Here is a 131,223-nt window from a genome sequence, read left to right as displayed (position 1 = left end):
TCATTTTAAGAAATGATCACCTTGTTCCCTAAGTTCTTATAGGCTTGTCAATTTCTATCAAGCTATTGCATTTATTATGTAACAAAATTTTAAGCAAATTTTGGAATTTAGTACCAATCTTATCTGGCATCCCCCCTTTAAACACGCGTATTTTCTTTTGATTCCTTGTCCAATATAGATTTGGTTTCTTGTGTAGGTTCTCTAAACTTGTATTAATTTTTGTAGTTCTGTGTAGAAGACGATTTATGAAAAATAAGCTAACGTTCTTTCATCTTGAAAATTCTAACATACGAATCATATTTTAGATACATCTTCTTCTGTAGTGTATTTACTGTTTGTCGTAATTAGAGACTGGATTTCCATGCACTATCAAATTATAAAACATACATATTCAAACACTATCAAATTCTCAACCTTTCATAGTGAATTAAATAAAACATAAAAATACGCATTATCATATATTTATTTGTCACTCTAAATTCTTTGTTTTGTTTCATATTTGCATCGTGCACAACTATAACGATTTTCACTACTTTTGTTGAAATCAGTACTTACAAGGGAAGGGTTACGGCTCGAACAGGAATTTCGTATCCAAAATTTGTATACATCTTTACATCTCTGTAAAGCTCCCAAAAGCATTCGTTTGCGTAATGTGTGGTTTGTCTGTTAGAGCACTGTATAAGTTGAGGGGTGGGGAGAGCACTGCACAAGTTAAGGGGATGGGACATCTTACCCATAAGCATAGCACTAGCCTAGAAGCTAGTGCGAGAGGTAAAATGTCTAAAGCCCATTGAAGAACATTTTTCTCCAACGTTCTGTCTAAAAATATTGCACCTAATCAAAAATGTACACTGTTGTGTGATTCATTGAATGCGCACAAGGACACAACCTTAATAAATGAATCATTCCAAGGATTGTATGATCATTCCACCTAAAAAAAAACTAAATACATGCAGACTCTGAATATCTATTTCCTTAGACAATACAAAATATATGCTCGGAGGATAACAGATTACATAAGGACTCTTGCTGGGAATCCAGAACTTAGCTTGGGAAATCGAGTGTTTATAATGAAAATGCACTCTGTTATTCATAATCAGTTGTCTGCTCTAGTATTCCGCCCTATGCTTCAGTATTCCTGGCAGTCAGCTGGCTACGTGAATCCTGTGCAAGTCTCGGACTTCAAAAATGTAATTCTGCTGGCATTTGATTTTTCAGCAATGGTGTGTGGTTCAGAAGATTGTTCAGGTGTCGCTTCTGCGTGTTGTGCTTATTTCTCTGCTCCATGCTGTTTCATGCATTTTATAGAAAATCCTCATGTACATTTTTAAAGAAGTGTATTCACCAATACTAACCAAACAGAAAGTTACACAAATAAATGCTTTTACGGACTTCATCATCATTGTAAGGCAAGCCTCTGTACAAATGTTTAACCAAAAATGCCTGTTCGAACCGAAACCCTTCCTTTGTTAGTATTCAGTGGGCCCCAACCAGCACAAAATTACATTATTTAGCGAAAGGTTTATTTGCGGAACCATGTCTACTGGAACTTTTTTCTTCTCTTCGCTTTCACTTCTAATCTCTACTTTTTTATCATCACTTTGAAACACTCTGTATATAGAATTAGAAGTCTTGAAATTGGTGGATATGAAGACTGAGTAATGAAGAATGATTTAATAAAAATACAGGAGTATCCTGTCTCTAATTATCAAACGAATAAATGCAAGAAAGGATGCATATAAAGGTAACAGCAACACGACATCGTATAACATCCGAAAAAATATGTCACTTCTGGTCTTTGTTTCATGAGACAGGGCATTGATATGAAAACAGAAAACGAAATCTTACAAACAGCTGTTAGAAGTAACGTCGAACCTTCGCTAGCACTTTATAAAATATTATTGTAATGATATGTAATTTTTTTCTCAGTTTTTCACCCAGGATACATCTTAATAATAAGAAGTACGGAAGTAGGTTGTAAAATTAATTTCGTGTGATATCTGTTTCTCTTACAGTTAATTTCATTATATGATGTATTTTATATTTGCATAAAAAATTTACGATCAACCTAGACAAAGCTGAGACGCATAATCATTGTCCACTTCTAGTAGTCTTTATATTAAAGAAAATAAAGTACCGTACCATACTGAGGACACACACTACATTGGCGACTCTTACATTGATATAATATGGAAACGAAATTTGAACAATAATGAAACAACATAAAGCAGATTATTCTGAGAAGATATCAAATTCATCGGAAAAAAGCGATTGTATATTGTTATACTACAAAAGAAATTGTTGAATCATACAGGAGCTTCAAATTAATACAATTTTATGAAAAATTGATTTACGTTCAATAGTACGGCTGCAACACATCTAGGAAATTAATTTTGAAAGATTTGAAGACATAATTTTACGAAATAAACTCAAGTGGCAGATACTTATAGGCGAAATTCATTTAATAAATAGATCAAAATAGATTCGTGAAGGAGAATGAAGTAATGATTGTGGAATTATCGATTACAATCGTACTAATTATGACATTATATCATAAGTTCGAAGTATGCAATTTATTCTACGAATTAAATCCTTTCTTTATCAATAAAAATAATATTAATATTATTATAAGAATAAACTACTGCGATGACTTAATATTTCGATGGTCATCAAAAGTAGTAATTTTCAACTTATGCCATAAAGTGTTTTTGATAAGCTACGGTATGTTTGTAGTAACTTTGTAACAAACCGTTACAGGTTTGTGGAAAATAGTAAGTTTTATTAATTATTGCTTAAATTATGCAATGAGAAAACTAGTTCCATTTGCATGACATTGTTTTTCTATTCTTAATAACAAAGTTGTAATTAGTTTTTATCTTATCTTCGGTGAGTAACTTTAAAGTAACTAATACATATTTAAATAATCCATTTTCAATATGTCACTATTTTTATTACGCGTCTAAAGTAAAATAAAGTAAAACTACAATGCCTATATTCCAGTTGCAGCATTAGAATATCATTCTGCTTCGGTAACTTCCAGTGTTCATTTTAGATCTGCTTGTGGCGATTGAATTCCTTTTAGATCTACTTGTGGCGATTGAATTCCTTTTAGATCTACTTGTGGCGATTGAATTCGTTTTAGATCTACTTGTGGCGATTAAATTCGTTTTAGATCTACTTGTGGCGATTGAATTCCTTTTAGATCTGCTTGTGGCGATTAAATTCGTTTTAGATCTACTTGTGGCGATTGAAAAAATGATTTTCTCTTATATGATTCTGGTTCAACAATGTTTATATCTAGTGATACATTTTGTAATACCATATTACGATCACTATTTTGTTTGCTTTGCTAAAGTAAAAGTTGTAATAATTTCATAATTAACAATTTCTATTCCGAACTTGATCTTTTATTACCGTAATATGTATAAATAAAATTATTAAGTCCGTTTTTTTTCAATACATTTCCGCATTTATTACAAAACTATTAGCGTCCGTTAATTATGATCAGTTACAGTGAGAACATAACAATTTTCCTGCACATTATTAGTATACATACTAAAATACCAAATCTTTGGTATAAATCAATACAGTGCTCAGGTAAGTACAGGTAAACAAAATATATTAAGAAATTATATAGTATTATTACTTTGCTGAAATATATTTGCGTGGAATGTTCGGCTTAAATTATGAGCGTAGACAAGGAGAAAAATACTTACCTCATTTGGCTTACAATTTATTTGAAAGTTTAATATATCCTGGGTGATTTGAAACTGGTAAAAATTTGTTAGAGAAGAATACTATTAAATTAGCGTACTATTACCTAACACTCTTTTCAATATGTGAGAAAATACCTTGTAAATGAACTGATTAAACAAATTAGTTTCTCGTGCAATTGTATACTCAGTATCGACAGACTCTGAGGACAAAGTTCTTAATTGGTTTCTATTAACAGTGAAATTGAAATGATATTTCTGTATAAAATCCTGAGAAAATACTAATTTAAATGTTGAGTTTTAGCATAAAATTATAAGAAAGACAAAATGGAATGTGATATTATTTTGATCATTTATTAATTCTTTCTTTAGACCTGCTCTTCATTCAGATAAAGATAGTTGAAACCACTGCCTGCTGGTTCGCATCCTAATTTTAATGAATAATGCATTGTAATGAATACGATCATCATAAGGTCGAATAAAGCTGGGCGGTCACTTACCGGAAAAAATTCGTTCTCCGCTTTCAGATTTTTATTCTTCGTATTATTTTTAATTGAGCATCGCTCACTTGGCCGTATCGCCTCTGTCTACATGATCAGATTCCGTTCAGAATTCTGGTCAGAGGATTTCCGTACGGTCCAAGATCGAAATAGAGAATGTCATGGCAAATATATCGATTGGAAGGCCTCCAATCGCAGTAATATTGCAAGGCTTCTATACTCTCAACAGGTTATCTCGTTTTTCAATAGCAAATCAAATAGCTAGTTGGCTGATGACGGGTGAAGAGTCTATGCTGATTGGTCATTTATTTTCAATGATAAGCGTGCATTATAAAAATAATCGCCTCAAATAAAAACATTACAAGGAATATAAACCAAGTGTGTACGTATCATGGAATAAAATAAATACGTTGAAAATGTATATAAAAGCTGTACTTACACTCGTCACTGCATTATTTTTCTGTATTTCTTAACAATTCGTCTGCTCTCAGTGTCTGACGTCCGTTTTCGTCTGCTAGTTTCCAGTCTTGTGTTAACATACTAGAGTCGTATAAAGAACCTAGTTTTGACCGTACAATCAACAATAAAATTTCACGTTGGACGTTATGTACGAACATTGCCACATATGCTTTGGTTTTTTTATAATATTCCGCCCCTTTTTAATCGTGTTCTTGCCATGAAACTCATTGTAGAATTTTTCAGTATTATTGAATGTACTTAGCCAGGCTGGTGATGACATGGTTAAACCTTCAAAAGATAGAATAATGTACTAAAATGTAAAGAGGGCCAAGATTGTGGTGTTTTTGTTTTAAATGGATGTTTATAAAAAATCTAACATTGATTGATTTTAATATCTCATTCTAAGGTTTGAAAAAAGGGGCATGTACCGGTAATGAAATGTCAACAACACGTTCATTTACAATAATCATTATAACTCAACAATGAATTGTCACTGGAGGCTATTATGATTAACCCACTGATTATGCCATAATGACAAAATGTCATAAATCGTTAATATAAAATCAATATAATGAGAATTATAGCGAAAAAACATCAATCGTTAACCCTCCACCCTCCACCTCTGGTATTAACATAGGCTACTTATATAGACCTATGTGATTTATTTAAACTTACCTATAAGCTGTCGGTCGTTTCGGCTTTATTTTCATTAAAGCTGCTCGAAAATCAGGAACAAAATCGTCATCTTTCAAATGATCAGAGCATAATCTGCTTGCATCAGCATTGAATTTATCCTGTCTTTTGCACGCAATTACTCACTTTTTTTCTAATTCCTAAATCTTTAGGAATGGTAAAGAAAGACAACTCTTTATTTTTATCGTTAGAATTGTTGCATACCGCAACAGCACATCTTTGACCTGGCATAATGCATTCAAAACAACATAAACAAGAAAAAACACGAGATACTGCCTTGAAGCATTTGAGCTTTGGCGCGCTCAGCTATCTTGTGACGTCAGAATCGCTCTCCTTTCCCCGTCGATCCCTCGCCTACAAGATCGATAATAATGCAACCTATGAGGAGTTTAGAAGCCTTGGTAATATTGAAGGCATAATGAAATGAATGACGCGAAGCTTTTTATTAAGTCCAACAGTATGAAGAGCTTTATAATTTATGAAATTAGAATTATAGCAATGCAATATGGAGAAAGAACATTTGCGATGAGACTGGGAAAATACTAAATTAATCATGTATATCCTTTATAATTTATCTTAGTTACAGAGCTATTCATTTTATTTTCAGGTTCAGTTCAGAACACTAGGATGAAATTATGTGCCCTAGCGGTAAATCGCAACACTATTTGATGATTACTTCGCAAATTCGGACAAGTGAGCGATACTATAACAAAAATCCGATCGCAACAAACGAAATTTTTCCGGTATGTGAGCGCCTATCTTAAGTGTGAATAATTTCTTCTTTATATGTTCTTTTCAAAGGCCATGTAACTCATTTTCCAGTATAACTAGTGACATGACAGACAAAAAAGTTATTGTTTTAAAAACGAATGAGAAATTATATTGCTACTATTGTTATATTAATGGTTCAACTTTTTTCATTGCCACAGAGGCTTCAGATTTTTAAAATACACTGAGTCAGAATTAAAAATTACTCATTTCATCTTTAACAGAATGACGTCCTATATAAAAACTAAAAGAATTTTATATATAGTATATTACCTGATATTGAAGGCAAATAAAAAAAAAACTTCTCCTTAATTTTACAGTCGCTCTCTGGCAATGTAAAAACTTAGAGAGATTAACTTCTCACTATAGAGAGAAATTTTCGAAAATATTCCTTGAAATGTTATCATTGTACGTGAGTGTTTGGCTCTTTAATATTTATATACATTTTAATATAAACAGAAACAAAATTACAGTTGGGTATGGTTCAGTTGAAGGTGGTATAGCTATAGCAATATAAAGTTATGAAAAACGTATTTGGTAGCCCATTACCTTTAGAACTGTTCGTTAACCTGCATATTGGTCACCTCTAGTAACTGTTAAATGTTCAGTGAGCCAGTACCATATTTTATATATATTATATTCCCTGTTTGAAGTGACTTGTTATTTAAATATATTCATATATATTATTGTTTTTATTTTCTAGTAAAATCGCATCTTGTTTGCTAGTTTAAAAATCTCCATTTTTTGAGAAGCAATGTCTGAAGCACTAAAACAGGACTATTTCAAAACATATTGATAAAATATCGCCTTGTTAATACATATGTAAATAAGAATATAGCTTTCTCCAATTTATGTCGAAGCAAATACTAATCTTTGCTTTGTAAAAGGATCTACGAAACTATTATTATTGTTACTGTTATTATCATTAAACAATTTTTGTTTAGGGATATAAAATATATTCTCATGTAGGCCTAAATGTGTGCTGTTCAATTTGATCCTCAAAAAATCATACTTCAAAATAGATCTACTTACATTATGTCATGTTTCATGTAATTTAATCTTTATGAAGCCTACTAATATTGTAATCGTACTGATGATTCGTTGGCCAACTCATGTTTAAAGGAATAAAATTGAAATTTTTATATAATGTTCCTATTAAACCACCTAATGAATTTACAAACTGAAATACCGGTACTGAAATAAATTAAGATGTTTCACATATCTAATTAAAGAAAACTTTAAAACGAATGTTGTACAAAATAGAAAACACAAAATATTCTTACATTTTATGCTCGATCAGAAGTTGAAATCATATATGAAATCAAAACCAACGCAAGTTTTAATAGTAAATACAGGACAGCGACTGGTTTAAAAAAATTAAATATCTCTAAAATTAGTTAGGTCCTAATTGCTACTGTCAAAACATAATTAAAAGGTGATTTTATTACACACATACAGTATTCGGAATTATTTGAAACAATTTTTCAAAATAACATTGATATGAGCATAAAACCAGTATTTGTATTTCATAAATTAATACATCAGTTCAGGAAATACCTTATTTGTATATCATCATTGTTCCTGCAATAATTCCTATGTGCAAAATATAAAATTCTTCAGTAGAAAGAAAAAACACATTTATTCATCCTATGGCAGCCGTACATAGGGGACTGTGAATTCTTACATTTTGGAAACAAAGAAATATAATTACATACAGGAGATTTTATTATTTGCTATTTAAGTTATTTAATGGAGCAAAAATCAGAAAATCGATAATTATGTCACATAGAAGTTATTGCAGGAACAATGACGATATGTAATAACAAGAACAAATAATAGTCCGTAAAATATTGAATATTGTTAAACGAATGTAATGGAATAAAATATGTGTGGACTAGAATTAAAGCGGTAGTTCAATTTCGTCTTTTGTCGTCTTTCTTGAGTCTTGTTGCGTGAGAGGAAAATGAATTTAATTTAATATATTATATTCTTACACATATAACTTTGTCATAGCCTAACATTATGTACACTTAGGAACAAAATTTGGGCCACCTGAATTTTTCCAAGTTTCAGTTACAACATATTGGGCGTGCTGTAAGCACTGAGCATAATTTGGGCCACCTGAATTTTCCAAGTTCCAGTTATAACATACTACGCATGCTCAGTAAGCACTGAACACTTGAGTATGCGCAGTATGTTACAACTGGAACTTGGAAAATTCAGGTGGCCCAAATTTTGTTTCTGAGTCTGTACAATGTGCGCCTTATATCGACATTTATAAAGTGCAGTGCTGACATAAATTGGAGAAAAACAATGTGATTCCAGCACAAATAACAACGACGGACATCTTGTGCAACAGTTGCCAATTTCATAACACCATAATATAATTTTATTAATTATTATGAAAACAGTTTGTCATTCATATGGTTTTACTTCAATATATACGAATTAATATTTGGGAAATTGAAAATACAATTGAGTATTAAAATCACTATTATCAAACAATAACAATGCAACTTAATTTTAAGAAATCTCAAAACCACACTGAAGTGCTTGGCCTGGCTGTGGAAATATCCATTGAGCATTTAATGATAGTTTGTTAGAAAATTCTCCCCAAAAGCTTTCTTAGTAAGGTTGTTAATGCTCTCTAAAGGATTGTAGTAGGATACATATTTTAATCCAGTCGTTTATATAGACTCAGTGTTAATGTGTTGTAGGCAAATTGGAAATTGAAATTGAATTTATGCTGTATATGTTTTATTGTTTATTAATGTTACTTTCACTAAAGAGAGAAACGGAGTATGTAGTAATATAATTATTGTAAAAGCCACGTAACTTAATGGGCCCAGAAGTCTTGTTACACTCTCCGCAGCATGTTGGTATCCGAGTTTACTAGATTGGAACTCATGGAAGCAGGAGGATTATTTTAGGAACGATAAATAATGCAATATATGATGTCTCGTATCATAAATTCACAGCACACAAATAATCCCTGTCCCTGAATGAGAGGTTTCTGACTGACATACTCAAAATATAAATACTATTTAAAGTCAGATCTATAATTGTGAACTATACTGATGGAGTCAATTAACCTCTTTTACTTTAAACTTCCAAGCAACTGATTCCTCCAATTCTTATTGCTGTCCTTTCCTTTTTGTGAATACAGTTTAATTATAGCACGATTTTTATCTTTGTTCTCTTTCTCTGTAGTAGTTTTGAAGGTCAAATTTACTTGCAAATGAATGACATTAATTTTATAACCTATAAAACAATAAAATTAATATTTTAGCCTTGAAATTAACAGGGCTATAATTATAATAGGTACCGGTAATCATTATTTAAAATTTGTGTGACTGTATATTTCCGTGTGGTTTTAATTTGATTATAGTTTGATTTTGATTATAGTAGTTGTACGACTATTTCTGGTGGTGTGGAAGAGGAGGCCTGATAGCCTTAACTTCACCAGAATGAATGGATGAATATATATATTTTATTTATTTATTTAGTCATTCATTCATTCATTCACTTATTTATTTATTTATTTATTTATTTATTTATTTATTTATTTATTTATTTATTTATTTATTTATTTATTTTAATGTATGAGAGAATAAAGAAATGGGTAAATGAATATATATATGTTATATACAGTGAACAATAAATATGGAATATTGTTAATAACTTCTTAAATTTTAGTTTTACAAAAAAACAAAGTTTCATACAAAAGCTGTTGGAGATAAACCATAGAATACGATATCATTATTAATTATTCAGGTATACATGATGTAACAGTAAACAGTGGCTGGTCATGATAATATCTTTGAAAAATATTGGAGTGCAAGAGGTCAAATGACTTTATTGTCAAACGCCTGGCATTAGAAAACAACAACAACAATATTTTTTTTTAATGGCACCCTAAATTAAATTTTACATATTTCGAATCTCCATTAAATTGTACGTATGAATATGTAGAAATTAAACCCATTCACCCGTTTTATATCTCTTAACTATTTATTAAACTTGTTTCGTTGACTTCAAACCTGAGACAAATAAGAATGTAAAATCATGTTGAGTAGGCCACAAAACTAAACAAAACACTATGACTAACCAAACTTGACAACAGATCCTCAAAATGAAAACCAGTCACAGCCAAACAATGTCCCAGTCTATCACGAAAACAGTTCCTTATGTTTGTCACAGTTACATAACTGATCAGTTCTATCTCATACTCTATTTACCATAGACTGTTTCCGTAATAGACTCGGACATTGTTTGGCTGTTAATGGTTTTCATTTTGAGTACCTGTGGTGAAATTTGGTTAGTCATAGTGTTTTGTTTACTTTTATGGCCTACTCAACAAGGTTCTTTAACACATTTTTCTTAAGTTTTAAGCCCACGAAACAAGTTTAATAAGTATTTAAAAGATATAAAACGGGTAAATGGATAAAATTTATACACATTCACACATAAAATTTAGTGAAGATTCGGAATATGTAAATTTTAATATAGTATGCCATTTAAAAATCATCATCATCATCATCATCATCCTTCACGAATTAGGCCTCTCTAGACCTGTTTCGGCCCCATCTAGCAGTCTTCTTAAAGGTCTTCCTGGTCGACGATGTCCTCTAGGTTTATATTGCATCATAATTTTTGGAATTCTTTAATTTTCCATTCTTCTTATATGATCTAGCCAATTGAATTTGTATCTGCTGATTTTTTCTTCTACTGACTCTACTTCTAATTGTTCTAAAATTTCTTCATTCCTTTTTCGGTCTAAAAGAGTATATCCTGCTGTCCTGAAAAATTTCATTTCCGTTGCTTTGATTCTGTTCATGTCATTTTTCTTTAATGTCCAAATCTCGTTTCCGTATAAAAGGGAGGGTAATGCTAGTGTATTATATATTTTTATTCATGTAGATTTTTGTACATTTAGAAATAATAAATTTTATTGTCACATTCTGTATGCCTGAACAACCAACTTTCTTTCGAACACTGATATCATATTATATGGTTTATCTCCAACAGCTTTTGTATAAAACTTTTTTTAAGTAATTGATTAACTAGTGGATTTACTCGTTTTAATTATGTAAGTCTGTTCGGCTTGCAGCTGTTTCGGTGCATCATCACACCATCTTCAGACTTATATCCAAGTGTTAAAAGTAGTGTACGCAAGATTCAAAATGGAAAACTTTTTTTTTTTTTGTAAAATTAAAATTTAAGAAGTTATTAGCAATATTCCATACTTATTGTTCAACCTGTATATATAAATGAGTAAAGGAGAGAATAAACAAATCAGTAAATGAGTAAATTAATGAATTAATTAATGAACAAATAAATGAATACATAAGTAAATAAATAAAAATTAAAAAACTTAAGAATTCAAATCTTCGAAAGTGTTAAAATTGATATTTTTTTTTTAAGTAATGTACCTTGGGTTGCTGTACCGCCCCATTTCGGTGAATTTTAAGACGTCGTCAATAGTTAGCTGATGAAGTATACTGCTGACGTGTGGAACTACGCCGAAACGGGACCTTACAGAAGGCCAAGGTATATCACTTTTCTTATAAAAACAATTGTAACACCTTTAAAGATTACAATTTGCTAATTTTTTTACGTTTTATCTATAAATGTTATAAAGTGAACTACAAGAAGAATGTAAAATAATATTCTACGAAAAATTTTAACAATTTAATTTCAAAAGCTTCTATTTTTTTCTATCTACAAAACTGTAACTTAGATCCTTTGGAAATTTTCGTAGCCATCATTCTTTTTTCTCGTCACCCTCCTACTCCTCCTCCTCCTCCTCCTCCTCCTCATCATCATCATCATCATCATCATCATCATCATATAAGTATTGAAATCCGTTTCGGCTCCAAATGTTCAAATCTTCTCATTGGATGTCCAACATTTTTATTTTCGTGTATAACCATCAATGGGTTTGGTTTCTGTTATGCAGAAGTTTTTCTTAATATTTCTACATAATATTATAAGCTGAATTATTCACATTTTCAATTATTTATAATAAAGATAGTGCATTTCTTTGCATTTATCATAGAAAGATTTTAAATGTTGGTAGCTTTCTAGACTAGAGAGTGTGATCCCAAAGCTCACTCAGTCCATTTGGCCATTTTTATGATTTATACAGGGTGGGGCATGGGAACCAAGTGTTTTTAAATGGCTTGTACTCGGTCATTATGAAAGGGAAAGACGTGCGGCATGTGACAGTCCATTCCGTGGCTCATAGCATTTCACCTGCAGTCGGCATCATGGAGCAGTGGACGCATGTTTGCGTATGATTGTTTTGTTAGAAATGGCGAGTCGGTGACCTCGATACGGCGTGAGTTTTGCTACAGATTCGATATTAATCGCAATGATTCTGTTCCCGTGCGTGACACATTCTTATGTTGGGTTAAAAAATCTTAAAAAAAATAGGCGCAATACTGAAGAATAAATCGCCCGGCCCCCAACACAGAGTGCGTACTCCGGAAAATTTTCAGTCAGGTAAGCGATACTGCGCAGCCCAGGCCGCTCTGCTCGAAGACATTCAGCTGCTCTTGGAATCAGCAATCGTACGGTAAGACGGATTTTGCATGGCGATTTACATTTACACCCATACAAGATAGGTGGTTTCACCAATATGGGGCCACGGCGCATATCTCCAGAGCGTCAATGGCAGTTCTTTGCCTCCTGTTTTCCAATCGTCTCATTTCGAGATTTAGTGATGTTCCATAGCTCCCTCGGTCCCCTGACGTGTCCACATGATTTTTTTCTATGTGAGTACCTAAAGGCACGTGTTTACGAGGATAAGCCCCGAATATTAGGTGAATTAAAGGACACAGTACGTCAACACATCACCCAAATCAACAGAGATCCCCTGGAAAGAATAGAGGTCAATTTTCGTCAGCGCCTTAAACAATGCGTCAACACAGACGGACATCACATGCCAGATGTAATTTTCCGCTCATAATTGAAATGGTATGTTCTCACAAACGTGTTCTACGAAAAAAAATGTATTGAAAACAAAAACTAACTGTTTTATGATTATTTTAAAAACACTTGGTTCCTATGCCCCACTCTGTACATAAGAGGCCTATATATGTTCATGTTTGAGACCTCTGTCATTCCATTTTACGCATGTTTTCTTCTAAAGCAATGCAAATCCTTGTCTAAAAGTTAGTATTATTGTGCATGTCACTGAAGACTCGGTCAGTTCGTAGATCGGAGTATAAAAAACCAGCCAAGTTCTTTCATAATAACGGACTTAACGCGTTTTGGAATCACTCTCTTCGATTAATGACCATCATGGTGTTTCTAATTGGAGGTAACAAGATATCTGGGCAACAATACATACTAGAGGCCTGTTTATCTTACGTCTCACACAATCAAGACTGGGGACATTGGACATTATGTATTTTATTATAATTTGAAACGAATTGGAAATAATTTTAAAAATAAATATTTAAATTAAATATTTTGCAGTTATGAATGAGCCACTGTTGAGTAGAAAATCTGTACCCTACACTAAATTTGTATGCAGTTATGTAAGAGAAATGCTTTATTGTATTGATAATATTTCATTATTTATTTGTATGAAATGTGTTATGTCCGAAGCATGGCTTTCTGAGGCAATATTTCACTGAGAAATTGAAGATAATGCCCATATATCAAATTCCTTTTATTTTTAACATCAAAGACGGAACACCTTCATTTCCTGCCTAATTTATTTTGTCCAAATTACATTTTACAATGAACTGGACTTACAGGATACCAATTGGACTTATTACTAAGCTGGATATCATAGGCTTTAAAAGCAAATCATGTAAAACGTCACTCAGTTAATGTTTCTTATATTCCAATTCTATAGAACGTATACACCTTCCAATATGAGGTTTTCTTCTGACAGTAAGGAAATTTTATATTTACCTCCCAGAAACGCAAAATATTTCTAAGAAATTAATGTGACATAAATGTAACTTTTTTCTTTATTGCTTTGTTTAACATATAATGCGCCGTATACTGAAAATAACATTGTGTTACGGCGTTAAAACTTTGTATATTACGACATATACAGGGTGATTCATGAGGATTTACCGCCATTTACAAAGCTTATTCCCGAAGACATTTTGAGCTAAAAATTTCATATAAACATGGATCCTATTCTCGATATTTTCAGAGTTACACTAATTTGAAATTATTTTTAAAATACCATTATTCCTTGGTTTTAAGGGTAAAAGAATATTACAAATAAAGAATGAACTATTCAGGAGTAGCATTTCTTTAATTAGCTGGTATTCTGAAGCTAAAAATGTGTTATGAATGCGACAGTTACTTCGTACAGAATTTAATTTTTTATTTTTAACTACAAAATTACAATTTTCTTACGCACTTCACTTCAAATCACGCCACTCTTGTAAATTCTTGAAGACTGCACATTAGAATGCAGAATTAAGCTGTAAAGAATCAAGTTCCTAGAGTCGTATTATTTGTAACAACTGTAGTGAAACGTGCATAAGATTGATGTAAATTTTAGTTAAAAATTGAAAAACAGAATCTGTATAAAGCAATTATTTTTAGCTTCAGAACACTAGCCAGTTTAAAAAAATGATACTTCTGAATAGTTCATTCTTTATTTGTAATATTCTTTCACCCTTAAAACTAAAGAATGATAGTATTTTAGTAACAACTTCAAATTAGTGTAATTCTGAAAATAGTGAGATTTGGACACATGTTTATATCACAGTCTACTATATACAGTCGCGAAGCTCAATATGTAGTAAAAATGCAAACATGGGTAGTTGCCCAACACTAGGATCGCTACTATCGCCTCATCATCGCAGATCTCTCTCCTAGCAGACGACAAAATATGTTACACTTTCGTTGTGTTCTTTTGGAAAATTAACACCTTCCTTCCATTATTGAAATATTAAATGCATAAAGTTAATTTATTATTTTAATGAAGTATATTAATTCCACCATAAACTCGAAGATACCTGCAAGAAATAGGTTAATATTATTTTTGTTTGTGCAAAACGAACTGAAATTTACTATAATCGCTTCACTCATTCAAGATTATAGCGATAATTAACTATGAAACCCATAAATATTAATTTGCATTTCCCTTTACAACAATAATAATGGAAATATGAATTAATGCAGTAACTTACGTGTACCGGTATTTGTAGTGTAGGCTTACGTAATTAACAAAGTGGGATGAGGTTAAGCAATAATAATCACACCAGAATTGGAAATAAAAGGTGATCAATAAATTTTATTGTAACAGACTTTTTCTATGTCTCTAGTAAAGTAACAAATAAAAATAACAATAAAATTAACAGCTATAATTAAAAACATATAATTTGAAAAGAAAAAAAGTAGGCTAAGCAATAATAATCCCACCAGAATTGAAAATAAAACGTGATCAATAAATTTCATTAAAACAAACTTAATTTTTCTACGTCTCTAGTAAAATATTATTATTCCAATTATTGTATTTTAGCCATTAACATTTTCATTACAACCAACCAATAACGAACATTTCACAAGCATCAATGTGAAATACGCAACGAGCTAGCACTCGATAGAAATCACCTCAAGCTTCGCGACTGTATATAGTACACTGTGTTTATATGATATCTTTTGCTCAGAATTTCTTCGAAAATAAGCTCCGTAAAGTGGCGGTAAATCCTCGTAAATCACCATGTGTAGGGGATGATTGTTGAAAATCATATTAATATTGGTTAGTGAAAAGAACGTGATGCTGCTTACGTCTTATATTTTAAGAAAGTGATTTGTTACGTAAACCCATTTCATCATGCTTTTGCTAAGGTTTTAGGAAATTGGTCGGGTAATTAATGATAAAATGTTTAATTGAACTGGAAGATTTAAGATCATTCGATCTTCTCTTCTGCACAATTACAGCATAATAAAAATTACTACATTGCTATGAACAAAACACAATTGTATACATTAACACAATACAATAACAACTCTTTCTTTTATCTTGTCAACACACCAATACCGGTAATATAATTATTTAATAATAATAATAATAATAATAATAATAATAATAATAATAATAATAATAATAAATCTGTAGCAGAAATTTTTCTGGTAATTTTCCAAAAATAATCGGACCTAACATATATAATTAACCACCCTGAAACCGAAAATCGCTTTTTTGAAATTTTTGTTTGTATATCTGTCTGTCTGTCTGTCTGTCTGTCTGTCTGTCTGTCTGTATGTTTGTTCCTTTTCACGCGATAATGGCTGAACGGATTTTGATGAAAATTGGAATATAAATTAAGTTCGTTGTAACTTAGATTTTAGGCTATATGGCATTCAAAATACGTTATTTAAAAGGGGGTTATAAGAGGGCCTGAATTAAATAAATCGAAATATCTCGCTTATTATTGATTTTTGTGAAAAATGTTACATAACAAAAGTTTCTTTAAAAATAATTTGCGATAAGTTTTACTCATTGAAAAAGTTTGATAGGACTGATATTTAATGAGATAAATGAGTTTTAAAATTAAAGTAACTGTCATCTAAGGCCGCGTAATGAATTAAAAAACAAATGACTTCGTCTATAAGGGGCCTTGGACAGCAACAATCGAAAGCTATGAAAGATAGCCTACAGAGAATGTTTCTGTGTTTATATGAAGTAATATAGGAAGCTAAATTAACTAATTTGTATAATTAATTATTATTTCACCATTGGAAAGTGTAGTTTCTCTAGATGGACATAATGCTATAATGTTATTACAGTAACTTCTGATATAATATAATATAATATAATATAATATAATATAATATAATATAATATAATATAATATAATATAATATGTAATATTATATAATATAATTTAAGTTATTTGAAGGGTTCACAACCATAGTGGGCCAAGTGCCATTTATTGAATACGTAGAAAACAAGGGTTAAAATTAAGTTATTACCATAATTCAATGGAAACCTATAACAAGTAAAATAGAATATACACATTAAATCTAAATTATGTCAATCTTCATTAAACTATGGTTGCATGTAATAAAAATTAAGAAACAGGTTGAAGGAATTGTCATTGCACCAAATGAGTGTCTCTGGACCAAAATGATCGTATTTTAATTATTTGGATGCAATTTAAATTAAGTAATATATTAAACGATTTATCCTTCTATCAAACACGAATGTTCCCTGGATCAAACGTCCTATTTTAATTATGTAATTACTTTATATTTATTTCTAACGGGTGCAGCGGAGCGCACGGGTACGGGTAGTAATAATAATAATAATAATAATAATAATAATAATAATAATAATAATAATAATAATTCATATTTTTCTTTCCAATAGCTCATCTTTCACTGCAACTCAGCATTCTCCAATCTTTTCTATTTTCTGCTTTTCTTAGTAATCTCCGCATACAAGCCATATATCTTAACATCGTCTATCATCTAACATATTCTTCTGCCCAGAACTTTTCCCCGTTCACCATTCCTTCCAGTGTATCCTTCACTAGGCAGTTTCTCCTTTGCCAGTAACCTAGCTAATTTATTTTGTCTTTCTGATCAGCTTCAGCATTATTCTTTCTTCACCCACTCTTTTTAGCTCAGTTTCATTTTCTTATTCAGTCTTTCTATTTCACACACTCCATTCTTCTCCATATTCACATTTCAGATGTTTCTTTATGCTTACAGTGAACATAGCCAGCCAGCATCTTGTTTGTTAATGTGTTTGGTTGTTGTTTAGTCAACTGTCTGAATTCAGGTTTGAACCTCAAAAGTGACACCAATAAGGCATTACTCATGAGGAAACTAAGCCAGGATTTAATGGGGTCATGTGGCCAGTTGGTTGTGGAGATCAATGTGCGTAGCTTTTGATTTCTTTTAGTAGCTGCGTCTCACGTTATTTACCATGAATATCGCTTATTTAAAAGTATAGGCGATGCTACCTACCGTTAAATATGTGAACTAGACCTATCTACTACTGGTCTTGCCGGAAGCACCATCTCACCAAAATTTATTCACTTTTGGATTAATTTAATTTTAAATTAACGATTGAAACTTCGATAGAAAAAAATGAAGTTTTGATTGAAAAGTCTTTGTTCCTGATGAATTTTAGATGGTAAATATTGAATTTAGATTAGTTATATAGTTTGATTCAGCTTAGGGAAATAGTAATATGCTTTACAAGAGCGGTATGTTGACGTTTTCATGTTCGAGGAAAAGATTGAAAAAGCGAAACGTAGCTGAGCTTTTTTAATTTCCGAGAACATGAAAACAAACATACCGCTCGTGTATCGTACATTATTTTGTGCGAAGATCGTTTATTACATACCTGAAAGAGGAATTTCTAATTAGTTGCAATGAAATCTCCATCTTGGTTTCTGTTCAATGACGGCAAATTTGCGAAACAAAAATATCTATCTTCAACATTGTTGCTTTAAAATGTTTTCTGTGTTTACTATACTCCAGCAGGCCGTGATATACGTCTGTCTTTTTTCCCCCCCAGTCTATGATGAGTCTGGAATCTTGTTGATTTTTTCACGGCTTCCTTAATGTTACTTGCATTACAAATGCAGTAACTTTTGTGGTGTTGTAGAGTTTACTTAATTTTTGCAAATACTTAAAAACAATAATTAACAGTGCAATTTAGGTGAAATTGCAGTGGTAAGTTTCCAATTTATAATTATTACTATATTGAACGTCTTTAAAAATAATATGTTAAAAGCCTAAAGCAGTAAAATGAATATGACGCTTAAGCGGTAAGAATAGGGAAATTGTTATGTGTGTTACGTTAGGAATACTGAATGTGGTATTTCACACTTACCGCGTATTGGTTGTGTGCGGAAAGCAAGCAAATACGCACGATCTCGCACAAAGATACTTATTTACTTTTTTTTATTATTTTAGATACGGGTATTGAGTTTTTAAAGTAAACTGCTAATCTTTGATTGTATTTCGACTGTTAAATTGAAAAGGGATTTGATGCAGACTCATGTTGCAAATCTTTATTCGTGGTTTAATGCATAAAATTCACTTTGGAAAAAATGACTATTTATTTAATTTTATAATGGGCGAATTCATTATAGTAAGTGATGATGTGCATAAGGTACAAAAATAAGGCTGAATGTGAGAATTTTCTGGTTCGTGTGGCAGAATAGATGAGTGCAATTAACAGTATATGAATTAATTCAGTATATAAAAATGTCTTTTCTCATTGTGTTCTCTGACTAAAGCTAAATACTCTCATACTCCAAGACTTAGGATTATAGTTTGCGTATGGAATCCATTGTTTAAAACGAAGATTCAGAATATTATTTTGAACTTTGTGAAAACAAACACATGACGTGTTCAGAAGCCAAGGAATTACTTTGGTAGAAAGTATATCACTATCTCATAAAACTGATTTAAGTTTTACACGAGGAAATTAGGAGGAAAAGTTTTATTGTAGGAGTATGTGTTAAGGCATCTGATGGTTTTCCCTAAAGAAATGCATGAAACAACTGTGTGTCCACATTGATTGTCAAATGTAAACTATGTGAAATTATTTTTTATGCACAAGACTAGTTCCCGTGTTGTATTAATTTTATGGAGACATCAGCAATAAAAAAATTGAAAAAGGAATATTGTTTCAAATAATTTATTACAATTCATTGTTAAGGCTGGTACATAATAAACGGAGACGACAACCAGAACGAGAATGGAAAGCGGAGGACGTGAACATTTTTGATTCACAATAAACCGAGATCAAAAAAAGGGTGTGCATATCGATATGTTTGTCGGTAACGATATGTGAAGTCGATATTGCGCAGTCTGATGTTATTTGTACATAATTTACCAATGGCGTTCTTTCATGAGTAAAAACCAGCCAACATGAACACAGGTTAACGAACTTCAAAATTTATGGCACGGAATATTTAAGAATTAAATTCACGTGGTAATCTGGTCATAGATACAAGTAGCACATATTCTACGTAGATAAGGTAAAGTTGAAAGAGGTGGAATATAATAACATGAATACCGGACCTAAAAATGACTATTAAGCCAACAGCTTCCACAGCATATTTCCAGAAGGATGCACAATATGAATGTTGATCTAAAAAAGGGTTTTAATTCTAGTTTTAGAAATAAAATTATTACATTGTGAAATTTTATCCGTGTCCACAACCCTTTCACGTGGCGCCTATATGACAAACGTAAGTATAAATAAATCCAGGCTTCAATCTCGAGCTCTATTGTTAATACGCGTGTTTACACAGTAATCTATGACTCGTTTCAATTTTCGACTCAAACAAAAATGTTCTAAAAATTTATTTTTGCGAGTATTTTAGCTGTATAAACATGAATAAAAATTACAAATCCAACCGGATTTTTCTAATTTCTTAAATAAATGTTAAATTCGAGTGTGTGCACACATATCTATCAAAAGTTTCATGATCGCATGCAGAGAAACATAAGTTTGTTAGTGTGAGTCTTCCTAGTGGGAAAATCGGTGTATCTCGGGCTAAATACGCGATTTGTATAAAACGTTAATAAAAACTATAAATTCCAAGCGATTGTGCTAATTCTTTCAGAAAGTGTTTAATACGTGTGTTTATACAGTATTCTATCACTCGTTTCGATTTCCGATTTAAATTAAATTTTAAATGAAAGCTTTAGAGAATTCACTAAACTTATTATGCATTGTAGGGCCTTATTCACACTTGTTTTAGAAATAGTTATTGGGAAGATAGAATAATTATATATATATATCAAATTAAACAGAAAAGAATGTATAATTTTATAGCATAAAAATCGAAAAAAAAAAAAAAAATTCAAGAAATTTTGCCTACCGGATCCCCTTAAGAGAGTGAGAAGGAGAAAGAGATACAAAGAGCGAACGAAACCTACTAATGCTTCCAACAATCAGCAAAGGGAATGAAATTTTGAATACCATAATGCAGGTATATTTATGTACTATTGATGTCATTGACTGTGATCTTGTTCATCTATCCATGAAAGTAATAACTAAAGAAGCAACACTTAAACCCGGTTCAGACGATGGATTCAAGGTGGCTGCGCTGATGGTTAGCCTGCGTGCTCACTTGCTGGAAATAAGGCTGCTTTGGTGGTTAGTCTGCTGGATTTTGAGGGTAGGATCCTTGCTATTTTTCGTGCTCGTTTGCAGGCTGGAACCAGGCTGGAATGTATCATCACTGAAACCATGTCGCCATGTTCGTTGTTTTTCAAATAAACCTGTTTTTTTAATATTCTTTTGTTTATAAGAAACAGCAATTAAATATAGGACTTTAGCTGTTTTGCACTTATGGCTTAATTACCTTATTACCAGTGGCGGTTCCTCTATATGAGCACAGGAGCACGTGAACACCTTAAAAACCAAGAATAATCGTACGTATTACTGTATTAATATTATTACATCTATTACCTTCCAATGTACAATAACGTTCCAACTTTTTTCGTCTCGAGAGAATGCCTCGTTCGTGTGTCGTGTGTCTTTAAATCTCCATTGGACAGGTTGACAGCAGTTCGTACAATTTTTCTCTAGCAGGGTGGAATAGTCTGAGGCGAGAATATTTTCTGCTTTGTTACAATGGTTACAATAGCTCTGGCTCGCACAGGTCTTAACGTGCTAATGGCAGAGAAAGAGTGATGCTCCATCTCTCTTGGGTCTGACATCCTGTTCATTTCTCCCTCTTTACTTGTTTTCTCTCTTTACTCTTTCTTTTCAAAATACCGTTACGCACGGGGGCTGATTCTGTTGTCTTTTGCTCAGCAAAGTAAAGAAAATACAAGCTGCATTGGTGCGTATTGAAAGTTGAAACAGTAACACTTGAAGTTTGGAGACGGACGTGTGTGAAATTGTGTTAAATTAAAAGAGAATTAAAATATTCCTCCGTAACACAATGACAGAAGACCGATTAAGTACATTGTCTATGTTGGCATGGAAAAAAAAATCTTGTTAACAACATTAGAGTTATTGATAAGTTTGCATCTCTCAAAACTAGGCGCATGGAGTTTCTCTACAAATAAATCTAGATCTTCAACACCATCTACAACAGTAGTGAAGGTGAGTCCTATGAATTAATTTTACTCTACTCTTGTTTAATGGTTTTAATTTTGGTTTATATGCGTAAATTTGGTACATGCATATTAGAACTCGTATATCTCTGACGTGTGACTCAGCTATAAGAGAATATATCAGTGTGTTCATTACCTATATATATATATATATATATATATATATATATATATATATATATATTGTGAACACTCATCCAAGAAAGGCACGAGCCGCCACTGCTTATTACGACATCTACTATTGTTTATGTAGGACTTTAGTTGTTTTTCACTCACTGTTTAGTTTCTTTTTGACCATGAGTGTTGGCAACAGATGAAACAGCAGATGATCTTCCAATTTGAACTGTGGAAAGAACCAGCTCCGTCAGAACAACCACCATCACAGTAACCAACATGGGAGCCAGCACCGTACACACCACGGCACCCAGCTTGCTAGGCAGCTAGGTAACACGCAAGAAAACAAGCACCGTCTGAACCGGGCTTTACACGAACAAATTATCGATTACTAAGGGTCAGACATCTTTGAACTCCAGTGATCACTTATGTTTAAAAAATTTATGATTTTATGATCGTATAAGCGAACTTTCTACCACAGGAGAAGTCAGAACCAGAGATTAAAAAAATTGACAAACTTTGAAAGACGTCCACTAGTTCTTAATAGGTAGCACCATTATTGGGCTGGTTATAAAAGTGTCGAGGAAAATGATCATGTAGATTAAGCATAAATTATTCTCATAATCGACAATATCAGCGGTTTCCAGCTAAACCCAGTGTTGTTTTACAATCAGCAGAGGGGGATGAAATACTGAATTCTATAATGCGGATATATTTATGTACGATTGGCGATACTGATTAGTATATTCGCCAACTACCTATTTATAGAAGTAATAACTAAAGAAACCTCACTTACACCAACAAATTATATCGAAAGTGATCGATAAATAATTTGTTCGTGTAAGTGTTAGTTACTTTAGTTAATGCTTCTATGAATAGATGGCGAAGATAACAATCAGTTTCGCTAATATTAAATAAATATACTAGCATTACAGAATCCAAAATTTCACCTCCATGTAATGATATTAAAAAAAAAACACTAGATTTAGCAGGAAACCGCTCAATTATGAGAATAATTCAGAGTTTTTGCTAAACTCGATAGATGCGCAAAACCACTTTTCTCAGAAAACGAGTTTTATTGTATACACAATTTATGTTGTGGGCTGAAGATATAATATAGTGAAACTTCTCCTTACGGACACCCCCAAGATACGGACACACACCTCAAATACGGACAGATTTTTATGTCCCAAGTTAAATTTTACAAAGTACTAGCTGTTTATCGCAGAATTTTGAACATTGATGGGTTGTTAATCCTTCGCCCAACCCCTAAGCTGGAGAACCACCCCTTATCGGCTGTCCGCGACTGCTTATTTAATGATTGTATTGTTGCACAGGGATTACCAGCTTCATGCCAGAACTTGTACTAGAGCCACAGTGCTTGTTTTTACTTTGACATATTAATAGACTTTACTTCAAATATTATACATTTGTGTTACACACTGAACTCGTGAATAAATATTTTTCAAATTCATGCAAAGATTTATTACATGCCTATGCTTCTTGAGCTGTTGTTGGGTTCCATAATAATTTATTGACGGCTGCACCAGGAACTGTAAAGTTCAATAGAGTTAGCCAGTTTCATTTCAGGACTTGTGTAACAGCCAGAGTGCCTGAGTTTTTATTTTTTGATTTTACTTCATAATTGATTCTACAGCAATAAGCGTACTGATTGAGCTGTATTAGATACTGCATTGATAGACAAATATTTATCAACTTAATACTAAGATTTATTACTTTCCCATGCTTCATATGGTTTTCTTATTTATGATAATAATTGAAGACTTCATATGGATACATACACAGCTGCAATAGGGAATTTAATTACTATTGCATAGTAATTCCTGACTTCATAACTAGATGTATATATCTCTGCCATTAATTTGTTTCCTACTTTCAGATAGTTATTGAATTTATACCAATACTAATACAGCTACAATAGCGACCTAAGTGTTAGAAAAATATTATATTACTTTTTGTGATCTCGTTGTCTTCATTCACAATAGGTGACTTCATACTGATACTTAAAAACTGGAATAGGGCTTGTGATGTACAGAAATTGGTACGGTAACTAAATTTAAGGAAATACACAGCTGCAATACCAACAGAGGTGCTGGAAGAATATTTTCCAAATTTATACTAAAATTTGTTACTTTCCCATGCTTCTTGTGGTCTTGTTGTCTTCAATAATGATAGGCGACTGCATGGTGACACATAAAAAACTGCAATAGAGACTGTAATGTATAGAAATTGCTAATTGAATTTAATAAAACATAGAGCTGCAATACCGACCAAAGTGTAGGAAAATTATTTTTCAAATTTAAACTAAGATTTATTACTTTCCCATGCTTCTCGTGGTCTTGTTGTCTTCAATAATGATAGGCGACTGCATGGTGACACATAAACAACTGCAATAGGGACTGTAATGTATAGAAATTGCTAATTGAATTTAATAAAACATAGAGCTGCAATACCGACCAAAGTGTAGGAAAATTATTTTTCAAATTTAGACTAAAATTTATTACTTTCCCATGCTTCTTGTGGTCTTGTTGTCTTCAATAATGATAGGCGACTGCATGGTGACACATAAACAATTGCAATAGGGACAGTAATGTATAGAAATTGCTAATTGAATTTAATCAAACATAGAGCTGCAATACCGACCAAAGTGTAGGAAAATTATTTTTCAAATTTAGACTAAAATTTATTACTTTCCCATGCTTCTTGTGGTCTTGTTGTCTTCAATAATGATAGGCGACTGCATGGAGACACATAAACAATTGCAATAGGGACAGTAATGTATAGAAATTGCTAATTGAATTTAATAAAACATAGAGCTGCAATACCGACCAAAGTGTTGGAAAATTATTTTTCAAATTTAGACTAAAATTTATTACTTTCCCATGCTTCTTGTGGTCTTGTTGTCTTCAATAATGATAGGCGACTGCATGGAGACACATAAACAACTGCAATAGGGACAGTAATGTATAGAAATTGCTAATTGAATTTAATAAAACATAGAGCTGCAATACCGACCAAAGTGTTGGAAAATTATTTTTCAAATTTAGACTAAAATTTATTACTTTCCCATGCTTCTTGTGGTCTTGTTGTCTTCAATAATGATAGGCGACTGCATGGTGACACATAAACAATTGCAATAGGGACAGTAATGTATAGAAATTGCTAATTGAATTTAATCAAACATAGAGCTGCAATACCGACCAAAGTGTAGGAAAATTATTTTTCAAATTTAGACTAAAATTTATTACTTTCCCATGCTTCTTGTGGTCTTGTTGTCTTCAATAATGATAGGCGACTGCATGGAGACACATAAACAACTGCAATAGGGACAGTAATGTATAGAAATTGCTAATTGAATTTAATCAAACATAGAGCTGCAATACCGACCAAAGTGTAGGAAAATTATTTTTCAAATTTAGACTAAAATTTATTACTTTCCCATGCTTCTTGTGGTCTTGTTGTCTTCAATAATGATAGGCGACTGCATAGTGATACATAAGCAACTGCAATAGGGACTGTAATGTATAGAAATTGCTAATTGAATTTAATAAAACATAGAGCTGCAATACCGACCAAAGTGTTGGAAAATTATTTTTCAAATTTAGACTAAAATTTATTACTTTCCCATGCTTCTTGTGGTCTTGTTGTCTTCAATAATGATAGGCGACTGCATGGTGACACATAAACAATTGCAATAGGGATAGTAATGTATAGAAATTGCTAATTGAATTTAATAAAACATAGAGCTGCAATACCGACCAAAGTGTTGGAAAATTATTTTTCAAATTTAGACTAAAATTTATTACTTTCCCATGCTTCTTGTGGTCTTGTTGTCTTCAATAATGATAGGCGACTGCATGGTGACACATAAACAATTGCAATAGGGACTGTAATGTATAGAAATTGCTAATTGAATTTAATCAAACATAGAGCTGCAATACCGACCAAAGTGTAGGAAAATTATTTTTCAAATTTAGACTAAAATTTATTACTTTCCCATGCTTCTTGTGGTCTTGTTGTCTTCAATAATGATAGGCGACTGCATGGTGACACATAAACAACTGCAATAGGGACTGTAATGTATAGAAATTGCTAATTGAATTTAATCAAACATAGAGCTGCAATACAGACCAAAGTGTAGGAAAATTATTTTTCAAATTTAGACTAAAATTTATTACTTTCCCATGCTTCTTGTGGTCTTGTTGTGTTCAATAATGATAGGCGACTGCATGGTGACACATAAACAACTGCAATAGGGACTGTAATGTATAGAAATTGCTAATTGAATTTAATCAAACATAGAGCTGCAATACAGACCAAAGTGTAGGAAAATTATTTTTCAAATTTAGACTAAAATTTATTACTTTCCCATGCTTCTCGTGGTCTTGTCTTCAATACTGATAGGCGACTGCATGGTGACACATAAACAACTGCAATAGGGACTGTAATGTATAGAAATTGCTAATTGAATTTAAAAAAACATAGAGCTGCAATACCGACCAAAGTGTAGGAAAATTATTTTTCAAATTTAGACTAAAATTTATTACTTTCCCATGCTTCTTGTGGTCTTGTTGTCTTCAATAATGATAGGCGACTGCATAGTGATACATAAGCAACTGCAATAGGGACTGTAATGTATAGAAATTGCTAATTGAATTAAAAAAAACATAGAGCTGCAATACCGACCAAAGTGTAGGAAAATTATTTTTCAAATGTAGACTAAAATTTATTACTTTCCCATGCTTCTTGTGGTCTTGTTTTCTTCAATAATGATAGGCGACTGCATAGTGATACATAAGCAACTGCAATAGGGACAGTAATGTATACAAATTGCTAACTGAATTTAAACAAACACACAGCTGCAATACCGACCAAAGTGTTGGAAAAATATTTCTTCGAATTTACACTAAAATTTTACTTTCCCATGCTTCTTGTAGTCCTGTTATCTTCAATAATGATAGGCGACCGCATACAGATACATAAATAACTGCAATAGGGACAATAATATATGGAAATTGCTAACTGCATTGAAGCAAGTACACAGCTGCAATACCTACTGGAGTGTTAGAAAAATATTTTTCAAATTTAGGCTGAAGTTTATTACTTTCCATTGCTTCTTGTGGTTTTGTTGTCTTTAATAATGATAGAAGACTTCATACCAGTACATATAAAACAGAAATAGGGGCAGTAATGTATAGAAATTGCTAATTGAATTGAAGAAAATACACAGCTGCAATACGGACTGAGGTACTGGAAAAATATTTTTCAAATTTAGACTGAAATGTATTACTTTCCAATGCTTACTGTGGTTTGTTGTCTTCATTAATGAAAGGTGATTTCATACTGGTATATAAACAAATGTAATAGGGACTGTAATATATAGAAATTGCTAACTGAATGTTAGCAAATACACTGCTGCAATACCTACTGGAGTGTTAGAAAAATATTTTTCAAATTTAGGCTGAAGTTTACTACTTTCCAGTGCTTCTTGTGGTTTTGTTGTCTTTAATAATGATAGAAGACTTCATACCAGTACATATAAAACAGCAATAGGGGCAGTAATGTATAGAAATTGCTAATTTAATTGAAGAAAATACACAGCTGCAATACCGACTGAGGTACTGGAAAAATATTTTTCAAATTTAGACTAAAATCTATTACTTTCCAATGCTTACTGTGGTTTGTTGTCTTCATTAATGAAAGGTGATTTCATACTGGTACATAAACAAATGTAATAGGGACTGTAATGTATAAAAATTGCTAACTGAATGTAAGCAAATACACAGCTGCAAATCCGACCAAAATCTTCGAAAAATATTTTTCAAATTTGCATTAAAATTTATTATACTTTCTCGTGCTTCTTGTGGTCTTGTTGTCTTCAATAATTATAGGCAACTGCATACTGATACCGGAACTTAAACAACCGCAATGAGCACTATAATGTATAGTAATTGCTAACTGAATTTAAGCAAATACACAACTGCAATACCGACTGAGGTACTTGAAAAATATTTTTCAATTTTAGACCAAAATTTATACTTTCCCATGCTTATTGTGGTCCTGTTATCTTCAATTATGAAAGATGACTTCATACTGGTACTTATACAAATGCAATAGGGACTGTAATATTTAGAAATTGCTAACTGAATTTGAGCAAGTATAGAGCTGCAATACCGACCAAAGTGTTGGAAAAATATTTTTCAAATTTTGACTAAAATTTATTACTTTCCTATGCTTCTTGTGGTCTTGTTGTCTTCAATAATGATAGGGACTGCATAATGATACATAAAGAACTGGAATAGGGACTGTAATGTATACAAATTGTTAACTGAATTGAAGCAAATACACAGCTGCAATATCGATCAAAGTGTTAGAAAAATATTTTTCAAAATTACACTAAAGTTTATTATTTTCCATTGCTTCTTGTGGTCTTATTGTCTTCAATAATGATAGGCGACTTCATACCAATACATTACAAAGAACAATAGGGACTGTAATGTACAGAAATTGCTAACTGAATTTAAGCAAATACACAGCAGCAAATCCGACCAGAGTCTTCGAAAAATATTTTTCAAATTTAGACTACAATTTATTACTTTCCCATGCTTCTTGTGGTCTTGTTGTCTTCAATAATGATAGGAGACTTCACACCAATACATAAAAAACAGCAATAGGGACTGTAATGTATAGAAATTGCTAACTGAATTTAAGCAAATACACAGCTGCAATACCGACTGAGGTATTGGAAAAATATTTTTCAATTTTAGACTACAATTTATTACATTCCCATGGTTTGTTTTCTTCATTAATGAAAGGTGATTTCATACTGATACATAAACAAATGCAATAGGGGCTGTAATGTATATAAATTGTTACCAGTAATTCAATCAAATATAGAGCTGCAATATCGACGAAAGTGTTGGAAAAATATTTTTCAAATTTAGACTAAAATTTTGTTACTTTTCCATGCTTCTTATGGTCGTGTTATCTTCAATAATGATAGGCGACTTCATACTGGTATTTAAACAACTGCAATAGGGACTGTAATGTATAGAAATTGGTAACTGAATTTAAGCAAACACTCAGCTGCAATACCGACGAAAGTGTTGGAAAAATATTTTTCAAATATAAACTCAAATTTATTACTTTCCCATGCTTCTTGTGGTCTTGTTGTCTTCAATAGTGATAGGTGACTTCATACTGATACTTAAGCAAGTTCACTATGCAATGTACCCTTGCCTTTACAAACTGAACGCTTTGATTTTATTTTTCCAATTCACAATGAGACTTGTTGCTTTCCCTTCTTATGGTCTTTTTGTGTTGGATATTAATTGAGTACTTGATGTTGTAACTTGGACGGCTGTATTAAGGGAGTACTGTTGCATAGAAATTAGTTAAGTAACTTAATGCCAGAACTGACACATTTCTCAGACTGCTTTTATTATTATTTTTTATTGTGGTTTTACAAAATTACTGACTTGACACTAATGTCACACAGCTGCAATAATGACTCAAGTGTTGGAAAAATACTTTTCAAAGTCATACTGCGATTTATTACATACTGATGCTTTGTGCGATCTTGTGCCAAATAATAGTAATTGACGACTCCATACTGGTACTTAATCAACTGCAGTGTTGATGTATTGATGTATAAAAATTATTAGTAACTGAATTTAAACATATACACCACACACTATAATTCCAACTCTTCTGTTGGATAATTATTTCTCCAATTGGTACTAAGATGTATTACTTCCCCATGTTTCTTGTGGTCTTGTTTTTTTTATAAGATATGGCGACTTCATATTGATAATCCACGGAAATGAGATGCATGTGCTTCCCCTCCATGCTGCATACCTTTTCTACCTTGTTTGAGCTACTCCACCTGCCAGCACTTTCACAGCAACTTTCGGGCCTTATTTTCAGTGTGAAATTGAGGTCGGCACTCAATTTTTATTTTCGTATTGAATACATATGATTCAGCTACAATCCAAAGATGTAAATACATTATTTTTTACGTTAACGTAATAACGCTGTAGGCCTAGTAAACAATTACCATAATAAAATACCTATTCTTATTGTTAATTTTTTTTGTCACCAAAGTATCATACTACAAGTGAACTTCGAGACAAAATTAATATTCTTATCAGGCATGTAGCTTTATTAGAAAAATGTATTGATTTTATTCCTTCGAATAATATATCAAAGGGAAGGTAATCATGATGATTTTGGAGTTAAGATTAGTGAGGAAGTGGTTAATAGAGATAATCGTAGTAAGTCCCTAGAAAATCCAACTTTTGAAGAATGGCTGAATTGAATTTAAGAGGAGGGCACTATGGCCCAGCACTGCGACCTGTTAAGGTCTACTGCGTTAACCCTCTGGTGACGCATTCCCAAACCCACATCGGCTAACCACACCCAGGTTTCGAGCAGCTACCCCATTCGTCCCTAGGTCAACACCCTCTGTGCGTCGCCAGCATGCGTTCAGGGAATGCTACGGAATGACAACGAAATGGAAAAATGGTGACGAAATGATGTAAATGCCTAATTTGGGGAAAAACGGAAGAACCCCGGGAAAAACCCCAATTGCGACCTTGTCCGCCACAAGTGTCACTATGGATTCTTTTCAATGAAAAAAAAAAAAATCGAAAAAAAATTCCACCCCTGAGTGGGAATCGAATCCGGGCCGCTTGCGTGACAATCTGAAGGTCTGACCATTGAGCTACCACAGACGGTTTTTGAGAAATGATGGACAGACGTATTTCATGAACACACGACCGGCCAATGTAAGGTTTTGTATTGATGCTGAGAAAACAAAACACTACAAGGTTTGTTTACCATAGACCAGAGTAGCCAATACAGCAGTTTTCTCGCTAAAGCTGGCGTTTTTCTATGTTACTTTAACGGAAAAAAAATTTTTTTTTTAAATTTATATTGCTGATATAGAGTTTAGTGGGTATTTTTGGCACTTACAGTGGCAAAATAATTTCTTTTTACATTGCGAATATAGCCATTTAGCGGTTTCTGCACTCTGTCATAGCGAGTTATAAAGAATGTAGTTGGCAGCACTGCTCAAGACTGTTCCGCACGTGTATAGATGAATTCCATAAACAAAAACAGAAACTTTAATTAATTTTTTGAAACTTAGTTTTCCTGTGGTTTGTACTAAGAAATTATCATCTAGATATCGCACATTATTCGTCATTCAAGGTTGATTTGTACGCAGAACATCTGGAAGGAGCTGTGGTCTAAGAACACCTGGGTTAGGCGTTTTTTCATCCACCTGTTGGGCAAGAAATCTCAAGAATGTCAGTGTAACAGGTAATATTTTTAATATCGTAATTCAAATGTCCAGTCGCTATCTAATAAATCTAATGAACTCTAGGTCATTCTTCATTACATAAATTATTTAGCATTTTGTGTAGGTAACACAATATTGGTTAACTGACATCTACTATTATCTATATTTCGTCCCATAATTCGTTCAGACATTGACAAGCGACGTAAATATTGCCGGCAGAGGAGAAGAGAGGTAAACTTCTCTCTGTCGGCAATGTTTACATCGCCTGTCATTTTGGAACGAAGTATAGTGGAATTGGAGGTTATGTATGCCCTTCCATTTATTGTAGAGGAAATAGTGTTCATGGTGGTATTGCCATATTTCTCAAGAACTGTGTTAATTTTCAAACTATATTGATCTATGTTGCCTGGAAGAACATATTACTGACGCCACAGTTGTTATTTTAACTGCCCTTAAAATAATTTTAGTAGCTTTGTATCGTACCCCCAAAGGAGACAAAAATATGTTTTAAATCAATTTGAACAGCTGTTTATTGATTTAAGTCTCTATAATTTAAAATAGTGTTATTGTCTGTGGTGATTTTAAATTGAATATTGACGTAAATTCTGGTTTTACCATGAATTTTTTAAATGTGTTGCTTTCTGTAAATTGTTTTTGTCTGAACAAAAGTCCTACTTGGGGACTAGCATAATTATTTTACTGAAGAAGGCGATTAGAATTCTCACATCCTTCAGTTATAACACTCATTGTAAGCCGTTATTAATTGCTGAAGGCGTAATTACTGTTATTAATGCATACATATCTCATTGTTTGTTAAAAACTAAAAACAGCTTACAGGGGCCTGTTTCTCAAAACTTACGGACTAGTAATACTAGTCTGTACAGTAGTAATATTTGTTTATTTTACAAGTCTGTGTTTCTAGAAACTACAAGGGTAAAGTAGTAGTTACCAGTTCACAGACTAGTAATACTGGTCGATTTCACCAGTTCAAAAGTGATTCTGTTTCTCAAAATGCTAATCTAGTTGATTATACTAATATTTAACAGGAATATTCCTACAAGACTCTAAAGACTGGTGATTTCTATATTATCAGTTACCAGTGGCAATCTTTCTCAGATAATCAAAACAAAATATTGTAGTTATTTTTTTAATAAATGTGGTTTAGTGATTTCGATTGAAGTAGTAAAGAAGTTGTTGTGAGAAGTGCTAAAACTATATCGAGAGAGAGCAATTATTATTCCTTTACGGGAGCATTGTTTAAATATAATGAATGGTTTAAATAATGTGCTGAAAAGCTTGGAGAGTTGTTAAATATAGTGGGACCTGCCATAACAAGACAAACAAATAGAAGTCATGCATTATCAGCAAAGTTTCAAATACAAATACAAATCGGGATGTTGATTATTTTCCAATGCCATCTGGTTTTTCTGCCCTAGACCAGCAACACATGCAGATTTTTTTCCTAATAATCTAATACCAATTCATCAACTGCAGTAATTTTTGCTGGCTTTCCTCCTCCATTGCCAGTCCTTCTGACATTGTCAACTTTAGCCTACAAATTAAATACAAAACGACACTAATTTATGAATAGATCAAACGTAAAACTGAAGAAAAAAAAAAATAGCGATTTTTTTCAAGTCATAAGTGGCATCCATGTCGCCAGTAGACTCACTTGCTACATAATGTGTTCATATTATGATACTGTGAACTTGAATTGGTACTCGTCAAAGTTGCTTTCTTAATGTTGGGCCAATAAGTGTCCCTAACTTATGCATAATCTTTGTTCTGAAGTATCAGTTCCATAGCCTCACTTATTACAAATTTTTTTGTCCAGTCGTTTACTTTATCATTTTTGTTATTATGCTTGAAAACGTACCGAATGATATATCCTTTGAGTCATTAATCATATTGAGTATAGTTAATTTGCTTTCAATTGATGGAATTTCAAGAGAAGAGAGAAGTAAGAACCAAAACACAAACAACTTAGCCTCCTAACCTCAAATAACAATACCTACCAATGGGTATAAACAAATGAACTCAATCAGCTGACTAGTGAAAGAGATCATATGACTAGTGAAAAATTGTCACAAGTTACTAGACTGTTGAAATAGTTTGAGAAACAGAATCTACTAGAGTTGGTGAAATATACTCTGGTAACTAGTAACTGGTGAACTACTAAGCTAGTATTTTTGAGAAACAGGCCCCTGGTAAACCATTTTAAATGCACGTCCAGCCTACACACTGTTATTCTACAATAAGTAATCATAATCTTGTTCCTATATGCTAGATTATTATGTAACATGATTTTTGTTTCTGGGTAAGATGAGTGACATTTTGTAATTGTTTATGCCAAAAAAGTATAGGCCTAGAAGGTATGTATTATTCATCTGAAACTTTGGTTTTGTGATCAGGACAATGGTTTTTTGAAATTCACCTAATTCGACTGTAATTGAAGTCAGAAAAACAACATGTGAATAAAAATTAGAATGTATTTGCACTCAACTTACACAAAAACCAATACAATATACAGAGCGGTCTGTGATATTCTCTACAGTACCCGGCGACAAGTGAGCTTGGCATCAGCGCTTGTCATTCCTGGTGAACGGAGTCTGCTACAGTCACATGCTACAGTTTTTCTCTCTCTTTTCCTGCCTTGAAGGACACAGTACATGGTTACATTGCAACTGATAGCTGCTGTTCAGCTTCCTATGAGGTCTGTTGACGTTTATATGATGTACGTACATCTTAAGGCTGGTTCACAATAAACCGGGAACGGAAGCGACAACAAAACTGAGAATGGGAATATTGTTAAAATAAATGTATTTAAATGTGAGCATTCACAACTAACTATTGTGAATGCTCGTATTTAAATGCATTTATTTTAACATTATTTCCGTTCCCGTTCTCGTTTCCATTCTCGGTTTATTGTGAACCAGCCTTTAGTTGAAGATTGAAGATTGTGGCTTAATATGGCACCACAAAAGTTTACATTATAACAAAAGGTTTATCTTGTCATGTGTTACTTGATAACGAAAAATTGTGGAACAGTGCGACGACGTTTTGCAACGCAATTTCCTGGTTTTTCCATTCCACATAGGACGACTATATTAAACCTCGTAAAAAATCTAGAGAAATGGGATCAGTTCTGAATAAACGTGAAAAGAGAAACCCAAGTGTACTTACTGAGGGAAAACTCGATTCGATAGGTGAAAGGTTAGAACATTCTTCTCGAAAATCTCTCCACCGTCTCTCACAAGAAACGGGTGTTTCGAAAACCACAGCATTTAGAACCACTAAAATTCTTAAATTTAAGCCCTATAGAGTGACAATAGTGCATGAATTACAGCCTGGGGATAATAATGTACGTACATACAGTACGTACGTGCATATTTAAATTAATTTTTTAATTTTTTTTTTCTAAATTTGAACCAGTTGAATGCAACTCTCTTATGCTGAAGTATGACAATGATGTGATAAGGTAATTGTGAAGTCTCGGGGACAGTACTTGTATTGAAAAGGGATAACATCTTCTACACATTCGAAACGTTTTGTTTCCACTACAGTACCAGCACACTTCAAATTCAGAGGTGTCAACCAAAGCGGCATAGTGGGAGCAGAATTGGTGTTGGTCTGCAAGGTAGAGGGTGACATCACTGCACATGGCATGGTCGGCGTCTCACTGATTCCTCAACCACAGCGACACGCAGATGATGGAGAGACAGGCACCAGCAGAACTGCACCTTGAGTCCTTAACACGTAGGGACGCTGGACCCTACCACTGATCAGCATTTAGTGACTTCGAGCAGTAGGTAATGATCGTCTACCTCACAGCGAAGGGTGAGTCTCATGCATGAGTTACCATTGTCTGTCGAAAATAACTGCTGTCCTTGATGTAGGCTGTATCGTTTTTATCAGATGGATGGAAGGAAATAGTTCCACTAACAGCTGCATTATTTCAGTTTTAAAGTTTAATAATTGTTACGTAAACGTGATAAATAAATAAAACTAGAACCACTCCAGCTTGTCATGGTGTATTTCCTGCGACAGAAAGATGTCAGTGCCTCAAATAATAATTTTTTTATAGATGATAGTGGTGCTATTAAATGCAAAAGTACTAATGACTTTGAAATGGTACTGCACCAATATTGAAAACAAATAATATACCCTGCCCGTGCTTTGATATAATAATTAATTTTACACTAATAGTTATAGAACAATTATAAAGATTAATGTGTATCTTAATTATTTTCCAAATGCATAGCAGGATTTATAACATTCCAATGGTTTGTTGGTGTTGCAGTGTTCAATAATGTTTGAGGACTTCACACTGACACTTGGAGAGCTGCAATGGTGATCACAGAGAGTGGAAAGATCGCACAGAGAAAGCAGAGTGAGGACAGAGAGCACAGTGAGTACAGAAAGAGAAGAGAGAGAGGGCAGAGAGGTCACAGAGAGGGCAGAGAGAGCACAGATAGGATAAAGAGAGCACAGTGAGGGCAGAGAGAGAACAGAGCAGAGAGGACAGTGGAGAATTGGGACGACAGAGAGAGCACAGAGAGGTCAAAGAGAGGACAAAGAGGCAAGATAGACCACAGAGAGAAAGTAGAGAAGACAGAGAGCAAAATGAGTATAGAGAGAGTACAGAGGACATACGTAGAATACAGAAAATGCAGATAGAGTTCAGAGAGGGCAGATAGAGCACAGACAGGAAGTAGAGAGGACAGAGAGAAAAAAACAGCAGACAGAGAAAGTGGCGAGGAATGAAATACAACACAGTGGACAGGGAGAGCATAGAAGGGACAGGGAAAGCACAGAGAGGAAAGGGAGAGAACAGAGGGGATGAAGAGAGCACAAAGGGGACAGGGAGAGACCAGAGGGGATGAAGAGAGCACAGAGGGGACAGGGAGAGCACATAGGGGAAGGAAAGAGCAGAGAGGGGACAGGGAGAGTAGAGAGGGGCTAGGGAGAGCATAGACTGAACAGGGAAAGCACATATGGGACAGGAAGAGTACAGAGGGAACAGAGAATGCACAGAGGGGACAGGAAGAGCACAGAAAGGATAGGAAAAGCACAGTGGGGATACGGAGAGCACAGAGGGGATAAAGAGAGCACAAAGAGGATAGGAAGAGCACAGAGCGGACAGGGAGAGCACAGCAGGGACAGGGAAAGCACATAGGGGAGAGTGAGAGCACAGAGGGAACAGGGAAAGCACAGAGGGGTCAGGGAGAGCACAGAGGGGATAAAGAGAGCACAAAGAGAATAGGAAGAGCACAGAGCGGACAGGGAGAGCACAGCAGGGACAGGGAAAGCACATAGGGGAGAGTGAGAGCACAGAGGGAACAGGGAAAGCATAGAGGGGTCAGGGAGAGCACAGAGGGGATAAAGAGAGCACAAAGAGGATAGGAAGAGCACAGAGCGGACAGGGAGAGCACAACAGGGACAGGGAAAGCACAGAGGAGAATGGGAGAGGACAGAGGGGATAAAGAGAGCACAAAGAGGATAGGAAGAGCACAGAGCGGACAGGGAGAGCACAGCAGGGACAGGGAAAGCACATAGGGGAGAGTGAGAGCACAGAGGGAACAGGGAAAGCATAGAGGGGTCAGGGAGAGCACAGAGGGGATAAAGAGAGCACAAAGAGGATAGGAAGAGCACAGAGCGGACAGGGAGAGCACAACAGGGACAGGGAAAGCACAGAGGAGAATGGGAGAGGACAGAGGGGATAAAGAGAGCACAAAGAGGATAGGAAGAGCACAGAGCGGACAGGGAGAGCACAGCAGGGACAGGGAAAGCACATAGGGGAGAGTGAGAGCACAGAGGGAACAGGGAAAGCACAGAGGGGTCAGGGAGAGCACAGAGGGGATAAAGAGAGCACAAAGAGAATAGGAAGAGCACAGAGCGGACAGGGAGAGCACAGCAGGGACAGGGAAAGCACATAGGGGAGAGTGAGAGCACAGAGGGAACAGGGAAAGCATAGAGGGGTCAGGGAGAGCACAGAGGGGATAAAGAGAGCACAAAGAGGATAGGAAGAGCACAGAGCGGACAGGGAGAGCACAACAGGGACAGGGAAAGCACAGAGGAGAATGGGAGAGGACAGAGGGGATAAAGAGATCACAAAGAGGATAGGAAGAGCACAGAGCGGACAGGGAGAGCACAGCAGGGACAGGGAAAGCACAGAGGAGACAGGGAGAGGACAGAGGGGATAAAGAGAGCACAAAGAGGATAGGAACAGCACAGAGAGGACAGGGAGAGCGCAAAAGCGACAGGGAAAGCACAGAGGGGATAAAGAGAGCACAAAGAGGATAGGGAGAGCACGGATGGGACAGGAAGAGCACAGAGGGGATAAAGAGAGCACAAAGAGGATAGGAAGAGCACAGAGCGGACAGGGAGAGCACAGCAGGGACAGGGAAAGCACAGAGGAGAATGGGAGAGGACAGAGGGGATAAAGAGAGCACAAAGAGGATAGGAAGAGCACAGAGCGGACAGGGAGAACACAGCAGGGACAGGGAAAGCACAGAGGAGACAGGGAGAGGACAGAGGGGATAAAGAGAGCACAAAGAGGATAGGAACAGCACAGAGAGGACAGGGAGAGCCCAAAAGCGACAGGGAAAGCACAGAGGGGATAAAGAGAGCACAAAGAGGATAGGGAGAGCACAAAGAGGATAGGAAGAGCACAGAGGGGACAGGAAGAGCACAGAGGGGATAAAGAGAGCACATAGAGGATAGGAAGACCACAGAGCTGACAGGGAGAACACAGCAGGGACAAGGAAAGCACAGAGGAGACAGGGAGAGGACAGAGGGGATAAAGAGAGCACAAAGAGGATAGGAACAGCACAGAGAGGACAGGGAGAGCCCAAAAGCGACAGGGAAAGCACAGAGGGGATAAAGAGAGCACAAAGAGGATAGGGAGAGCACAAAGAGGATAGGGAGAGCACAAAGAGGATAGGAAGAGCACAGAGGGGACAGGAAGAGCACAGAGGGGATAAAGAGAGCACAAAGAGGATAGGAAGCGCACAGATGGTACTGGAAGAGCGCAAAGGGGACAGGGAAAGCAGAGAGGGGATAAAGAGAGCACAAAGAGGATAGGAAGAGTACAGAGGGGTCAGGGAGAGCTCGGAGGGGATAAAGAGAGTACAAAGAGGAAAGGGAAAAGCATAGTTTCACCATTCTATGAGGAGGTACGTACGTACATACATATATTAATGAGTTTTTTCATTTTTTGTTTTAATTTGAACCAGTTGAATGCAACTGTCATATGCTGAAGTATGAGATCGCCCTCACTGATGTGATAAGGTAATTGTGAAGTCTCGGGGTAAATGCTTGTATTGAAAAGGGATAACATCTTCTACACATTCGAAACGTTTTGTTTCCACTACAGTACTAGCACACTTCAAATCCAGAGGAGTGAACCAGAACGGCGTGACGGGAGAAGAATTCGTGCTGGTCTGCAAGGCAGAGGGTGACGTCACTGAACGTGGCGTGGTCGGCGTCTCACCGATTCCTCAACCACAGCCACACGCAGATGATGGAGAGACAGGCACCAGCAGAACTGCACCTTGAGTCCTTAGCACGTAGGGACGCTGGACCCTTCCGCTGCTCAGAATTCAGTGACTTCGAGCAGTACTAAATGATCGTCTACCTCACAGCAAAGGGTGAGTCTCATGTATGAGTTACCATTGTCTGTCGAAAATAACTGCTGTCCTTGATGTAGGGTCTATCGTTTTTATTAGATGGATGGAAGGAAATAGTTCCACTAACAGCTGCATTATTTCAGTTTTAAACAATTATAATTGTTACGTAAACGTGATAAATAAATAAAACTAGAACCCCTCCATCTTGTCATGGCTTATTTGCTGCAACAGAAAGATGTCAGTGCCTCAAATAATTTTTTTTTATAGATAATAGTGGTGCTATTAAATGCAAAAATACGGTACTAAGGACTTCGAAATGGTACTGCACCAATATTGAAAACAAATAATATACACTGCCAGTGCTTTGATATAATAACTAATTTTACATTAATAGTTATAGAACGATTATAAAGATTAATGTATATCTTAATTATTTTCCAAATGCATAGCAGGATTTATAACATTCCAATGATTTTTTGGTGTTGCAGTGTTCAATAATGTTTAAGGACTTCACACTGACACTTGGAGAGCTGCAATGGTGATCACAGAGAGTGGAAAGATCGCACAGAGAAAGCAGAGTGAGGACAGAGAGCACAGTGAGTACAGAAAGAGAAGAGAGAGAGGGCAGAGAGGTCACGGAGAGGGCAGAGAGAGCACAGATAGGATAAAGAGAGCACAGTGAGGGCAGAGAGAGAACAGAGCAGAGAGGACAGTGGGAGAACTGGGACGACAGAGAGAGCACAAAGAGGACAAAGAGGCAAGATAGACCACAGAGAGAAAGTAGAGAAGACAGAGAGCAAAATGAGTATAGAGAGAGTACAGAGGACATACGTAGAATACTGAGAATGCAGATAGAGTTCAGAGAGGGCAGACAGAGCACAGACAGGAAGTAGAGGGGACAAAAAGGCAAAACAGAGGGCAGATAGAGCAAGAGAGAAAGTAGAGAGGATAGAGAGAGGGCAGAGATATAAATAGAGCATAGAGAGAAAGCGGAGACGAATGAAATAGAACAGAGTGGACAGGGAGAGCATAGAGGGAACAAGGCACACACAGAGGGGACAGGGAGAGAATACAGGGGATGAGGAGAGCACAGAGGGGACAGGGAGAGAACAGACGGGACAGGGAGAGCATAAAAGGGACAGAGAAAGTACAGAGGGGACAGGGAGAGAACAGAGGGGACAAAGAAAGTACAGAGGGGACAGGAAGAGCATAGAAGGGACAGGGAAATTACAGTGGGAACAGGGAGAGCATAGAAGGGACAGGGAAAGTACAGAGGGGAAAGGGAGAGAACAGAGGGGACAGGGAGAGCATAGAAGGGACAGGGAAAGTAGAGAGGGGACAGGGAGAGAACAGAGGGGACAGGGAGAGAACAGAGAGGGACAGGGAGGAAACAGAGGGGACAGGGATGGACAGGGACAGACCAGAGGGGACAGGGAGAGAACAGAGGGGACAAGGAAAGTACAGAGGGTTCAGGGAGAGAACACAGAGAACAGGGACAGTAGAGAGGGGACAGGGAGAGGACAGAGGGGACAGGGAGAAAAAAGAGAGGACAGGGAGAGCATAGAAAGGGCAGGAAAAGTACAGAGGAGACAGGGAGACAACAGAGGGGACAGGGAGAGAACAGAGTGGACAGGGAGAGCATAGATGGGAGAGGGAAAGTACAGAGGGGACAGGGAGAGCATAGAAGTGACAGGGAAAGTACAGAAGGGACAGGGAGAGAACAGAGGGGACAGGGAGAGAACAGAGAGGGACAGGGAGGGAACAGAGGGGACAGGGAAAGAACAGGGATGGACAGGGAGAGTACAGAGGGGACAGGGATAGACCAGAGAAGACAGGGAGAGAACAGAGGGGACAGGGAAAGTACAGAGGGGACAGGGAGAGCATAGAAGTGACAGGGAAAGTAAAGAAGGGACAGGGATAGAACAGAGGGGACAGGGAGAGAACAGGGAGGGGACAGAGGGGACAGGGAGAAAAAAGAGAGGACAGGGAGAGCATAGAAAGGGCAGGAAAAGTACAGAGGAGACAGGGAGACAACAGAGGGGACAGGGAGAGAACAGAGTGGACAGGGAGAGCATAGATGGGAGAGGGAAAGTACAGAGGGGACAGGGAGAGCATAGAAGTGACAGGGAAAGTACAGAAGGGACAGGGAGAGAACAGAGGGGACAGGGAGAGAACAGAGAGGGACAGGGAGGGAACAGAGGGGACAGGGAAAGAACAGGGATGGACAGGGAGAGTACAGAGGGGACAGGGATAGACCAGAGCAGACAGGGAGAGAACAGAGGGGACAGGGAAAGTACAGAGGGGACAGGGAGAGCATAGAAGTGACAGGGAAAGTAAAGAAGGGACAGGGAGAGAACAGAGGGGACAGGGAGAGAACAGAGAGGGACAGGGATAGAATAGAGAGGACAGGGGGAGAACAGAGGGGACGGGGAAAGTACAGAAGGGACAGGGAAAGTACAGAGGGGACAGGGAGAGAACAGAGGGGACAGGGAGGGAACAGAGGGGACAGGGAGAGTACAGAGGGGACAGGGAAAGTACAGAGGGGACAGGTAAAGTACAGAGGGGACAGGGAGAGACCAGAGAGGATAGGGAGAGAACGGAGGGGACAGGGAAAGTACAGAGGGGACAGGGAGAGCATAGAAGTGACAGGGATAGTACAGAAGGGACAGGGAGAGAACAGAGGGTACAGGGAGAGAACAGAGAGGGACAGGGAGAGAACAGAGAGGACAGGGAGAGAACAGAGGGGACAGGGAGAGAACAGAGAGGACAGGGAGAGAACACAGGGGACAGGGAAAGTACAGAGGGGACAGGGAAAATACAGGGGAGACAGGGCGAGCATAGAAGTGACAGGGAGAGAACAGAGGGGACAGGGAGAAAACAGAGAGGGACAGGGAGAGGACAGAGGGGATAGGGAGAGAACAGAGAGGGACAGGGAGAGAACAGAGGGGTCAGGGATAGAACAGAGAGGGACTGGAAGAGGACAGAGGGGATAGGGAGAGAACAGAGAGGGACAGGGAGAGAACAGGGATGGACAGGGAGAGTACAGAGGGGGCAGGGAGAGAACAGAGGGACAGGGTGAGGACAGAGGGGACAGGGAGAGCATAGAAAGGACAGGAAAAGTATAGATGTGACAGGGAGAGAACAGAGGAGACAGGGAGTGAACAGAGAGGGACAGGGAGAGCATAGATTGGGACAGGGAAAGTACAGAGGGGACAGGGAGAGAACTGAGGGGTCATTGAGAAAAGAGAGTGGGACAGGGAGAGAACAGAGGGGTTAGGGAGTGAACAGAGAGGGTCAGGGAGAGAACAGAGGGGTCAGGGAGAGAACAGGGATGGACAGAGAGAGTACAGAGGGGACAGGGGGAGAAATGAGGTGTCAGGGAGACAAAGAGAGGGACAGGGAGAGGACAGAGGGGACAGGGAGAGAACAGAGAGGGACAGGGAGAGGACAGAGGGGATAGGGAGAGAACAGAGAGGGACAGGGAGAGAACAGAGGGGTCAGGGATAAAACAGAGAGGGACAGGGAGAGGACAGAGGGGATAGGGAGAGAACAGAGATAACAGGGATGGACAGGGAGGGTACAGAGGGGACAGGGAGAGAACAGTGGGGACAGGGAGAGAACTGAGGGACAGGGTGAGCATAGAAAGGCCAGGAAAAGTACAGATGTGACAGGGAGAGAACAGAGGAGACAGGGAGTGAACAGAGAGGGACAGGGAGAGCATAGATTGGGACAGGGAAAGTACAGAGGGGACAGGGAGAGAACTGAGGGGTCATTGAGAAAAGAGAGTGGGACAGGGAGAGAACAGAGGGGTTAGGGAGAGAACAGAGAGGGTCAGGGAGAGAACAGAGGGGTCAGGGAGAGAACAGGGATGGACAGAGAGAGTACAGAGGGGACAGGGGGAGAAATGAGGTGTCAGGGAGACAAAGAGAGGGACATGGAGAGGACAGAGGGGATAGGGAGAGAACAGAGAGGGACAGGGAGAGAACTTAGGCGACAGGGAAAAACAGAGAGGGACAGGGAGAGGACAGAGGGGATAGGGAGAAAACAGAGAGGGACAGGGAGAGAACAGAGGTGTCAGGGATAAAACAGAGAGGGACAGGGAGAGGACAGAGGGGATAGGGAGAGAACAGAGATAACAGGGATGGACAGGGAGAGTACAGAGGGGACAGGGAGAGAACAGTGGGGACAGGGAGAGAACTGAGGGACAGGGTGAGCATAGAAAGGCCAGGAAAAGTACAGATGTGACAGGGAGAGAACAGAGGAGACAGGGAGTGAACAGAGAGGGACAGGGAGAGCATAGATTGGGACAGGGAAAGTACAGAGGGGACAGGGAGAGAACTGAGGGGTCATTGAGAAAACAGAGTGGGACAGGGAGAGAACAGAGGGGATACGGAGAGAACAGAGAGGGACAGGGAGAGAACAGAGGGGTCAGGGAGAGAACAGGGATGGACAGAGTACAGAGGGTCAGGGGGAGAACTGAGGGGCAGGGGGAAAACAGAGAGGGACAGGGAGAGAACAGAAAGGTGCAGGGAGAGGACAGATGGGACAGGGATAGTACAGAGGGGCTAGGGAGAGAACAGAGAGGACAGGGAAAGTACAGACGGGAAAGAGACAGAACAGAGGGGTCAGGGAGAGAACAGAGGGGACAGGGTGAGAACAGAGGGGCAGGGAGAGGACAGAGGGGACAGGGAGAGCATAGAAAGGACAATAAAAGTACAGCGGAGACAGGGAGAGATCTTAGGGGACAGGGAGAGAACAGAATGGAAAGGGAGAGCATTGAAGGGACAGGGAAAGTACAGAAGGGAAAGGGATAGAGGAGAGGGGACAGGGAGAGCATAGAAAGTACAGGAAAAGTATAGTGGAGTCAGGGATAGAACATAGGTGTCAGGGAGAGAACAGAGTGGACAGGGAGAGAACAGAGAGGGACAAGGAGAGGACGGATGGGTCAGGGAGAGAACAGAGGGGTCAGGGAGAGCATAGAAAAGACAGGAGAAGTACAGAGGAGACAGAGAGAGAACAGAGTGGACAGGGAGAGCATAGATGGGACAGAGAAAGTACAGAGGGGACAGGAACAGCACAGAAGGGACAGGGAAAGTTAATAGGGGACAGGGAGAAAACACAGTGGACATGGAGAGAAGAGAGAGGGACAGGGAGAGGACAGAAGTGACAGGGAAAAACAGAGAGGGACAGGGAGACAACAGAGGAATCAGCGAGAGAAGAGAGAGGGACAGGGAGAGAACAGAGGGGACAGGGAGAGGACAGAGGGGACAGGGAGAGCATAGAAGGGACAGGGATAGTAAAAAGGGTAAAGGGATAGAACAGAGGGCACAGGGAGAGAACACAGTGGGACAGGGAGGGGACGGAGGGGTCAGGGGACAGGGAGTTCATAGAAGGGACAGAGAAAGTACAGAGGGGGCAGGGAGAGAACACGGACAGGGAGAGGACAGGGGGGACAGGGAGAGAACACAGATTGACAGGGAGAGGACGGAGGGGTCAGGGAATATACACAGGGGACAGGGAGTTCATAGATGGGACAGAGAAAGTAGAGAGGGGACAGGGAGTGAACACAGAGGGACAGGGAGAGGACAGAGGGGGACAGGGCGAGAAGTAAAGGGACATGGAGGGAACAGAAAGGGACAGAGAGAGTGCAGAGAGGGACAGGTAGAGAACGGAGGGGACTGGGAGAGAACAGAGGGGACAGGGAGAGAACAGAGGGGACGGGGAGAGAATAGAGGGGACAGGGAGAGAACAGAGAGGGGACACGGAGACAGCAGAGGGGACAGGGAGAGAACAGAGAGGCACAGGGAGAGAACAGAGAGGGACAGGGAGGGAACAGAGTGGACAGGGAGAGAACAGGGATGGACAGGGAGAGTACAGAGTGGATAGAGAGACCAGAGAGAACAGGGAGAGAACAGAGGGGACAAGGAAAGTACAGAGGGTTCTGGGAGAGACCAGAGGGAACAGGGAAGGTACAGAGGGGACAGGGAGAGGACAGAGGAGACAGGGAGGAAAAAGGGGGCAGGGAGAGCATAGAAAGGACAGGAAAAGTACAGAGGAGACAGGGAGAGAACGGAGTGGACAGGAAGAGCATAGATGCGAGAGGGAAAGTACAGAGGGGACAGTGAGAGCATATAATTGACTGGGAAAGTACAGATGGGACAGGGTGAGAAGAGAGGGGACAGGGAGAGAACAGAGAGGGACATTGATAGAACAGAGAGGACAGGGACAGAACAGAGGTACAGGGAAAAGTACAGTGGAGACAGGGAGAGAACAGAGAGGGACAGGGAGAGAACAGAGGGGACAGGGAAAGAACAGAGAGGGACAGGGAGAGGACAGAGGGGATAGTTAGAGAACAGAGAGGGACAGGGAGAGAACAGAGGGGACAGGGAGAAAACAGAGACAGACATGGAGAGGATAGAGGGGATAGGGAGAGAACAGAGAGGGACAGGGGGAGAACAGAGAGGGACAGGGAGAGAACATAGAGGGACAGGGATAGATTAGAGAGGACAGGGAGAGAACAGAGGGGACGGGGAAAGTACAGACGGGACAGGGAAAGTACAGAGGGGACAGGGTGAGATCAGAGGGGACAGGGAGGGAACAGAGGGGACAGGGAGAGTACAGAGGGGACAGGGAAAGTACAGAGGGGACAGGTAAAGTACAGAGGGGACAGGGAGAGACCAGAGAGGATAGGGAGAGAACGGAGGGGACAGGGAAAGTACAGAGGGGACAGGGAAAGACAGGGAGAGAACAGAGGGTACAGGGAGAGAACAGAGAGGGACAGGGAGAGAACAGAGTGGACAGGGAGGGAACAGAGGGGACAGGGAAAGTACAGAGGGGACAGGGAAAGTACAGGGGAGACAGGGCGAGCATAGAAGTGACAGGGAGAGAACAGAGGGGACAGGGAGAAAGCAGAGAGGGACAGGGGGAGGACAGAGGGGATAGGGAGAGAACAGAGAGGGACAGGGAGAGAACAGAGGGTTCAGGGATAAAACAGAGAGGGACTGGAAGAGGACAGAGGGGATAGGGAGAGAACAGAGTGGGACAGGGAGAGAACAGAGAGAACAGGGATGGACAGGGAGAGTACAGAGGGGGCAGGGAGAGAACAGATGGGACAGGTAGAGAACAGAGGGACAGGGTGAGGACAGAGGGGACAGGGAGAGCATAGAAAGGACAGGAAAAGTATAGATGTGACAGGGAGAGAACAGAGGAGACAGGGAGTGAACAGAGAGGGACAGGGAGAGCATAGATTGGGACAGGGAAAGTACAGAGGGGACAGGGAGAGAACTGAGGGGTCATTGAGAAAATAGAGTGGGACAGGGAGAGAACAGAGAGGGTCAGGGAGAGAACAGAGGGGTCAGGGAGAGAACAGGGATGGACAGGGAGAGTACAGAGGGGTCAGGGGGAGAAATGAGGTGTCAGGGAGACAAAGAGAGGGACAGGGAGAGGACAGAGGGGACAGGGAGAGAACAGAGAGGGACAGGGAGAGTACAGAGGGGATAGGGAGAGAACAGAGAGGGACAGGGAGAGAACAGAGGGGACAGGGAAAAACAGAGAGGGACAGGGAGAGGACAGAGGGGATAGGGAGAAAACAGAGAGGGACAGGGAGAGAACAGAGGGGTCAGGGATAAAACAGAGAGGGACAGGGAGAGGAGAGAGGGGATAGGGAGAGAACAGAGATAACAGGGATGGACAGGGAGAGTACAGAGGGGACAGGGAGAGAACAGTGGGGACAGGGAGAGAACTGAGGGACAGGGTGAGCATAGAAAGGACAGGAAAAGTACAGATGTGACAGGGAGAGAACAGAGGAGACAGGGAGTGAACAGAGAGGAACAGGGAGAGCATAGATTGGGACAGGGAAAGTACAGAGGGGACAGGGATAGAACTGAGGGGTCATTGATAAAACAGAGTGGGACAGGGTGAGAATAGAGGGGATACGGAGAGAACAGAGAGGGACAGGGAGAGAACAGAGGGGTCAGGGAGAGAACAGGGATGGACAGAGAGAGTATAGAGGGGACAGGGGGAGAACTGAGGGGTCAGGGGGAAAACAGAGAGGGACAGGGAGAGAACAGAGAGGGGCAGGGAGAGGACAGATGGGACAGGGATAGTACAGAGGGGCTAGGGAGAGAACAGAGAGGACAGGGAAAGTACAGACGGGAAAGAGACAGAACAGAGGGGTCAGGGAGAGAACAGAGGGGACAGGGTGAGAACAGTGGGGCAGGGAGAGGACAGAGGGGACAGGGAGAGCATAGAATGGACAATAAAAGTACAGCGGAGACAGGGAGAGATCTTAGGGGACAGGGAGAGAACAGAATGGAAAGGGAGAGCATTGAAGGGACAGGGAAATTACAGAAGGGAAAGGGATAGAGCAGAGGGGACAGGGAGAGCATAGAAAGTACAGGAAAAGTATAGTGGAGTCAGGGATAGAACATAGGTGTCAGGGAGAGAACAGAGTGGACAGGGAGAGAACAGAGAGGGACAAGGAGAGGACGGATGGGTCAGGGAGAGAACAGAGGGGTCAGAGAGAGCATAGAAAAGGCAGGAGAAGTACAGAGGAGACAGAGAGAGAACAGAGTGGACAGGGAGAGCATAGATGGGACAGAGAAAGTACAGAGGGGACAGGAACAGCACAGAAGGGACAGGGAAAGTTAATAGGGGACAGGGAGAAAACAGAGTGGACATGGAGAGAAGAGAGAGGGATAGGGAGAGGACAGAAGTGACAGGGAAAAACAGAGAGGGACAGGGAGACAACAGAGGAATCAGCGAGAGAAGAGAGAGGGACAGGGAGAGAACAGAGGGGACAGGGACAGGTAAGAGGGGACAGGGAGAGCATAGAAGGGACAGGGATAGTAAAAAAGGTAAAGGGATAGAACAGAGGGCACAGGGAGAGAACACAGTGGGACAGGGAGGGGACGGAGGGGTCAGGGGACAGGGAGTTCATAGAAGGGACAGAGAAAGTACAGAGGGGGCAGGGAGAGAACACAGAGGGACAGGGAGAGGACAGGGGGGACAGGGAGAGAACACAGATTGACAGGGAGAGGACGGAGGGGTCAGGGAATATACACAGGGGACTGGGATTTCATAGATGGGACAGAGAAAGTAGAGAGGGGACAGGGAGTGAACACAGAGGGATAGGGAGAGGACAGAGGGGGACAGGGCGAGAACTAAAGGGACATGGAGGGAACAGAAAGGGACAGAGAGAGTGCAGAGAGGGACAGGTAGAGAACGGAGGGGACTGGGAGAGAACAGAGGGGACAGGGAGAGAACAGAGGGGACGGGGAGAGAATAGAGGGGACAGGGAGAGAACAGAGAGGGGACACGGAGAGAGCAGAGGGGACAGGGAGAGAACAGAGAGGGACAGGGAGAGAACAGAGATGGACAGGGAGGGAACAGAGTGGACAGGGAGAGAACAGGGATGCACAGGGAGAGTACAGAGTGGATAGAGAGACCAGAGAGGACAGGGAGAGAACAGAGGGGACAAGGAATGTACAGAGGGTTCTGGGAGAGACCAGAGGGAACAGGGAAGGTACAGAGGGGACAGGGAGAGGACAGAGGAGACAGGGAGGAAAAAGGGGGCGGGGAGAACATAGAAAGGGCAGGAAAAGTACAGAGGAGACAGGGAGAGAACGGAGTGGACAGGAAGAGCATAGATGCGAGAGGGAAAGTACAGAGGGGACAGTGAGAGCATAGAATTGTCTGGGAAAGTACAGATGGGACAGGGTGAGAAGAGAGGGGACAGGGAGAGAACAGAGAGGGACAGGGAGGGGACAGGGATAGAACAGAGAGGACAGGGACAGAACAGAGGTACAGGGAAAAGTACAGTGGAGACAGGGAGAGAACAGAAAGGATCGGGAGAGAACAGAGAGGGACAGGGAGAGAACAGAGGGGACAGGGAAAGAACAGAGAGGGACAGGGAGAGGACAGAGGGGATAGTTAGAGAACAGAGAGGGACAGGGAGAGAACAGAGGGGACAGGGAGAAAACAGAGACAGACATGGAGAGGATAGAGGGGATAGGGAGAGAACAGAGAGGGACAGGGAGAGAACATAGAGGGACAGGAAGTGGACAGAGGGTATAGGGACAGAACTGAGAGGAACAGGGAGAGAACAGAGGGGACGGAGAAAACAGAGAGGGACTGGGAAAGGACAGAGGGGATAGGGAGAGAACAGAGGGGACAGGGAAAGAACAGAGAGGGACAGGGAGAGGACGGAGGGGATAGTTAGAGAACAGAGAGGGACAGGGAGAGAACAGAGGGGACAGGGAGAAAACGGAGACGGACATGGAGAGGATAGAGGGGATAGGGAGAGAACAGAGAGGGACAGGGAGAGAACATAGAGGGACAGGGAGTGGACAGAGGGTATAGGGAGAGAACTGTGAGGAACAGGGAGAGAACAGAGGGGACGGAGAAGACAGAGAGGGCCTGGGAGAGGACAGAGGGGATAGGGAGAGAACAGAGAGGGACAGGGAGAGAACATAGGGGACAGGGAGAGAACATAGGGGACAGGGAGAGAACAGAGAGGGACACGGAGAGAACAGGGATGGACAGGGAGAGTACAGAGGGGTCGGGGAGAGAACAGAGGGGACAGGGAAAGTACAGAGGGGCCAGGGAAAGAACAGTGGGGAGAGGGAGAAAAGAGAGAGGGACAAGGAGAGGACAGAGGTGATAGGGATAGAACAGAGAGGGACAGAGAGAGAACAGAGGGGAGAGGGAGAAACCAGAGAGGGACAGGGAGAGGACAGAGGGGATGGGGAGTGAACAGAGAGGGACTGGGAGAGAACAGAGGGGACAGGGAGAGGATAGAGTGGATAGGGAGAGAACAGAGAGGGACAGGGAGAGAACAGAGAGGGACAGGGAGAGGTCAGAGTTTATAGGGAGAGAACAGAAAGGGACAGGGAGAGAATAGAGGGGACGGAGAAAACAGAGAGCGAAAGGGAGAGGACAGAGGGGTTAGGGAGAGAACAGAGAGGGACAGGGAGAGAACAGAGGGGTCAGGGATAAAACAGAAAGGGACACTGAGGGGACAGTGGGGATAGGGAGAGAACAGGGATGGTTAGGGAGAGTACAGAGGAGACAGGGAGAGAACTGAGGGAGAGGGTGAGGACAGAGGGGACAGGGAGGGCATAGAAAGGACAGGAAAAGTACAGATGTGACAGGGAGTGAACAGAGAGGGACAGGGAGAGAACAGAGGGGTCAGGGAAAGTACAGAGGGGACAGGGAAAGTACTGAGGGGACAGGGAGAGCACGGAAGTTACAGGGAATGTACAGAAGGGACAGAGAGAGAACAGAGGGGACTGGGAGAGAGGGAGGGGACAGGGTGAGAACAGAGAGGACAGGGAGAGAACAGAGGGGACAGGGAAATAAAGAAGGGACGTGGAAAGTACAGGGGAGACAGGGAGAGCATAGAAGTGATATGGAAAGTATAGAGGGGAAAGGGAGAGAACAGAGAGGGACAGGGAGAGAACAGAGAGGGACATGGAGGGGACAGGGAGCGAACAGAGAGGGACAGGGAAAGAACAAAGGGAACAGGGAGAGAACAGGGATGGACATGGGGAGTACAGAGGGGCTAGGGAGAGACCAGAGAGGGAGGGAGAGAACAGAGGGGCCAGGGAGAGAACAGGGATGGACAGGGAGAGTAGAGAGGGGACGGGAAGAGCATAGAAGTGACAGGGAAAGTACAGAAGGGACAGGGAGAGAACAGAGGGGACATGGAGAAAACAGAGAGGGACAGGGAGAGAACAGAGAACAGGGAGAGAACATAGGGGACAGGGAGAGAACAGAGAGGACAGGGAGAGAACAGAGGGTACAGGGAGAGAACAGAGAGGGACAGGGAGAGAACAGAGAGGACAGGGAGAGAACAGAGGGGACAGGGAAAGTACAGAGGGGACAGGGAAAGTACAGGGGAGACAGGGCGAGCATAGAAGTGACAGGGAGAGAACAGAGGGGACAGGGAGAAAGCAGAGAGGGACAGGGGGAGGACAGAGGGGATAGGGAGAGAACAGAGAGGGACAGGGAGAGAACAGAGGGGTCAGGGATAAAACAGAGAGGGACTGGAAGAGGACAGAGGGGATAGGGAGAGAACAGAGTGGGACAGGGAGAGAACAGAGAGAACAGGGATGGACAGGGAGAGAACAGATGGGACAGGTAGAGAACAGAGGGACAGGGTGAGGACAGAGGGGACAGGGAGAGCATAGAAAGGACAGGAAAAGTATAGATGTGACAGGGAGAGAACAGAGGAGACAGGGAGTGAACAGAGAGCGACAGGGAGAGCATAGATTGGGACAGGGAAAGTACAGAGGGGACAGGGAGAGAACTGAGGGGTCATTGAGAAAAGAGAGTGGGACAGGGAGAGAACAGAGGGGTTAGGGAGAGAACAGAGAGGGTCAGGGAGAGAACAGAGGGGTCAGGGAGAGAACAGGGATGGACAGAGAGAGTACAGAGGGGACAGGGGGAGAAATGAGGTGTCAGGGAGACAAAGAGAGGGACAGGGAGAGGACAGAGGGGACAGGGAGAGAACAGAGAGGGACAGGGAGAGTACAGAGGGGAGAGGGAGAGAACAGAGAGGGACAGGGAGAGAACAGAGGGGACAGGGAAAAACAGAGAGGGACAGGGAGAGGACAGAGGGGATAGGGAGAAAACAGAGAGGGACAGGGAGAGAACAGAGGGGTCAGGGATAAAACAGAGAGGGACAGGGAGAGGAGAGAGGGGATAGGGAGAGAATAGAGATAACATGGATGGACAGGGAGAGTACAGAGGGGACAGGGAGAGAACTGAGGGACAGGGTGAGCATAGAAAGGACAGGAAAAGTACAGATGTGACAGGGAGAGAACAGAGGAGACAGGGATTGAACAGAGAGGAACAGGGAGAGCATAGATTGGGACAGGGAAAGTACAGAGGGGACAGGGAGAGAATAGAGGGGATACGGAGAGAACAGAGAGGGACAGGGAGAGAACAGAGGGGTCAGGGAGAGAACAGGGTTGGACAGAGAGAGTACAGAGGGGACAGGGGGAGAACTGAGGGGTCAGGGGGAAAACAGAGAGGGACAGGGAGAGAACAGAGAGGGGCAGGGAGAGGACAGATGGGACAGGGATAGTACAGAGGGGCTAGGGAGAGAACAGAGAGGACAGGGAAAGTGCAGACGGGAAAGAGACAGAACAGAGGGGTCAGGGAGAGAACAGAGGGGACAGGGTGAGAACAGTGGGGCAGGGAGAGGACAGAGGGGACAGGGAGAGCATAGAATGGACAATAAAAGTACAGCGGAGACAGGGAGAGATCTTAGGGGACAGGGAGAGAACAGAATGGAAAGGGAGAGCATTGAAGGGACAGGGAAATTACAGAAGGGAAAGGGATAGAGCAGAGGGGACAGGGAGAGCATAGAAAGTACAGGAAAAGTATAGTGGAGTCAGGGATAGAACATAGGTGTCAGGGAGAGAACAGAGTGGACAGGGAGAGAACAGAGAGGGACAAGGAGAGGACGGATGGGTCAGGGAGAGAACAGAGGGGTCAGGGAGAGCATAGAAAAGGCAGGAGAAGTACAGAGGAGACAGAGAGAGAACAGAGTGGACAGGGAGAGCATAGATGGGACAGAGAAAGTACAGAGGGGACAGGAACAGCACAGAAGGGACAGGGAAAGTTAATAGGGGACAGGGAGAAAACAGAGTGGACATGGAGAGAAGAGAGAGGGACAGGGAGAGGACAGAAGTGACAGGGAAAAACAGAGAGGGACAGGGAGACAACAGAGGAATCAGCAAGAGAAGAGAGAGGGACAGGGAGAGAACAGAGGGGACAGGGACAGGACAGAGGGGACAGGGAGAGCATAGAAGGGACAGGGATAGTAAAAAAGGTAAAGGGATAGAACAGAGGGCACAGGGAGAGAACACAGTGGGACAGGGTGGGGACGGAGGGGTCAGGGGACAGGGAGTTCATAGAAGGGACAGAGAAAGTACAGAGGGGGCAGGGAGAGAACACAGAGGGACAGGGAGAGGACAGGGGGGACAGGGAGAGAACACAGATTGACAGGGAGAGGACGGAGGGGTCAGGGAATATACACAGGGGACTGGGAGTTCATAGATGGGACAGAGAAAGTAGAGAGGGGACAGGGAGTGAACACAGAGGGACAGGGAGAGGACAGAGGGGGACAGGGCGAGAACTAAAGGGACATGGAGGGAACAGAAAGGGACAGAGAAAGTGCAGAGAGGGACAGGTAGAGAACGGAGGGGACTGGGAGAGAACAGAGGGGACAGGGAGAGAACAGAGGGGACGGGGAGAGAATAGAGGGGACAGGGAGAGAACAGAGAGGGGACACGGAGAGAGCAGAGGGGACAGGGAGAGAACAGAGAGGGACAGGGAGAGAACAGAGATGGACAGGGAGGGAACAGAGTGGACAGGGAGAGAACAGGGATGGACAGGGAGAGTACAGAGTGGATAGAGAGACCAGAGAGGACAGGGAGAGAACAGAGGGGACAAGGAATGTACAGAGGGTTCTGGGAGAGACCAGAGGGAACAGGGAACGTACAGTGGGGACAGGGAGAGGACAGAGGAGACAGGGAGGAAAAAGGGGGCAGGGAGAACATAGAAAGGGCAGGAAAAGTACAGAGGAGACAGGGAGAGAACGGAGTGGACAGGAAGAGCATAGATGCGAGAGGGAAAGTACAGAGGGGACAGTGAGAGCATAGAATTGTCTGGGAAAGTACAGATGGGACAGGGTGAGAAGAGAGGGGACAGGGAGAGAACAGAGAGGGACAGGGAGGGGACAGGGATAGAACAGAGAGGACAGGGACAGAACAGAGGTACAGGGAAAAGTACAGTGGAGACAGGGAGAGAACAGAAAGGATCGGGAGAGAACAGAGAGGGACAGGGAGAGAACAGAGGGGACAGGGAAAGAACAGAGAGGGACAGGGAGAGGACAGAGGGGATAGTTAGAGAACAGAGAGGGACAGGGAGAGAACAGAGGGGACAGGGAGAAAACAGAGACAGACATGGAGAGGATAGAGGGGATAGGGAGAGAACAGAGAGGGACAGGGAGAGAAAATAGAGGGACAGGAAGTGGACAGAGGGTATAGGGAGAGAACTGAGAGGAACAGGGAGAGAACAGAGGGGACGGAGAAAACAGAGAGGGACTGGGAAAGGACAGAATGGATAGGGAGAGAACAGAGGGGACAGGGAAAGAACAGAGAGGGACAGGGAGAGGACGGAGGGGATAGTTAGAGAACAGAGAGGGACATGGAGAGAACAGAGGGGACAGGGAGAAAACGGAGACGGACATGGAGAGGATAGAGGGGATAGGGAGAGAACAGAGAGGGACAGGGAGAGAACATAGAGGGACAGGGAGTGGACAGAGGGTATAGGGAGAGAACTGAGAGGAACAGGGAGAGAACAGAGGGGACGGAGAAGACAGAGAGGGCCTGGGAGAGGACAGAGGGGATAGGGAGAGAACAGAGAGGGACAGGGAGAGAACATAGGGGACAGGGAGAGAACATAGGGGACAGGGAGAGAACAGAGAGGGACACGGAGAGAACAGGGATGGACAGGGAGAGTACAGAGGGGTCGGGGAGAGAACAGACGGGACAGGGAAAGTACAGAGGGGCCAGGGAAAGAACAGTGGGGAGAGGGAGAAAAGAGAGAGGGACAAGGAGAGGACAGAGGTGATAGGGATAGAACAGAGAGGGACAGAGAGAGAACAGAGGGGAGAGGGAGAAACCAGAGAGGGACAGGGAGAGGACAGAGGGGATGGGGAGTGAACAGAGAGGGACAGGGAGAGAACAGAGGGGACAGGGAGAGGATAGAGTGGATAGGGAGAGAACAGAGAGGGACAGGGAGAGAACAGAGAGGGACAGGGAGAGGTCAGGGTTTATAGGGAGAGAACAGAGAGGGTACAGGGAGAGAATAGAGGGGACGGAGAAAACAGAGAGCGAAAGGGAGAGGACAGAGGGGTTAGGGAGAGAACAGAGAGGGACAGGGAGAGAACAGAGGGGTCAGGAATAAAACAGAAAGGGACACTGAGGGGACAGTGGGGATAGGGAGAGAACAGGGATGGTTAGGGAGAGTACAGAGGAGACAGGGAGAGAACTGGGGGAGAGGGTGAGGACAGAGGGGACAGGGAGGGCATAGAAAGGACAGGAAAAGTACAGATGTGACAGGGAGTGAACAGAGAGGGACAGGGAGAGAACAGAAGGGTCAGGGAAAGTACAGAGGGGACAGGGAAAGTACCGAGGGGACAGGGAGAGCACGGAAGTTACAGGGAATGTACAGAAGGGACAGAGAGAGAACAGAGGGGACTGGGAGAGAGGGAGGGGACAGGGTGAGAACAGAGAGGACAGGGAGAGAACAGAGGGGACAGGGAAATAAAGAAGGGACGTGGAAAGTACAGGGGAGACAGGGAGAGCATAGAAGTGATATGGAAAGTATAGAGGGGAAAGGGAGAGAACAGAGAGGGACAGGGAGAGAACAGAGAGGGACATGGAGGGGACAGGGAGCGAACAGAGAGGGACAGGGAAAGAACAAAGGGAACAGGGAGAGAACAGGGATGGACATGGGGAGTACAGAGGGGCTAGGGAGAGACCAGAGAGGGAGGGAGAGAACAGAGGGGCCAGGGAGAGTACAGGGATGGACAGGGAGAGTAGAGAGGGGACGGGAAGAGCATAGAAGTGACAGGGAAAGTACAGAAGGGACAGGGAGAGAACAGAGGGGACATGGAGAAAACAGAGAGGGACAGGGAGAGAACAGAGAACAGGGAGAGAACATAGGGGACAGGGAGAGAACAGAGAGGACAGGGAGAGAACAGAGGGGACAGGGAAAGTACAGTGGGGACAGGGAAAGTACAGGGGAGACAGGGAGAGCATAGAATTGACAGGGAAAGTTCAGAGGGGACAGGGAGAGAACAGAGAGTGACAGGGAGAGAACAGAGAGGGACATTGAGAGGACAGGGAGAGAACACAGAGGGACAGGGGGAGAACATAGGGGACAGGGAGAGAACAGGGATGGACAGGGAGTGTTCAGAGGGGACAGGGAGAGACCAGAGAGGACAGGGATAGAACAGAGGGGTCAGGGAATGTACAGAGGGGACAGTTAAATTACAGAGGCAACAGGGAAAATACAGAGGGGACAGGGAGAGACGAGAGAGGACATGGAGAGATCAGAGGGGACAGGGAATGTACAGAGGGGACAGGGAAGGTACAGAGAGTACTGGGAGAGACCAGAGAGGACAGGGAGAGAATAGAGGGGACAGGGAGAGTACAGAGGGGACAGGGAAAGTACAGAGGGGACAGGGAGAGAACTGAGGGGACAGGGAGAGAACAGAGGGAGAGGGTGAGGACAGAGGGGACAGGGAGGGCATAGAAAGGACAGGACAAGTACAGATGTGACAGGGAGAGAACAGAGAGGGACAGGGAGAGAACAGAGATGACAGGGAGAGAACAGAGGGGACAGGGAGAGAACAGAGAGTACAGGGAGAGAACACAGGGGACAGGGAAAGTACAGAGGGGACAGGGAAAGTAAAGGGGAGACAGGGCGAGCATAGAAGTGACAGGGAGAGAACAGAGGGGACAGGGAGAAAACAGAGAGGGACAGGGAGAGGACAGAAGGGGTAGGGAGAGAACAGACAGGACAGGGAGAGAACACAGGGGACAGGGAAAGTACAGAGGGGACAGGGAAAGTACAGGGGTGACAGGGCGAGCATAGAAGTGACAGGGAGAGAACACAGAGGGACAGGGAGAGAACAGAGGGGTCAGGGATAAAACAGAGGGGGACTGGAAGAGGACAGAGGGGATAGGGAGAGAACAGAGAGGGACAGGGAGAGAACAGGGATGGACAGGGAGAGTACAGAGGTGGCATGGAGAGAACAGATGGGACAGGTAGAGAACAGAGGGACAGGGTGAGGACAGAGGGGACATGGAGAGCATAGAAAGGACAGGAAAAGTATAGATGTGACAGGGAGAGAACAGAGGAGACAGGGAGTTAACAGAGAGGGACAGGGAGAGCATCGATTGGGACAGGGAAAGTACAGAGGGGACAGGGAGAGAACTGAGGGGTCATTGAGAAAAGAGAGTGGGACAGGGAGAGAACAGAGGGGTTAGGGAGAGAACAGAGGGGGACAGGGAGAGAGCAGAGGGGTCAGGGAGAGAACTGGGATGGACAGAGAGGGTACAGAGGGGACAGGGGGAGAAATGAGGTGTCAGGGAGACAAAGAGAGGGACAGGGAGAGGACAGAGGGGACAGGGAGAGAACAGAGAGGGACAGGGTGAGGACAGAGGGGATAGGGAGAGAACAGAGAGAGAACAGAGGGGACAGGGAAAAACAGAGAGGGACAGGGAGAGGACAGAGAGGATAGTGAGAAAACAGAGAGGGACAGGGAGAGAACAGAGGGGTCAGGGATAAAACAGAGAGGGACAGGGAGAGGACAGAGGGGATAGGGAGAGAACAGAGAGAACAGGGATGGACAGGGAGGGTACAGTGGGGACAGGGAGAGAACAGTGGGGACAGGGAGAGAACTGAGGGACAGGGTGAGCATAGAAATGACAGGAAAAGTACAGATGTGACAGGGAGAGAACAGAGGAGACAGGGAGTGAACAGAGAGGGACAGGGAGAGCATAGATTGGGACAGGGAAAGTACAGAGGGGACAGGGAGAGAACTGAGGGGTCATTGAGAAAACAGAGTGGGACAGGGAGAGAACAGAGGGGATACGGAGAGAACAGAGGGGTAGGGAGAGAACAGGGATGGACAGAGAGAGTACAGAGGGGACAGGGGGAGAACTGAGGGGTCAGGGGGAAAACAGAGAGGGACAGGGAGAGAACAGAGAGGGGCAGGGAGAGGACAGATGGGACAGGGATAGTACAGAGGGGCTAGGGAGAGAACAGAGAGGACAGGGAAAGTACAGACGGGAAAGAGACAGAACAGAGGGGTCAGGGAGAGAACAGAGGGGACAGGGAGAAAACAGAGGGGAAGGGAGAGGACAGAGGGGACAGGGAGAGCATAGAAAGGGCAATAAAAGTACAGCGGAGACAGGGAGAGATCTTAGGGGACAGGGAGAGAACAGAATGGAAAGGGAGAGCATTGAAGGGACAGGGAAAGTACAGAAGGGAAAGGGATAGAGCAGAGGGGACAGGGAGAGCATAGAAAGTACAGGAAAAGTATAGTGGAGTCAGGGATAGAACATAGGTGTCAGGGAGAGAACAGAGTGGACAGGGAGAGAACAGAGAGGGACAAGGAGAGGACGGATGGGTCAGGGAGAGAACAGCGGGGTCAGGGAGAGCATAGAAAAGACAGGAGAAGTACAGAGGAGACAGAGAGAGAACAGTGTGGACAGGGAGAGCATAGATGGGACAGAGAAAGTACAGAGGGGACAGGAACAGCACAGAAAGGACAGGGAAAGTTAATAGGGGACAGGGAGAAAACAGAGTGGACATGGAGAGAAGAGAGAGGGACAGGGAGAGGACAGAAGTGACAGGGAAAAGCAGAGAGGGACAGGGAGACAACAGAGGAATCAGCGAGAGAAGAGAGAGGGACAGGGAGAGAACAGAGGGGACAGGGAGAGGACAGAGGGGACAGGGAGAGCATAGAAGGGACAGGGATTGTAAAAAGGGTAAAGGGATAGAACAGAGGGCACAGGGAGAGAACACAGGGGGACAGGGAGGGGACGGAGGGGTCAGGGGACAGGGAGTTCATAGAAGTGACAGAGAAAGTACAGAGGGGGCAGGGAGAGAACACAGAGGGACAGGGAGAGGACAGGGGAGACAGGGAGAGAACACAGATTGACAGGGAGAGGACGGAGGGGTCAGGGAATATACACAGGGGACAGGGAGTTCATAGATGGGACAGAGAAAGTAGAGAGGGGACAGGGAGTGAACACAGAGGGACAGGGAGAGGACAGAGGAGGACAGGGCGAGAACTAAAGGGACATGGAGGGAACAGAAAGGGACAGAGAGAGTGCAGAGAGGGACAGGTAGAGAACAGATGGGACTGGGAGAGAACAGAGGGGACAGGGAGAGAACAGAGGGGACGGGGAGAGAATAGAGGGGACAGGGAGAGAACAGAGAGGGGACACGGAGAGAGCAGAGTGGACCGGGGGAGAACAGAGAGGGACAGGGAGAGAACAGAGAGGGACAGGGTGGGAACAGAGTGGACAGGGAGAGAACAGGGATGGACAGGGAGAGTACAGAGTGGATAGAGAGACCAGAGAGGTCCGGGAGAGAACAGAGGGGACAAGGAAAGTACAGAGGGTTCTGGGAGAGACCAAAGGGAACAGGGAACGTACAGAGGGGACAGGGAGAGGACAGAGGAGACAGGGAGGAAAAAGGGGGCAGGGAGAGCATAGAAAGGGCAGGAAAAGTACAGAGGTACAGGGAGATAACAGAGGGGACAGGGAGAGAACGGAGTGGTCAGGAAGAGCATAGATGCGAGAGGGAAAGTACAGAGGGGACAGTGAGAGCATAGAATTGACTGGGAAAGTACAGATGGGACAGGGTGAGAAGAGAGGGGACAGGGAGAGAACAGAGAGGGACAGGGAGGGGACAGGGATAGAACAGAGAGGACAGGGACAGAACAGAGGTACAGGGAAAAGTACAGTGGAGACAGGTAGAGAACAGAAAGGATCGGGAGAGAACAGAGAGGGACAGGGAGAGAACAGAGGGGACAGGGAAAGAACAGAGAGGGACAGGGAGAGGACAGAGGGGATAGTTAGAGAACACAGAGGGACAGGGAGAGAACAGAGGGGACGGAGAAAACAGAGAGGGACTGGGAGAGGACAGAGGGGATAGGGAGCGAACAGAGAGGGACAGGGAGAGAACATAGGGGACAGGGAGAAAACAGAGAGGGACACGGAGAGGACAGTGGGGATAGGGAGAGAACAGAGAGGGACAGTTAGATATAAGAGGGGACAGGGAGAGAACAGAGAGGGGCAGGGAGAGGACAGAGGGGATAGGGAGAGAACAGAGATGGACAGGGAGAGTACACAATGGACAGGGTGAGACCAGAGGGGACAGGGAGAGACCAGAGGGGACACGTAGAGCATAGAAGTGACAGGGAAAGTACAAAGGAGACAGGGAAAGTACAGAGGGGACAGGGAGAGATCTGAGAGGACAGGGAGAGAACAGTGGGACAGGGAAATTACAGAGGTGACAGGGAAACTACAGAGGGGACAGGGAGAGTACAGAGGGGACAGGGAGAGACCAGAGAGGACAGGGAGAGAACAGAGGGGACAGGGAAAGTACAGAGGGGACAGGGAAAGTACAGAGGGGACAGGGAGAGACCAGAGACTAACAGGGAGAGAACACAGAGGGACAGCGAGGGGACATGGAGAGAACAGAGAGGGACATATAGAGAACAAAGGGGACAGGGAGAGAACAGGGATGGACAGGGAGAGTACAGAGGGGACAGGGAGAGACCAGAGAGGACAGGGAGAGAACAGAGGGGACAGGGAGAGAACAGGGATGGACAGGGAGAGTACAGAAGGGTTGGGGAGAGTACAGAGGGGACAGGGAAAGTACTGAGGGGCCAGGGAAAGAACAGAGGGGAGAGGGAGAGAGCAGATAGGACAGGGAGAGAACAGAGGGGACTGGGAAAGTACGGAGGGAACAGGGAAAGTACAGAGAGTACAGGGAGAGAACAGAGGGGACAGGGAGAGTACTGAGAGTACAGGGAGAGACCAGAGAGCACAGGGAGAGAACAGTGGGGTCAGAAAGAGAGTACAGAGGGGACAGGGAAAGTACAGAGGGGACAGGGAGAGCACAGAGGGGACAGGGAGAGCATAGAAGTGACAGGGAAAGTACAGAAGGGACAGGGAGAGAATAGAGGGGTCAGGGAGAGAAGAGAGAGGGACAGGGAGGGGACAGGGAGAGAACTGAGAGGACAGGGAAACAACAGAGGGGACAGGGAGAGAGCATAGAGGACAGGGAAAGAACAGTGGGGACAGGGAAAGTACAGAGGGGACAGGGAAAGTACAGGGAGACAGGGAGAGCATAGAAGTGACAAGGAAAGTACAGAGGGGTGAGGGAGAGAACAGAGAGTAACAGGGATGGGACAGGGAGAGAACAGAGAGGGACAGGGAGGCAACAGGGAGAGAACAGAGAGGGACAGGGAGAGAACAGGGATGGACAGGTAGAGTACAATGGGGACAGGGAGAGACCAGAGACGACAGGAAGAGAACAGAGTGGACAGGGAGAGATCAGGCATGGACAGGGAGAGTACAGAGGGGACAGTTAGAGAACAGAGGGGACAGGGAGAGTACAGAGGGACAGGGAAAGAACAGAGGGGACAGGGTGAAAACAGAGAGGGACAGTTAGAGGACTGAGGGGATAGGGAGAGAACATAGAGGGACAGGGAGAGAACAGAGGGCACAGGAAAGAACAGAGAGGGACAGGGAGAGGACAGAAGGGATTGTGAGAGAACAGAGAGGGACAGGGTGAGACAGAGGGGACAGGGAGAAAACAGAGAGGGACAGGGAGAGGATAGAGGTGTTAGGGAGAGAAGAGAGAGGGACAGGCAGTGAACAGAGGGGACAGGGAGAGAACAGAGAGGGACAGGGAGTGGACAGAGGGTATAGGGAGAGAACAGAGAGGGACAGGGAGAGAACAGAGGGGACGGAGAAAACAGAGGGGGACAGGGAGAGGACAGAGGGGATAAGGAGAGAACAGAGAGGGACAGGGGAGAACAGAGGTGACAGGGAGAGAACAGAGAGGGACAGGGTGAGAAGGGAGGGGCCAGGGATAAAACAGAGAGGGACAGGGAGAGGACAGAGGGGATAGGGAGAGAACAGAGAGGGACAGGGAGAGAACAGATAGAACAGGGAGAGAACAGGGATGGACAGGGAGAGTACAGGGGGACAGGGAGAGAAGAGAGTGGACAAGGAGACATTGTGAGGATAGAGGGGACAGGCAGAGCATAGAAAGTACAGGAAAAGTACAGATGTGACAGGGAGAGAACAGAGGAGACTGGGAGTGAACAGAGAGGGACAGGGACAGCATTGTTAGGGACAGGGAAAGTACAGAGGGGACAGGGAGAGAACTGAGGGGTCATTGAGAAAACAGAGTGGGACAGGGGAGAACAGAGGGGATAGGGAGAGAACAGAGAGGGACAGAGAGAGATCAGAGGGGACAGGGAGAGAACAGGGATGGACATAGAGAGTACAGAGGGGACAGGGAGAGAAATGAGAAGTCAGGGAGAAAACAGAGAGGGACAGGGAGGGGACAGAGGGGATAGGGAGAGGACAGAGAGGGACAGGGTGAGAACAGATGGGACAGGGTTAGTACAGAGGGGCCAGGAAGAGAACAGAATGGAAAGGGAGAGCATTGAAGGGACAGGGAAGGTACAGAAGGGAAAGGGTGAGAACAGAGGTGACAGGGAGAGCATAGAAAGGACAGGAAATGTATAGCGGAGACAGGCAGAGAACTTAGGGGTCAGGGAGAGAACAGAGTGTACAGGGAGAGAATAGATGGGACAGGGAGAGAACAGAGAGGGAAAGGGAGAGGACGGAGGGGCCAGGGTGAGAACAGGGTGGTCAGGGAGAGCATAGAAAGGACAGGAAAAGTACAGAGGAGACAGGGAGAGAACATAGTGGACAGGGATAGCATAGATGGGACAGAGAACGTACAGAGGGGACAGGAAGAGCATAGAAGGGATAGGGAAAGTACATAGGGGACAGGGAGAAGTCAGAGTGGACATGGAGAGAATAGAGAGGGACAGGGAGAGGACAGAGGGGACAGGGAGAAGACAGAGGGGACAGGGAAAAAACAGAGAGGGACAGGGAGAGAACAGAGCTGTCAGCAAGAGAAGAGAGAGGGACAGGGAGAGAACAGAGGGGACAGGGTGAGAATAGAAGGGACAGGGATAGTACAATTTGTAAAGGGATAGAACAGAGGTGACAGGGAGAGAACAGAGGGGACAGGGAGAGGACGGAGGGGTCAGGGAATATACACAGGTGACAGGGAGTTCATAGAAGGGATAGAGAAAGTACAGAGGCGGCAGGGAGAGAACGCAGAGGGACAGGGAGAGGACAAAAGGGACAGGGAGAGAACAGAGAGGGACAGGGAGAGAACACAGGGGGACTGGGAGTGGACGGAGTGTTCAGGGAATATACACAGGAGACAGGGAGTTCATAGAAGGGACAGAGTAGGTAGAGAGGGGACAGGGAGAGAACACAGAGGGACAAGGAGAGGACAGAGGGGGACAGGGCGAGAACTGAGGGGACATGGAGTGAACAGAGAGGGACAGAGAGAGAACAGAGCGTGACAGGTAGAGAACAGAGGAGACAGGGAGAAAACAGAGGGGACAGGGAGAGAACAGAGGGGACAGGGAGAGAACAGATAGGGGACAGGGAGAGAGCAGAGGGGACAGGGTGAGAACAGAGAGGGACAGGGAGAGAACAGAGAGGGACAGGGAGGGATCAGAGTTGACAGGGAGAGAACAGGGATGGACAGGGAGAGTACAGAGGGGACTGGGAGAGAACAGAGGGAACAAGGAAAGTACAGAGGGTTCAGGGAGAGACCAGAGGGAACAAGGAAAGTACAGAGGGTCCAGGGAGAGGACAGAGGAGACAGGGAGAAAAAAGGGGAACAGGGAGAGCATAGAAGTGACAGGGAAAGTACAGAAGGGACAGGGTGAGAACAGAGAGGGGACAGGGATAGAACAAAGAGGTCAGGGAGAGAACAGAGGGGTCAGGGAAAGTACAGAAGGGACAGGGAAAGTACAGAGGGGACAGGGAAAGTACATAGGGGCAGGGAGAGACCTGAGAGGACAGGGAGAGAACAGAGGGGACAGTGAAAGTACAGAGGGGACAGGGAAAGTACAGAGGGGTCAGGGAGAGACCAGAGAGGACAGAGAGAGAACAGAGGGGACAGGGAAAGTAACGAGGGGTCAGGGAGAGACCAGAGAGTACAAGGAAAGACCAGAAGGGACAGGGAAAGTACAGCGGGGACAGGGAAAGTACAAAGGGGACAGGGAAGGTACAGAGGGGTCAGGGAGAGAAGAGAGAGGGACAGGGAGAGAACAGAGGGACAGGGAAAGAACAGAGGGGACAGGGAAAGTACAGAGGGGACAGGGAAAGTACAGGGGAGACAGGGAGAGCGTAGCAGTGACAGCGAAAGTACAGAGGGGGATAGGACATAGAGGGACAGGGAGGGGACGGGGAGAGAACAGAGCGGGAGAGGGAGGGGACAGGGGGAGAACAGAGAGGGACAGGGAGAGAACAGGGAGGGACAGGGAGAGTACACATGGGACAGGGAGAGACCAGAGCGGTCAGGGAGAGAACAGAGGAGACAGGGAGAGAACAGGGACCGACAGGGAGAGTACAGAGGGGACAGGGAGAGAACAGAGGGGACAGGGAAAGTACATAGGTCGCAGGGAAAGAACAGAGGGGGAAGGGAGAAAACAGTGAGGGACAGGGAGAGGACAGAGGGGATAGGGAGAGAACAGAGAGGGACAGGGAGAGAACAGGAAGGGACATTGAGAGGACGTAGGGATAGGGAGAGAACAGAGAGGACAGGGAAAGTACAGAGGGGACAGGGAAATTACAGAGGGGACAGGGAGACAACAGAGGGGACAGGGAATGTACAGGGGGACAGGGAAAGTACAGAGAGTACAGGGAGAGACCAGAGAGGACAGGGAGAGAACAGAGGGGTCAGGGAGAGTACAGAGGGGACAGGGAAAGTACAGAGGGGACAGAGAAAGCACAGAGGGGCAGGGAGAGCATAGAAGTGACAGGAAAGTACAGAAGGGACAAGGAGAGAATAGAGGGGTCAGGGAGAGAAGAGAGAGGGACAGGGAGGGGACAGGGAGGACAGGGAGACAACAGAGGGGACAGGGAGAAAACAGGGGGGACAGGGAAAGTACAGAGGGGACAGGGAAAGTACAGGGAGACAGGGAGAGCATAGAAGTGACAAGGAAAGTGCAGAAGGGTGAGGGAGAGAACAGAGAGTAACAGGGAGGGGACAGGGAGAGAACAGAGAGGGAGAGGGAGGGAACAGGGATGGACAGGTAGAGTACAAAGGGGACAGGGAGAGACCAGAGAGGACAGGGAGAGGACAGAGGGGACAGGGAGAGAACAGGCATGGACAGGGAGAGTACAGAGGGGACAGGGAGAGAACAGAGGGGACAGGGAGAGAACAGGGATGGACAGGGAGAGTACACATGGGACAGGGAGAGACCAGAGCGGTCAGGGAGTGAACAGAGGAGACAGGGAGAGAACAGGGATCGACAGGGAGAGTACAGAGGGGACAGGGAGAGAACAGAGGGGACAGGGAAAGTACATAGGTGGTAGGGAAAGAACAGAGGGGGAAGGGAGAAAACAGTGAGGGACAGGGAGAGGACAGAGGGGATAGGGAGGGAACAGAGAGGGACAGGGAGAAAACTGAGATGTCAAGGGGAAAACAGAGAGGGACAGGGAGGGGACAGAGGGGATAGGGAGAGAACAGAGAGGGACAGGGAGAGAACAGATGGGACAGGGATAGTACAGAGGGGCCAGAAAAGAACAGAGAGGACAGGGAAAGTACAGACGGTAAAGGGAGAGAACAGAGGGGACAGGGACAGAATTGAAAGGACAAGAAAAGTACAGCGGATACAGGAAGAGATCTTAGGGGACAGGGAGAAAACGGAATGGAAAGGGAGAGCATTGAAGGGTCAGGGAAAGTACACAAGGGAAAGGGTGAAAACAGAGGTGACAGGGAGAGCATAGAAAGGACAGGAAAAGTATAGAGGAGACAGGGAGAGAACTTAGGGGTCAGGGAGAGAACAGAGTGGACCGGGAGAGAACAGAGAGGGACAGGGAGAGGACGGAGGGGCCAGGAAGAGAACAGGGGGGTCAGGGAGAGCATAGAAAGTACAGGAAAAGTACAGAGGAGATAGGGAGAGAACATAGTGGACAGGGAGAGCATAGATGCGACAGAGAACGTACAGAGGGGACAGGAAGAGCATAGAAGGGATAGGGAAAGTACATAGGGGACAGGAAGAAAACAGAGTGGACATGGAGAGAAGAGAGAGGGACAGGGAGAGGAAAGAGGGGACAGGGAAAAAACAGAGAGGGAACAGGGAGAGAACAGAGTTGTCAGCAAGAGAAGAGAGAGGGACAGGGAGAGAACAGAGGGGACAGGGAGAGGACAGAGTGGACAGGGTGAGAACAGAGGGGACAGAGAGAGAACAGAGAGGACAGGGAGAGAACGGGGATAGACAGGGAGAGTACAGAGGGGACAGGGAGAGACCAGAGAGGACAGGGTGAGAACAGAGGGGACAGTGAAAGTGCAGAGGGGACAGGGAAAGTACAGAGGTGACAGGGAGAGACCAGAGAAGACAGAGAGAGAACAGAGGGGACAGGATAAGTACAGAGGGGTCAGGGAGAGACCAGAGAGTACATTGAGAGAACAGAAGGGACAGGGAAAGTACAGAGGGGTCAGGGAAGGTACAGGGGGGTCAGGGAGAGAAGAGAGAGGGACAGGGAGAGAACAGGGGGGACGGGGAGAGAACAGAGTGGAAGAGGGAGAGAACAGAGAGGGACAGGGAGGGAACAGAGGAGACAGGGAAAGTACTGAGGGGACAGGGAAAGTACAGAGGGGACAGGGAAAGTACAGAAGGGACAGGGAGAGCATAGAAGTGACAGAGAAAGGACAGAAGAGACAGGGAGAGAACAGAGAGGGACAGGGAGGGGACAGGGAGAGAAAAGAGAGGACAGGGAGTGGACAGAGAGAGACCAGAGAGGACAGGGAGAGAACGGAGGGGACAGGGAAAGTACAGAGGGGACAGGGAAAGTACAGGGGACACAGGGGGAGCATAGAAGTGACAGAGAAAGTACAGAGGGGACAGGGAGAGAACAGAAAGGGACAGGGAGGGGACAGTTAGAGAACAGAGAGGGACAGGGAGAGAACTGGGGTGGGCTGGGAGAGTCCAGAGGGGACAGGGAGAGACCAGAGAGGACAGGGAGTGAACAGAGGGAACAGGGAGAGAACAGGGATGGACTGGGAGAGTACAGCGGGGACAGGGAGAGAACACAGGGAATAGGGAAAGTAGAGAGGGGACAGGGAAAGAACAGAGGGGACAGGGAGAAAACAGAGAGGGACAGGGAGAGGCCAGAGGGGACAGGGAGAAAACAGTGAGGGACAGTGGAGGATAGAGGGAATAGGGGGACAACAGCGAGGGACAGGGAGAGAACAAATAGGACAGGGATAGAACAGAGAGGGACAGGGAGAGGACAGAGGGTATAGGGAGAGAACAGAGAGGGACAAGGCGAGAACAGAGGGGACGGAGAAAACAGAGAGGGACAGGGAGAGGACAGAGGGGATAGGTAGAGAACAGAGAGGGACAGGGAGAGAACAGATGGGACAGGGATAATACAGAGGTTCCAGCGAGAGAACAGAGAAGACAGGGAAAGTACAGATGGGAAAGGGTGAGAACAGAGGGACAGGGAGGGAACAGAGGGGACAGGGAGAGAACAGAGGGGCAGGGAGAGGTCAGAGGGGACAGGGAGAGCATAGAAAGGACAAGAAAATTACAGCGGAGACAGGGAGAGATCTTAGGGGACAGGAAGAGAACACAATGGAAAGGGAGAGCATTGAAGGGACAGGGAAAGTTCAGAAGGGAAAGGGAGAGATGAGAGGGGACAGGGAGAATATAGAAAGGACAGGAAAAGTATAGCGGAGACAGGGAGAGAACAGAGTGAACTGGGAGAGTATAAATGGGACAGGGAGAGAACAGAGTGGGACAGGGACAGGACGGAGGGGTCAAGGAGAGAACAGATGGGTCAGGGAGAGCACAGAAAGGACAAGAAAAGTACAGAGGAGACAGGGAGAGAACAGAGTGGACAGGAAGAGCATAGATGGCACAGAGAAAGTACAGAGGGGACAGGAAGAGCATAGAAGGGACAGGGAAAGTACATAGGGGACAGGAAGAAAACAGAGTGGACATGGAGAGAAGAGAGAGGGACAGGGAGAGGACAGAGGGGACAGGGAAAATACAGGGAGGAACAGGGAGAGAAGAGAGGGGTCAGGGAGAGAAGAGAGAGGGACAGGGAGAGAACAGAGGGGTCAGGGAGAGGACAGAGGGGACAGGGAGAGCATAGAAGAGACATGGATAGTACATAGGTTAAAGGGATAGAACAGAGGGGTCAGGGAGGCAACAGAGGGGACAGGGAGAGAACACAGAGGGAGAGGGAGAGGACGGATGTTTCAGGGAATATACACAGGGGACAGGGAGTTCATAGAAGGGACAGAGAAAGTACAGACGGGGCAGGGAGAGAACACAGAGGGAGAGGGAGAGGACAGAGGGGACAGGGAGAGAGCAGAGAGGGTCAGGGAGAGAACAGAGGGGACAGGGAGAGGACAGAGGGGACAGGGATAGTACAAAGTGGAAAGGAATAGAACAGGGGGGACAGGGAGAGAACAAAGGGGACAGGGAGAGAACACAGAGTGACAGGGAGAGGACGGAGGTGTCAGGGAATATACACAGGTGACAGGGAGTTCACAGAAGAGACAGAGAAAGTAGAGAGGGGACATGGAGAGAACACAGAGGGACAGGGATAGGACTGAGGGGAACAGGGCGAGAACTGAGTGGACATGGAGAGAACAGAAAGGGACAGATAGAGAACAGAGAGGGACAGGTAGAGAACAGAGGGGTTAGGGAGAGAACAGCGGGGACAGGGAGAGAACAGAGAGGGGACAGGGAGGGAGCAGAGGGGACAGGGAGAGAACATAGTGGGACAGGGAGAGAACATAGAGGGAGAGGGAGGGAACAGAGTGGACAGGGAGAGAACAGGGATGGACAAGGAGAGTACAGTGGGGTCAGGCAGAGACCAGAGAGGACAGGGAGAGAACAGAGAGGACAGGGAATGTACAGAGTTGACAGGGAAAGTACAGAGGGGACAGGGATAGTACAGAGGGGACAGGGAGAGACCAGTGAGGACAGGGAGCGAACAGAGGGGACAGGGAAAGTACAGAGAGTACAGGGAGAGACCAGAGAGTACAGGGAGAGAACAGAGGGGACAGGGAGAGTACAGAGGGGACAGGGAAAGTACAGAGTGGACAGGGAAAGCACAGTGGGGACAGGGAGAGCATAGAAGTGACAGGGAAAGTACAGAAGGGACAGGGGGAGAATAGAGGGGACAGGGAGAGAACAGAGAGGGACAGGGAGGGGCAGGGAGAGAACAGAGAGGACAGGGAGAGAACAGAGGGGACAGGGAGAGAACAAAGAGGACAGGGAGAGAACAGAGGGGACAGGGAAAGTACAGAGAGTACAGGGAAAGTACAGGGGAAACACGGAGAGCATAGAAGTGACAGGGAAAGTACAGAGGGGACAAAGAGAAAACAGAGAGGACAGGGTGAGAACAGAGGGACAGGGTGAGGACAGAGGGGCCAGGGAGAGCATAGAAAGGACAAGAAAGGTACAGCGGAGACAGGGAGAGAACTTAGGGGACAGGGAGAGAACCGAATGGAAAGGGAGAGCATAGAAGGGACAGGGAGAGAACAGAGGGGACAGGGAAAGTACAGAGGGGACAGGGAAAGTACAGAGAGTACAGGGATAGGCGAGAGAGGACAGGGAGAGAACAGAGGGGACAGGGAGAGTACAGAGTGGACAGGGAAAGTACAGAGGGGACAGGGAAAGCACAGATTGGACAGGGAGAGCATAGAAGTGACAGGGAAAGTACAGAAGGGACATGGAGAGAATAGAGGGGACAGGGAATGTACAGAGGGGACAGGGAAAGAACAGGGAGTACAGGGAGAGACCAGAGAGGACAGGGAGAGAACAGAGGGATCAGGGAGCGTACAGAGGGGACAGGGAAAGTACAGAGGGGACAGGGAAAGCACAGAGGGGACAGGGAGAGCATTGAAGTGACAGGAAAAGTACAGAAGGGACACGGAGAGAATAGAGTTGACAGGGAGAGAACAGAGAGGGACAGGGAGAGAAGAGAGGGGACAGGGAGAGAACAAAGAAGACAGGGAAAGAACAGAGGGATCAGGGAATGTACAGAGGTGACAGGGAAAGTATAGGGGAGACAGGGAGAGCATAGAAGTGACAGCGAAAGTACAGAGGGGACAGAGAGAGAACAGAAGGGACAGGGTGAGAACAGAGGGATTGGGTGAGGACAGAGGGGCCAGGGAGAGCATACAAAGGACAAGAAAATTACAGCGGAGACAGGGAGAGAACTTAGGGGACAGGGAGAGAAAAGAATGGAAAGGGAGAGCATAGAAGGGACAGGGAGAGAACAGAGGGGACGGAGAAAACAGAGAGGGACAGGGAGAGGACAGATGGGATAGGGAGAGAACAGAGAGGGACAGGGAGAGGACATAGGGGATAGGGATAGAACAGAGAGGGACAGGGAGAGAACAGAGGGGCAGGGAGAAAACGGAGAGGGACAGGGAGAGGACAAAGGGGATAGGGAGAAAACAGAGAGGACAGGGAGAGAACATAGGGGTCAGGGATAAAACTGAGGGGGACAGGGAGAGGACAGAGGGGATAAGGAGAGAACAGAGAGGGACAGGGAGAGAACAAAGAGAACAGGGATGGACAGGGAGAGTACAGAGGGGACAGGGAGAGAACAGTGGGGACAGGGAGAGAACAGAGGGACAGGGTGAGGACAGAGGGGACAGGGAGAGCATAGAAAGGACAGGAAAAGTGCAGATGTGACAGGGAGAGAACAGAGGAGACAGGGAGTGAACAGAGAGGGACAGGGAGAGCATAGATTGCGACAGGGAAATTACAGAGGGGACAGGGAGAGAACTGAGGGGTCATTGAGAAAACAGAGTGGGACAGGGAGAGAACAGAGGAGATAGGGAGAGAACAGAGAGGGACAGGGAGAGAAGAGAGGGGTCAGGGATAGAACAGCGATGGACAGAGAGAATACAGAGGGGTCAGGGGGAGAACTGAGGGGTCAGGGAGAAAACAGAGAGGTACAGGGAGAGGACAGAGAGGATAGGGAGAGAACAGAGGGACAGGGAGATGACAGATGGGACAGGGATAGTACAGAGGGGCCAGGGAGAGAACAGAGAGGACAGGGAAAGTACAGACGGGAAAGGGAGAGAACAGAGGGGACAGGGAGAGAACAGAGGGGTCAGTGAGAGAACAGAGGGGCAGGGAGAGGACAGAGGGGACAGGGAGAGCATAGAAAGGACAATAAAATTACAGCGGTGACAGGGAGAGATCTGAGGGGACAGGGAGAGAACAGAATGGAAAGGGAGAGCATTGAAGGGACAGGGAAAGTACAGAAGGGAAAGGGAGAGAGCAGAGGGGATAGGGAGAGCATAGATAGGAGAGGAAAAGTATAGCGGAGACAGGGATAGAACATAGGGGTCAGGGAGAGAACAGAGTGGACAGGGAGAGCATAGATGGGACAGGGAGAGGACGGATTGGTCAGGGAGAGAACAGAGGGGTCAGGGAGAGCATAGAAAAACAGGAAAAGTACGGTGGAGACAGGGAGAGAACAGAGTGGACAGGGAGTGCATAGTTGGGACAGAGAAAGTACAGAGGGGACAGGAAGAGCACAGAAGGGACAGGGAAAGTACATAAGGGACAGGGAGTTCATAGAAGGGACAGAAAGTATAGAGGGGATAGGGAGAGAACACAGAGTGACAGAGAGAGGACAGAGGGGGACAGGGCGAGAACAGAGGGGACATGGAGAGAACAGAAAGGGACAGAGAGAGAACAGAGAGGGGCTGGTAGAGAACAGAGGGGACACGGAGAGAACAGATGGTATCAGGGTGAGAACAGAGGGGACAGGGAGGGAACAGAGGGGACAGGGAGAGAACAGAGAGGGACAGGGAGAGAACAGTGAGGGAGGGGGAGAGGACAGAGGGGCCAGGGAAAGTACAGAGGGGAAAGGGAGAGAACAGAGGGGCTAGGGAGAGAACTGAGTGGGAATGGGAGTGGGCAAGGGGTCAGGGAAAGTACAGAGGGGAAAGGGAGAGAAGAGGGGGGGACAGGGAGAGAACAGAGGGGACATGGAGAGAACAGAGACGGACAGGGAGAGAACAGAGGGGACAGGGGGAGAACATAGGGGTGAGGGAGAGAACAGAGTGGACAGGGAGAGCATAGATGGGACAGGGAGAGAACAGAGAGGGACTGGGAGAGGCCGGAACGGTCAGGGAGAGAACAGAGGGGCAGGGAGAACATAGAAAGTACATGAAAAGTACCGAGGAGACAGGGAGAGAACAGACTGGACAGGGAGAGCATAGATGGTACAGGGAATGTACAGAGGGTGCAGGAAGAGCATAGAAGGGGCAGGGAATGTACATAGGGGACAGGGAGAAATCAGAGTGGACATGGAGAGAAGAGAGAGGGACAGGGAGAGAACAGAGGGGACAGGGAGAAAACAGAGAGGGACAGGGAGAGAACAGAGGGGTTAGGGAGAGAACAGAGAGGTACAGGGTGAGAACAGAGGGGCAGGGAGAGGAAGGAGGGGTCAGGGAGAGCATAGTAGGGACAGGGATGTTACAAAGGGGAATGGGATAGAACAGACGGGCAGGGAGAGAACAGAGGGGTCAGGGAGAGAACACAGGGGGACAGGGAGAGGACGGAGGGTTCAGGGAAATTACACAGGGGACAGGGAGTTCATAGAAGGGACAGAGAAAGTACAGAGGGGACAGGGAAAGAACACAGAGGGACAGGGAGAGAACAGAGAGGGACATGGAGAGAACGGAGGGGACATGGAGAGAACAGAAAGTGACAGAGAGGGAACAGAGAGGGACAGGTAGAGAACAGAGGGTTCAGGGAGTGAACAGAGGGGACAGGGAGAAAACAGAGAGGGACTGGGAGAGGACAGAGGGGACAGGGGAAGTACAGAGGGGAAGGGGAGGGAACAGTGGGGCTAGGGGAGAACAGTGAGGAACAGGGAGAGGACAGAGGGGACAGGGAAAGTACAGAGGGGAAAGGGAGAGAACAGGGGGGACATGGAGAGAACAGAGGGGTCAGGGAGAGAACAGAGGGGACAGGGAGAGAACATAGGGATCTGGGAGAGAACAGAGAGGATAAAGAGAGCATAAAGAGGATAGGAAGATCAGAGGGGGGTCAGAGAGTGCACATAGGGGATAGGGATAGCACAGAGGGAACAGGAAGAGCTCAGAGAGGATATAAACAGGGTAGAGGGGTCAAGAAGAGCAAAGAGTGGACAGGAGGAGCACAAAGGGAATGAAGGGAGCACAAAGTGGACAGGAGGAGCACAGAGGGGGCTGGGATAGCACAGAGGGGATTAAGAGATCACAAAGAGAATAAGAAGAAGACAGAGGGCTTCAGGAAAAGGACAGATGTGACAGGGGCAGCACAGAGGTGACAGGGAGATCACAGTGGGGCTGAAGAGAGTGCAAAGGGGATAGGAAGAGCACAGAGGGGACCGGGTTGTCAGATAGGAATCAGGGAGAGCAGGGAGGGTAATGGGAGAGCAGACAATTACATGTTGAGGACAATGTAGTCAGGGTGAGCACAGAGGGAACAGGGTGATCAGAGAGGGTCAGATGGGGCATAGAGTGGATAGGAAGAGCTTAGAGGGTCAGGGAGAGCAAAGGGGATACAGTGAGTTCGCTCTGTTTTTCCCCTCTGTTTTCTGATCGAAGTTTTGACAATTGGCCTTCTGTTTTCTCCTCTGTATTCTCCTCTCGAAGCCCCTGCATTTTTTTGTGTTTTCCCCTCTATTTTCTCTCAATTTTTTGCACTAATATCCTTCAATTTTCTCGACTAGGTTTTAGTCTAATGGTGCAACTATTTTCTTTGCTATTTGACCTCTGTCTATTGTTTCGCTATCTTCCCTCAATTTACTTATTTGTACGTCCCTATTTTCCCTTCATTTTCTCCTCTATTTTCCGCACTATATTTTCTTCTGATTTCTCCTGTATTATCACTCTATATTCTCCTCTAATTTCCATTCTTTTATCTCGTTTGTTTTGTCGTTTATTTTCTGATGATTTTCTCGACTATTTGTTCTTCTGTTTACCTCCCTATTTGGTCCTGTATTTTCTCCTTTATTTTCTGAGTATTTTCTCATCTGTTTTGTCCTTTATTTTGCTGTCTATTTGCCGCTCTTTTTATCTTGTATTTTGTCGCTTATTTTCCTTCTATTTTTCCGTATATTTTGTCCTCTATTTATTCACTATTTCTCATCTATTTTACTCGGTATTTTCTCTTATAATTTTGCTTTGTAGTCGACTATTTTCTCTATATTCCTCGTCCATTATATCCTTTATTATACATTTTATTTTCCCTTGTATTTGTTCCTCCATTTTCCCGTCAATTATGCTTTGTTTTTTCTCTCTATTATCTCTACATTCCATTTATTTTTCTCTATTTTCTTCTTTATTGTCTCATCTTTTTTGGCTTGTATTATCTTGTCTATTTTTCCTCTATACTTCGGCTTAATTTTCCCCTGTATTTTATCATACACTTTCCCTCCAGTTTCTTCCTTTATTCTGCTCTCTTTTCCTTCCCATTATCCTGCTATTTGGTTCTCTTTTGTGCTCTCTTGTCCCTCTGTTTTCTCTTCTATTTTCTCGTCTGTTTTTTCCTATATCTTCTCTCCATTTTTTTCCTTTATTTCCTATCTATATTTCACTCTACTTTTTCATCTATTGTCCCGTATAATTTCGTCTGTATTTTCTCCTCTAATTTCTCTTGTATTTCCCAATCTATTTTTCTCTCAGTCCCTCCCTCCCCCCCCCCGAATTTCTCGTCTATTCCCTCTTTTTTCTTCTGTATTATCCCCTCTATTTTATCCTGTATTATCCTCTCTTTTTTCTCTCCTATTTGCCCTCTGTTGTGTTGTCTATTTTCTTATGTATTTTTGCTGTATATCCTCCTCTATATTTCCCCTGTATTTTCAGTCGATTTTCTCTTCCATTTAGAATCTATTTTCCGCTGTATTTCCTTTCTATTTCCCCCCTCTAATATCCCTCTATTTTCTATCTATTATCCCTCTATTTTCCCTACCAATTCGTCTGTTTTTTCCTCTATTTTCGTCTGAATTTTCTCCTCTGTTTTCTCTTTGCTTTCCTTGTCTATTTCCCTCGTATTTTCATATGTATTTTTCTCTATATTTCCTCTATTTTCTCCTCTGTTACCCCTTCTATTATCGCTCTATTATTCTATTCTCCTCTATTATTCCCTTTATTTTTTGCTAACGTTTCTTTCTACTTTGTCTCCTTTTTCTCTTGTATTCTCCTCTATTATTCGTATATTTTTGCATATATTTGTCCTCTTGTTTCCTTCTATTTTCGCCTCTATTAATCCTCTATTTTTTTTTTTATAATTTCCTTCCATTTTGTCTCTATTTTCTCGTGTTTTCCCTCTGTTTTTCGTTCATTTTGTCCTGTATGATCTTCTCTATTATCTCTTTCTAGAAGGAATAATAGAGGAGAAAGTAGAAGGGAAGTGGAGGGAAAAAGAGAAGTGAAAAGGATGGAAATAGAGGTAGAATAAAGGAAAAATGTAGGGAAATTAGAGGAAATAATAAACGGAAAAGTTGAGGGGAAAATATAGGAGAACATAGAGGGTATAATAGAGGAGATAAATGAGAAAATATGGGGATAATAGAGGAGAAAATAGAGAGGATAATAGAGGAGAGAGTAGAAGGGTAATAAAGAAGAAAATAGAGGGGATAATAGAGGAGAAAATAGAGGGGAGAGTAGGTGAAAAGATAGAGGGAAAATAGAGGTATAATGGAGAGAAAATTGAGGGCATAATAGAGGACAAAATAGAAGTTTAATAGAGAAAAGTATAGGATAAAGTAGAAGGGATAATAGAGGATAAAATAGAGGGTACAAAGGAGGAAATGGAGGTGATAATAGGGGAAAAATGGAAAAGAATGTGGTGGGGAAAATAGGGAGGAATATAGTGGAGGAAATAGGGGGAAAATGGAATAAAGGAACAATAGAGGGGAAAATACAGCTGAAATTACCTACAGGAGAAAATAGATGGAAATAGAGGGAAAAATAAAAGAGAAAATGGAACTGAAAACAGAGGGATAAAAGAATGGAAAATAGAGGGGAATATTGAAGGAAAAATAGAGGAGAAAATAGTGGTGATAATATAGGAAATATACAGGATAAATTCTGTAGTGCTCGGGAAAAGTAGCAGAAGTCAAAAATGTTAACTTTACATTAAAAGGAACAAAAAACTGTCTTCACACTGGTTAATGTCGTTTTGAGTTTCTTCTGTATGAATTATTGTATAATAATGGGAGAAATACCTACTTATGTCTCTTTTCCCAAGCGAGCAGGTGTTCGGTAATTTGACAATAAATTATGAAAAAATTTTTGTGGAAACTTTTGCCAAGCACTGCGGAATTTGTGGAGAAAAGGGAAAATAGATATTAAAATAGAGGAGGAAATAGAATAGAGGAAGAAATAGAAGGAAAACTAGAGGGGTAATATAGGAGAAAAGAGAGAGGAGAATGTAGAGAAGAAAATAGAGGGGAATAAAGAGGAAAAAGTAGATCAAAATAGAATTTAAGTTCTTCGTTCTTACTTTTGTGAGGTGTGTAATTTTATTGCGTTGTGTTTTTGTATAAAAATTGGATATAAGCATGCCTTATGAAAATAAGTTGGTTTCTTCGCGAGACGGCGTCTCGGAAAAGCCGAGATGGTGGTGGTCAGCAGTACTGCCAATTGAGCTATTTTGTCGTTGAATGTAATGATTAAAATGTTTTTGCCAACAAGTTGTTTTTTCTTGTATATTGCTTAAATAGTGTATATGGCTTAGATCTACAAACTTTTTTCAGACTCTCAAGCGAGGAAATGACCGTTTCTTTCTTTATTTATATAAGGAATCTGACGACTTTTGCAGTACTGTTTAGTAATTTTTTCTGACATGTGTTGGCAATTGTGGTTAGTGACAGGCGATGTAAGACGAATATGGCTGACTTTTGTGAAGTGTGTAATTTTATTGCGTTGTGTTTTTTTGTATAAAAAATGGATATAAGTATGCCTTATGAAATTAACGAAACCAGGTGAGAATACTTTTAGCACTGTGAGAGTTAGGAAATAATTAGATTTACTTAAACTGTCTTGAGTGTAATGCATTTGAAGAATGAAGTTGGGCGTATGAATGAAGATGCGTAGCATAGGCCTACGATAGGTAATGTGTATCGAGGTTTCTGGAGCAATGAGTTATAATGTAATATTTGCGGCTGTATTGATGAATGTAATTTCGCCGGTTGTGTTAGAGTAAGCAGGAACAGACTAAAGTATAATTTAATTATGTGATATATAGGTCTATAATGCGCCATATTGTTCGTTTGAAGTAAGTCGTGATTAGACGTAGGATTTTTAGGTGCTTAAAATGTAAATTGTAGATACCGTAGCTTACGAGATTATACAATGCGGCGCATAGGGTTTGGGCCCAGGGTTTGAAATACGGGTCCTCGTAATGCCAATTCCGTCACTCGGAGCGCTGTTCCATCCTAAACATCCATAGCAGAACATTTAAATGACATTGACATTTAAAGGACTCACCATTGCTTATTAAATGCTTCGTACAATATTTTATGGACAATAGACGTAATTTCCAAAGTTCTACGTCTCAATTATATTACAATAAAAGGCTGTCATTCTTGGTATTAAAATATATTACCTACCTACCTACCACCTTTCTGTTGTTCAATTCATACACCGTACTTTTTCGGAAATAATGAAAGAAACTTAATATATTTTACATGAACACTGTAGTGTACCCTTTTCACGTATTTATTATTATTATTATTATTATTATTATTATTATTATTATTATTATTCCAATGAATTAAGGTATTGTAATATCTTCCATTTCCCTGACTTCATAATTTAATCATTTGTAAGTAGGCCTGTCCCTTTTTTAAAAATATATTGACGTTGAAGTGTTATGATTTTTACTAAAGCAAACAGCAGTCACAATACATGATTAGGGCCTAGTACAAATGTGCGATTTTTCTTGCACAACTTGTAGCGGTGAAATAAATGTCTAATAGGCCTGCTGATTAACCTGTTAGTTACAAATGGCTTTTAAGGAACCTGCAGGTTCATTGCCGCCCTCACATAAGCCTGCCACCATTGGTCCCTATCCTGTGCAAGATTAATCCAGTAGTGGGTAGTAATAGCAAATGCTATGATATTTTAGTGTGTGTAAACAGTTTTTAAATTAGGAGTTAGAATTAAATTAATTAGGAAGTTAGACTGCAATATATGTGATTAGAAATGGTTTTCGAATTTGACCATTTCCCAAAAAAGAAACAAATAGGCTATCTCAGGCATGTCAGGGACAATATTTTTTAGAATTTGCCGCCCATAGGTACATGCGCATCTGCTCTCCCCGATCCCCATTTCATTTTTAGTAACGTCTGAATCTCGCTCCCCTGAGCTGTTTTCTGTCGTCACTCATGACATGTCAATTTAATGAAAACATGAAGTAAAATTTTCGGTACACCATGCCGTGATAATTGTACTTTATTACAACGAATAATTGTAGTAATTATTATTTATTTATTTATTTATTACTTGTAATGTCGTAATAATATTTGATTTGGCTTGGAGGATGAGGGGAGTACGTTACACTAAAATTGGCATGCTCAACATTAAAATCGCATTGCTGCGTATGTTGTATCCTAAATAATGCAAATCGTATATGTGTCAATATTCAGCAGTAATAATTAACCATTGTCGTGGAATATTTCGCCACTATAAATGATAGTAAATCATACTCCTTTCCTCGAATAACGCTAGTGATTGCCTTAAGGCAAGACAAGCTAAGAACTATATTAATTTGATTTTGATGAAGATAATAATAATAATAATAATAATAATAATAATAATAATAATAATGTCTGAAAGTAGCAGAAACCGGTAGTTTACTTTCAGCAATTATAACAAATTAGAGGGATCGAAATCTGAAGGAAAAACACGGAACTGAAAACAATCAACTTGCCAAAGTAAATGAACAATATGAACAATGTAGTTTGGAAGCAAAATTTTTAATTCAACAAATTCAGACTTTCGGGAAACAAAATTGTAAATTCCATTAAATGACGCTGAAAATCTGCATAACTGATATTTAACAAGTCATCAATAAATCTGAAATAAGACTAATATGCTTGGCATATTTATAATTTTCGTACTCAATCATTAATGCACAATTCATCAAACTATTTTCACGATACACAATGCTTAGTAATGGAACTATTCATCATTTCTTAGCACAGTGAGGTGAACCTAGTGGCAGGAATTGTCATGACTCTCAGAGACCTACTCTCGATCGTGCTATGCGCCAGCTTGTATAATCTCGTAAGCAACGGTAGGTGCCCTAAAATAGTTTTCTACTCCAAACTTGGTGGAAGTCACTCAGTGCTCGTCTCTCCCAAGGTTGGAATTTAGGAGTAAGAGGAAAAGGAAGATATCCGTGTTCTGAAATTTATCCCTAATACTTTTTCTAGATTTCGCAAAGAAAAAACTGCTCCTCTTGTCTGTTAATATTAGCTTGAAAGCAGAAAATGAGGTTCCACATCAACTGATGTCACCGAAGCATATTTAAATTGTGGTATGAGACATGCTCCACAGATGTACCATGCAATATAGGAGCCACAGTACAAAGAGTTGATAATCCTGTTTTTTTTTTTTTTAAGCAATGTGTAAAGCTTTACAGGGCCAGGGGCCAAGTTTATTTTTTCTTTCACCTCTAATTAAAGACAGTTGCTTGTAGATAGGTTCTCCCGAAGATTCAAGGACAGTAATAATGCGAATAAGAAATTTAAAATGTGATTTGATGTACCTATGCAGTGTCATCAGCGAATAGGGATTATAAAGAATGGGCACTTTGCGTCGGTACCTTTGATGTAGCCGGACTGATTTCAATGACCTTCAAGCCAGCTAAAGTGTGAGATTCTGCTTTCTCCCTAGAGTTGGCGCTGACATCACACCAGCTAGCAGTCGACACAGTGGAAATATAAGACATATAATTAATACATCTAGATACATTATGTACTCAAATAAAATAAATTGGATCCATAAAATAATAAATCCTTCATTAACTGTAATGTCTAGACTCTAGAGTTCCTTTATAATGAGAGTTGAGACGTTGACCCCAACAACAATAAAAATATGTAATGATTTGATAGCGCTGAAAATGGAAAAACAAAACTCTTACGAGAAGTAAAACCATATACCTATATTATATTATATTATATTATATACAAATATTAAACGAATTCGATACTTAATTTTATAATGTATTATGTTATTTTATAATATAATTTATGATATCTGAAATATAAAATATTATTATTACAACTAGTTTGTCACTGAGAAATAAGGGAGAACTGTTAACTTGAATTTATTTGAAGCAAAGTGTTAGGCCTACTGGATTATGCAATAAGGTAGGCAATGTTTGGATCCTGTGTCTCAACTCTATTCTCAATTATTATCTTAGCGTATGCTCGATTACACTAACCTCTAGCGCTTGAAAGTGGAACTATACGCTGGCACACAGAGAAACAAAACATAGGAAAATTCGCTCATTGTCCATTCTTTATAATCCCTATTCGCTGGTGTCATGGTGAATTGATAAATCCTTGAATACATCCTACTGCTTTTGCTGAAGTAATAGCCTACATGCAGTATCCTCGTCTAGGATTTTAACTGTCTTCAATTTTCTTCAAAAGTTGATATTCTGTGGCTAGAAGCCCAGTTCCCAGTGGGTAAGGATGGGTTCTGGTGGTAGTGCTACATCTGGAAGTTTGCCACGAAATAACTGAATCCTTTAAGGTGCCTTGAAATTTTTTTTTTTGGAAAGCAGCTTAGATTCACTGTAGGAAACTGAGGGTCGTATCTTCTCAGCTACACGATTTAGGGCATGGACAAGACAAGTGACATGGAGCAATGCCGGATAAAATACTCTTAGCAAATTTATAGCAGCAAGCATGTAGGAGCCCATATCAGTGTGTACTACAAGTACTTTATTCTCATCCATGTTGTTTTTAAGTGTGCTTAAATGCTATGAGTTCATGTTAGTAGATTTACTGGCATGTAAAAGAACTCCCGTGGGACAAAATTCCAGTACACCAGTGACACTAATATAATAGGTTTGTTCCAATAAGCGGTCCATGGATCAGTTCATGTATTAAAAAAAATATTATGTTTTATTTAACGACGCTTGCAACTGCAGAGGTTATATCAGCGTCGCCAGATGTGCCGGAATTTTGTCCCGCAGGAGTTCTTTTACATGCCAGTAAATATACTGACATGAGCCTGTCGCATTTAAGCACACTTAAATGCTATCGACCTGGCCCGGGATCGAACCCGCAACCTTGGGCATAGAAGGCCAGCGCTATACCACCTCGCCAACCAGATCGACCAGTTCACATACGGTTCCTGTACCATCTAATGCACATGTGCTAGTTGAGCATCTGTTATGGGATTGAAACTGGACTGGATGCTGTTGGAATGCTTTTGTGGATCGTTATGTACTAAATCCAGAGATGCTATAACTGTGATCATCTTTGCTAAGAACTAGATGCTTAATTATTATCGTTTCGCAGCTAATTCTAATTGCAGAAAATAGAATTTCGATCATTCTCTATGAAAAGATGACAAAAAATATGGAAGGCAAGAATTCCGATAATTCAATGTCGTGTACCGGGGGATTCTCATCTAAAAATAGTTATTTTTTTTTAATTATTAATTTATATACGTTATTTATTATATTTTTAATCAAAGCTGAATGTTGAAATTGTAATAAACTATTTCAATACCCAAATAATTTCCATTCCCTTTCTTTTTGGCGAAAGTTTAAATTAAATCTCTAGTTTTATTATTTGTCTGCACTGTCACTTTTCATCTTAACCTCATTGATGTGAACAGTCGATCATGTCTTTCTTCAGAATCCAAGAGACATTGGTGAGCTTATGTGCATGTGTGTCTTACGTACTCTTCCGTACATGCCTCAATCCACTGACTACTTCTGACCGTTCCGAACACGTGTCAAAAGTTTGTTGGAACGCCCAACTGCAGTACATGTTTCTGGTTCGGATTGTGTTGGAACGCTTTTTCTGTACTGCGCATGCTCACGATAGTTATGGACGGTTCCTGACAGTTGTTGGAATGAACCTAATCTTGGTAGTTGCGAGCGTTGTTAAATAAGCCATAATTTAATTTTTTTCCATTTTGGGGAAAAGTACTTTGAGACCATTATTAACAAACTGGGCAACTGTCTCCTGGTTGGATTTTATAAATTCTCTGCTGCAGATTAAGTAAGGTGTAGATGGCGCGTCAGGATTGAATTTTCTGACAATGAAATTAGGTATGTACCGACCAAGTCTGTCAGTTGTGTCATCAACAGAGATGCAAATGTGTGAATCACCTATAGCTTCTCTTATCCTGGTCAAAAGATAATGTCCTGCACTGCACTTATGGGGCGTGTTCGTTTACTGTTGCTTGGGGATTGAAGTGCAAAGCAAACTTTGAGCACTGTTGAATTTGAATAATTAGTCTTTTTAAAAAAAAAAATTGAATTATTTGGTATGAAGTGAAACTGCGTTTTTGTTCAAAATACATGAAATAGGTAAAAATAGATTGTAACATAAATTTGGATAAGTATAAGTTTACCAAATTTGGCCATAGAATTACATAAATCGTGCAAGTACTAATTTGTTTAATGTATTTCATTAGGAACAGAAAAGTTTTTTTATCAAAAATCCTAGATGTGTTCATGATTTAGCAGCAGTTTGAGAAGGATTTTCTGGTGGAGAGCAGTTAAGGCCCATTACACAGTCATCTGTATGCTATGCAGTATGCACTACAGATCCGTAGGCAGTTTGCTTTCACAGTCACGCGTAGCAAATCCGTAGCAGATTAATCATATCAGTCAGCTTGTTTGTTTCAAAATGAGCGTGTTTCAAGGAAAGCTTTTGGCTGCACATTATTTGTATTAAAAAGAGTGCATAATAGACAATATTGTGTTTACCCGCTACTAATTCTAAAAATCCTGAAGGAAGCTTTTATAAATCTACATAGTGACTTGCGCGAGACCGAAAGAAAGTTCCTTTAACTAATTGCGCATGTTTATTCAGTCATTTGATGAACAATTGGAAAAATTACAATAAATGCAGCTTGAACTGGATCTACATAATTATGTCATACCGAGCGGTTTGCTGTTAACATAAGGTGATAAAAATTACTCAGATGAATAAATTATTTATAATCGACATTTTGTTATTTCTTGTTCATTATAAAAAATTACAAAACCATCAATTATATTTGTTATAATCTGTATAGATCAGAGTTTCTCATCCTTTCTCATTTCCTCACTTTATTTTAGTTCTGGGCTCTAAGTCTAAGGTGTAGAATGTACTGTAATGTTTTTCCTTTCTCTTGTACGGGGGAGGGACCCGAAGGCTTACACTGCAGCCTGAAGCTTATTGTGCTCACCATCCTATTCTTGTAAATGATTGGGTAGCCGAACTGCCGCGCTCTTGTACAAGTACAGCACGCTGCATCGTGTATGGATGATGATGATGATGATGATGATGATGATATCTGAATTAATAATGGCGAAATGAGTCCGAGGTCCAATGCTGAAAGTTACCTAGCAATTCTACTTCAATTAGTTGGGGGAAAACCCCAACCAGATAACTTGTCCCAACCAGAATTTGAACTTTGGCCTGCTCGTTTCATAGCCAGACATGCTGACCATTACTCCACAGTGGTGGACTACTGTAATGTTACTCAACCTTTTTGATTTTGAGGCTTCTTTTTTTTCCTCACATTGTTTTAGTGCGGCTCCCTGGCCTGAGGTGTGGAGTAAAATGTAGAACATACAAAGGAGTAATATGAAATTTGGTATCAATTCAAAAAGAAAAAACTTAATTAGCTTGTTTTAATTTAATGTAAAATTGTCAGATAATAAAATTTTCAAAGAACAACTTTTAAAATTGTTATATTATTATTATTATTATTATTATTATTATTATTACCACAATTATTTTTTTCATTGCACCCCACTACCAGTTGGTCGGTCACCCTCAGGGCTGCAGCCCCCTTCCTGGTTGAGAATCACTGATTTAGATTAAATCTGTTTTAAATACACTGAGGAAATATTTATATTGACTAGGTACTCTTAATTAAATATTTCTTAACTTGTTTTATAGATAAGAGGTTTTATATATATTATATATAGCAGTGTGTTGCCCATAATAGGTAAATTCCTGTGAGTGAAAGAGTATCTTTGGAGGTTGATGGAGATCGGAGAATAGACATCAAGGAAGACTGTTGTTCTGGTTGAGAAATGTTTCCAGTGTGACAATGTGAACTGATATTTGTGTATTCTGATGTACGATTTTTCTGAATATTAGCCCACCGAAAAATGGCAAATGAACAGACTGAGTAAGTGATGTGAATGGGAAGGACGGAATAAGAGGGGATGGTTCATGTTTTGTATTCGAAAGACTGTGTTTCCATACAATAATGTAGTTTCTACTTCTGAAAAATGTCCTAACAGCTAACTAAATTATCCTCAATGGAAGATTTTTTTTTCTGGAACTTCTGCCATGTCTTCTCTCATCTTCGTCACTCACCTGCATTTCATTGTGTGTTATTGTCCATTTCTTCAAAATTTTTCAATATAATGTCACACATATCACGCCACAACTTCTGATGCCTCTATTTTTGTATTATTCACAAAAAGGATCCGAGAAACATTGTCTTCTATCTAACTGACTGATAACAGCTGCGTATCCAAAATCATAATGCTTTCAAACATGAATTTTACTGCTTATTATGCTGCTACGCTATGCGTAGTACGCATGACTGTGTAAGCCCGCACTTGTCCAAGGTATTCATCTCATGACTGTGTAAGCCTGCACTTGTCCAAGGTATTCATCTCTTCTTCGTAGTCCGTAGTGCGTAGCGGGATGTCCGTATGGATCCTACAGATGCGTACAGTACGCAGAACTGTGTAAGCTCCCATATATGTAAGGTATTTTGCTACGGATCTGTAGTCTGTATCGCGTAGCATATGGATGACTGTGTAACGGGCCTTAGAGAAGGGGTCAGTGTTGGGATCATTTTGATTTTGGTGTGATTGTAATTTGAATTTGATAAGTTACTTGGCAAAATTCTTATAGTGAGTAGTGTCGGGTTAGTATGAGAAAGAATTATAAAATAGAGAATGTATATTGCAGTTAAGATTGAGATGATAGCCTATTATGTTGGAATTTGTTTACAGATTGTACATGGACCTGTGAAGGATGATTGCTTCTGCTTTTCCCGAGACCAATGAGGAAGACTGGTATGAAGATTTGAAGGACTTGGACAGGAAGGTTCTCTGCTTAAGGTAGGATTATAAACTATTGGAATGAAATAGATGTATATAAATGAATATGTTTAGGTAAATATACTTAAAATTTGTTATAAAGAAAATTAGTGTTTGCAGTTTTGCTCGATTTTATTTCCACTTTGCTAGATAATGGAATTTGTTGTAAGAAAGTGAGTGAGGGCAGTTTTGCTAGATTTTCTTTGCACTTAGCTAATTTATTATGAAGGAAATGAGTGCGGGCAGTTTTGCTAGGTTTTCTTTGCACTTAGCTAATTTATTATGAAGAAAATGAGTGTGAGTGGTTTTGCTAGGTTTTTGCACTTAGCTAACTTATAATGAAGAAAATGAGTGCGGGCAGTTATGCTAGGCTTTCTTTACACTAAGCTAATTTATTATGAAGAAAATGAGTGCGGGCAGTTTTGCTAGGTTGTCTTTGCACTTAGTTAGGTAATTTATTATGAAGAAAATGAGTGTGGGCAGTTTTGCTAGGTTTTCTTTGCACTTAGCTAGGTAATTTATTATGAAGAAAATGAGTGTGAGCAGTTTTGCTAGGTTTTCTTTGCACTAAGCTAATTTATTATGAAGAAAATGAGTGCGGGCAGATTTGCCAGGTTTTCTTTACACTTAGCTAGGAAATTTATTATGAAGAAAATGAGTGCTGGCAGTTTTGCTAGGTTTTCTTTGCACTTAGCTAATTTATTATGAAGAAAGTGAGTGTGGGCAGTTTTGCTAGGTTTTCTTTGCACTTAGCTAATTTGTTATGAAGAAAATGAGTGCGGACATTTTTGCTAAGTTTTGTTTGCACTTTGCTAGATTATGGAATTAGTTATATGAGTGTGGGCAGTTTTGCTAGGTTTTCTTTGCAGTTAGCTAATTTATTATGAAGAAAATGAGTGCGGGCAGTTTTGCTAGGTTTTGTTTGCACTTAGCTAATTTATTATGAAGAAAATGAGTGCGGGCAGTTTTGCTAGGTTTTCTTTCCACTTAGGTAATTTATTATGAAGAAAATGAGTGTGGGCAGTTTTGCTAGGTTTTCTTTGCACTTAGCTAGGTAATTTATTATGAAGAAAATGAGTGCAGGCAGTTTTGCTAGGTTTTCTTTGCACTTAGCTAATTTATTATGAAGAAAAGGAGTGTGGACATTTTTGCTAAGTTTTGTTTGCACTTTGCTAGATTATGGAATTAGTTATATGAGTGCGAGCAGTTTTGCTAGGTTTTGTTTGCACTTTGTTAGATTCTGGAATTTGTTATGAAGAAAATGAGTGTGGGCAGTATGTTCGGTTTTTCTTTCCACTTTGCTAATTATCCGTATGGGTGTGTACATTAGGCAGCGAACTAAACGTACACTTAGCAGCAAAAAGAATGGGCCGACTCTTGGTTGATAGAAATACTAAGTTCTATTGATTGGTTCACTTGTGTAAACATAACCCAGTGCAAGGCATTGCTGTGGTGTCTCTTCATTGAAAGTCGTCTGTCTATAATGTAATAAACCTTACGAGCAGTGTGTGGCCCAGTGGTAAGAAGTCTGACATCTGTGCCAGAGGTTGTGAGTTCGCCTCCTGGTATGGTAAAATTATTATTTTTTTTTTTATTTTAACTTTTACTTAATTTATTAGTTTAAATGTGAAATGGCATTTGTTAACAAACTTCGTTATGCCTGCCTTGTAAAAATATTATTGCCCATCACCTGTGGGCTGTTAATAGGTTAGACGTGGTCTGTATAAACAAAAATACTTGTTTCACATCCTAAAAAAGGGACGCATATCGAACACAAATAATTAAATTAACAAAAACAAACAATTTGTTAATATATTAACAAAACAAGGCTGTGGTGGGGACTAGCATCTCGTCCACAAACCACCTGCGTCAACATCTGCCCTCATTCTGCGCGGCATGGAGTCCACAAGATTATGGAACAGGTCTAAATTCTTGGCCATCTTCTCCCTTGCATCTAGAACTCTGTCCCACAATTCCTCATGTGTCCGAACGGGTGGTTGTTCTGCCCAATTAGAGTGTAGGATCCTTTTGACTGCAGCACACAAATTTTGAAACGGATTCATATCTGGTGAATTTGGAGGCCAGTCGACTGGGTCGACATCACGCCTCCATGTAAACCATCTTTGAATCTGGTTGGCGGTGTGTATCGGATGATAATCCTGCTGGAAGAAAAGTGTTCCTTCTGGATATCGTTTTCGGGTGGAAGGGATCATTACATTTGCCAAAATGTGTTGGTAGACTTCTGCTGTAAACAGACTGTGGATGCGTTCCAGAAGTCCTGCCCCATCGTATGACATCAACCCCCAACACGCGACCCTCACGCGAAGTGTATCGGTGGTCATTCATACAATAAACTAGGGCAGTACTATCATTGATATTAGAGACAATTACCTCGTTGGAGAAAATGACATTTCTCCAATCAAAGTCGTGTCCGAGAGTAGGATACACAGAATGTTACTGGAGACAATTACCTGGTCGGAGAAAATGACATTTCTCCAGTCGAAGTCCTGTCGGAGAGTAGCATACGCAGAATAACCTATGCGAACCAGGGCAATGAGTTATTGTTTCTGTGCCATCTTGAAGCGTAATGACGAGACAGAACGTTATATTAACAGATAGCAGTATTGCTTGAAAGGGAGAGGGGGGTTTATTATTTATTAGAGTTTGGGCATATTCTAAGATATATCGCCACATAATTATAATTGCGAGGCACATATGATGGCAAATTTGTAATAAATAAAAAGAAGATTGGTGGAGATTCGAACCTTTAGCTACTACTACTACTACTACTACTACTACTACTACTAACTTGTTCAATATACCAATGCCGTAACAACTTACGCTACTGCAATTGTTTATATCAGTTCAGCATAATACATGGTTTTCCTGTTCATATTCACTCTGGTCGATTTTGTATTTATCAATTTTATTATTATTTCACTCTCCAAGGGCCCTGATGTATCTAGAATGAACCCGCTATTCGATTTTATTACATATTTTAGCCTCTTAAACAAAATACAGCAAATTTAAATGGTTTAATTATGTGTTACCTAGTGAACTACGGCGATGACGAGACGAGCATGCGCAATGTATGTCTCTGGAACTTAGAAATTGTCGGCCAGCCCATTCTTTTTGCTGCTAAGTGTACAGTTTCCCTGAAAAAGGATGAGACGATTGAATATTCCTAAGTCTCAGATGTGAGACACTGCGCATGATTGGAGACCAGAGCACTGATACACAAGATAACGAATATTGAGTTACTTAAATTCAGACTATTTGGTTTGTTACTAGCATCGTTCCGAAATTCACTTCAAAAACTGCAAAAAATATGATAATATTACGTAAATGAAAGATAAATATATACATAAATCGTGTAGTTAAATCGACAATGGACCTTCATGACTAGATCGACACTCCACACAGAAAGGAAAGCGTTCATGTCGTTTCAATAGCTCAGACGGTAAGACTTCTGCGTGTTGTGTAGAAGAGTGCGAGTTCGATTCTTAGTCTATACAACGATTTTTTTTTTGTCTAAATAACGTTGAAATAGAGTTTTACAAAGTCCTGAGATGAAGTGTTAATGATCGCAAACAATACAAAATTACAAGTTATAATATTATAAACGTTAATCTAATGAATGCATTTATACACACACATATACAATGTAAATGCATATATATTAAAAACTAACAATTAAAATGAAATTATAAAAATATATATATAATAATAGACAAACTTTTACAAAGGTTTAGAGTCCTTAGGCTATGTAATTTGTTGAGTAATTATTACAATATTTTATTGATAGCTTTCCCATATGTGTAAGAAATGCACTCGCACAAAACAATTTTTGTTAAAAGTATGGCTTTAGATTATTTCATTCTCACACCTTCAGTTCATTTTAACTATTTTATCTACGTGTTTGCAATAGTGTTTAATTTAGTATGCATTCAATTTTATTCATGTTATGATTGAATGGAAAAGCACTGTTGCAGTTATTGACTAATTAAATATATTAATACTAATTATTAAATGCATCTGTTAAGTAACCAATTGCAGTACCTTTTGCAAAATCTTGAATGTTTAAGTTGTCAATAATATTTCTGTACTATATACTATAATACGTTAAAAGAATTTGCAATAGATTTGGGATCCTCTACTTTATAATCATTGGTTTTAGTGAAAAAATATTTTCTTTCTTAGGATATCTACAAGTTTAAATTTAATAATATTCCGAATAGATTTAATTGCATTATATGAATTTTGTAGTTTTCTATTCAAATATATTCTATTTCCCTCTTTCATAATTTTTGATAAATTACACTGTACTCCTTGCAGTATTTAAGAACATGAGGATCATTACATTGCAACTCATTACATATAGATTCTTCTTTTTAATACATGAGATTTTGAAGTCCCTGCGTTATCTATATGTTTTTACTTTTGAATTTTTTCACAACATAGAGTGGAGAAAATCCACTGAAGTGATTATGAAATTAAGTGAAAAATGCAATACATTAACTCTTAATATCAGTAGTACCAGTATCATATACGTTTTTCCAAGATTCATTTTGTAGACATAAATGTAAATAATCATTAGATACAACATTTGCGATCCTTTCTTAGTTTTTAAATTAATATTTTGAAATTGTTCAGTGACATTGGAAACACTTAGGATTTGTTTATCATGTTCAGGCAAGCCATTGATTATAGGTTCTGTCGAATAGGAATTCAGTCTAATTCTGTGTACAAAACATTTATCAATGGCTGTGCTACTTCAGCTTAGATTTAATTTGATTAGTTTCGCAACAGTTGGACTTCCTGTTATATCCTGTTATTTAGATATTTAATTTAGGGTTGATTTATTAACTCTTACTATGCAAGATGCCTCTTATTTCAATAATTCTATATCACGTTAAACAGTCATTGTCTACACTAAAGTATTATCGTCATCCCTCATTTCTCATCGTAATGGCGAACCGACGTGACATGAGACAGCAAGTTATAGCTCTAGTTGAGGCTGGATATGGGGCTAGATCTGCTGGCCGTTTGGTCGGTGTTCCTGGAAGTACAGCCGGGAGGTGTGTTATCGTTACCAAAATTTAGGGGAGGTCGAAAATCGCCCTATTCCTGGGCGTCCGCGGATTTCTTCATTGGAAGAGGATGCTCTCTTATTCGAGACAGTTCGACAGGACCCCTTTCTGACTGCTAACGAAATAAGAGCAGTATCTAACTTTCCTGGCTCTTCACAGACTGTGATCAGCAGGTTGAGGAACCACGGTATTAGGAGCCGGAGGGCTGCGCAAATGGAAATATTGGGGAAAGCACAAGCTGTCGACCGTCTTGCCTTCGCTACCAATCGAGTGGATTTCGATTGGAGAAATGTAATTTTCTCCGACGAAACAACCTTCTCGAGTGATTACGAAGGTCCTGTCCGTGTCTATCGTGAGGATGGTCTCCGACATGACCAGCGCTATGTGCACCAACGTGAAAGATTGGGGCGCTTTAGCATATCGTGTTGGGGGTGGATGTCTTATGATGGACGTGGTGTTATAGAAGCATCTATGGCCGGTTTAATGCGGGAACTTACGAGCACATTCTGGAAAATATATTCCTTCCCTCCGCCCGAGAACGTTTTCCCGAAGGAACATTGCTCTTCCAGCAGGATAGCCATCCCGTGCACTATGCTGCAAGCATTCAAAAATGGTTTCAAAGGAGACCCGAGATCGAAATCATTAATTGGCCTCCGAAGTCACCTGATTTGAATGTCATCGAAAATTTATGGGTGGAATTGAAAAAGAGAAGGATAGTCCCTATGCCCACCGACGCCCTCGAAATCGAGACGAATTGTGGGATCAAGTTGTTGACACCTGGGAAGATCTCGCCGGGGATCAGAACTTATTTCACAATCTCGTGACATCCATGCCGGATCGACTTAGATCTGTAATAGAAGCTGATGGCATGTGGACAAGATTTTAAGTTAACAGGTCTCTTTTTTGTTTCTTATGATTTTTGTTTGGGGAAGAATACTTTTAACTTCCAAGTAAGTTTTATTATTTTTTTTTTGACGAGGTTCAGCCAACTTGTAAAACCCAGAAATTGGGCATAAATTATTCATATTTTTCGACAAATTAGACAGTCGAGGAACTCTGAACAAATTAATTACACCTCAATAAAAAAAAGTTTTACCCGGGATCTAACACGAGACGTTTCGGTTATACAGCGGAACCAACACGCTACTATATGAGCTACCGAGACAAGACAGTGACAGCAGCAGTCCAGAATGTAGATCCCTTAGCAGGCATTTGCCATTCGGTACAGTGAAGCAATGATATTTTGTGACTCGAGCTATGTTGTGAAATCCTGGCCTTAAATGGCAGTCTTCTTCGTGATCCTTATTCTGGTCCTTGTCCTTGTTGTGGTCCTTGTAACAATTCTTGTACTATTTCTCATGTTATGTATCGTTACGTCGATATCGAGTGAACCGCGCTGTAGAACTTTAACTTCCGACGACCAAGAATCATCTCATTCTTTTTAAGGGTAACTGTACATTATGAAGTACTATGTATTAAAAATTGCAACGACAATATTAGAGAAATGAAGACTTTAGCGTTGCACATTAATATTCTTGGAGATGTAGTACATTTATTAGTAGCAATGCAGTTTCCATGTCTTGGTGTTTGATAGTTTGTCGAGATTTAAACGACTTGTAAAGAAATGTGATTGCCACGTGTCTTGTTTCAGGACATTTTGGGACAGTTCAGGAGTAGTTGTTAGATTCTGTGGAGTAAGTGACACAGAAGATGAGATGGTGGTAGTGATGCAACACAGCAAGAGGAGATGGGAGGCAACAGTGGAGAAAATTCCAGTCAGGATACATGCATGAACTGGTAAACATGGATTACTAACTAATGTCGATATTTAAAGACAGTGACAGAATGTAGTTGAAAATTAGAGTAACAATATGGGAAAAAAAAGGAATGAAAATTTTGTGGGTTTAGATTTCTGATGATGTGCATGTGCTGCTACTTCAGATTCAGTTTGCATATCTTGCTGTTTCATAGGTTGCCGAAAATGTAAGCCACTTGTAAAGAAATGTGATTGTGATGTGTCTTGTTCCAGGGCTTTTCTGGGGCAGATGTGGACTCTGGATGAAGTGACACAGAAGATGATGATCATCGAGGGGCACTGTGGCAGGAGATGGGAGGTGGCAACTGTGGAGGAAATCCTAGTCAGGATACATGCATAATCTGGTAAACATGAATTACTAACTAGTGTCGTTATTTAAACAGGAGTAGTTATAATACAGTTAAGAATATAAATTTTGTCGATTAAGGTTTCTGAACATGTACAAAACATTCATCAAGCCAATACTTCTCTACAATGCAGAGGTATTAATTACAGCAAATAATTTCAACCTGAATCGACTAGAAGTATGCCAAAATCAGGCCCTGCGACTAATAACTGGTGCAGCAAAATCAACCCCAATCACGGCAATGCAAGCCCTAACCCAGAACCCTCCAATATATCTCACTGTAGAGGAGCAGGCACTAACACACCATGAAAAAATGCTACGGTTAACAACAACAAAATGGGAAAAAAGACTGTTACAACCAACCATGTTGAAAACACAAACAAGTTTCCTGTCCAATGTCACGGAAATAAAAACAGAATTGAATCTCCCTAAATTGAAAAAAAGCATTTTAAGCAGAGAAAACCCTCTAACCTTGGAACCAATTAACATTCAACTAGATTTAGAAGAACCAGTTACAAAATCTGAAACTTCCAAACCTGTACTAAAAGTGCTGGCATTAGAAGCTGTGAACAATAGATACCCACCAGAAGAATGGTTACATATCTACACAGATGGGTCTACTATCGATAACAACTCAGGATCAGGAATTACGTGTGCGTTATTCTCACATCATACAACAAATTTTGATGCGGAAATAATGGCTATTCATATCTCACTCCAACACCTACTATGCAGAATAGATAAATTTCAAAATGCTGTCATTCTCTCTGATTCTAAAGCAGCATTATATGCAATAAATTCATATAAAATGGTGTGAGTCCAAATTAAAGAATGTCACAAAATGATCCAACAACTTCAAAAACTACAGAAAAGAATTCAATTGCAATGGATACCTGCACATTGCGGAATTGCTGGAAATGAAACTGCTGACTTTCTTGCCAAAAAAAAGGATCCAATATAATTCAGAATACAAATACAAGCCTACCTTTTACATCCATCAAAAGACTAGTTAAAAATAAATATAAAATCAAGCAAAACCAAGCACTATGTACCAAAGCCAAAGATAAAAAATGGAGCATTTAAAAAAAAAAAAAGAACAAATTATTCCAGAAATCCCACGTAAATCTGCAGTAGCAAAATTCTGACTGCTTACAGAACACGATTATTTGGCCAAACACTTGAATAAAATAGGAATTTACACAAATCCAAATTGCCCTCTATGCAACAAAGAAGAAAAAATGACTGAAGATCATCTCATAACCTGTGAAGTTCTACCTGATGGATCCACCATAGAGAAATATTGGAGAGCAAGAATGCTAATGGCTTCGTTGCCAAAGCCCGGCATTAGATAACAACAACAACAACAGGTTTCTGAAGATATGCATGTTCTATTATGAGTGTAGTTTCCATATGTTGATATTTCATAGGTTGCAGAGAATGTAAGCTACTTGTAAAGAAAAATGATTGGGATGTGTCCTCTTCCAGGGTGTTTTGGGGCCGTTGTGGACTCTGGAGCAGATAATGAGGCAGCTGTGGGACAGGAGATGGAAGACAACTGTGGATCAAATACCAGCCAGTAAACATGGATAAACTGGTAAAGGTGGATTACTAAGTAATGTCGATATTTAAACACAGTAAATTAGCAATGGTAATAATGCAGTGACAGAATATAGTAAAGAATTTAAACTTAGTGGATTTAGGTTTCTGAAGATTTGCATGTTCTATTATGAGTGCAATTTCCATATCTTGATATTTCATAGGTTGCAGAGAATGTAAGCTACTTGTAAAGAAATGTGATTGTAATGTGTCTTGTTCCAGGGTGTTTTGGGGCAGTTGCAGATTCTGGAGGAGGTAACGAGGCAGTTCTGGGATAGGAGGTGCGAGACAGTTGTGGATCAAATACCAGCCTTTAAATGTGCATAAACTGGTAAAGATGGATTACTAACTAATTTCGATATTGAAACACAGTAAATTAATAGTAGTAATAATACAGTGACAGAATATAGTAAAGAATTTAAATTTAGTGGATTTAGGTTTCTGAAGATTTGCATGTTCTATTATGAGTGCAATTTCCATATCTTGATATTTCATAGGTTGCAGAGAATGTAAGGTACTTGTAAAGAAAAGTGATTGTAATGTGTCTTGTTTCAGGGTGTTTTGGGGCCATTGTGGACTATGGAGCAGATAATGAGGCAGCTGTGCGACAGGAGATGGAGGACAACTGTGGATGAAATACCAGCCAGTAAACATGGATAAACTGGTAAAGATGGATTACTAACTAATGTCGATATTTAAACACGGTAAATTAGCAATGGTAATAATGCAGTGACAGAATATAGTAAAGAATTTAAATTTAGTGGACTTAGGTTTCTGAAGATTTGCATGTTCTGTTATGATGCAATTTCCATATCTTGATATTTCATGTGATTGTAATATGTCTTGTTCCAGGGTGTTTTGGGGCAGTTGCAGATTCTGGAGGAGGTAACGAGGCAGTTCTGGGATAGGAGGTGCGAGACAGTTGTGGATCAAATACCAGCCTTTAAATGTGCATAAACTGGTAAAGATGGATTACTAACTAATGTCGATATTGAAACATAGTAAATTAATGGTAGTAATAATAATACAGTGACAGAATATAGTTAAGAATTTAGATGTTAGTGGATTTAGGTTTCTGAAGATTTGCATGTTCTGTTATGAGTGCAGTTTCCATATTTTGCTGTTTCATAGGTTGCAGAGGATGTAAGCTAATTGTAAAGAAGTGTGATTGTCATATGCCTTGTTCCAGGGTGTTTTGGAGCAGTTGCGGACTGAAGGCGGCTCTGTGACAGGAGATGGGATACCAGTCAGGAAAGATGCATAAACTGGTAAATATTCATTATTAACCAATGTTAAAATCTCATGCTTTGAAAGTTTTGGGTAGAACTTGAATCTGGAGCCACCGGCATAGCTCTGCCGATCCAGAGTTTCGTTTGGGCGCGGGTTCGATTCCTGCTTGGGCTGATTACCTGGTTGGGGTTTTTTCGAGGTTTTCCCCAACCGTAAGGGAAATGTCAGATAATCTATGGTGAATCCTCAGTCTCATCTCGCCAAATACCATCTTGCTATCACGAATCCATTGATGCTAAATAACCTCGTAGTTGATATAGCGTCGTTACATAACCAAGTACAGTAGAACCTGTATTATCCGTGGTAATGAAGGGGGTGGAGTGAATGGTTAATCGAAAAAATCGGATAATCCGCACCATAAAAAGTTTTCATAAACTCGTAATTTTACTCCACGGTCTTTTCTTTTAATACGATATGTAGTGGATCAGAAGTTTCAATAATTTAAGTCTGTTTTTATTTACAATTCATATTTGATTTTCCGATAAGTCAGTTATTAAAACATTATTTATTGTATTTATGTCTGGTTTTCAATGACGGGTTTTTAATGGCCAAGAAAACTCCTTATGACGACTGTCTGTGGAAAGATAGGAATAGTAGATGTCTCATGTTATAGATTTACAAATTTTATACAGTTTATATTTTGTTTTTCATTAGCCTAAATCGCTTAAAGTTGTAAGTCATAACTCGTATTGTGATGTGAGATGAACCACATTTTCTCTTTTCCCAAACCACTCAGTTACTTGCACTTTTTTCCGTAGTACAACATGTTTTCTTTTGACACTTGTAGAAGACATTTTGCCTAGAAGTTAAACAGTACGGCCACTCGAAGAGTAGGCCAGAATGCGTAAGGGTAAAGGTTTATAAAAAACACTCTGTAGAAAAAAATTCGTACTAATATAATGTACAGTACTTCATAATTTTTTTCTGTGAGCGAGAAAGACAGTTGGATAATCCACCAATCGGTTAATAGGGTGACGGATAATCGGGGTTTTACTATAAAAAGAAATGGGCTATGGATTATTGTTTGATGTATTATAGACTGTGTGTACAAGGTGAAAGGGGTATGACTACATTAATTTGAAGAACAGAATGTTTGGGTTGTACGTAACCAAAAAGTGAAATGTCATTTTGGTATTTGAATAATGGCTTAGGCAAAATAAATAATTTCTGTGTAAAGTTAGGATGGCATTTATAGTAAAACTATCGAGTATTGAGGCAAGATATGAACCCCCGAAGAAGAAGCCGAAAAATTATTGCTTTGTCATTTGTTCGAAAAATATTTAATTTATTAGAAACGTACAAAATTGACTGATTAAAAATGCATTTACAGTGTGATGGAACTTCTAGGGATATTTTGCATTGCTGCACTCTACACATTGCGATTTTGCAGGACCCGTTTATTACCTCCTGCCTGACGGGATGCCCTTCATCGGTCTACGCATTTCCCACAAAAATGCAATCCCTTGTTTGGGTGATCATAAATTTGAGGCCCAGCCGAAGGTCCGTTATTGTAATCTGACAGCTAATCATTCAAAACTGTAAGCTCTGTGTGTGAAGCTGCTAGTTTGCTTAAGGAATCAATAGAAAGAAGATCCTGGGTTCATTCTTTTTGTGTCAATGAAGGGATTGTTAAATTTTAAAATTACTTAAATAAAAGAATATGAAAAAAAGTTTTTATTTTTGTCGAATATCCAATTTCTTCGACGAACCCCTGATCATCATCTTTACAGTACTATGTTTCAGAATATCGTTAAGAGTTCTGGTCTTCCTATTATCAGCAAAACAATCTCGACAACACATTTTAATTAGATTCACAGATTTTAAATTCTATAATGTTTGCAGATAAGTGATATTTGCCAATTTAAAATGAGTTACAGATAGCTGTCCAGTATTTATGCAAGGTTACTGTAGAATATAGTTTAGGAAGTTCAGTTAAAAAGACAAAAGTTATGGGATTTTTAGGAAAGCATCCCATACGATCAAAGATAATAATTATTAACACAATAGTCAATCATTTCAGTTATTTGTGCTGTAGTATAACATATATGAAAAAAATGTACAAAATCTATACTAATAATAAATCTGTAGCCGAAATTTTTCTGGTAATTTTCGATTTTCCAAAAATAATTGGTCCTAACATATATAATTAACTGCCCTGAAACCGAAAATCACTTTTTTGAAATTTTTGTTTGTTTGTATGTATGTATGTATGTATGTATGTATGTCTGTCTGTCTGTCTGGATGTTTGTTACCTTTTCACGCGATAATGGCTGAACCGATTTATATGAAAAATGGAATATAAATTAAGTTCGTTGTAACTTAGAATTTAGGCTATATGGCATTCAAAATATTTTATTTAAAAGGGGGGTTATAACGGAGTTTGAATTAAATAAATCGAAATATCTCCCTTATTATTAATTTTCATGAAAAATATTACATAACAAAAGTTTCTTTAAAAATAATTTCCGATAAGTTTTATGCTATGCAAAATTTTGATAGGACCGATATTTAATGAGATAAATGAGTTTCAAAATTACAATAACAACGCCATCTAAGGCGGTGTAATGAAATAAAAAACAAATGACTTCGTCTATAAGGGGCCTTGGACAATAACAATGGAAAGCTATGAAACATAGCCTGCAGAGAATGTTTCTGTGTTTGTATAAAGTAATATCGGAAGCTAAATTAACCGATTTGTATAATTAATTATTAATTCACCATTGGAAAGTGTAGTTTCTCTAGATGGACGTAATGCTATAATGTTATCACAGTAACTTCTGAGTGAATTGAGGACAAGAAAGATTAAAATAGATTCTTATGCACAGAAAACTTGATAGCTATTCTGGACATTCGTTTCTTGTATTTCCTAAAATAATTTTTATGACCAAATGAGTGGTCTCTGGATCAAAATGATCGCATTTTAATTTTTTTAATTCAATTTAAATTAAGTAACATAATAAACGATTTATCCTTCTATCAAACACGAATGTTCCCTGGATGAAACGTCCTATTTTAATTATGTAATTACTTTATATTTATTTGTAACGGGTGCAGCGGAGTGCACGGATACAGCTAGTAAACTGAATAAATTTCAATATAATCATGTTGTTTAGTGAACTTGCCGAAGACAGATTGGAACCTCATAAGTGACATCAATAAGTTTTCACTCATGAGTAGAGTTCAGTGTTTGGTCACATCTTCCACCGTCTGTGAGTTTAGCTTTGTTCCAGAATGGATTAGAGGTGTGTATATATATAATTTTCTCTGCGAATTCTAATCTTTCTTCCTAATGATTTCATTAACAAATATTTTCTTCTGACTATTACGATATTAATTGTTTTTCAAATAATTACGAACTGTACTGTCACTTATACTTAGTTGTAGTTCAAGATCACAGACAATTTTCGGTGGACTTAAATGGGAATTTTTTTTTTTTTCCTTAAAATTGCTTTTCCATTTGCTTTGGACATTTTTCTTGAGTGGCAAGTTATTTTTATGTTTTCCAATTTTTTTCTTTGGCCACTGGAGACTGAACCCCATTGTGATAAGAAGTTCTCATGATGAAACGCGTAGCAGTCACAGATGTAATTGTCACTGGAGTTTAAACTGTTTGAATACTTTTTCAATTTACACAATTACACATCTTACGAAACTTAAATGTGTCTTTTTAAATATACATATATTTTTTTTTTTCAATACTGAATGTTTTCTACACTTCAGTATGTGCAGAAAAAATGTTCCATGTAAACAAGTGCATTATTCCACAATATTATAATATTTCTTACAAGTTTGTCGGTGTTAGAATACTTAATTCACTGTAGAGTGCAGATCCACAAAAATACGGACGACAAAACTGCACTGTGTGAACGCCACCATTTGAATCCATGTGTTGTAATCGTACATCCCGCAGTGCGGCATCCTGCAAAACTGCAGCATGCTGTAATCACATCCCGCAAGCTCCGATTCTGCAGCAATGTGTGCATCGTTCCATTTAAACCAATGTGTTGTTGTCGTCCTGCAAAATCGCAATGTGTAGACCCAGCCTTATTTGGCAAGTGAATGCTGGAAGTATGATTATGTTAATAAATAGGTATTCCCTTGTGTCAATTACACAGTTCACAGCTGTGGATTGGATTTAAGAAATCTTAGAAATGGTACAGTTAATTTAAAATCGTAAAAGAAAAGTTCAAGCGCATTATTTAACGAAAATTATAAGCTTGTACTTGCTATTTGGGAAAAGGAAATTGTACCAGAACAATGGAAGGAGTCCATAATCGTACCTATTTTTAAGAAGGGGGACAAGACTAACTGTAGTAACTTTCGAGGAATATCACTTTTGTTGACGTCATACCAAATTTTGTCTGATATTCTTTTGAGAAGATTAACTCCATATGTAGATGAAATTATTGGGGATCATCAGTGTGGTTTTAGGTGTAATAGATCAACTACTGACCAGATATTTTGTATTCGACAGATAATGGAGAAAAAATGGGAGTATAAGGGTACCGTACATCAGTTATTCATAGATTTCAAAAAGGCATATGACTCGGTTAAGAGAGAAGTTTTATATGATATTCTTATTGAATTTGGTAGTCTGAAGAAACTAGTTTGATTAATTAAAATGGGTTTCAGTGAAACGTATAGCAGATTTCGTATAGGTCAGTTTCTGTGAGATGCTTTTCCAATTCACTGTGGGCTAAAGCAAGGAGATGCACTATCACCTTTACTTTTTAACTTTGCTCTAGAGTATGCCATTAGGAAAGTTCAGGATAACAGAGAGGGTTTGGAATTGAACGGGTTACATCAGCTGCTTGTCTATGCAGATGACGTGAATATGTTAGGAGAAAATCCACAAACGATTAGGGAAAACATGGGAATTTTACTGGAAGCAAGTAAAGAGATAGGTTTGGAAGTCAATCCTGAAGAGACAAAGTATATGATTATGTCTCGTCACCAGAATATTGTACGAAATGGAAATATAAGAATTGGAAATTTATCTTTTGAAGAGGTGGAGAAGTTCAAATATTTTGGAGCAGCAGTAAAAAATATAAATGATACTTGGGAGGAAATTAAACACCGAATAAATATGGGAAATGCCTGTTATTGTTTGGTTGAAAAGCTTTTATCATCAAGTCTGCTGTCAAAAAATGTGAAAGTTAGAATTTATAAAACAGTTATATTAGTGGTTGTTCTTAATGGTTGTAAAACTTGGACTCTCACTTTGAGAGAGGAACATAGGTTAAGGGTGTTTGAGAATAAGGTGCTTAGGAAAATATTTGGGGCTAAGAGGGATGAAGTTACAGGAGAATGGAGAAAGTTACACAACACAGAACTGCACGCATTGTATTCTTCACCTGACATAATTAGGAATATTAAATGCAGATGTTTTAGATGGGCAGGGCATGTAGCACGTATGGGCGAATCCAGAAATGCATATAGTGTGTTAGTTGGGAGGCCGGAGGGGAAAAGACCTTTAGGGAGGCCGAGACATAGATGGGAAGATAATATTAAAATGGATTTGAGGGAGGTGGGATATGATGATAGAGAATGGATTTATCTTGCTCAGGATAGGGATCGATGGTGGGCTTATGTGAGGGCAGCAATGAACCTCCAGGTTCCTTAAAAGCCAGTAAGTAAGTAAGTAAGTAAGTAAGTGAAAGAAAAGTTCACAGCCCACTAGTCATGGATATTGTTTTCAGTGCTGCCGAGATTTTAGAATTTGTCTGCTGACTTGAATCTGATAGTTAGTGTGAAACAGTGTTATGGTACAGTTGAAGTCAATGTGCCTGCATACCATTGTAAACGAAAATTGTTTTGAAGTTTACTTACACCTATCGGTAGTGCATTTTAAGATTAGAGAGGGTGGTAACAAATTAAGTTTCCTGGTATTATGGAAATTGTTTCCACCAGAGTGCAGTCCTGTTAGGTGAAAAAACAATAAGGAATGCTGTGGTTGTGCAGGTAGAAAATCGATTTTCACCTCATTTTACTGCTGTTAAGTGAAATACTGTTTTGATATGTTATTGCTTTGTGAAAATACACATTTGTAATGGGCTTGCATTCTTGTGGTGGTGGTGGTGGTGGTGGTGGTGGTGGTGGTGGTGCTGCTGCTGCTGCTGCTACTGGTAGTGATAGAATGAAATACAGTAAAACCCTGATAAGATGCTGTTCAAGGGACTGGGTGTAAAGTGCGTATTAACCGGGACCGCATATTAGGCGGGTATACTAATTTTGACCTATATACAGTATCTATTAGCATTTTTCTTTATTGAAATACATGATTCATGAAAGGTAATATAGAATTACTCTGTAATGTAATTACTGTACTGTACGTGAAAGACATTTACAATATGTACTGTACTTAATTCTTTCGAAAAATAAAAGTCATTTATAGTTGTTTGCTGTGTGCGTGTTCTCCAAGTCCTCGTGTTTACCACACTTCAGTTTCCTGCGATTATATCCTCCCGACAACATCGCAACTGTAGTGATTGAGTCGCGATTTTTTTTTTATTATCGTTCTTAATGTCGATGATGGGATTCCTAATGAATCAGAGAGTTGTTTCTGAGTAAGAGTACTGTTCTCATCGTACGTTCGTAAGATTTCCAATTTTTCTGACATAGAAAGCACTTTTTGTTTAACACTCATTGTAATGACATTCACAGACACTTCAATAACAAAAGGACAACAAACTGCCCAGCAAAAATTTCAAGAATTTTATTACGACCGAGTGAGGAATGTTCTTTGAGAGAGAGGGTTAGCAAGAGGGTGGAGTATTATAACTGTACTGTATGTAGGCTTTAACCACGTAGATAAGGAGTCCAATAAGAGAGTGTAACAAGAGGGTGGGGTATACTGAGGTATGAAGTATGAAGGTTTAAATGCGCAGGTAAAGGGTCGAATACCAATGCTTTTCAGGTTAATGGCACCAGTGAGTTCAGTGACCAAGATGTTTCATTGCTGCTACAGTACATTGCTGAAAATTACATCGAAAATATTCCACAAAAACTGTGTATTATGCGGGACTTGAGTGCAACAAACGGAGTATTTTATAAAGGTGTTATATGTGAAATGTGCAGGGACCAGACAAAAAAGCGTATTACAGCGGGATAGCGTCTTATCGAGGTTTTACTGTAATTGAGGAAATATTGTATTTTGCATGTCTGCTGAAATCCGAGAAATGCAAGTGTCCTGAAGTTTTTGTTGGGACAATTGTGTGAAAACTGGGAATGTCCTGGCAAAAGTGAGATGTCTGTTTAGCCTAGTGTAATAGTACAAGTAATGAGGAAATAGAGGACTTGTAAAGTAAGATATAGCATTTTCGATAAGACTGAGCTGACATTGTGACTTTCTCCTCCAGGTGTTTTGTCTGCCGGCCAGGGAGTGACCACAGCTTTTCCTGAGACCAATGAGCAAGATTGTTAAGAAGTGGAGGATTTCAAGAGGACATCAGTAGGAGTGAAGGATTTCAAGAGGACATCAGGAGTGAAGGATTTCAAGAGGACATCAGAAGGAGCGAAGGATTTGAAGAGGTATGTCCCCAGCTTAAGGTTGGAAATAATTACAATGCACAGTATATTAGAACAGATTATATATAGGGTGAACAGTAAGTAAAGTCAGTAATTGTGGTGGGCGATTCCTTGAGTAAAGAGGAACAAAAAAGTCAAATAGCATTTCGCTATATTTAGAATAGTTTTCCAGAAAAACGTGCATTTTAAAATAAATGAATTATGAGAAGTTGGTACGCTGTGCCCTACAACCAGCTTAGAGTAACACATTAAGTTGTGTTGCTCTGAACAAACTTGTCCACCTGACTTGTTGAAGATCAATGGCATCTTGTCATATACATTGCATTTAAACTCGTAAGAAAAAATAGACGATATAGGTGTACTGTAAAATTTTAGTGTTGAAACTGTGTTAGATAATGAAGAATGAACATTGCTTTTTTCAAGTGAAACAAAATTTTAAACAATTTAAAGAAACTCTAGAACCTTATTTTAATTAAATGTTGAGAGAAGACAGACAATAAGGCACTCTTATTTGAAACTAGATGGATAAGATTAAGAAATATGTCTATATTCTAGAGATCGTGAACAATAATGATGCATATTTGACATTATGAAAACGAAATTTTAAAACATTTAGGATAAAATAAAAACATGATATAGTTTTCCCACGTTGAAGTAAGGAAGAAAATAGTAATATTATGAAACAAGACGTGTATAATATAATAATGTATAACATTATAAGTGAGTTTCATATGGTTTTATTTAGGACAGTGTTCTAAAAGAATATTAATAAAGAAATAACATCACATTTGTAAGATATGTAGTTGATCATGGGCTATGAAAAAAAAAAAAAAAGGTTGCTATGACAAATGAGGAACCAGATTTACTGTAAAAATATGTATTAACAATTTAAAAAACAAGGCAGTGATGATACACCATCTGAATCTTGAAATATGGTGGAGGAACACTTCATGAGTATATACACGATTTGATACTATGAATTTGGAATGAAGAAAGAGTAGCAAATGAATGGAAAATGGCATACATTACACCCATACACAAGAAAGGAGATGCAGATAATTTCCATAACTACAGAGGTATATCATTACTAAATACTACATAATATGAAGTTTTTTCTTCATTACTACTGAACAAATTACGACGACATACAGAAAAAATGATTGGGGATTAGCAAAATGGTTTTCATCAAGGCTGATCTACTTAAGATGATATACTACTTATCATGAGGTTGATTAATGGAAAAGTATGGGAATATAATCAAGAAGTACATTATCTGTTTATTGATTTTGCTAAAGCATATGACTCAATATATGGAGAAAATGTATGGAATATATGGCACAATTTGGAATACCTTTGAAATTAATCAGATTATGCAAGATATGAATGGACGATACGGTAAGCATAGTAGTAAGGAATGAAATTATACCAGAAGAATTCGTAAATGAAACAGAATTAAAAAGGTGATGCTCTCTCACCAATCTTATTTAATACAGCATTAGGGAAGACAATACAACAATTAGACTTAATACCAGCTGGAATAAACGTGGGTGGACAACATAAAGTTGTTAGATATGCTGATGATTTATTATGAATAGGAAGAAATGAGCTTGAAAGAAATATAATATATGAACACGTGTAACAACACAAGGCCACTGGGAACATCTCGAAGTATATGGAAAGATGAAATTCAGAAGGAATGCATCGAAATGGGAATGACCATCTGGGAGGAACTAGCAAAAGACAGAACAGAGTGGAAGTGTTTTGTGAAATGAACATGAAGTCGACATGCTCCATAATATCCTTTGATTGATTGATTATGTGGTATATTAAGCATGACGTTCACTTAATAATAAAGACTTTTAATGCTGATGTAGAAAGAACTTTATTTTCAAACTCTTTGACTTAATTTTAATTACGTATTTGATGAACACAGCTAATAAGAAAAGCTTATTTTACAGTGTACAAATGTAATTAATGAAAAAAAAAAAAAAAAAATTCTTTTTGTCATACGAGTGTTTTCTTCAGCCAGTTAGAAATAGTTACCTTCCACTTCAATTTTTGAAGTAGTATTCTGTGTACTTACATACAAGAAATGAAATTTCTGGAGCCATATTTAAAAGCAGTTTTGTTACGTTCCTTTTTTCGTTGCATACGAAAGCTGCAAATGTTCAGGCAGCTTTACAGTGTTGTCACAGTGGAATGAAAGCTTCCATTGGTTTGGATCAAATTTCTGCATATTTCATTTATTGTCATAATGCACTGCTCTCTTAAAGTGACAGAGGATATTGGGAATTAATGGTATAGCTTTCCCAAGATATGCTATGAGATGTTTGATATAAAATAACTTTTTTTTTTTTTTTTTGTTTCCCTGAAAAGAACGCACAAAGGTGCAAAATTGTATTGAAGTTTTTTGTTTTAAACAACTGAAAGAATGTCTTGAAATTAACGATATTACTTATGGTTCATCCTGTAGATGTAAGAGCACCTATAGTCGACAGGACACTTATAGTTGACACCAGTTTTTAGAATGAATTTGTGTTTTCTCTAAGGTTGACAGTTGTGTCAATTTCAGGTTTTCAACTTAATATTCCATGTTATAAGTATTTTAAACATGCTTGCCACAGAGTGCATGAATATTCCTATTTTTTTCGTCTGCAAGTCTTAGAGGGTCTAGTTGACAGGAGCTGTCAACCTTAAGTATCCAATGTTTCAGCTTTAGGAGACTATTGAAGAAGACCAAGCATTTTTTGAGGGGAAACAATTCAACAATATTCCCAGCAATTAAGAGGTGAAGCACGTCTGTTGGAGAAACATGTAGCGTGGTTTGATGGACAAATTGAAAACTTTCCAGGAAAATAATGAAGCCTGCGCCACAGAGGATTTTCTGAAAGAAAGTAAAGACCCTACAGCTACAACAAAACGTAGGAAAAGCTATGAACGTATTAGAGCTACAGCCTGAAATAGAAGCACCTAGGCTGACGACACCACATTCTGTTGAACCAGAACCACCTATGCTCACAATACCACAACCAGTTGAACCAGAACCACCTATGTCCACAACACCACAACCAGTTGAACCAGAACCACCTATGTCCACGACACCACAACCAGTTGAACCAGAATCATCCCTGCCCACAAGACCACAACCAGTTGAACCAGAACCACCTATGTCCATGACACCACAACCAGTTGAACCAGAATCACCTATGCCCACAAGACCACAACCAGTTGAACCAGAACGACCTATGTCCATGACAGCACAACCAGTTGAACCAGAATTACCTATGCCCACAAGATCACGGCCAATTTTTATTTATTTATTTATTTATTTATTTATTTACCCTGGTAGAGATAAGGTCATCAAGCCTTCTCTTTCCCTATACTGTCTTCCCCTCTTCCCTATTAGAATATCTTAAAAAAATGGAAAATAATAACAAGAAACTAGAGAGATGGAAGAGAAGAAGAGAAGAAAAAGAAGCAGCAAGGAAAAAAAGAGAGAGAAATGTCAGGATCAGAAAGCTCAGATGAAAGTGCAGTTACATTGATGAATACTAGTGACTCTGAATGGTGTGAGGAGGATTCTGATGAGATTTGGTAGAAAATCTTGAGCAAGAGAATCTTAAAGGGGGGGGGGGGGGGGAATTTCATAATTGGTGAGGTTTTTGGGGGGAAGGAGAAATACATCCAGATTGACTTACCTCAGTATTGTTGAAATAAAAATAATGGGTTTGAAAAGTGTTGATGCAAGTGAAATAGAATTTGAAGCAGATGAAAATGACATTTCTCGCATATATTTGAATCAAATAACTGGGTATGTGGAGACTCCAGTGGGGACTTTAAGGGGGGAAGAGATAAGATATCTTTAGAAAAAGCAACTGAATGTCAAGGAGAAATAATTAGATGTTTCTTTGTATTAAAGTGGTGTTTTAAAGTATTTGTATGAAATTAAAGTTGTTGTAAAATAATAATACAAATATAATAAAAGCTTAATAAGTGATATAAGGTGTTTTATTGTGTATTCCACTGATATAATTTTTTCAATGTGTCAACTATATGTGCAGGTCAAGTGGTTATTGTTAAATGTATTTTTGAGTATAAATATATTAACACATATGTAGATTGAAGTTGGGATTTGGAGATGTCAGTTTTTTAAAATCTTTCTTACAGTAAAGTACAGTTGGATGATAAAAAAAAAACAGTACATGTTTCCTTAACATGTCGACTGCTGGTGCTCTTACCTTATAGGTTTAATAGGAGAGACAAAGTAGATACATGTTGAGATGAGTGCATTTTCTACTTACTATATGCCAGCTGATTGTGGTGAGATTTAAGAACTTGAGTATCCGTCATGGTGTGCCTTAACTTAACGTTTGTGTATTTAGATCACACCATAATTCTACTATATTTACGTTTTATTGCTGTTCTGCTATTTCTTTCTAATATCGTCGTATACGCCTTTCATTACTCGCTATTTATGCAACGATGTTAATATTTGCTCTTTCTAAATGCCATCTATAGTAGTGTCTATCTCTTTCTATTGTTTAATTATTAATTGTATCCTACTTGTTTTCCATGGTCCTGTTTTCTCTATAAGCATCCTGTGGGTTTTTTATGCATCATTTACAGCTTGATGTAGAATTTGTAGTTAACACTATTGATTACTTTGTAGGTGCCTTTTAGTTTTCCTGTCACTCTCGACTATATGCTGCATGACCTATTGGAACTATTTGCCCTAGTGAAATCATTCATTATGTAATATTTATGATTTACTACTTGAAGTTGTACAATTTTGACATTTTCTTCCTGATCTTCCTACCTCTTTCTATTGTTTAATTATTAATTGTATCCTACTTGTTTTTCATGGCCCTTTTTCTCTATGAGCATCCTCTGGTTTTTTTTTATGAATCATTTACAGCTTGATGTAGAATTTGTAGTTATCAGTATTGATTACTTTGTGGGTGCCTTTTAGTTTCCCTGTCACTCTTGACTATATGCTGCATGACCTATTGTAACTGTTGTGCCCATTTTTGACACCAATTTTTGTTATACTAATTGTGACACCAGTATTTATTATACCATATCTGACACCAATATTTTATTGTACCAATTCTGACACCATAATTTATTATTATACTATATCTGACACCAATAATTTGCCGTGCTGCTTGCCACGACAAGAACAGATGGCTTATCTTTGAGATAATTGCGAGTTATAATGTCTATCAAGATAACACAAACAAATCAGACACTGCGTTATACTTTATAAACTGTTCTTGGTTATGGATAGGAGGGATTCCTATTTGGAATGTGATCTCAGGCTTTCGAAATAATCACAAGTGTAGAAATTCACTAATACTAAGTTTATTAATAAAATATCAAGTTATTACAAATAAATTGTTAAATATTGAGATTGAAAGATTTAGAAAGTATGAAAATTCCTGTTAATTTCAAAGTACCAAGATGAACTAGTTACACATGAAAAGTCTAAAGAAAGATGTGATGATTTTACTTACAATACATAGTAGGGCGAACCCTGGTGCTGTTCCCAGATGATGCCATATTCTGGATTTGTTCCTGGACGTCGGGAAGTTACGAGCGCTACTCCATGACCGCTATCTTGACCAATAACTAATGACTGCGTTTTCGATGTTTCATGTCCTTTTTATAAATTCTCTTTGTGACGTAACAGAGTGACGCTATTTTACCTGCGAATCTTCTAAAAAGACGGTATTGCATTCACTAAACACCACACTTCTGATTCTTAACCATTCTTTCAAATCGGCTTTTCCGGTCGTCACTAAGAACAATACAGATTTAAGGAACTCTCGTGATTGAATCTCTGTTTTTAGATTTACCAGTAACCAATAGAAATTGATGTCTCGCGAGAGACGCTGCATGTTATATGTCAGCTGTTGCTAAGACTGAGTTCGTGATAAAAATGTAAGCGTATGCATTTCTGCATGTTCAAGGACTGGACTGTGGTTCTGCTGACGTTAACTAAACTGTGCTTTGTAATCTGTTGAAACAGGAAGTGATCTCTGTTGTATCAAAGCATGTTTGAATCTTTTAATAAGTACGATTTTATTACTTTAAAATAAAGTGAAAATATATTGCTTGTGGTCATAACAAAGTTATGATTGCTTATCATAATCCTTGGGCACAACAGAACTATTTGCCCTAGTAAAATCATTCATTATGTAATATTTATGATTTACTACTTGAAGTTGTACAAATTTGACGTTTTCTTCCTGATCTTCCTTCTACTTTGACTTATACTTATCACTATTCATTGGTACACTGTTAGTATACAATAGTAGTCCTGATTGCTGTCTATCTTTGTGTTTGTTGCTATATATGTATAGTTGCATTTAATTTTCTGTTGCTATTATTTCTTGCATTCTCGTCCTTCACTTGAAGTATATTGCCTCGCCTTGTTCTTTCTTATCATGTACACCTTTTTCATCAATTAAATCTTTACTCTCCCGTGGCACTGATATCGCTTGTATCTGTGTTACTTTGTTGATGCATTCTTGAATCCCTCCTTCCTCTTCTGTGTCTGTCTTGTCTGTTCACTATCCTCGGTTAGCTGTAGCTGATTTGTAGCTTTGTTGTTGCTCCCACTCTTAACTCCACAGCTGAACTGCTGTTCTGAAATATTTTGCTCAAAATGAAGTGCAGAACTGATTCTGAAAGTGAGAGTAATACTTGGTGGCTTAACCTGTATGATACACTAATAGACTTGTTGGAACATAATAGTACGTAACAGGTTTCCCTTCTTTGTTAAAAATATTGGAAATTGAAATTGCTGCTGTTTTTAATATAGGAACTTTGCGAATATAGTTTATTGTTAATGTTCATATTTGGGAAACTTGTATCAGAGGTGGTTTTCTAGAGATTTTTTCGTGTAGTTGAAATATCAGCTGGCATAGTGTAATGGAAAATGAAATGGCTTGTGAAAGACATAAAATGAATTGTATTGTGTACATAAGAAATATGAGGAGTTAGATGCAATTGAGTGCTTGTCCAGAGGCAGTGAATTTTGTTTAGTGTATAAACTTGGTGTGTCTTTGTGATTGTAAATGATTATTAGCAGTGTGATTTATTGACATTAATGGTATGCGCGAAAACTGTTGGAAAGTAAATGTAATGATGGAAATGTCTTAGTGGAATTTGAAAATTGAGTGAAAAATATACTGGAATTTTTGCTTAATTATTGTAAATTGATAATAGTAGTTCATAATTACGATATTTTGAACGAAGCATGGGTTTTGTAGAGAATTAAAGTTAAATGCATATTTTTACATATTTCATTGTTGAGCATTACATAATACAGTCTGATCTTTAAGTCGCTCCACGGCAGTGGAATAAGTGAGAACCCACTAGGTACGAGGAATGTAGTGGTAACCCTGGTTATATGTAGGTGTGTTAGCATTCAGCAGAATGAACCATTCACGAAAGAGTACAAAACTCTTTTGGTATTGAGACAGTGACGGACTGGTTGGAATGGATGAATATAGAGGGAACTGTAAAGAGAGGGAAAAGCAAATATGGTATTGATAAATATTGAGAAGCAGCCAAATAATAATGATAATAAATGAATGAACTTACCCATTTAAGCAAGGTGCTGAAAATGTCCTCCATTCTGCCGAAGGCATAGATCCTCATGTTTTATTTTATTATCAGACACGTTAATTAAACTTTCTTTTGTCACAGAATTTGTATAATTTCTTATTGCCAATTTTAGGTCATGAATTCTTTTAGGGTTGTCTTGATAAACTGTCGACTTAGCAGCACCCCAAAAGAAATAATCGGGCGGAGTCAGATCAGGGGATCTCGGAGGCCGTAGTTGTTGTGAAATTATCCTCTCTCCAAAAATGTGTTGAAAGAAATTCATTAACACATGAGATGTGTGAGTTGTAGCATTAATTGTTGAAAAAAAAACATTTAGCATCTCTTATTTGTTTAACTGTCCAGTAAAAGGAAAGAATATTGGAATAGTAAATTTCAGAATTGATGGTGTTATTAAAAAAAATTGGGCGAATAATTATAGATTGGGATATAGCACATCACACATCTATTTTCTCTGGATGCAGTTCGGTTTATTTTGCAAAATGTGGATTTTGAGATGACCAAATTCTGGTATTTTGGGAATTAACATAACGCGAGAGGTGAAACCAGGCTTCATCCATAAAAATATCCTATCCAACACTTGAACACCATGGTGCTGAATCATCCTATGGAAATGTTCGCAATAATGAATACGTTTCTCGTGGTCGGCAGGTTTTAATTCACGCACCATGTCACTTTGTAAGGACACAAATGAAGTTCTTGTGCCGTAGTATACAAAATGTTTGTCTGTGGAGCGAGTTTCCTCAATGATTTTGTTGGACTTTTAAGCTTGCTATCAGAGATATGTAAAAGCTTATTTTAAAATACAAGCATAAAAACAAAAAAAACGTACTTTTCTCAATTTTTCACCCTTATTTCACCGATACATTGCTTTAAGAGTGTTATCAACTGCTTTTTGGGTGCTTGACTGCAGTTCTAACTGCGGTACTGTGGAGGGACTAAAAGATCACACTGTGTGTGTGGTGTGACAATGATGTATGCATAATTTGGGGGAGTAGTGCAAGCAGAGAATGATAATTTGTCTTTGTTGCTGATGTAGAAGGCAATGTAGTGCCCTCCTTTCAGTTAAAGGAGATTGAATTATGAGTTTATTTCCTTAATGATGGGAAGAATGTAATGTTAGTGTGAACAATAATTTGTTAATTTGGGTGAGGGTGCGAAATATGTACGAAATTGCTTGCTTGCTTGCTTGCTTGCAGGAAATATTAACTGAAATGAAAGTATTTTCACGAGTGAGATGATTGTAAAGTGATTACAATGAAATGACACTGCTAATGATTATTTTTCATATTGTTGTATACACTGTATCTGAGTTCATATATTGCTGTATATACTCACATAATAGACGCCATTGCATAATGTATGCAGCCGAATTTGTGACAGTAATATGTAGGAAGGAGGGGGGGGGGATCTGTTGATAATGTATGCATAACATTTTCAGTTGCTAATGTGGTATTATTGGATGCACTTGTCATGTGAAAATTGTGAAAGGAAAATTTGATCGGTTAAGATAGGTGTATTTGGAAAGTTCATTTTTTTTTTATTTTTTTATCTTTTTACTGTTGGAAGGAAAAATTACATAAATTGACAAAGATTGAATATTGTATATGAATCTTGTTCAAAATTGAAATACATATTACAAATTGTATAAATTGAAATGCTTGAGGTTTGGTGTGATCAATTATGAAAGAGGATAGAAGGAAAAAAAAAAGAAAGAAGTGATGACAACTGTGTTTAAACTGTTAACTGTAATTACACTTGGAATGAAAAGAAGCAAAATAAAAAAAGCAGTTACTTTATAATGAAACCTGATAAGTGTAAATATACAAGTGGAATGGCAGATTGCAAGGTGAAATGAGCTGAAGTTGCAGAATCGATCATTTTGAATATTATTGGAATGTGTGATGTGGAAATGAGCTGTGATTATTGAGTGGAATATATTTTTTGATGCAAAGATTATGGGGAAAAGTGCGTCTATAATGTGAGTAAATGTGATCATTTGTTATTGTGTTAGCCTAGATACACACACAACAATAAATTGTAACAATTAGATACCTAGAATTATATGTAATGTGCGCTTATTATCTGTATGGCATATCTATTTTTGTTGATCATTTCTCATGATTGGCATTGATGAAGATAGGAGTTTTAGGTTTAGTTGGTTGTTCTTGTTGGATATACATCTTGTTGGGTTGTCATGTTCATTCTAGAAATGTAGTAGATGAAAGTGGCGCAACATGTTGTTCTGTGCTGCTGCTGCTTGTGATTAATTCGTTGTTGTCAGTAGGTTTCTTTTGTGATTGGGGTGCACATCTTGTGTTTTGCTGCCTCCCCCCCCCCTTTTTTGGGCTGAATTTGTTTTCTTGGATAGTTTTCTGTTGGCTTTTGTTGATGAGCTTCCTTTTTCAATGAATATCTTATCTGTTGTGATTGGGGTGTATATACGAGGGGGATCCAGGAAATAATGACTGTTCGTGCATACCTGCTGTGGAGCTGACTCCCCTTCCTTGTTTGAAGGTCAGCTGGCTTCCTTAACATGTGTTCTCATAATGTTGTGAGTACTGGTTGCAACAAGTCGCCATTGTGCATTTTGTGTTACTTCAAAATAAACGACGTGATTGATAATCCCGCCGACTGTGAGGTGAGGAGTGTGATTCGATTTTTGAATGCCCGACATTTGAAACCTGCAGAAATTTACCGGCAATTGAAAGAAGTGTATGGTGATACTGTAATGAATGAAAGAAATGTGAGAAAATGGTGCGAAATGTTCAACAATGGGCGAACAAATGTCCACGATGAAACTCGACCGGATGCCCATCACTCATCACAGAAGACCTGAAGACTAAAGTGAACGACAGAATCTTGCAAGACAGGTGCACATCACTCGACGAATTGCATATTGCCTTTCCTGAATATTTCTCGTTCTTTGCTTGGTGAAATTGTGTCGCAACATCTTGGCTACCACAAAATCTGTGCACAATGGGTTCCACGGCAACTGAGTGACCAACACAAAACTCAGAGAATGGCCTCAGCATTGACATTCTTGATGCGATATCACACAGATGGAGACGCCTTTCTTGATCAAATTGTGACTGGTGGTAAGATCTCACAACACCCCAGAGACCAAGCGCCAATCACGTCAGTGGCATCATCCCTCATCACCCAAGAAACCGAGAAAATTCAAACAGACTCTCTCAACACAAAAAGTCATGGCTACTGTCGTTTGGGATCGCAAAGGTGTTCTTTTGCTGGATTTCATGCCAAAAGGCACTACGATTAATGCAAATCGTTATTGTGAGACTTTACGAAAACTATGGCGAGCCATCGAAAACAAGAGGTGAGGAATGCTTTTGAGAGGAGTTGTGCTTCTTCACGACAATGCCTGCCCGCACACTGCTGCTTCAACTCGAGAATTGCTGGATCAATTCGGTTGGGAAATCTTTGATCATCCGCCCTATAGTCCAGACCTTGCTCCTAGCGATTTTCAACTTTTCACTAAGCTGAAAGGCTTTCTGGGTGGAATGCATTTTGGAAGTGATGAAGAGTTGAAGAAGACAGTGAACACCTGGCTTAATGAACTGGCGGCAGAGGAGTATAACACGGGAATTCTAAAGCTAGTGAACAGATACGACAAATGTTTAAATGTAGGTGGTGATTATGTAGAGAAGTAAAGGAAGCTTCAGTTATGTAACAGACTTTGTTTTTTGAAATAAATAAATAATTTTTTTTTAATTATTACAACAAAATGGGTCGTTATTTCCTGGATCCCCCTCGTATTTTGTCTTTCTTTCCTAACTTTTTGAGATTAATTTCGGTTTTCTGTTGACCTTTGTAGATGAGTTTATATTTTTGATTCAGTGTCTTTTCTGTTGTGGTCAGGGTGTATGTCTAGTGTATTTGTGTCTCTACTTTGTTGGATGAATTTGTTTTAATCAGTTTTGTCATAGAGTTTATTTTTTTCAGTCATTGTTGTTTGTGTTGTGATTAGGGTGTATATATTGTTTATTTGTGGTTCTACTTTTCGGGATCAATTTGGTTTGTTGAAATTTCCGTTGGCTTTCTTTGATGAGTTTATAGTTTTAATTCAGTGTCTTTTCTGTTGAGGACAGGGTGTATATGTTGTGTATTTTTGACACTACTTTTTGAGATTAATTTGTTTTACTCAGTTTTCTTTTTGCTTTTGTGCAGGGGTTTGTATTTCCGAATGAGCGTCTTTCGTGTTGTGATTGGGTTATATATCTGCTCGTAATTTTTAATATTAATTCATTTCACTTAGGTTTTTTTTAGGTTGATTGGTTTGTATTCTGTCCTTACTTTGTTAGATAAATTTGTTTTAGTTGGTCTTTTTTTTTTTTTGTCGATTGGTTTGTATTTGTGTCCTTACTCTGTTAGATAAATTCGTTTTAGTTGGTCTTTTTTTTTTTGTTGATTGGTTTGTATTTCTATCCTTTGTTAGATAAAATCGTTTTGTTTTATTTTTTTTTTTTTTTTTTGTTTTGATTGGTTTGTATTTCTGCCCTTAGTTTGTTAGATAAATTCGTTTTAGTTGGTCTTTTTTTGTTGATTGGTTTGTATTTCTGTCCTTACTTTGTTAGATAAATTTGTTTTAGTTGGTGTTTTTTTTTTTTTTTTTTTTTTTTTTTTTTTTTTTTTTTTTCCCCCCCGATTGATTTGTATTTCTATCACTTTGTGAGGTAAATTCCTTTTAGTTGATCTTGTTTTTTTGTTGGTTGGTTGGTTGGTTGGTTGGTTGGTTGGTATTTCTGTCCTCACTTTGTGAGATAAATTCGTTTTAGTTGGTCTCGTTTTTTTGTTGCTTGGTTTGTATTTCTGCCCTTTGTTAGATAAATTTGTTTTAGTTGGTGTTTTTTTTTTTTCGATTGGTTTGTATTTCTGTCCTTTGTGAGATAAATTCGTTTTAGTTGGTCTTGTTTTTTTTTGTTGGTTGGTTGGTTGGTTGGTTGGTTGGTTGGTATTTCTGTCCTTACTTTGTGAGATAAATTCGTTTTAGTTGGTCTTGTTTTTTTGTTGGTTGGTTGGTTGGTATTTCTGTCCTTTGTCTGATAAATTCGTTTTAGTTGGGTTTTTTTTTTTTTTTTTCGATTGGTTTGTATTTCTCTCCTTTGTTAAATAAATTCGTTTTATTTGTTTTTTTTTTTGTTTTTTGATTGGTTTGTATCCTTACTTTGTTAGGTAAATTCGTTTTAGTTGGTCTTCTCTTTGTTTTTCTCTATGAGTTTATGGCTTTCAATTGATGTAGTTTCTTTTGTGTTCAGGGTGTATATCTACTGTACTTGTGCCCTTACTTTGTGAGATTTTGGTTTTGCTCAGTTCACGGTTCATTTTTGTTGTTATGTATATATTTTTCAGTGAATGTCGTTTCAGTTATGATTGGGGTGTATGTCTCGTGTATTTGTGACTCTACTTTTTGAGAATAATTTGTTCTACAGAGTTTAATTTTGTGGACATTTGTAGATGAGGTTGTATTTTTCGATCAACGTGTTTGCTGTTGTGGTCAGGGTGTATTAGTGTCCCTACTTTGTTAGATTAATTAGTTTTGGGCAGTTTTCTGTGGGTTTATATTTTTTAATCAACGTCTTTTCTGTTGTAATTGGGATGGATATTTTGCATATTTGTGGCTACTTTGTGAGATTAATTCGTTTCGTCTTTGGTTTTCTTGTTGTTGGGTTTGTATTTCTTCAATGAATGTCGTTTGTGTTTTTATAGTGCATTTATGGTGCTCATTTTTTAGACGAGTTGGTTTCGCTTTTGTCTGTGGGCTTATATTTCTGAATCAACGTCTTTTTCTTTTGTGATTGGGGTAATATATCTTGTCTAATTTCTTGCCCTACTTTGTGACAATTTGTTTTACTGAGTTTACTGTTTGTTTTCGTTGATGGGTTGATATTTTTTTAGTCGAAGTCTTTGTCTGTTGTGATTGGTGTGTATTTATGCCCCTACTTTGTGAGATGAGGTTATATTTTTCACTCATAGTCTTTGCTGTTGTGGTCAGGGTATATATGTTGTGTATTTCGGGCAGTACTTTTTAAGAATAATTTGTTCTGTTCAGTTTTGTTTTTGATTTTCCCCATGGTTTTATGTTTCCGAATCAACGTGTTTTCTGTTGTGGGTATCTTGTGTATTTCTGTCACTACTTTGTTAGATATAATCGTTTCAGTCAGTTTTCTCTTTACTATTCTTGATGGGTCTATTTTGCAATCGACGTCGTTTATGTTGTGATCAGGGTGTACTTCTGACTCTACTTTGTGAGATTAATTCGCTTTGTCGACGAGTTTATACTTTTGATTCGTCTTTTCTGTTGTGAGGTTGTATATCTCGTGTATTTGTGATCCTACTTTCTGACATTAATTGGTTTTATTCAGTTTACCGTTAATTTTTGTTGATATGTATATATATTTTTGAATCAACATCGTTTCTGTTATGATTGGGGTGTATTTCTCGTGTTTTACTTTCAGAGAATAATTGGTTTTGTTGATGAGGTTATATTTTGAAATCAATGTTGTTTCTGTTGTGGTCAGGGTGTGTATATCTTGTGCTTTTAGGGATTAATTCGTTTTATTGACGTTTGTGTTAACTGTTCTTGATGAGTTGATATTTTTGATTCAGCGTCTTTTCTCTTGTGATTGGGGTGTATTTCTGTTCCTTCTTGTTAGATTAATTCGTTTTCTTGAGTTTTGTCTTTGCTGTTGGGAACTTAATATTTTTCAAGGATTGTATTTGCTGTTGTGATGAGGATGATATTTGCTTACATTCATTGTTTAGGAGGAAAGTTTTATGATTTATTGTGTGTGTGTGTAACTATGTTTTGTGAAATGACAGCTGCAATAGCAGTTGTTACAAGAATTGTATGTGATAGGTATTTTAATGTTGTATTGTTTTGTGAGACCATATTTACTCACGTAATAGACGAATTATTGTTGCCAGTAATATGTAGAACGAAAGAATCGTCGCGTAATGTTGATTCTCGTGTTGTTTGCTCAATTTATTGTCTGTAATTGTTTTGCTTTATAATGAACCGTAATAAGTGTAAATATGGAAAATAGTAAGCAAATTTGAGGGTGAGAAAATTTGCAGAAATTGACGGAAATCGGGGTGGCAGGTCGTGAATTTGTAGTTTGTGCGTTATTTTCAATAGTACTAGTTGTGATTATGGCAGAATTTGCGTCTATTACACGTGTGAATATGGTATTGTGTATTATCTGGCAAGGCAAAGTTATTTGCGCAAATTACGTATAGATCGCATTGGAACTTTGCTTTGCCAGGTTCAAATACACGAAAATAACACGCAAAATAAAGATATATGTTTGTTTTCAGGTATATTTCATGTCAACATTGTATTTTGTGTCTTTGTTGATGTATAAATTGTTGGTTTAATAATAAAAATGTTGTGCAATTATTTTTTTTGTGTTATTCCTTCCTATATATTGTTTATGTCTTTATTTTGCGTGTTTTGTCATGTATAATATGTGTAGATTTTTTTTCTAAGTTCTTTGTATTATTTGTTTGTTTTTTCCTAAGTGTTTTTTTTTTTTTTTTTTTTTTTTTTTTTTTTTTTTTTTTTGTATATTTTTCTATGTATATATTGTTTGTATATTAAGTTCTTTGTTTTTTCCTTGAATAAATCATATGTTGCACCCTCTATGTCTTGTTTTTTGTACTAAAAAATTTGAATTTGCACTCTTCCTGTTACCTGGTTTCAAAAAAAGTTTTTTCCCGCCAAAAAACTTAATATATAAGCGAGTTGTCCCAGCTTTTATAACCCCCCTTTTATATTTATATAAGTCCTAGCGCTTGCACTGTACTGATGACGTCAGATATCTAGGTCCCGTTTATATAGGCAGAGGTGGCGACCTCAAATGGAGAGAAAAGGAACTTTTGTAAGTTCCTTTTCTCTCCACTTGAGGCCGCCACTTCTGCCCATACAAACGAGACCTAGATATCTGACGTCATCAGTACAGTGCAAGCGCCAGAACTTATGAAAAAAAAATTTCCCTCGCCAAATTATTAGACGCACGTTTATTTTGTAACATAACAGAGATATTATTGAAATAGAACAAGTTAAAACGTTTTGAAAGCAAGATAAACATTTGAAAAATAATATTTGTTAAAAATATTTTTTAAATAATTATTTTGAAAGGATAGTTTGAAAATAACATGTTTAAAAAGATGTTTTGAAAATAATAGTTATGAAAAAATCGTTTGAAAGCTTGAGAAATACTTGTAAAATAATATTTTTTTAAACAATATTTTTAAAATAATTGTTTACAAATGATAGTTGTTGAAAAAAAAAACAGAAATATTTTTGAAATGATATCAAAAAAAAATATTTTTTTAAATTATTTTTATCAAATAATATTTTTAAAGTGTAGAGAAATATTTTTAAAAATAATTTGTATGAAAAAAATACTTTCAAACTTTGAAAAATATTTTTGAAATAATGTTTTTACAAAATATTTGTTAAATAATTTATTTTCAAATAATATTTTTTTAAAGTATTATTTGAAATAAATTATTAAAACAATATTTTGTACAAATATTATTTTAAAAATATTTTTCAAAGTTTGAAAACATGTTTTCATACAAATTACTTTTAAAAGATATTTCTCTACACTTTAAAAATATTATTTGATAAAAATTATTTTAAAAAATATTTTTTTTTTATATCATTTCAAAAATATTTCTGTTTTTTTTTCAACAACTATCATTTGTAAACAATTATTTTAAAAATATTGTTTAAAAAAATATTATTTTACAAGTATTTCTCAAGCTTTAAAACGATTTTTTCATAACTATTATTTTCAAAACATCTTTTTAAACATGTTATTTTCAAACTATCCTTTCAAAATAATTATTTTTTAAATATTTTTAACAAATATTATTTTTCAAATGTTTATCTTGCTTTCAAAACGTTTTAACTTGTTCTAGTTCAATAATATCTCTGTTATGTTACAAAATAAACGTGCGTCTAATAATTTGGCGAGGGAAATTTTCTGTATATACAGAATATTTGAGAAGAAACAGTAAATATTTTAGAAGGTGATAGTATGGACTGCTCTGAGTAAAAACGTTGATGTAGACATGTGTTCAATTTTGATTGGGTACAGAGGTACAGCTGTTAGAATGTAACCCAAGAAAATGTTAAGCAAAGGAAAATGATCACGTTCAATGCACTTTCGTTTCGTGTGTTGCTAGTCCTGTTGCTATGGACTTATTTATCCATTATCACTTTTGTTTCGAAGCCCAAGTTATGAAGTAATGCTTTAATTTACATAATTGAAAATTTTCAACTGTGATTGTGATTGCTTGGACAATTCTAAAGTATCGTTCAGGCATGCCACACATATTTACAAATGATGAGTATGCCGATATGGAATATATTTTGTAATGGAAACCCATACACAAAATATACCATACCACCATAATCAGCATTTGTAAATACATGTGGTATGCCTAAACGATACAATTGAATTGACCAACAAATCACAATCACAGTTGAAAATTTTCAATTATGTAAATTAAAGCATTACTTCATAACTTGGGCTTCGAAACAAAAATTATTATGGAACAGGACTAGCAACACACGAAAAGAAAGTGCATTGAACGTGATCATTTTCCTTTGCTTAACACCTCCTTGGGTTACATTCAAACAGCTGTACCTCTGTACCCAATCAAAATTGAACACATGTCTACATCAACGTTTTTACTCAGAGCAGTCCATACTATCAGCCCCTAAAATATTTACTATTCCTCCTCAAACACTCTGTATATACATGCACAGACATAGACAACAGCAGAGAACACTGATGGACTGTACACGAACTTCCGGATAGTCCGCATACAACCCACCATAGCTCTCCACTGTTGCCTACATCCTGCAAACATGGGAAGGAAGATGTAGACAACAGCAGAAAACCCTTGTGGACTGTACATGGACTTCCGGATAGTCCACATACAGCCCACCAGGGTTCTCCACTGTTGCCTACACCAGGAAAATGGAAAAAAAAAAATTCTTAAAGTCCAACAGGTATAGACAACAGCTGAGAACCCCGATGGATTGCACAGGGACTGTCGCATAGTCCAAGTACAATCCATCAGACCTCTCCGCTGTTGCCTATACCTGTAGGACTTCAAAAATTTTTTTAAGGGCTCAGGTACAGCTTACAGCAGTAACATTTTCGAAATATTCAACACTTTTTCCCCTCCATTCCTGTATCTTGCACAGTAATGAAAATTATGTGTAAAACACTGTAATTCTGCTTAAAGAAAAAAAAAAAAAAATTCTTTTTTTAAATCGTAATTTTTATTTATTTCAATTTTTCTTTAATTATTTTAAAATTTCTGAAATTATTTAAATATTTCTTCAATTATTTTGATATTTCTTCAATATTATTTAAACATTTCTTCAATTATCCAAGTATTTCTTTGATTATTTTAATATTTCTGCTATTATTTAAATATTTCTGCAATTATTTAAATATTTTTGTAATTATTTAAATATTTCTGTTATTATTTCAATATTTCTTCAATTATTTCAAAATTTCTTCAATTATTTAACATTTTCTTCAATTATTTAAAAATTTCATCAATTATTTAAACATTTATTCAATTCATTTTCATTTCCTTCAATTATTTCAAATTTTCTTCTATTATTTACAATTTTCTTCAAATATTTTTAAATTTCTGCAATTATTTTAATATTTCTGCACTTATTTAAATATTTCTGTAATTATTTCAATATTTCTGCAATTATTTTCATATTTCTGTATTTATTTCAATTTTTGTCCAATTATTTCAATATTTCTCAAATTATTTTTGATTTCTCCAATTTGTTTCATATTTCTAGAATTATTTAAACATTTCATCAATTATTTAAAATATTCCTCAATTATCTTAAAATTTCTGCAATTATTTAAATATTTCTGTAATTATTTCAATATTTCTCCAATTATTTAATCATTTCTTCAATTATTTTTTAAATTTATGCTATTATTTCAATATTTCTTTAATTAATTCAAACTATTTAAATATTTCTCCAATTATTTTCATTTTTCTGCAATTCTTTTTATATTTCTCTAATTATTTAAATATTTCAATATTTGTCCAATTATTTTAACATTTCTTCTATTATTTTAACATTTCATCAATTATTTAAAGTATTCTTAAATTATCTTAAAATTTCTGCAATTATTTAAATATTTCTGTAATTATTTTAATATATCTGTAATTATTTCAATATATCTTCAATTATTTAAAAATTCCTACAATTATTCTAATTATTTAAAAATTCCTTCAATTATTTTAAAATTTCTGCATGTATTTAAATATTTATACAAATGTTTCAATATTTCTTTAATTATTTTTTCAATTCTCCAATTATTTAAATATTTCTGCAATTATTTTCATATATCTTCAATTATTCAAATATTTCGTAAATATTATTTCTATATTTCTGTAATTATTTAAATATTTCTCTAATTATTTTATATTTCTGTAATTATTTTAATATTTCTGTTATTATTTTCATATTACGGCAATTATTTCAATATTTCTCCAATTATTTTTATATTTTTTTTTATTTATTTTCATATTTCTTCATTTATTATTTAAATCGTCAAATTATTTTTTTCACATAGCAGAAGGACAGTGTTTACACATACTAATTTTCATAATTGTACAAGATACAGTAATCAAGGAAACATATGTTCAAAATTTCCAAAATTTCGCTGCTGTAAGCTGTACCTAACCCTTCAAGTCCCACAGATGTAGACCACAGTAGAGAACTCTGATGGATCCCACATGGACTTCCGGTTAATCCATGCAGAATCCACCACAGCTCTCCACTGCAGCCTACATCAGCAGAACACAAGGAATAGAATCAAAGTCCCACTGATATAGAAAACAGCGGAGAACTCTGATGAATTCCGCACGGACTTCTGCTTAGTCCATGTAGAATCCACCAAAGCTCTCCGCTGCCGCCTATACCAGCAGGACTTAAAGACTCTGGACAAAGCAGGTAAGGTGGGAAAGAGTAGACCAATACTAATCTACAAATACATGCAACTACAATCATGCTGTTATTTTCTTCAAAAACTACATAATATGCACATGCAAAGTCACTACACTTCAACGAAACACAATCCTAACACTATTTAAACCTTAACAAAACTCCACAACGAAGCTCCTGAATGGGATTGGCGAACCCAACAATAGAAAGCAATGCCCTAGCATCATTACTGCTTTTCTATGCATCCTACAACTGCCATATCACATATCGCATGAAATGGCATCCTATCTCACGATACAACATCAGACGACAACAAAACAATACCAATAAAACCAGAAACATGGTCAAAACCAGCAACATCAAAGAAATGAAACAGATTACTGTCAACAGAAGACTGAAAAATATCAAATTCACACAAAACAGCAAACCTACAGACTCAATAATCACCAATTATAGCCTAAATCAATACAATGTATCTCAAATCAAACAATATTAAGTGAAAATAGACATATAAACTGCATAACAGAGGACTGTCAAGAAGACAGCTCCAAATTTATAGCCTACCATTAATATTACATCAATAAACGATCCTATGCCACCAAACAATTGAAATCAATAGAAGACAATAAAGTCAGTTATACAACCTGTACTTCTAACAGCAATAATGGAATTAAAATCCATCCATCAAGTAATGAATACTGACAACTTCAATGAAACACCAAAATTCAAAGATTAAGTGCAATTACAAACGAATGACAAGTAATACACAAAATGTATCACTCAAAGGAATTAATTATTCAAATTAGAAAAATTAAGGCTAATTTTCAGCGATTTAAAAACAACTGTAGAAATAATAATTCAAGAAGAACAGAAAACCATGTACAGGGGGCTAATACTTGCATTACATAGCAAGCAAACAAATATGCAAGTGTACAATGACAATAAAAACCAAATAATAAACATTAGATACCTAGACATGATGAAATAATTACAAACTGTTTACTCCAACCAACTATCAATGGAAGAAATTACAATCCTGACACCAAAAACAAATATTTCAGGTCCACCATTGCACTCAAAATGTATCAAAAATCATCAATCGCCTTCTAAGAAATGCTTATGAACAGACACACAAATAAGCTTTCCACAGAAGACAACGGCAATACCAATAAACGCAGAAATATGGGCCAGTATCACAGGAATAAAACACATTATTGTCAATAGAAGACTCGAATACATAGACACACTTGGTATTCAAGTTAAAAAATATCTAATTCGCAGCAAACTTACAGATTCTATAATCTCAAATGAACCTTCACAAACAATACTTAGTCAAAATAGACATATAAACTCCATAACAGAGGAACATCGACAAGACAATTCCTAATTTATATGTCAACAAACTATCCTATGCCACCAGACGATTGAAATGAATAAAAGCCATCTATCAAGTAATCAATATTGATAACTTCAATAAAACACCAAAATGCAATGATAAAGTGCAACTGGCAAAAGAATGAAATTACAGGAATGAAGACTAGTTTCATGGATTCAAAAACAATTACAGAAATAATAATTCAAGAACAACAGAAAACCATTATCAAAATTGCAATTTGCATATACAATTCAACTATCAATGTAAGAAATTAAAATCCTGACACCAAAAAACAATATTTCTGATCCACCATTCCATCCAAAATGTATTCAAATCAAGAAATGCTTATGAAGAAACAAATACCACGGAGGGTAACAACAAGACCAATGGACTAAAACAGATTACTGTCGATGCAAGACTGAAACAGACACACTTGCTATTCAAGCCAAAAATATGGACCAAATGTACAGACAGAAAGACAACTAATTGAATGATCAGCAATTATAGCCTAAATAACAACAGTGTACCTCAAATGAACGTCTGCAAGCAAGACATAGTTAAACCTACAAAAATAGGCGTACAAACACCAATAAACTGCATAACAAAGCCACACCAAGGCAATTCCAAATTAATAAAATTTACAACAAATATTCAGTCAATAAACTCAATTCTGCAACCTGTACCAGTATTCCTGACAGCAATAATCAAACTAAAATCCATATATCAACAAATGAATACTGATAACTTCAATAACCTATCAAAATTCAAACACAATGTATCACTTAAAGCAATAAATTCTTCAAATTAGACAAATGAAGACTAGTTGCACCAATTCAAAAACAATTATAGAAATCATAATTCAGCAACAACAACAGAAAACCATTATCAAAATTGCAATTTGCATGCACAATTCAACTATCAATGTAAGAAATTACAATCCTGACACCAAAAAACAATATTTCAGATCCACCATTGCATCCAAAATGTATTCAAATCAAGAAATTCTTATGAAGAAACAAATACCACAGAGGACAACAACAATACCAATGGACTCAAACAGACAAACACACTTGTTATTCAAGCCAAAAATATGGACCAAATGTACAGACAGACAGACAGACAGACAGACAACTAATTCAATGATCAGCAATTATAGCCTAAATAACAACAGTGTACTTCAAATGAACCTCTGCAAGCAAGACATAGTTAAACCTACAAAAACAGGCGTACAAACACCAATAAACTGCATAACAAAGCCACACCAAGACAATTTCAAATTAATAAAATTTACAACAAGTATATGATAAATATTCAGCCAATAAACGACCCTATGCCACCAACTAATTTAAATCGATAGAAGACAATAAACTCAATTCTGAAACCTGTACCTGTACTCCTAACAGCAATAATCAAACTAAAATCCATATATCGAGAAATGAATACTGATAACTTCAATAAACAATGAAAATTCTAACAAAATGTATCGCATAAAGCAATAAATTCTTCAAATTAGACAAATGAAGACTAGTTTCATTAATTCAAAAACAATTATACAAATAATAATTCTACGACAGAAACAATTATTAAAATTGCACATCACATGTACAAGCCAATTATCTATGTAAGAAATTACAATCCTGATACCAAAAACCAATATTTCAGGTCCACCATTGTACCCAAAACGTATTAAAATCATCAATCGCCGGATCACCTTGTAAGAAATGCTCATGAAGAAACAAATTCCACAGAGGACAATACCAATAAAAGCACAAATATGGTCAAAACCACCAATACTAGACCAATAAATCACAGTATTGTCAATAGAAGACTCAAACAGACAAACACACTTGATATTCAAGTGAAAAATATCTTAGTCACACCAAACAGCAAACCTACAGATTCAATAAACAGTAATAAACTGCATAACAGAGGAACAGCATTTACATTACAAAACCCATACACAAAATATACTACATTACCATAAACAGCAATTCTAAATACATGCAGCATGCCTAAATGATACAACAAATCACAATCACAGTTGAAAATTCAATTACTGGTATATTAACTAAACCACAACTACATAACCTGACCTTCAAAACAAAAATAACAATCCACAACAGTCCATACCATCACCCCCTAAAATATTTACTATTCCTCCTCAAATACTCTCTACGTACATCCACCGACATAGATGACAGGGGAAAACCCTGGAGGAGGTTGCATGGATTCCGGATAGTCCATGCAACCTCCACTAGCATTCTCCCCTGTCGCCTATGCCAGCAGAACACAAGGAAAGATGTAGACAACAGCAGAGAACTCTTGATGGATTATATACAAACTTCCGGAGACTTTGTATACAACCCACCAGAGCTCTCCACTGTTGCCTACATCAGGAAAATACATGGCAAGATGTATACAACAGCAAGAACTCTACTGGATTGCATATGAACTCCCGGATAGTTCACATACAACCCACCAGAGGTCTCCACTGCCGCCTACATCAGGAAGAAAACACGGGAAGATGTACACAACAGCAAGAACTCTAGTGGATTGCATATGAACTCCCGGATAGTTCATATACAACCCACCAGAGGTCTCCACTGCCACCTACACCGCAGGAAGGCATGACAAATTTTCAAAGTCCCACAGGTATAGACAACAGCGGAGAACTGTACTGGATTGCACAGGGACTGTCATATAGTCCAAGTACAACCCTCCACAGCTGCCTATACCTGCAGAATTTTCAAAATTTTTAAGTCTCACAGATGTAGACCACAATAGAGACCTGTGATGGATTCCACATGGACTTCCGGATAGTCCATGCAGAATCCACCACAGCTCTCCACTGCAGCCTACATTGGCAAAACACAAGGAATAGAATCAAAGTCCCACTGGTATACAGAACACTGGAGAATCTCACAATTCATTTTCATTTTTCAAATAAATCAGTTCAAGATTATAAATTTATTTTTTTTTTTTTTTAAGTTTCTCAATCATATGGTTTATCATTTCTTGCACATTAATATTTCCTAATAAATCTTACTAAAGAAAATTACCAACATTTCGGCCTATATATCATCATCATCATCATCATCATCATCATCATCATCATCATCACATATTCTAATGTTATAACGATATCTAAAACCTAACTCCAATATAGTTCACTCTGATAACAATAATTTACAATAATTAAAATCATGAGTTACATGTAATGTGTACACAGAAAAGCCACAACGAGAACACATCATCACACGCTTCAATCCACACATACACATAATAGAATGAAGTCAAACAAAAACATCACAACAAGAACACATCATTACACACTTCAATGCTCACATACACATAATATTATAACGTCAAACTGTTCATCTCTTCAAATACTATCATGAGTCCACCTTCACATAAATTCATCGCATGTACACACTGTGGTAAGGAAGAAAATTGGAGAATCCGATATAATCATGAATTATACACCTTATACAATGAAATAGCTTTGTCAACTTTCATACGAATCAGGACACTGCAATGGGCAGGACATATAGTCAGGATGGAGAAGGAAAGGATACCAAGGAGAACTTCATAGGGGCAATATGGAGGAAAAAGACCTGTTGGAAAACCACAGAATAGATGGGAGAATATGGTTCAAGAAGATACTACCAGTTTCCTGCAATTGCAAAACTTGAAGGTGGCAGCAGAAGAATGGAGAGGAAGAATTGGGGAGGCCATGGCCTGAAAACAGGCCAAAGAGCCATAGATAGATAGATAGATAGATAGATAGATAGATAGATAGATAGATAGATAGATAGATAGATAGATAGATAGATAGATAGATAGATAGATAGATAGATAGATAGATAGATAGATAGATAGATAGATAGATAGATAGATAGATAGATAAGATAGATAGATAAGATAGATAGATAGATAGATAGATAGATAGATAGATAGATAGATAGATAGATAGATAGATAGATAGATAGATAGATAGATAGATAGATAGATAGATAGATAGATAGATAGATAGATAGATAGATAGATAGATAGATAGATAGATAGATAGATAGATAGATAGATAGATAGATAGATAGATAGATAGATAGATAGATAGATAGATAGATAGATAGATAGATAGATAGATAGATAGATAGATAGATAGATAGATAGATAGATAGATAGATAGATAGATAGATAGATAGATAGATAGATAGATAGATAGATAGATAGATAGATAGATAGATAGATAGATAGATAGATAGATAGATAGATAGATAGATAGATAGATAGATAGATAGATAGATAGATAGATAGATAGATAGATAGATAGATAGATAGATAGATAGATAGATAGACAGATGTACACACTGATGAATCCAAAACAACCAACATCAAATTGGTATACTTTAAAACATATCAATATGAATGAACACTGCACTCATCTCACACATACATAATACAAGTCAAGAATCATCTGATAAACAATCATTCATACATACATACATACATACATACATACATACATACATACATACATACATACATACATACATACATACATGCATACATACATACATACATACATACATACAAGATTCCAACAAAACAAATTGCATTACATACAAAAACATACATTATTACAACAACTATTAATTACAACATCAGCAATACTTGCATAAAATTCACGTCAACTGCATTACATATACATACATACATACATACATACATACATACATACATACATACATACATACAAACTTTATATATTTTATCAATTTTATATATGCAACAAACCCTAAATATGTAACATCACTTCTATGTATTTTATATCTATATTTTATTTTTTACATATTACATTTTCAGCAAGTCAGCAAGAAACATATACAAATCAGTCTTACAACGATATTACACTCTCATTACATATAAATTATTTTAGATATTGTTATAACATTTCCATATCTGATGATGCCATATAGGAAAAAACATACTTTATTACAACATTGTAACTATTAATTACAACATCAGCAATACTTGCATAAAATTCACGTCAACTGTATCACATACATACATACATACATACATACATACATACATACAAACTTTATATATTTTATCAATTTTATACATCATGCAACAAACACTAAATATGTAACATCACTTCTATGTATTTTATATCTATATTTTATTTTTTACATATTTCATTTTCAGAATGTCAGCAAGAACCATATACCAATCAATCTGTAACATTTCAATACCTGATGATGCCGTATAGGAGAAAACATACTTTATTACAACATTGTAACCATTAATTACAACATCAGCAATACTTGCATAAAATTCACGTCAACTGTATCACATACATACATACATACATACATACATACATACATACATACATACATACAAACTTTTTATATTTTATCAATTTTATATATGCAACAAACACTAAATATGTAACATCACTTCTATGTATTTTATATCTATATTTTATTTTTTACATATTACATTTTCAGAATGTCAGCAACAACCATATACAAATCAATCTGTAACATTTCAATACCTGATGATGCCGTATAGGAGAAAACATACTTTATTACAACATTGTAACCATTAATTACAACATCAGCAATACTTGCATAAAATTCACGTCAACTGTATCACATACATACATACATACATACATACATACATACAAACAAACTTTTTATATTTTATCAATTTCATATATGCAACAAACACTAAATATGTAACATCAGTTCTATGTATTTTAAACCTATATTTTATTTTTTACATATTACATTTTCAGCAAGTCAGCAAGAAGCATATACAAATCAGTCTTACAACAATATTACACTCTCATTACATATTAATTATTTTAGATATCGTTATAACATTTCAATATATGATGATGCCATATAGGAGAAAACGTTCATTTATTTTCTTTAGTAAAATGTATTAGCAAATATTCATTTGCAACAAATGATAAATCATATGATTGAGAAACTTTAAATAAATTTACAAACAGCGGACATCTGTGATGAATTCCACACGGATTTCCACTTAGTCCCTGTAGAATCCACCAAAGCTCTCCGCTGCCACCTATACCAGCAGGACTTTGACTGTGGACAAGGCAGGTAACATAGGAAAGAGCAATAAACATTATGGAACAACCACAATCCAGACCTCAAAATGTTCTGTCATACAAAATATTGCAACAACTACAATTAAACTATGTTAGTAGATATAAGTTCATACAAATGCAAAGTCACTACATGTCAGTCAAGTCAAAACGTCCAATGTCCAATAATATAAAACAAAATCCTATAAGGAACCTGCTGAATGTGTTTCGCAAACTGCAAAATGTCGTTACTCCTTTTCTATGCCACACATACGCATCCTACAACTGTCACATCGCATACCGCATGCAATGGCATCCTATTCTTATTCTTCTCGTCCCATAAATAAATTTAAGCTGTTTGACTTAAAAGTTAAATTCAACGAAAATAATAACAAACAGTTTATTCCTCGTCCAACCATTCATTTAAATTTAAATAATTCATATAAATATCATTACAACAATTTCCATGATACAACAATCAATAATATATGCATCACCAAACCTATTTCCAACCATCAATTCCAGTCTAAGAAATGCCTATGAAGAAACAAATACCACAGGACAACAACAATACGAATAAATGCAGAAATATGGTCAAAACCAGCCACACCAAATGAATAAAACAGATTTCTGTCAAGACAAGACTCAAACACCACTTGGTATTCAAGTGAAACACATCTAATTCACACCTACACACTCAATAATCACCAATTATTGTACTATCTCAAATGAACCTCTACAAACAATACTAATAAGTGAAAATAGACCTACAAACAACAATAAACTGCATAAAAGAGCAACATTAACAATACAATTACAAATTTATACCATTTACAACAACTAAAAGATAAATATTACGTCAGTAAACAATCCTATGCCACCAAACAATTCAAATCAATACTGATAACTTCAATAAAA

The 131,223-nt window shown here is 39.4% G+C and overlaps 1 long non-coding RNA gene across 2 annotated transcripts; it reads left to right on the top strand.

Moving 5' to 3' along the window:
* Positions 1 to 31,430: 31,430 nt before the first annotated feature.
* Positions 31,431 to 115,416, top strand: LOC138714746 (uncharacterized). Of its 2 annotated transcripts, XR_011336075.1 has the most exons (14): positions 31,431 to 31,666; positions 35,210 to 35,483; positions 35,947 to 36,054; positions 39,022 to 39,295; positions 39,763 to 39,870; positions 85,404 to 85,511; positions 92,232 to 92,377; positions 92,610 to 92,740; positions 94,228 to 94,336; positions 94,561 to 94,669; positions 94,894 to 95,002; positions 95,191 to 95,299; positions 95,528 to 95,606; positions 102,987 to 115,416. It is a non-coding gene; the product is annotated as an uncharacterized lncRNA (long non-coding RNA). The 2 variants fall into 2 exon arrangements; XR_011336076.1 differs by lacking the exons at positions 31,431 to 31,666; positions 35,210 to 35,483; positions 35,947 to 36,054; positions 39,022 to 39,295; positions 39,763 to 39,870 and adding an exon at positions 77,058 to 77,166.
* The last annotated feature ends 15,807 nt before the right edge of the window (positions 115,417 to 131,223 follow it).

The sequence above is a fragment of the Periplaneta americana genome, chromosome 15 (assembly GCF_040183065.1).
Source record: "Periplaneta americana isolate PAMFEO1 chromosome 15, P.americana_PAMFEO1_priV1, whole genome shotgun sequence".
NCBI classification, from domain to species: domain Eukaryota; kingdom Metazoa; phylum Arthropoda; class Insecta; order Blattodea; family Blattidae; genus Periplaneta; species Periplaneta americana.
This window is presented reverse-complemented; position numbering and strand designations above follow the sequence as displayed.